This window comes from Petaurus breviceps, unplaced genomic scaffold (assembly GCF_028583685.1).
Source record: "Petaurus breviceps papuanus isolate PSGF00001 unplaced genomic scaffold, PetGlider_PUasm1.0 90842, whole genome shotgun sequence".
NCBI lineage: Eukaryota > Metazoa > Chordata > Mammalia > Diprotodontia > Petauridae > Petaurus > Petaurus breviceps.
Window position 1 is genome coordinate 5,032,934 of NW_027187358.1, and position 128,821 is coordinate 5,161,754.

At 41.2% G+C, this 128,821-nt stretch overlaps 4 long non-coding RNA genes across 11 annotated transcripts in view; 2 read left to right on the top strand and 2 right to left on the bottom strand.

Annotated features, from left to right (window-relative positions):
• Window positions 1-31,508: 31,508 nt before the first annotated feature.
• Window positions 31,509-72,052, bottom strand: LOC138148776 (uncharacterized). Of its 8 annotated transcripts, none has more exons than XR_011165163.1 (8): window positions 61,329-61,705; window positions 60,362-60,442; window positions 47,549-47,672; window positions 44,776-45,029; window positions 43,344-43,482; window positions 37,424-37,520; window positions 36,590-36,713; window positions 31,509-32,542 (listed from the first exon to the last, which is right to left on the bottom strand). It is a non-coding gene; the product is annotated as an uncharacterized lncRNA (long non-coding RNA). The 8 variants fall into 8 exon arrangements; XR_011165161.1 differs by lacking the exon at window positions 31,509-32,542 and adding an exon at window positions 32,551-36,088 and having other exon boundaries at window positions 61,329-61,704; XR_011165157.1 differs by lacking the exon at window positions 31,509-32,542 and having other exon boundaries at window positions 36,097-36,713; window positions 61,329-61,704.
• A 7,110-nt stretch (window positions 72,053-79,162) lies between these two features.
• On the top strand, window positions 79,163-80,014 carry LOC138148918 (uncharacterized). Its single transcript, XR_011165203.1, has 2 exons — window positions 79,163-79,310; window positions 79,788-80,014. It is a non-coding gene; the product is annotated as an uncharacterized lncRNA (long non-coding RNA).
• Window positions 80,015-86,812: 6,798 nt separating this feature from the next.
• Window positions 86,813-98,620, top strand: LOC138148777 (uncharacterized). Its single transcript, XR_011165165.1, has 2 exons — window positions 86,813-87,214; window positions 98,151-98,620. It is a non-coding gene; the product is annotated as an uncharacterized lncRNA (long non-coding RNA).
• Window positions 98,621-105,211: 6,591 nt separating this feature from the next.
• The window catches only part of LOC138148778 (uncharacterized), a 128,810-nt gene continuing 105,200 nt past the window's right edge, over window positions 105,212-128,821 (bottom strand). Inside the window, exon 11 of the long non-coding RNA XR_011165166.1 lies at window positions 105,212-107,411. This is a non-coding gene — a long non-coding RNA (uncharacterized lncRNA). The remainder of the gene's footprint in view (window positions 107,412-128,821) is intronic.

Here is a 128,821-nt window from a genome sequence, read left to right on the forward strand (position 1 = left end):
ACACACACACACACACACACACACACACACACACACACACACACACATGATGTGTCTGCCCAAGGTCAGACTCATCCATAATCAGCTATAAATGTAACAGTGGATGGCACTAGGATTTCATTGTGTTGACACATGGTTTGAGGAGACAATGGATGCTTGTTCCCCTTCCAGAGCCCACGTCCTTCCTTTGCTCCCCCCCCCCCCAGTATCATCTGCCAGTCTGGGGCTCTGGTTGTCTGAAATGGGGCCTCCACCCTCAGCTTCATATCTGGGGAAAGTACCACCAATCATGAAGGAACACCCTGTTTTGCCTCAGACCTTAGGAAAGAGGAGAGAGGGGGGATTTAGGGGAATGGATAGGGTATATGTTGACTTTAAGCCAAACTGACCTTCATTCTATAACTAAGATTTCCCTGGTGGTGTTGACAGATGAGCACAAGGTGAAAACCCTAAGGGCAATGGAGATATTCTTGCCAGCTGAGGAAAGCCAAGGCCTGGACCCTGGGTATATTTTAGAAAGAATAGTATCCAAGGTGGTCTCACCCTTGAGCTACCTCTTCTTAACCCCCCCCCCCCCCCTCCTACACTCACCATTGATCCCTGTTGACACACCCCTACCCCACCTCCCTTGACAAAAACCATGGAAAGTATGTAGTTAGAGGATTGGGATTCAAATCCCAAATATGCCATTTTTACTCTCTGCGTGCTCTTGGCAAGTCTATAAAATAAGAGCATTGGACTAGATTATCTCTAGGATCACTTCCAACTCTCAAACTATGATCCTGAAAGTCTAACTAGGCAGAGAGGGAGCCCAAAGCTGGTGGATGAATGCTTCAAAAGATGAAGCATCCTGGCCGGTTTGCTTTTCCCACAGAGCTGCTCCACCTTCCATCTCTGTGCCTTTTGTCCACTGTGACCGAAATGCTCTCCTTCCTCTCAGAATCACTGGTTTCCTTCAAGACTCAGCTGAAAAATCATATTTTTTAAGAAGCATTTCTTGATTTCCTGCCTTTTGCTTCCCTCTTGCCCCTCTGGTGTCTTTAATTCTCTCTCTCTCTCTCTCTCTCTCTGTGTTGTCTCTACCATTAGAATGTAAACTCTTAGTCATATCACCTCAGTTGCTTTGCCTTCTCCACTCCAAAAGAAAGACAAAAGGGGAAAAATCAGCAAAACCAACTAAAATATCAACTGAACCTAAAACTCAGGCAATATTTTGGTGTGGCTAGGTGGTGCAGTGAATAGAGCCCCAGCCCTGGAATCAGGAGGACTTGGGTTCACATTCAGCCTCAGACACAACACTCACTAACTGTATGACTTTGTGCAAGTCACTTAACCCCAATTGCCCTGCCTTCTCCCCTCCAAAAAGAAAAAAAAAAAGAATGTAAACTCTTTAATTAATTAATTTATTTCCCCCTTTTTGGAGGGGGTGAGAGGCAAAGCAATTGGGGTTAAGTGACTTGCCCAAGGTCACACAGCTAGTAAGTACATCAAGTGTCTGAGGCTGAATTTGAACCCAGGTCTTCCTGACTCCAGGGCCATTGCTCTATTCTCTGTGCCACCTAGCTGCCCCAAGAATACAAACTCTTTGAGAGTAGGCAGGGACTGCCTCACTTTTACCTCTGTATCTATAACCAGGCAGTCAAAGAAAATTTTGTTGTTGAGTTGTTTTAGACTCTTCATGACCCCATTTGGAATTTTCTTGGTCAAGATCCTGGAGTGGTTTGTCATTTCTCTCTCCAACTCATTTTACAGATGAGGAAACTGATGGACACACAGTTAGTTAAGTGTCTGAAATTGGATTTGAACTCAGATTCTCCTAATTCCAGGGCCAGTACTCTACCCACAGCACCATCTAGTTGCCCTCAAAAAGTATTTATTAAGAGATTACTTGTCCAGACATCATGCTATAAGTGCTGGAGGGACCAAGAAAGGCAATAAACACAGTCCCTGCCCTCAAGGAACTCACAGTCTAATGGAGAAAGAAAGATACAAACAACTAAGGATAGATAGGTATGGTAAATGGGGGAAGACATTATAGTAGAGAGGATGGGGGTGAAATAGGGAAGGAAGATCAGGAAATGCCTAGAGCAGGAAGCTAGGGTTTAGAAAAGTCCCTGGCACTTAGTAGGTGCTTAATAAATGTTTGTTGATTGATGAAAATGTGACCTTAGGTCTCAATAATCTCAGTTAATTTCCTTGGGCACCAGCTTCTCCTTGGAATTAGTCCCAAAGCCTTTAATTTTGGCCCCAGAGCTTTCATTTTCCAAACATTCACTATGCATTCAAGCCCTAATTTGAGTCACCAAGGTTTTTCAAATTCTGCATCAGGTATTTACTAGGTGGACAAGTCACTTAACCCCTCTCAGCCTGTTTCCTCAACTGTAAAATTTGGATAATAAGAGTACCTCCCTCCCAGGGTTGTCAGGATCACAATGAGATAATATACATACTTTGAAGTGTTATGAAAGCTATTGCTAAATACTTGTTCCATTGATGCCATAACTCTAGATTATTATATGAATCAATAACAGGATTATTCTAATCTAGCATCTATTCCCTTTGTCTCTTCTGCCGCATACTCCAGACCATAAGAATGAATTTTCTAGAGCTTATTTTTAAAATAATGTAGAAATTCAGAAGTAGCACTCTAGGATGAAAGCAGAAATAACACTCTAGGCTGGATTTGTTGGTGCCAAACATTAATCATCCATTAAACTTCTCCAGACTTAGCTAGGCCAGGATTTTCCCTAGGTCTGTAGGGCCTGGCTTGCTTATAGCTCCCAAAGAGAACTTCCAGTATAGAATCTGCCTACACTGAACAGGATTTACCCATCTAAGGGCATTGGAACAAACTCCTTGGCCCATTAGACAATGTCAACTTTACCCTCAAGCCAATCAGCTCCTTGAACACACGAAGAATGTTTCACCCACATTCCTACCTAATCTCTAACATTTAATTTCTTTGCCCTCCCTCACCCCCTTAAATCAAGGGAGAGCCAATGAAAGATAAGTAGATGTAAATGGTTCCTTTACCTCAAAAACAGAATATATCTGAGACAAGCCCTTTTGTCAGAATGGCCTGCTGGGTTCTCTGACTGGATATCCTACCACCATCCCCACATCCCAAACTAAACTCCTCGTATTCCCTCTGAAACCTGTTCCTCTTCTGAATTCTTTCTTTCTTTTCATGGTGCCACCATTTTCTCAGCCTTCCCAGCTTGAAACAACTGAAGTTTTGGATGTTTCTGGTGGACTCTCTTCCTACTTTCCCACCTCTAGTTAATCCAGGTTCTGTTGATTCTCTCTCTTCAATGTTTCTTACATCTATTGCCTAAAATCAGTGGAAAAAAACCATTTATTGTGACTACTAGGTGTAAGACTCTGTGCTAAGTGCTAAGATACACAGATGAAAAGTAGAGGTCTATCCTCAATCCAAGTCTATCCACAGACTTGGAACTAGAAGGAACCTGAGAGATCACCTCACCTAATAATCTTACTTTACAGATGAAGAAAGTCAGAGCTTCCTTTTCCTTTTCTACAGGTTGTTCCCAAGGAAATCTCATCATCCTGCAAGACTGTTTCCATCCTTGAGCCTTATCAGTCCTCCTTGCCCCTGGGGCCCTTCTTTCTGATTGGAGAAGGTGGAGCTGGAGAGCTCCTCAAAGAACCTCCATCTAAGGAGGATGCCCCAGACAACTGTTTCCCACTTGGCTGCACTTCTCTGGGTACTTTCCCCACCGCTGGCCCCCTTTTCAGCTTTTGTGTGTTGCCTTTCCCCTTTAGAATGTAAGCTCCTTGAGGGTTAAGGAGGGCCTTTTGCTTTTTTTCAGTTTTCTTTGTATTCCCAGGACTTAGCACAGTGCAGAGCACCTTGGAGGTGTTTAATAAATGGTTATTGACTGATCAGAATCCACTAGAGAAGTAATGGAGGACAACATAGGAAACCCCTATAGATAGAGATGGAAAGACAGTTCACTGAAAATGTCAGTAGTTTCAAGGATTGCAATTCTTTATGACAGAGAGAAATTCTAGATAAAAACCCTAGAAAGGTACTGATCCTCAGAGCCCAGCAGAAAGTTACAACGAAAGGGAACTTCATGCCCCCACAAAAGGAGAAAAAGATTTGTGGCCTCACAAGTTGGTTGGAAGATACCCCTTGGCCAAATATGTTCTCTAAACATGCAACTCATTACTGTTGAAATTTGAGCCCCTGGGACCTTGTGTGAGCAAGTGAAAAGTTCATCCCTGGGTTGGGGGGAATGTTTTGTCGTTTGGTTTTTAATAATTTTTAAAATAATTACTATTCACGGTATCCACTTAGTAAATGCTGTTGCTAAATGTTAATAGACTTCTACTGATTGATTAATAATAATAGAGAGCACACTGAATAGAGGCTTGTAACAGCACTAGAAACCCCAACCCCTCAAGGTTATTCCAAGAGCTCTGAGGGAGAAGTTAAGTCAGTGATCCTCTGGGTCCTCAATCTGCCTGTGTGACTGAGAGTTGGAGGGGAAGTAGCCATGGAGGAGGGTTACAATATGAAGTAGACCAATAAGATGAAAAAATTAATATGGAGCCATGTTTTGAGGAGGCTGGAATGACAGCCTATGTGGTTTATACTTTATTTGAAAAGCAATGAAGAGCTATTAAAGACTCCTTGGGCAGGGGAGTCACATAACCAGAGTTGACTTATAGAAAGATTTTTCTAGTAGTCTACACAGAAAAAAGACTGAAATAGGGAGAGCTTAGAGGTGAGAAACATAGGCTTGGGAGTTCAACCTAGGATGGTTCCTGTGGAAAGAGAAAGGAGTTTTCTGAGGATGAATCAGCAATTCAAGTAGGGGCCTTAAAGTGAATGGCGTTGACTAGATCAATTAAGTAGAATTTTCAAGAATGAAGAATATTGGATTCTTTTCTCCTTTTTGGTGCTCTCTCTAGAGAAAAAAATAACAAGTGTAAATAGATACTTCTCTCTCATTATTAATATTTGCACATGAAGAATATGATTTACGGGAAGATTAAAGAAATACAAATATAGTTAGATATCTTTCTCATTTTAACGGCCAAAAAAAAAATCACTGCTTAGTTCTAACGCATTTCCTTATTCTGCTTTAAGGAGAATTTTTTTAACTGTCTGTTAAAAGTCCACAGATGCCAGTTGTTTACAGTGTTGTCTATAGCTTTTGAGACCTGTCTGGGACAACATTCTGCCAATCTGAAAGCCACACTATGCTTTTTACTTATTTGTCTCTTTGCAAGACAACTGCATTCTGATTCATGTAGCTCAGGCCCTTATGGTATGTGTCCCTAGTATATAACTATGTCTGATGGTTTGTTCCTGGTCTAGAGAATGTTTCCCTGGAAACCAGTTCTGCCAACTTTTTCTGACTTTCTCTTTCTATGACCAATGCCTAATTTCCATTGAAAAGGTTTTTTGTTATTTTTTAAAAACACTTTTGTAGCAGGCTTCGAGCAGATCTACAAACTAACCTTTCTAGAGACTTATTTTTAACTTTTTAGAAGGCTAGAACCTTTTATGTTGATTTTTTTAAAAAATATAACCTACCTTTTAAGACACATGTGAACAGAAAAAGTTTTGAACACAGATACACAACGAGGTCTTCATAACGTGTAGGAGTCTTAATTGTCTTCCCATACGCTAAGTTCATTCTTGTCTTCGAGTCTGCTCCTGCTTGTCCCTTCTCCTTGAACGCTCTGCTTCCCCTTTTTCACCTATCCAAATTCTGTCCATCCTTCAAGGACCAATCTAACACAAGTTTCTACAATATTTGATATTATTTTCTTACTGTTTCACATGAGTGATTTTATCTCCCCAACTAGACTGTAAGCTTTTACCTTTTTCTCTTATATCCTCACAGTTTTTAAGAGGGGCATCCAAAGGGTCTAAGGAAAGACTTGTAGTTGAGGAATTCTTCTCCCACTGCAGGCTCCCATCCATCCCACACCAGCCCCAGAATTTCGTTCTAACAAAATGGCAGCTTGACAGAGCCAATGGCCTGGTTCACTCACCCCCAGAGCTATTGCTGGGAGTTTTGCTATGATTGTTAAGATTTCTTTTTTTTTTTTTCTTTCCCTGAATCAACATTAGTTTTGCCGAATTCCCTCCCTCCCACCTGATAAGAACAGGGGTAATGGAGCTTGTAGGAAGTTTGGGGTTTGCTTTTCTTCCCTCTTCAGAAAGGCAGCTCCTGTCTGGCAGTCCATGGGCCCTGAGCCAGGCTGCTGACAATAGGGGTATTGTAGGCCCTCTGGGCAATGGTGCTGTTAGCACAAAATTAAACACACACACACACACACACACACACACACACACACACACACACCCTTTTCTGGTGCCACCTTTTTAATCTTCTGCCATCAAGCTCTCTGCCAACACTAGGGCTGTAACCTAATTCCCCATAATTGCATGTTCTCTGATACCACATTCCTGGGTTGGTTCCCTGCAATCAGTGTTGACTTAGGATATTAGAAGGTGGTTCACCTTTTCCCCTAGCAGTCACCTAATAATGAACAGTCAATGCTGGCATTTTGGTGGGAAGCTGGTAGCTAGGGGAGAAGGGATCAGGGTGGTGTTAGAAGTTAAACAATGCCCCATCTTGCCATGGGCCTGGGAGGAACCCTACTTCCCATATTCCTCAACTCCCTCTGGCAGCGGGCAGGGCATCTGTACACTACCTTTGTGGGTCCAATGGGGATGAGCAGATAGAGAATAAGAAAGAGAGGGGGAAGGCTCTTGCCTTTCTCCAAACGGACATTACTGGCAACATCTGTCCCTCTCTCCCCCAACAGCATGGATTTTTTGTATCTCCTTCCCTGCCTCTCTGTTTCTCTTTATGACAGGCTCTACCATCTCTGTCTCTGTATCTCTCTTGGTTTTTCTCTCTTTATTTCTGTTTCCCTTGTTTTATGAAATGGTTAAAAGAGCATTTGGTTTGGACTCCTGGCTTTGACTTACTCTGCAAAGTACTTATGTGAATGTGAGTAATTGCTTAAACCTTCTGGACCTCAGGCTCTTCATCTAGAAAATGATAAGCCTGGATTAGAATATAGTCACTAGATGATCTCTAGTGCCCCTTCCAATTTTAAATTCTATTATCCTATGCCTCTTTCTCCCCTCCCCTCCCCTCCCCTCTCCTCCCCTCTCCTCTCCTCTCCTCTCCTCTCCTTTCCTCTCCTCTCCTGGCAGAGTAGATGACCTCTGGTCCCACATACTGTAGTAGGATTCTTTTCCAGGTGTGGGTTTGACCAGACCACCACAAAGTTCTCTTCCAACTCTGAAATACTGTGATTCTCTGTCATTTTCTAGCTCTTTATTTCTCTCCCCTCTCTCTTCTACTTCCTTTTCCATTGACATGAGCTAGGCCTGGCTAGGCAGGGGAAAGGGAAGCCCTGCTGTCCTTTTTCAACCTCCCCTGCCTATGTTGTTCACACATCCAACCTCCTTGTGAAGTCCTAGGATTAGTCGTGTGCCACTTGGGGGCCTGCCAGGGTGTAACTTCCCATCAGGTCTCTGGTATTAGCATCTCTCATGGTCTATTTCGCCAATGGGAATGAGAAGGCCCCAGTCCTTCAAGTCAGCATCTATGCCCAGGGGTGGTGGTACCTATGGCCCAGCTCTCTAAAGGGCAAAAAACAAAGAGCTGGGGAGGATGGATGACAGTGCATTAGGGGCCCTGTTGGGCCAATTCCAGTTCAGGTACTGATTGAACCTGCTGAGCTCTGAGCTCCCATCCAGCTCTGAGAGTCTAGGATCCTATGAGGCTATTTCTGCACACATGTGTGATGGCAAGTGATTGCTACCTCCCCCTGTACCCCCAGACCTATCTTATCTTGGTTGGCCAGATACTGTTCTTTCCAACCGGGCTTCAGAAGGGCACATTGAGGCTCCTGGGGGATGATGACTTGTCCAAAGTCAGAGTAAGTGAGAGTATATCCTGAGCCAGACTCACTATGTGAGCAAGTAAGGGAACCAAATTACAATGAATAGTCCCTGTTCTCAAGGAGCTTTTACCAACATGTACACATATAAGTACATAGAAAACATATGTGAAATAAGTACAAAGACATTTCAGAGAGTAACAATTAATAACAAGAATGGGGCTGGTATGGGAAGATAAAGAAAGGGAGGTAGATCTATAATTATCTCCATTTTACAGATGAAGTAGTTGAGGAGGTGGTAAGAGGATAGGTGCCTTGTCCAGGGTCGCACAATTAGCAAAGATAAAATGGCTAACATTTATATAAAGTCTTACATCTATTATCTCATTGGATTCTGAAACAACCATGCAAGGCAAGCACTACCATTATTCACATTTTATAGAAGAGGAAACTTAAGTGAGTAGCAGTTAAGTGACTCGTCCAAGGTCAATCAGTCACTTAACAAACATTAAGTGCCTACTATGTACCAGGCAGGGCAGCTAGGTGGCAAAGTGGATATAGTGCTAGCCCTGAAGTCCGGAAGTCTTATCTTCCTGAGTTCAAGTCTGGCCTCAGACACTTACTAGCTGTGAGACCCTGGGCAAGTCACTTAACCTTGTTTGCCTCCGTTTCCTCAGCTATAAAATGAGCTGGAGAAGGACATGGCAAATCACTCCAGTATTTTTGCCAAGAAAAACCCAAATGGGTCACAGTCAGACATGACTGAAAAAATGGCTAAGCAACAACAAAATGTGCCAAGAGCTAGGCTTAGCACCAAGGACACAAAAAGAAGCAAAAGATGGCCCCTGCTCTCGAGTGGCTGACGGTCTCATGAGGGAGGGGAACCAGCCTGCAGACACATGATATACAAACAACTTATCTCCAAGATAAGCAGGAAGCGATTAAGAAGGAGAAAGCACCAGAACGAAGAGAGGCTTCCCGTAGAGGAGATTTTTCGTTAGGGTTTGTCAGAAGCTAGAGGAGGAAGTAGGTAGAGATGAAGAGGGACAGGGGACAGCCAGAGAAAATGCCTGAAGCAGAGAGATGGAGGGTCCTGTTCACCGAACAGCCAGTAAGCGACTGTATGTATATGGGAGTGGAGGGTGGGGTAAGGTATAAGGAGACTGGAAAGGCAGGAAGGGACGAGGTTAGGAAGGGCTTTGAGTGCCAAACAGAAGATTTTGAATTTGATCAGGGAGGCCATAGGGAGCCACAGGAGTTTATTGCAACCTCAGTTTTTACTGACCCCAGCCTTAGTACCTTCTCTATTATGTTACCTAGCTACCCCAGGGAAGTCTGCCTATGTTTTGAAGTTTTCTCACCACGAGTCTGGTGATAAAAGGATGATTTTCTTGGTTATAGAAGTTCATGGAGGGCACTGCTAAGGCAGGAGGGGTGTGAGCTGTTTCAGTGATTGCCACAGATCATGAGTGGAATTCACAGAACAGTGAAGGACCCAAGAAGATGGTAAAGGCTAAGACCCTTTATTCTCCTCCTCTAGTTTCCTTTCAATCCCCAATAATTAGCCCAGTAACTAACATATGGTAAGTGCTTAATAAATAAATGCTTGTTGTCCTGACTTAGTATGTAAATAAGAGAACTGAGGCCTTGAGGGGAGAATTCAAACAACTGGTGGGATTTGAACCCAGGTCCACTAACCCCAGAAGTCTTCTTACCTTGTTCCTGATTCTGCCCACTATGGCCAAGGAAAACAAGTCCTATTCCCTTACCTAATTCCCTTCTCATCATAAGATATGATGACTATCTTGTCTCTCTCCCCCCTCCTCCAAATCTCCTCTAGTCTTCCCAGAAGCCCTTGTAACACAGCTGAGGGAAAAAGACTAAGGACCAGCCTGCTTCTCCAGGTTCCTTCCTCTGGCTTTTGTCATATATCTTCACTGGGAGGAAGAAGGATTCAAATGATTCTTACATAGACATTACTATCTGCTACTTATTTGCACAATCTTGGGGAATTTAATTCTCTGGAATTCAGTTTGGGGCCTGCAGACACACTTCCCTGCTTCTTTTGACCCTGGACTCAGACCCCACCTACCTTCTCTGGTATGACCTCAGGAAGATGAGTCTTCCTGACCTCAAGCCTGGCACTCTAGACGGTGTGCTACTTATTGCCACTGGCATTTAGTAGGCACTATATAAATATTAGCTACTATTTTATTTTATGCATTTAAAAACACTCTGAGAAGGGGGCCATTGACTTCACCAGACTGTACCAGGAGTCCTTGACACACAAAAAAAGATTAAGAACCCCTGAACTAGATCATTGTTTGGGCACCATCTAGTTAGACAATTCCCTAATTCAGTGTGATGTTATGTTCTCACAGGGCTAGGTACACAGGGGGGAAGTGGGAAGAACCCAGAGTGGCATGGGAAATAGCTGCAGGGTTGACCCAAAAAATGATGCCAGCAGTGGATGGTTGGGGCCTGTGTTGCCACGTGGCACTCACCCTTTGGTTGGAATTTGGTTAGTGCTGATGGACGTGCAACTGACCATTCCCTAGAGGTTCCCCAGTGTTCAAGATCCACCACTGTCAGATTTGGAACAAATTGTGTAGAATTATGTGCCATCGTGTCAGGGCTCGTAATTACCAGCAGGGAGGGCAGACAGCCTGGAGAGAGCTATCCCCATCATTATGTCCTTCAGAGGGTGGGGAGAGCTGGATCTCACCCAGGGTGTCCTGCCAGGCTCCTCGAAGACAAGTATGCCTTTGCTGGGAGCAATAGTAGCCTAGAAGAGAGGGTACAAATCAGTGCTTCAGTGAATCAACCAGCCTCTCCCCCCCCAGCCATCACTGGCCCAGCTCCCCAGAGGCCCACATCCAGGAGTGCAGATGTGAGCTCCTTATCCTGTGTGTGTGTGGAAGAAGGGCAGGGGGAGATCATTTCAACAGAGACAGGGGACTCTCGACTTACCTCCATTGTGAACGTTGTCCCTATGAATCACAGCTTTACTGCTTGTCACCACTTAGATGATCAGAGACATCAGAAAACTGGAGGGAACCTTTGCCCACCCTCAGAGGCTTGGATGGGGAATAGAATGGAGGATTCCTGAACTTGCAAGTACTGGGCTATGATTGTCCCTACGAGACAGGAATCAGAGTGCTGGCAGTCACACCATCACACCCCAGAGTCTTAGTGTCCCAATGTTAGTGTTACAATATCTCATCACGATCTCGAACCGATTAGAGAATTGTCTCTAACTAGATGGTGCCAAAACAATGATCTATCTAGTTCAGGGGTTCTTAACCTTTTTTGTGTCAAGGATGCTGAAGCAGTCAGGTGAAGTTAATGGTCCCCTTCTCAGAATGTTTTTAAATGAATAAAATAAAATAGTAGCTAATATATAAGATATATAATGCCTACTAAATGCCAGGGACAACTAAGTGGCACAGTGTATAGAGGGCCGGGCTTGAGGTCAGGAAGACTCACCTTTCTGAGTTCATATCTGGCCTCAGACACTTACTAGATGTGTGACCCTGGGCAAGTCACTTAACCCTGTTTGCCTCAGTTTCCTCATCTGTAAAATGAGCTGGAGAAGGAAATGGCAAACTACTCCATTATCTCCACCAAGAAAACCCCAAATGGGGTCATGAAGAGTCAGAAATGACTGAAATGGCTGAACAGTAACAACCATATGCTAGGCACTGTGTTTTACAAATATTATCTTACTTGACCCTTACAACAACCCTACTAGGTGGATGTTATTATTATTTCCATTTTAGAGTTGAGGAAACTGAGACAGAGTTGACCTGCCAAGGGTCACAAAGCTAGTAAATTTCTGAGGTTAGATTTGCACTCAGATCCTCGTATCTACTTCTATCCATGTAGCTGTCAAAGACACATAAGATTACAAAGGAAACCAGACATACTGAAATGAAGTTATCTATCTAATTATCATCTATCTATCTATCTGTGTGCATATACATTTATATATGTATGTATAAAATTCATGGACCCCAGATAAGGAAGCCCTGATCTAGTCTAACCTTTTTAAGAGGTATAAAGTGACTTTTTCAAAGCTTCACAGCAAATTATCATGATAGAATCATGTTTCCTGACACCAAGTTCAGTATTCTTTTATTTTTAATTATTTTCAACCTCTTCATTTCTTACTAAGTACCAAACTGTTTTGATGATTATGACTTTGGTATATGGCTTGAATTCTGTTTCTGCTAGGTTTCCTTCATATGCAATTTTTTTGTTAATTCTCCTTAAATTCTTGAACTTTTGTTCCTCCAGATAAAATTTGTCATTAATTTTTCTAGTTCTACACTCCTTAATAAGTAACTCTTTAGTAGCTTGATTGGCATGGCACTGAAAAAATAAATTAATTTAGGTAGTATTGTCATTTTTATGATATTAGCTTGATCTACCCATGAACAATTAATATTTCTCTAATTATTTAGATCTTTTTTTGGTTAAAGAGTATTTTGTAATTGTGTGCTGATCGTATTTTTGGTTATTTTAAAGGAAATTTCTCTTTCTATTTCTGCTGGGTTTTGTTTGTAGTATACAAGAAGTTTCTGTACTCTTTTTTAAAAAGTCTTTTATTCTAAATTTGTTAACCATCTACAAAAATAAACTTTTAAAAAAAAGGAATGAAAATGATCATGTAAAGAGCATTTTTTCTCTTGGTCCTGTCATTGCATCAGTGCAGGGAACTCCAAGTATGGAGACACCTTCCACAGTTATGGATCTGTCATTCTTCTCTCAGAGTCTTGGAGGACTGCCCAGGCCACTGAGAAATTTAGTGACTTAACTCAGCTAGTATGTGTCAAAGGCAACACTAAATGAGGAAGGGCTTTCTGACCCTAAGGCCAATGCTCAATCTGCTCTACCATAAATGAGTGAGCCCTTAACTTCCCTGTTCCTCAGTTTCCTCATCTGTAAAATGAATAAGGTTGGGTTTGATGGTCTTGGAGGTCCTTTCCAATATCTTGTGATGATCCTTGAAATATCTTAATCAAAACTCACAATTATATAAGGTTGTCCTCCAAATCTTGGGGCCCTTTTCAGCTAATTTTAGTGTAAAACTACACCAGACAATCAGCAAAACAACAAATCAATCCCTGTTTTGTAGTATTTTCTTTAAAATATAAACTCTAAATTATTTGCAATTTGTTTTAAAATGTATAAGTTAATTATAACAAAATAACAATCCTCCCAAGCCTATTTGCTTCTCTTTACCTTTCTGATCTCTTTTTCTTCTTTCTTTTGGAAATTCATATTTTGTTGCTATTATCATTTTATCTTGATGTTGAGATTGTCTGCCCTACTCTGATGTCACATTTTAGTAAGATGATCTTGGGTTCTTGTAATGGGAATGTAAATTTTAAAGATCTTCCCTGCCCCTAGGCTAAAGTGCACCTGGAGCCTGGGGTGGGAGGCTTGTTTTTCAGTAGATACTTCTTGATTGGCCAGTGAGTCAATAGGGTTGTTACATTCTCTGAGCCAGAAGGCTATATAAGCCCTGATTTGTTTTGAGGGCTCACTTTGAGAAGTGTTCTGTGATTTGATATGAATTCTGGGAAGCCGTTGTTCTGAGCCCCCTGGCTTTGAAAAAACCCAGATGTTGAAACCCAGATGTTGACTGGGTATGGATGTAATGGTTGGACAGTTTGAAATCTGTCTACTAGATCTGTTTCTGTCTTGATAATTCAGTCTGTGTACTTTGAAGTTCGGGGTGCTGACCTTTTCCCCTGAACAAGGTAAACGATATATGTCTGACTGATTAAAGTAAGCTTGTTAACCCATTTTGAGTTGCTTTCCTTTATCAAAGCAGATCCAAGAACCTGTGGTGGCAGCAAACCCTGAGGACACTTGGGGTGCTTGCCGCTACAGTTCTCAAAGCCTGGACTAGGGGAATATAAACTGGAGCAGAAGCCTTGGAGGTCCTAGCAAACTGGAATGGCTTTGAGAGCACAGGCCTGACAGTGGCCTGCTCTCTGTCATCTGAGGACGAGTCTACCTCGGTTTGGAAAGCCTCATCAGAAGCTTGGCTGCTTCAAAGTGATGAATCGTCCTCTCTGGAAGCCCATCTTCTAATGCACAGAAGATAGCATCTGTTCCCATAGAGATAATTCCCCTCCTCCCCAACCTCTCTCTTAGTGAAATGACAGAGTATTGATGTAATCATTGGATATAGTGCTTTGATCCTGCTTTCTTTTCTCTGCTTGACTTCATTCAACTCCTCCTTCATTTCTTGATATTCCATTTATTATAACCTTCAGACTGGTCTCTCTGCGTCATTGTATCTCCTCTCTCCAGGGAAGTCTCCACTTCAGTGTCAAAGTGATCTTCAAACTGCCTAAAGTCTGACTACATCACCTCCCTTATTCAATAAACATCAATGGCTCCCTATTACTTCCAGGACCAAATATAATAGCCTCTGTTTGGCTTTGAGAGCTCTTGATCACCCAGCCTCTTCCTTCTTTTCCATTCTTCTTATACATTACCCCTTTCCATATACACTTTGATCCAGTACCACTAGCCTCCTCCCTGTTTCTCACACAAAACACTTTTTCTTCCAACTGGAAGCATTTTCACTGGCTCTCTCCCTACCCTAGAACACTCTCTGTCCTCATCTCCCCTCCCAGCTTCCTTCAGATATAAGCTGAAGTCCTGTTTTCTGCAAGAAGACTTTCCCAGTCTTTCACTTGGAGACTCTGCCCAATTTATCCTGTATATAGCTTCTTTGTATGCAATTATTTGCATACTGTTTCCCACATTAGACTGTGAGCTCCTTGAGGACAGGCTCTGTCTTTTGCCTTTTCTGTCCCCAGCCTTTAGCATGGGACCTGGCACATAGCAGAAAAGAAATGCTTCTTGATTGGTGGATTGATTTATTTGTGACATGGCAGTTCTCCATAAGTCACTCTGAGGAAGCCCTGATCTGATGGGGGGCAGGGGGCTTACTGGTGGGAGAGGGGGCGACATTACATTTGGAGAGAAGTAAACTTGAAGAGCCAAAGAATTGGGACTAGAAAGAGCAGGCCTTCCAGAACCCCTGGGAGGCAGTGGAGGTGGAGGAGGAAAGCAGAGTAAACAGGCCGCGGGGAGGCCAATGACCAGGCCAACAAAGTCTTGAGAGCCAAGAGAGGCTTTGAGAATTTAGGAGGCCGTGGTTCACATTGTTCTAAAATACAATGAGAGGATAGCAAACCAGAAAGAAAACTGCCCAACCCCAGCAAGCATTTTTGTGGTCAGATGCAACATTCCCTCCCCCCCACCCCAATTTTTCCAACTGAGCTCAATTCAATTGTCCTGTCTTCAATTACGGAATAAATAAAAGACTGGAAAACTTGGGGGTGGGGATTGCTACAGAAAAAAAGCTATTTAATTCTTTTTGGCGTTCCTTAAGCAAGGCAGGAGCCTAGAACGTGGAATATAGTTCCCCAGCAGAGAGCTAGAGCCTAGGTCTAGAAAACTGGGCAAGAAATATAGTCCAGTTTCCAACCCTAGAAGCTTGAGTTCTCTTTCTAGATTTACTGAAACATATACTGGAATAACAGCTCACATTTATATAGTACTTTAAAGCTGACATGGTACTTTCTGGACTTTAACTCATTCGACCCTCACAACTCTGTAACATAAGTGCTGTTTTTATCATTAATTACAGACAGAAAAGTGAGGCTCAGAAAGTTTTATTGACTTGCCCAGGCTCACACCGCTAAGTGTTTGAAGCAGGATTCCTTGGTTACCTAACTTTTTTTTTAGCTAGTCCATGACTGCTACCTTGTTTCCATCCATCCACCTTGTTTCCAGTTCTCTGGTCCTGCAAAAAGTGCTACCATAAATATTTTGGTATATATGGGACCTTTTTTTTGTCATTGACCTTTTGGTTATAGATGTCTAGCAGAGAGATCTTTAGGTCAAATTGTATCAATGTTTTAGTTCTTTTTCTACACATTTCCCAATTGATTTCCAAATTCCAGTCCCAGATGAAGACACCAAGATTCAGAGGGGGTCACTTGCATAAATCACACTGGGATTTGAACCTGGGTCCTATGGGCTTAAAGTACATCATATTCACTTTGGTTGTGAGTCCCAACAACTCACACTCATGACAGTTGTTAGCTGTGAGTTAGAGGGAGTAGGGGACATGTAGAGGGTTAGCAAGCAGTTGGGTCAGAAGGGTATCTGCCAGGAAAGTTTCAGAGAAGCTATAGGAGAAGATCCTGTAAGAAGTTCCCCTGTCATCAGACCCTTCCCCAAGTGAAGGAAATTGTCTGTGGATCACCTAGGAACTCAGTGCCTAGGGCAATATAAGGGACATATCCAGTGTTTACAAGCCCATATACTGAGCCCTTGAGTAGCTAGCCATGTCTTATATGGGGCTGAAGGGCAGCATCCAGGTTAGCCAGGGGTTTCAGAATTCTGACTGAAAACTTTAGGGTTCTAACAGCCCAAGGACAACATATTTCCACAGGTTTCAAGAAAAATATCCCCAGGATTCTTTTTTTTTATTTTAATTTTTAAATTTATTTCTTTTTAGTTTTCAACATTCATTTCCACAAGATTTTGAGTTAGTTTTTCCTCCCCATCTTTCCCCTACCCCCACCCCAAAATAGAAAGCCTACTGAATACCCCTTCCCCCAATCTGTTCTCTCTTATATCCTCCCCCATCACCCCCTGACTTTCTAGTAGGGCAAGATGGATTTCTATACTCCAGTGTTTGTATATCTTATTTCCCAGTTGCATGTAAAAAAACCCAACCCAATTTTTTTAAACATTTGTTTTTAAAATTTTGGGTTCCAGATTTTTTCCCTTCTTGCCTCCTCACCTGCCCCCACTGGGAAGAGAAGCAATTCAATATAGGCTGTACATGTGTAGTACCCAAATAATTTCCATAGTAGTTATATTGTGAAAGACTAACTATATTTCCCTCCATCCTATCCCCCCCCACTTATTCTATTTTCTACTTTGACCCTATCCCTTTTCAAAAATGTTTGCTTCTAACTACCCTCTCTCCCAATCTGCTCTGCCTTCTATCATCCCCCCTCTTATCCCCTTCCCCCCTACTTTCCTGCAGGGTAAGATACCCAATTGAGTGTGTATGTTATTCCCTCCTTAAGCCAAATTAAATGAGAATAAGGTTGTCCTATTCCCTTTCATCTTCCTACTCTTCCCCTCCATTGTAACAGTTTTCTCTTACCTCTTTTATATGAGATAATTTAACCTAATCTATCTCTCCTTTTCTTCTTCTCCCAAATAATTCTCCTCTCACCTCTTGATTTTATTTTTTAGATATCATCCCTTCATATTCAATTCATCCTGTTCCCTCTGTCTACGTATACATAAATATACATATGCCCACACTCACATTTTTATTTATATATACATACAACCTCCTATATATACATATATATATTTATACATATATATATATACACACATATATTCCCTTCAACTATCCTCATACTGAGAAAAGTCTTATGAGTTACAATCATAATTTTCCATGTAGGAATATAAATAGTTCAACTTTAATAAGTTCCTTATGATTTCTTTTTCCTGTTTCCCTTCTCATACTTCTCTTGCTTCTTGTATTTGAAAGTCAAATTTTCTGTTCAGCTCTGGTTTTTTTACATCAAGAATGCTTGAAAATCCTCTATTTCATTGAATGACCATATTTTCCCCTGTAGCATTATACTCAGTTTTGCTGGGTAGGTGATTCTTGGTTTTAGTCCTAGCTCCTTTGACCTCTGGAATATCATATTCCAAGCCCTTTGATCCCTTAATGTAGAAGCTGCTAGGTCTTGTGTTATCCTTATTGGGTTTCCACAATACTCAAATTGTTTCTTCCTGAATGCTAGCAGTATTTTCTCCTTGACATGGGAACTCTGGAATTTGGCTATGACATCCCTAGGAATTTTCTTGTGGGGATCTTTTTCAAGAGGCAATCAGTGAATTCTTTCAATTTCTATTTTGCCGTCTGGCAAAATTATAGAACCTCTGTTTCTAGAATATCAGGGCAATTTTGCTGGATGATTTCTTGAAAAATGGTGTCTAGGCTCTTTTTTTGATCATGGCTTTCAGTTAGTCCAATAATTTTTAAATTATCTCTCCTGGATCTATTTTCCAGGTTAGTGATTTTTCCAGTGAGATATTTCACGTTGCCTTCTACTTTTTCATTTGTATGGATCTGTTTTATAGTATCTTAATTTCTCATAAAGTCATTAGCTTCTAGTTGTTCCAATCTAATTTTTTTTTTAAGCAATTGGGGTTAAGTAACTTGCTCAAGGTTACATGGCCAGTTATTTCTGGGTGTGGTGCTGAGTATCTGAGCCCGGATTTGATCCAGGTTATCCCAACACTGGAGCCGGTGCTCTTACTCGCTGAGCCACCCGGCTGCCCCTAAGCAATTGGGGTTAAGTAACTTGCTCAAGGTTACATGGCCAGGTGTTTCTGGGTGGGTGCTCAGTGTCTGAGCCCGGGATTCGATCTCCAGGTCTTCTCAACACTAGAGCCGGTGCTCTTACTCGCTGTGCTACCTGGCCGCCCCGTTCCAATCTAATTTTGAAGAAATTATTCTCTTCAGTAAGTTTTTGAAATTCCTTTTCCATCTGGCAAACGTAACTTTTTAAGGCATTCTTCTCCTCATTGGCTTTTTGGGCCTCTTTCCCATTTGAGTTAGTCTACTATTTAAGGTGTATTTTTGAGTCTCCTTTAGCAGGCTGTTGACTCACTTTTCCTGATTTTCTTGCATCATTCTCATTTCTCTTCCCAATTTTTCTTCCACTTCTCTTACTTGATTTTCAAAATCCTTCTTGAGCTCCTCCATGGCCTATAACCAATTCATATTTTTCTTGGAGGCTTTTGATGCAGGAGTTCTGACTTTGCTGTCTTCCTTCTGCTCCATGCCTTGATCCTTTTTGTCCCCAAAAAAGGATTTATGGTGTGCTTGTGCTTCCTTTGCTTGCTCATGTTGCCAGCCAAATTACTTGACTTTTGAGCTCTTTGCCACAGTAGAACTCTGCTTCCAGAATAGAGACAGCTTGTCCCAAATCGCTGGGGTTTTCACAGCTGTCAGAGCTATTAGGAGGGCACCCTCTCTACAGCCCCCACAAGCTCTGGCTCACTGACCACACACCCCAGGACCACCACCCAAGACCGTGATCCAGATCCAAGCAGGTTAAAGCAAAAGTGATTACCCTCTGAATGGTCACTTGGTCCCCCTGAGATCTGCAGACCAGGAGCTCCTGAGGCAGCCACATGGTGGGGCTGCACAGCTGCCAGGCGACAAGCTTCTCACCCTGGGGGCAGGGGCCAGACCGTGTTCTTCAGTCCTTCCCTGTTCCAACAGAGTTCCACACTGACTTTTTACTTTGTCTTTGGTGTCTATGGGTTGAGAAGTCAGGAAATCGCCACAGCTGCTGGTCGTTCACTCTCCTGAAGTCTGCTCAGGCCACTTCTGGTCAAGGCTGCTCTGGGGCTAGAATTGTGGCTCATGTGGGACTGCGCTCAGCTCCCAGCTCAGTGTGATAGACCCTTTCTGTCTGCCTTCCAGGCTGCCTCAGTTCACTTTATGGGTTCTGTAGCTCTAAAGTTTGTTTAGAGTAATTTTTTTTATATGTATTGGAAATGATTGGAGCAGGAACTCATGCCAAGTTTGTGCTTCTACTCTGCCATCTTGGCACCCATCCCCAGAATTCTTATAAGAAGCACTGCTTCCTTCAGAGATTCTAAGGAAATCCTCTGAGTGGGTTGAAGAAAATCCATCCCACCCCAAAATTGGATATGAAAGGAAAATAGGATTCCCTTCACAATTCTCCTGAGATATCATCACTCATACTCCCTTCAAAGACTTCCAGTGATGGGGAACCAGAGGTATTCTGGTCAATTTTCTTTATAACTGGCATGGGGAGGTGGAGAAACACACACACATGCATACATACATGTGTGTATATGTATACAGACATGTATGTAAGACTTATGTATACATATATGTAAATGTGCAGTATACACTTCCAGTTTAATGTACTTTATTAACATTTTATCCATCATTTTTATAAGTCCAGACAATCAGCAAAACAACAAATCAATCCCTGTTTTGTAGTATTTTCTGATTTTTTGAGGTATAAATGCTCATACTAAAAATTTAACAATCAACTCTGCTGTGCTGGCTGGCTTTAGTGCACCCCAGGGAAGAAGTCACTATCTGCTGGAGCCTTCCATTCTCCCTTTAGATGGATATTTCTTTTTTTTTAATTTACTTATTTAGTTTTAGTTTACAATATTCAGTTCCACAATTCCTTAAGTTTCAAATTTTCTCCCCCCTCGCTCTCCTCCCCCTCCCTCCCCACCATGGCAGCATGGAATCCAATATAGGTTCTACATATACCTTCACATTAAACATTAGTCAAGTTGTAAAGAAGAATTATAACCAATGTAGTGAACAAGAAAGAAGGAATGAAACAAAACAAAACAATAAAGAGAGAGAAAGCTAGTAGTTTGCTTCACTCTACATTCAGACTCTATAGTTCTTTCTCTGTATGTGGATGGCCCTTTCCATCACGAGTCTTTTGGAGATGTCTTATAACCTTGCATTGCTGAGAGGAACCCTGTCTATCAAAGTTAGTCGTCACACATACGTTGTGTCTGTAATTGTGTACAATGTTCTCCTGGTTCTGCTCTCCTCACTCAGCATCAGTTTATATAAGTCTCTCCATGTTATTGTGAAGTCCATCTGCTCCTCATTTCTTATAGCATAATAGTATTCCATTACATTCATATACCACAACTTGTTCAGTCATTCACCAATTGATGGGCATCCTTTTGACTTCCAATTCTTTGCCACCACAAAAAGAGTTGCTATAAATATTTTTGTACATATGGATGATCTTGTATGATCTCTTTGGGATATAGCCCTAGAAGTGGTATTGCTGGGTCAAAGGTTATGCACTTTTTTTTATAGCCCTTTGAGTATAGTTCCAAATTGCTCTCCAGAATGGTTGGATCAGTTCACAACTCCACCAGCAATGCATTGGTGTTCCAATTTGCCCACCAGCATTTATCATTTTCCTATTTTGTCATCTTAGCCAGTCTGACTGGTGAGATGTGGTATAGATGGCTACTTCTTTACATTAATCCTAAATCTATCTCTCTGTTTCATCTACCTGTTGCTTTTAGTTATGTCCTCTGGGACTAAAAAGAACAAATCTAATACCTCTTCTGTGGTCAGTCTTTGAAATACATAAACACAACTATCTTGTATCCTTTAAGTATTCAATTCCCCTGGCTAAACATCCTCAGGTCCTTTAACCAATTTTTCCAATGGCATGGTCTCCACTCCCCTCCCCATCCCAGTCATTTGTACCTGCAAATATGTATGTATGTATGTATGCATGCATGCATGCATGTATGTATATGCGTTCAATTATCATCTGTGTTCTCTCTTTCACACACACACACACGCGCGCGCACACACACACACACAGCTAGGGAGAATAGATGAGTAGGAGACATATCTGGTCTGGAGGATTGAGAATTGAAATCTACATAGATAATGGAACTATCCTGATAATCTAAGGACTCTCCCACACAAAATGTACTTAATGGAATGTATCAAGGCTCCCTCCTTCCTGTTATAAAAAACAGACTTAGCTTCATCAAGAGATCTAAAAGTGGGTAACAGCAAAGGAACCAAACTAATGCACATTTTAGATAATCATAACATAAATGATTTAATATTCCACTCCCCCCTCCTCCCCTAGAAGTTTTAATCAATTGTTGAGGGAGGATCCTGAATAGGCTTTCATCTAGGCTGACCTTCCCCCAAGCAGGCATTTAGGGGCTCAGATATGTGGTTGGTAGGGAAGGGTGGATCAATTTTATTTACTGTATCTATCTGGAGGTAGTCACTTTACCTGCTGGATTCCTACTTTCTTCATCTGTAAAATTATGGGGTTGGATAAATGCTTTGTAAGGTTTTTTTTGGTTCTAAAGTCTATAATTCAGCAATCCCTCCTATTCTCTGCCTCACTTGGAGTGGCACTCATCATTTCCCTCAGCTACTTTATTCCAGGAGTCTTTCAGTCACAGATACCTGACCTGTCAGCATCCTATACAAATGAACATTTATTTGAATGCTGCCTTCCAGTCTTCCCAATCACCCTGAGACCTTTATGTTTTTGCCCTTGTTCTCCATCCCATCTTACTCCCACCCTACAACCAAACTGTCTTGGGCCAATGGCCTTACCTGTTGGCCATCATGAGAAATTACTTCATCTGAGGTTTCAGACACTAGCTTCTTCTGGGAGGCAGGTTATCTACATGCTCTGATTTCCTCCCTTTTCTTACCACTGCATCCCAGGCCCTTACCAGTCATCTGGACTCATGTCTTTTTTTTTTTTTGGAGGGCAAGTTGCTTGCCCAAGGTCTCATGGCTAGTTTGTGTGTGTGTGTGTGTGTGTGTGTGTGTGTGTGTGTGTGTGTGTGTTGTGTCTGAGGCCAGATCCAAACTCAGGTCTTCCTGACTCCAGGGCTGGTGCTCTACTCACTGCGCCACCTAGCCGCCCTGATGGACTCATGTCTTGCTACTGCATTTGGATGACTCTGGAGGAAAGAGTGAGGCTGAGGCCTTTGGGCAGCACTGCCTCGTCTAATTTTCATTAATTAATTCAATTAATGTGTAAGACAAGGCATTCCCTGTCATTGGTCCTCTGAGAATGAAGGACCAAAAACATCAATCTTAAAGTCTGCTTCAGGTATCTTTTTTGCAAACATACACAGATACATTGTCATTAATCCTCTTCCCCTAATCCTCTTTGTCTTTGAACTCTCATATAGAATCATGGGATCACCATCCAGTTACCTCAAGAAACTGACTTTTTGGGGTGGCTAGGTAGCACAGTGAATAGAGCACCCACCCTGGAGTCAGGAGGACCTGAGTTCAAATCCAGCCTAAGACACTTAACACTTACTAGCTGTGTGACCTTGGGCAAGTCACTTAACCCCAATTGCTTTGCCTTCCCCCCTCCAAAAGAAACTGACTTTTTTCTTCTCTTGCTCCATCTGTGAGACCAAAACAAGTGACCCTAATTTGATTGATAAGTGTAAGATTAGAGTTAGTGCTAAACCTGTATCTATGTTGAACAATGAAATTAGACTATAGAACTAGTGTCTTGAAGGGCACAAAAGTCTCCTTCAGAATCTCCATGTAGATCTCCATAATCTTCCTATCTTCCTATAGTTAAATTTGCTTTTCCTACAGCACCCCTATTTGGGGTACATAAAACATTCTTATTCATTTTTATTGTTTTCCTATTTTGTTTTCTCTATTTATTTTTCCTGGGTGCTGAATTCAAAAATTCAATCAAGATAAGTGATGATAGGCTTTTGGGTCAGAGTGTAGGAGGTTGCTATGTGTTTGGGTGGACTTTTTCAAGGGCCTTTACATCATGTGACCATCATGGGGCCCCCTAAACAAGGGCTCAGGTTAATGGTTGGTGGTGGTATACTATACTAGGAAGGTTGGAGGGGGTGGTATCTACCTGAGTCCTGAAATCATTGGCAGAGAGATTACAGGTAGATAAGAGTCCAAGGCTGCCCTTTCCACAGGGGCTCTCGTGTATTCAGGATAACTTGTGGGTACCCACATATGTGTTTAACCATGAATATGCGTGTGCCTATTCTTGTGTTTGTATATAGGTGTGTGTGATTTTTCTAATGAAAACTCTACCTTTATATTTTCAGAAAGTGAAAGTTAGTTAAGTTAGATGTGAGTCCTGAGTCTCATATTACATACACACCCCCACACCCTCTACACCCCCATCTGACCAGTCCCTTCCAAAGCTACCTCCTTCCTTTTACCTTCCCCTCCAGCTCACTCTCAGAAATCCCTTGATGTTTATTAAAATATCCATTAAAAGCAGGTGCTGCTGGTTTCCCATGAACACTCTTGATTTCTTGGGAAGGGCCCAAATTCCAAAGCTGCCTCTTTTTTCTTTTTCCTGTCTCCTTCCCTCCCTCTCTACTTGCCTGTTGTAAACATTGTTCTCTCTTGGGTTGGATAGAGGAACCTGACGGAGCCATAGGGGCACAATGGGGCACCAGGAAAGAGCTGATTGTGGGAAAATAAGTTCCAGCCAGAGAACCCTGCCCTGGCCTGACCCACAGAATAAAGCTGTGTTTGTCCCATTTAAAGGGTCATAATCATGGACTGTTGGAACTGGAAGTCAGTCAATAAGCATTAAGCACAAGTCATAGTACTAAATGCTGGGGATGCAAAGAAAGGTAAAAACAATTCTCTGCCTGCCATCAAGGAGCTTATAGTCTAACGGAGGAGACAACTTGTAAATATGTAGGCACACTCATATATGTATGCATGCATGTATGTATATACATACATGTACACACACAAAATTACATTATACAATGCAATATGTATAATATTATATATGACATATATGTGTACTGGATATGTGGTCCTGTAGGTCCTCAAGTGGGGCCCTTTGAGAGCATCCAAGCTTGGATTCCATCAAAGGGCCACACTTGAGGACCTAGAGGGCCACATGTAGCCTTGAGGCCACCAGTTCCCAACCCCTGGGTTAGGTAGTTACCAGGAGAGGGGAGACATAATGGAATCCATACTTGATAAAAATAACTGTTCCAGCTGAGTGGAGGACAAACTGGATCTGGGAAACTTTTAAAGCAGTGAGCCCAGATTGAAGCCTATTCCAATATTCCAGGTGAGGGATGACAAGGGTCCCTCAGAAGCTATCTAGTTGTTTTACAGGTGGGAAACCTGAAGTCCAGAGGTAGGAAGTTATTTGCTGGAGGTCATAGAGATAACAAGTCTTAGGACTTGGGTATTGGGGAGTGAGGGTCCAGAAGCATCCTTAGAGCAGTAGCCTAAGTAAGGGTAATCAATCAGCAACAGAGAACAAACCCCTTTGTGGCTATGGAGAAATAATCACTTTTTGTGGTGCCTCCTACCCTAGACAGACGATTTGATTCTCCAGGTCCTTATAGAGTGCCTTTTCTATGCCCAGGATCTGTGCTTCACAAGGCAGAATGGAACAGGAATGACTTGACCAGAGGTTCACTACCTAGTGACAAGATCCTTGAAACGTCTTAATCAAAATTCACAATTACATAATATGTCCCCAAAGTCTTGGTGCCTTTTTCAGCTAATTTTAGTATAAAACTACACCAGAACTTTTGGGTCATGCTATACAGCTTTATGGTTCACAAAGCACTATATGTTCTAATGTTTATCTGAGCCTCAGAGAAACCATTAAAAGTAGGTAGTACAATATTATAATCTTCATTTTGCAGATGAGGAAACTGAGTCTCAGAGAGGGAGGAAATGACTTATCCAAGGTCATAGTAGACATGGGATTCAAACTCAGATTTTCTGATTTCAGATTTAGTGATGTGTTTACTACATCATATTGTCTCCTTTCCTTAAGTAAGTTCACTCCACCTTACTTTGCTTTGGTCTTGGAAATATCCTTACAGATCACCCAGATTTGTAAATTCGGATTCATCCTTGCTTTGCTCTTCCTTCTGCCTCATCTGGTCTCCCTCTCCCACCTCGTACCCGGTCATTTGCAAGTCTTGTTAATTCTACCCCCAAAATGCTTCTCACACCTTACTCTAATCTACTCTCCCTTTACATGACCAGTTCCCTAGTTTAGGACTAATCACCACTCTCTGGAATATCACAACAGCTTCCTTGCTGTCCCTGTCTTAAGTTTCTTCCCTCCTTAAACCATACAACTGCAAAAATAATCTCTGTAAAGCATAGGTCTAACCATAGCATTCCCCTGTGCAAGAATAATCAGTAACTCCCTATTACCTTTAGGGTACATGCTTGGCATTTATAACTTCTAAACTTTACAGCCAGTTTTAAACTTCTCTTATATCAAACCAGTTGCAAAGTCCTGTCAATTCTCCCTTCACAACTGTCTATACCTCTTTCTCTTCTCTGACACTGCCATCACTCTGGTGCAGGCCCTCATCGCCTGGGTCCTGGAGTATCACAAAGCTTCCTATTTGGTCTCCCTCAAGGCTCTCCCCACTACAGTCCTTCTTCTACTCAGCCATCAAAGTAAAGGAGTGCAGTGGGTTCCTACTGCCCTTAGGAACAAATGTAAATGTCTCTGGCTTCTAAAGTCTTTCATAGCCTGGTCCCTTCCTACCTTTATCCCTTTTTTGATGGCTTCCTTGCTATTCCTCAGACAGCAGCACCGGGCATTCTCACTAGCTGTTCCCCCATGCCTGGATTCTATCCTTCTTTATCTGGATCTCCTAGATGCCATGGATTACTTCAGGTCCCAGCTAACATCCTATCTTCTGCAAGAAGCTTTTCCCATTGCCCCTTTACACCAGTGCCTTCCCTCTGAGATGACTCCCAGGCATTCCTATATATGTCTTGTTCTTGTACAGTTGTCTGTTCATTGTCACCCTCATTAGATTGTGAGCTCCTTTGGAGCAGTGTCTGTTTTTGTCTTTCTTTGTATCGCCAATGCTTAGCACAGTGCCTGGCCAGTAGTAAGTGCTTAATAAATGCAGGTTGACAATGACCAACAAGATCATACTACCCACCCCCGATAGAAAGGCGATCAACTCAGAACATAAGCTATCATCTTTTTTAAAGAAAAAAACATGGCCAATGCAGGAATTAATTTTGCTTGTGTATATATACATATACATAGGTGTATGTATACATTATATATTACATGATATATTATATAACAAATATAAATAAATAACATATTATATTATGTATATATGTTTCATTTTATAGATACAAATGTTTATTATGTACAGATACATATATTTTTATGTAAAATGAGTAGGAGAAGAAAATGGCACACCATGCCAATATCTTTGCCAAGAAAACTCCAAATGGGGTCATGAAGAGTTGGGCATGGCTGAAAAATAACAACAGGAAAAAATGTGTTTTGAACATGAATTATGGTTTTCTTTCTTTCTCAATTGGAGGGGAAGAAGAGAAAGCAAATATGAAAATAAAATAAAATTTAATTTTAAAGAGTGTTTTGTGATTTGACTTGACATTTAAGCGTTCTGAAGGAGACTGCCAAGATCCTTGGTTATTGTAGTAATGAGGTTATCCTAACTCTTCCTGGGGAAATGGGCAGAAGCTGGCTCTACTTCATTCCTTTTGGGGGAAGGGAATCATGGAGTGATATTAGAGGATCCCCCAAGGACTGAACTTCACATGCATCTGTTTGCACCCTGTTTAACTCATGTCCTTATGGTCACAGGACAATGGAATAAACCAAGACCCTCCCTCCTATGTCATCTACCATTGGTGATGCCAGAGCTCTTGGTGTTCCAAGAGCTTGTTAGATGCAGGAGAGATAGCAAATATTAGGCTCCCTGTATTCACTGAAGATAGATGGTCTTATCCACCATGATGAAAAAGGGTTAATCTTTAAACTAAGGCCTTGTAAGCGGTGCTCCTGAGTATACTGCCCTCCTTCTTTGTAAAACATCAGGTTGTCACACATTAGCCAGATACTTGAAGTGCCTACAACCTTCCTTCCAACAGTGTGAGGAAGCTCAGGGCACAGTGACATGCATCTTGACGATTATAGACACACAACAAAGTTATGGGTGCCATCTTGGTCTACTTGGCACCTAAGTTTGACTTTTCTCCTTTCTCAAGTCCTTTTATTTGTGTCTAACCTTGTTTGGGGTTTTCTTGGCAAAGATACTGGAGTGTTTTGCCATTTCCTTCTCCAACACATTTTACAGATGAGGAAACTAAGGCATTGAAAGTTAAGTGATTTGCCCAGGGGCCAGCTAGTAAGTGACTGAGGCCATATTTGAACTCATGAAGATTAATCTTCCTGCCTTAAAGCCTGGCTGTCTATTCACTGTGCCACCTAGTTACATTTTACTTCACTCCTAGGTTGCTCCTGGGTTTCTGTTGCAGAAACCTAGGCCTTGGTGAGACAAATTCCTAATGCAAGAGGACCTTCTTTAATTGCAGTTCTGTGAAAATCCTAACTAGTTACTCAATCCTTTTCCCAGGTTCCCACATTTCTTGAACTAGCCCTTCTCCCCTCCCTTCTCCCTTACCCCCACTCCAGTCTGCCAGCATAGTTAAGGTTCCCTGGCCCGCTCTCATAGTTTTTATGTTCAGTAATTCAATATCCCCCACGCCACCCTGATTTCTCTTTTTTACCTTTTGACTCTTTCCCCAGACATAGAATCATTAAATTTGGAGTTAGAAGGAATCTTAATGATCGAATCCAGTACATTAATTGTACAGATAAGGATATCAAAGTCTATGTAAAGCAAATGACTTAACAGAGATCTCACAGGTAAGTAGCAGACCTAAGGGTAGATGAGAACAACCCCAGAGAAGCCCTACCTTCCATGTTCTTTCCACCATACCTCACTGTCTTCTGTGAGTTGTCTTGGTGTCCTGCTTCAGGGCCAAATGAGTTTCAAATTATATGTCCCATTATCATTCTATATCTTCACTTAATGTGTCTAAATCTCAGTTTCTTCATCTGTAAAGTGGGATGTTGTAAAACACACACATATTATGCATATGCATATGCATATATATATATCACTTTGTAAACTTTAAAGGTTTAAATAAATACCTGTCATTAATAAGACTAAAAATAATGTTGGGATCATTCCCAAATTAACTTCAAAATCCATTTTCGAATTCACACACACTAGATAGCATGTGTCTACAACCTTTTTGTGTATCATAGGTGTCCCATGGAGTATGAGAACTCCGCGTGTAACAGAGGTGGATCTCTGTAAATGAGCTATAAATGAGACAGAGAGATTTAAGGATGAAGATGGGGCTCTCAGGTGAGGCAGTTCCTAGAACTCCCAATGCCACTCCACATCAGGGCTCCAGTCAGCTTCTAGAATGCATTTGTGTTAGGCATACTCTACAGATATGTGCATTTTTGCTCAGGGGATCAGATTATAGTACATCCTTCTGGTTTGTGGAGAAAACACTGGAATCAGTGTCTGCTACTGCCCCAGAACCTCAGCTCAAAGAACTTCTGCTTAAGCAGAGACAATGTCTCCCATCTCTTTAAAGGGAGAAAAAAAATTAGCCACACACCACCAAGGTTCAGGTGGTATGCCTGATTTGTGGTGGGTTTTTTTTGCATTGCATTAATTTGCTTTTTGCACATGGAATTAAAGTCAGAAAATAACACAAGCACTGATTGGTTTTTGCTGGAAGACAAGAGGGTTAGACCTTGGTCTCTGCTCCTGTCTCTTTGTCCTCTAACAGAGAGTAAAGTATGGTGGGCCATTAGGAAACTTCTTAACAGTTCTTAGTCCACTGTTGTGTCCACACTGCTCACTAGAGTCTCGAGGGAATGAGTCCAGGGGAGCAGGCACTTAGAAATCTGGTAGCCAACTATAACCATATTTCCTTCTCCATGGCACAATCAAAATGGGAGAACTTCCTGCTTTTCCCTCCCTTTACTCTTCAAAGCCAAGTTCAATATGAAATCACCAAGATATTATATCACAGGACAGAGTCTATTTACTCTGTCTAGTTGGATGTCTCTATGGCAGCATTCTCTAAGCAACAGCCAAGGGCCAGGAGGTTTCCTTGGCTATATCTGTTCATGTTGTATCTCCTGACTAAGCTTTTTTTTTTTGCCTTTTTTTGGAGGGCAATTGGGGTTAAGTAATTCGCCCAAGGTTACACAGCTAGTATTTTTTGTGTGGGTGTTAAGTGTCTCAGGCCAGAACCAGGGTCCTCCCGACTCCAGGGCCAGCACTTTACTCACTGCGCCACCTAGCTGCCCCTCTCCTAAGTTTTAAGTTCCTCCTCAAGGGCAGTGACTATTTCATTTTTGTCCTTGTAACTGCTGGGCCTAGTTCAGTATCTGGCCCATAGTAGGTATTTCATAAATGTGTGTTGAATTCTTTGATTGATACAATATAAAAGGCCCTACTGTGAGATGCATAATTGGGGAAGGGGACTATTAGTTCCATCCCTGACCATGCCTTTACATCTAACTGTACAGCAATAAGGCTTTACAAGTCCAGGCTTTTCAGGTTAAATATAGTCCCACACCTGGAAGTAGGTTAGACATTCCTCTTTGTGCTCTGCCATATAGAAATGTGTCAGAATTCTCCCAGTGACTTCATGAAAGTGTGAAAGCACTGGGGGTGAAGGAGGGGATAGAGAGCATTCTCATTCCTCAGGGCTCTGTGCATCAGGGGCTGGGGAAAGTCAAGCAGCATGACCACGCTCTTCTTAATGAGGGTCCTGGACAAGTCTTTTCTAGCCACTCCCTACTTCCCCATTAAACTGGAGCAGCCTTGGGCAGGTAGGGTTGTTTATATGAGAACAGATTGTTCTTGGGGCCCACGATCATGTGAATTTGGGAGTGTGAAACCGTGACTTTTCTATCTGACACAGCAGCACCAATTTCAATTTTGTTTTTGTTTTCTTCCTGGAGGGAAAAGTTTTAGCATTTGTTCAAAAGGCCGTCTTGCCAAGAAAACCTCTGGTGGATGAAGAAGGCTCATTCTTTTCTCCAGCACAGCCAGGGGCAGCAGCTGAAACAGATGCGTGCGCACGTGCACACACACACACACACACACACAAACACAAACACAAATGGACACATACTCACAGGGTGGGAATGGATCCTGGAGCAGGGAATGGGACCTCAGGATCATGGAGGAGCCCCATGGTGTGTGGTGAGTGATCTTAGATAAAATTGTCATACTCAGAACCTTCAAGACCCTGACCAAAGCCAAACTAGTTGTGGGACAAATCACTTCATTTTTTAGGGCCTTTGTCCATCTTTAAGATGAGGGAGTTGGACCATCTGGTTGGAATATCTCAAAGTTCCTTCTTCACTCTAGTCATCTGTAATGCTATGAACTTACCCTTCCCATGCCTTACTTGTGCCTTCTGCAATATAGATACTGCTGTCATCCTATATTTAGGATTCCTGAGGGTCAATAATTTCATCCTCTGGACTTTTTTCTATAAGGAATAAGAGCGGGAAGCGATCAGGCAGTGGGAAGACTGGTCACAAAGAGGGTGCCCTGTCTGCCATGGATCCCCCCTTTCCCTTCCTTGCTCATGCCACAGGCAGCTCCAGACCTAGCTCCAGGGGGGCAGTGAGAAGACTCACCAGAGGGAAGGTGTGCCCTGTTCTTTCCTAGCTGCTGCCTGGCTGCTCACAGGGCTTATATGAGATGGAAATACTCAGCTCCACTCCTTCTGAGGAGCTACAGGACCATCGGGCCTTGCCATCTGCCCTCCCTTTATAGCCTACAGTCCTATTACAGTGTCAGCTGACCTATTTACATAACTTAAGGACCTCTAGGCATTGCTATCCATCCTCACATTGCACCTACAGGACTTTTGGATATTTCCATTTGCCCTGCAGCTGGTCTCTCACAAAGAGAGAGTGAACCCCTTGAAAGCAGGTGGGTTCTTTTTATGCTGAGCATGAAGTGCAGTGTTTCATACCTATTAAATGCCTAATAAATGCTTTTTTATTCATTCATCATGGGATCTTGGAATGATATATTCTATCTTTAACAACCATAAAAGCAGCTTGCTGTTAGGAAACTTGGAAAGTAAGACACTATGGACATTCTTTTTCATCTTTAATTTTTATTTATTTTACTTTATGGAATAAAACAAGCATTTCCATAGTGTAGTATAACAAAAAAAGATGATTGCACATGAAACTGCAAATCTATTATGTGCACTTGCTATTCCTTTTAGATATAAAATAGAATTATCATGTAAATTTCTTTTTTCCCTTCTTTCTTCCCTTCCCCCATCCAGATGGTTACCATTAGACACAAGTATATATGTAAAATTATTTTATACATACTTCTATTTATCAGTTCTTTCTCTAGATACAGAGAACATATTTCTTCATAGGTCCTTTGTGGCTAATTTGGGTATTTATAATAGTCAAAATGATTTTATTCACTCCAAGTTGTTCTTAAAACAGTGCTGTTTTGCATTGCATAACATTGCATTATGTAACATTGCAATAAAATTACTATTACCATATACAACATCCTCTTGGTTCATCTCATTTTGCTACTCATTATTTGATGCAAGTCTATCCATGTTTTTCTAAGATCATTGAGCTAATCATTCCTTATAGCACAGTAGCATTCCATCACTATTATACACTGCAACTTGTTCAGCCATTCCCCAAATGATGGGAATCCCCACAATTTCCAGTTCTTTGTCACACTAAGAGAGCTACTTTAAATATGTTAGAAGATACAGGTTCTTTTCCTTTTCTCTAATCATCTTTGGAAACTGACCTAGTAGTAGTATTGCTAGGTCAAATGGTATAAGCAGCTTCATAAACTCTTTGGGTACAATTCCACATTGTTCTCCAAAATGGTTGGATCAGTTCACAGTTCTCTCCACCAGCAGTGAATTAGTATCCCAATTTTTCCACATCATCTCCAATGTTTGTTGCTGTTCCTCACACATGATGTCCCATTTCCCATCTTTGCCTTCGCATGGGCTATCCCTCATGCCCAGAATGCACTGTCCTCTTATCCTGCCTCTTAGTCTCCTTCAAAGCTCAGCTCAAAAGCTCCTCCCTACAGAAAGTCTTGCCAGGCTCTAAGGATATAAATTAAAAAATTGAAAAAATATTCCTTGGCCCCAAGATCTGGGGAAAGCAAGATCACTTTGGACTGTGGGGATCAAAGGAAGTTCCATGGAAGAGATGGTATTTGAGCTAAAGCTTGAAGGATTGGTAGCATTTCAATAGCTAAAGATGGAAGCAAGGGTGATTCAAGGGAATCATAGGGAATGGTATGAGCAAAGACATAGGATGGGAATGCCCTGGACAAGGCAATCTGCAAATACTCTGGGTATAAACATAAATATTTATTACAGAACAGACAAGGATGTAAATGGATTCCAGACTTAAGTCTAGTAGCAAGGGACAAACTCTCACAACAGTAAGGAAGTCCCTGTAAGGTCTAGGCAATTAGGTAATGCAGTAGATAGAACCATGGGCCTAGAGTCAGGAAGACCTGAGTTCAAATGTGACCTCAGATACTTGCTAGCTGTGTGACTCTGGGCAAGTCACTTAACCTCTGTTTCCTTGACTATAAAAAGGATATAATAATAGCATCTACCTTGCAGGGTCATTGTGAGGGCCAAATGAAATAATACTTGTAAAAATTGCTTAGCACAGTGCCTGACACATAGTAGGTACTATATAAATGCTTATTCCCTTCCTCTCTTCCCAATCATTGTCCAACAGTTCATTGCACAGCCCACTCAGCATGGCTCTCATAGATCCTAGTTCTGGTAGACTCAGGCACTGGCCTAATGACTAATTCCCCTGCCCCCCTCAGTCCTGGAAACCTTGGCTCAAGTAGGTTTGGCTTCTTCTGCTTAGTACTTAATCTCTCTGTCTTTCTCTGTCTCTGTCTCTGTCTCTCTCTCTCTGTCTCTCTCTCTCTGTCTCTCTGTCTCTCTCTCTGTCTCTCTCTCTCTGTCTCCTTGCTCTGTCCCTTATCTCTTTTTGTCTCTCTCCATCTCTCTCTCCATTTCCATCTCTTTGCATCTCTTTCTGTTTCTGTGTGGGTGTGGATGTGACTTAGGTGTCTTTTTGCCATTTACCTTCAGGCCAAGGATTCTAAGGAACAGAGTTGTTTCCTGTCATCACTATGTCTGTTTCCTCACTCACCACTCTGGATTCCTTTCAGATCGGCTCAAATTCATTTGGCACAAATCCTCTCAGTGGGAAGAGAAACCATCTCTTTCACCAGGTAATACAATTATTACATAGTTTTCTTTAGTGATAGCTTATTTGTGTGTGTTGTATACTCTCTGGTAAATGCTGCTAATAGTAGTAATAGCTAGCATTTATGTAGCACTTTAAGGTTTACAAAGCATTGTACATATGTTATCTCATTTGATCCTCTCAATATCCTTTGGCATAGATAGTATTATTATTAGATGTTACTCACGCCAAGCCCTCCATCTCCTATCTCTGGACCTTGGTACTGGCTGTTCCACATGCCTAGAATACCTTTCCTCCTCACTTCCATGGTTTTCTTCAAGATTCAGTTAAAGCACCACCTTCTACAGGAAGTCTTTTCCAGTACCCTCAACTGAGAGTGCATGCTGCTTCAGGTTACCTTGTGTCCGCTTCACATAGGATTATAGATATGAACATTTTGTCTCCCCATTAGAATGCAAACTTCTTGAGGGTTGCTTCATTGATGAGGACAAGGGGCAGATTTTATTTATGTTTACATGTCCTCCCACCCTCATGCCTAGCACAGTGTTGTATATATAAGTGGCTGATAATAAATGAATAAAAGACAGGGACTGACAGGGAGAGGAGTGAGTCATGGGATAGCTAAGGAGGTAGAGAAGGAAAGGTACCTAATAGGAGGAATGGATTCTTCTATTCAGCCGTACACATCTCTGGTTTTAACTACAAGTTCTCTCATGTATAGCCCTGGGCTTGGACCATGAAGGATGAGATTGATGGCAGGCTCTGCCCAGCCCCTCAGGGCTCCTGCTATGTTCAGAGTCACTCAATATCATTGGAGCTTCTTTAGAGGCCCTCCCTTACTTAACTTAGACCTTCAAGCCAAACACCTGCTTGATTACAGTGGCAATGGTTACAGGGCAGGGAATGAGGGGAGGTTTGAGATCTTGGAGGTGGGTTCAAAGTTGGGCGACATAAAAAATACTCTTGAACGTTTCAGGTGAATGGGACTAAGATTCCTCTCTCCACAGCATTCCAGCCTAAGGATCTGCAGAGCCCATGGAGATATTGCAATGCTTACTCAGCCTTTCATCCCTGGAGCAGAACCTGCTGTTCTAGTGCCCAGCTTGGGTGTCTTTACCGGGTTGAGAGATCACAGATTTATATCCCTAGTGTCATGGTCATACCCTAGAGGTAAATGTTCACTTATTTTTTTTATTAGCACAAAACAAAGAGGAAGACTTCTAGTTCGATGAATTTATTCTTTATGGAGTTTGAATGGAAAGACACAGACAGGAATCAGACAAGATGAGAGGACGCCAAGAGAATGACTACAATTTGCCTTGGTAGGGGGAGTACCCATACGGGTGAAGTCATGAATCGGTTAATGTATCAAAGTAAGATGATTTCCACTTTAATGAAAACATGTGGGCACACATATATAAATATATACACATACATATGCACACGCAGGAAAACACTCACTGATCCTCATAGATTGGCACGCAAATACACACACCCTGAACCGCAAAATACAGTCACAGTGACATCTGCTTACCCTTATATACACATAAACATTCATGGAATCATATAGACTTGACATAGTCACAGACAGAGTTTGGCATACACTCGCTCACTCATATCCCAAATACAAACTGATATGTACAAGTACACACTGATACATGCATATATGACATCATGATACATAGTTATACATACAGACACACATGTGTAGCGCTTGGGAGCTCAGTCTCACACAAGTGGGCCCTTCAGAAAAGTTATTCAAAGTTCAAAGCACTATGGGTTAACATCTCAAAGCCATAGCTTCTGAGCCCCCAGTAACATCATACTAACTAGCTAAAATTTCAACAGTACTTTAAAGTTTGCAAAACTCTTCACTTTTATTATCTCATTTGATTCTTACAACAGCTCTGTGAGATAAGTGTAATTATTATCTCCTAGGGAATTGAGGTAGGTCAAATAACTTGCCCAGGGTCACATAGCTAGTAAGTGTATGAGGCAAGATTGGAATTCAGGTTTTCCTGACTCTAAATCTGGGGCTTTCTCCAATACACCACTCAGCTGTCTGAGGACACAATTGGGTCAAATCACTGGTACTTAATGCAATGGCAAGGTATGAATTAAACCTGGTGCACATTCTCAGACAAAATGTTGTTTGTCCTTCATTTTTGAAGAGAATCAATGACATCACAGGTGATGTCTAGACTGGTGTGTATATTGGATTTAAGTGAGGTAGAGTCACACAAAGTCTTCAGCCTTACTTTCTCTTCCTGAGTCATCAAAGTCTAGTAGTAGGACAAAAGTCAGGATGACTGGTGATGGCCAGGATGCAGTGGATGACCTCGGTGTCGTTAGGGTCTGACCAAGCTCCAAGTGCTTTATAGTGCCTGCTTCAGCCACCTTCGTGGCCACTGGAACAGATTGTTCTCATGTACTCATTCCACCAGGGGAAGTCTCCACATGCTTGTGGAAGACATCCCCCTAACTCACCGACAAGTTTGATGTCTATTACCCTCAACCTGGTTTAAGACCACAGATGGTTTTATGAGAGTATGGCTACTGTGCATGCTACAGCTTCTTGGAGTCACAGGCAAGAGTTGGGTGAAAGGTAGATAAGCAGCCCTGTAAAGGGCTCAACAAGCCCTCACACCTGAGGTGCCAAGTCTCCCTAAGCACTCCATTTACCCTCTCAGACAAATGCATAGACTATGATGGAAAGAAAAGGTATGCATGGAGATTATGTGTGAGGGGCCCATAAAGAGAGACTAAATGTGTCCAGGACATACATGTAGCTAGGGAATATACATAAAGAGGCACATGGGAGGAAGCAATATGGACAGAAAATATGCCTAGAGAGCACATAAGTAGTGAACATTTCTAATCAAGTCATACATGTGCAAAAGGATTAATACCTCTGATGCCACAGGGCAACATCATGCTGCTTCATCTTCTGGGCATCCTTTGTGGCTATGTTGTTGCTGAGTGTCTCTCTGCTACAAGCTTCTGGACTTTGTCTCTTTAGGGCTATCTGGGCTCCTGTTCAACAAAACGTAATGGTTACAAACCCACTCCTTGACGAAGACAGGCTGATATTTCTTTTAACAAACTGCTAAGCATCACCACAACTAGCTAAGGGCCCTCCCTAACAAAAGCTAAAATAATGACCTCAGGTATATTAAGTGTATCTTTTGAGTTCACTTCCTACTGCAAGTAAGGCTCATGTCATTTTCCCAAGCCCATATTTGATTTAGGGTTAGAAAGTATCCTTTAATTTCCATAAATTCCCAACTGCCCACCTAAATTCTGCACAATTTCAGAGGCCAACTTCTAAAAAACTGTAAAAGATTCCATGTGATTGAGATACCACCACTTCACTCTGTTCCCCCAAGATCCTCTGGGTCTTGCCATGCAAATGAAATGGGTAGGCCAAACAAGAGCAAATAGAACAAGATGAGGCCTCCTGCGAGGTATGACCATCCAATCTTTGGATGACCATCTCAAATCTTTCAAAAATAAATCCCTGACTTTCACAAGCCAACAAGATCAGCAGCAAAGGAAATTAAATACTCATGTATACTGACACATCTGATTCGATTAAACAAGCATTTATTAAATGCCTACTATAGATAAGGGGAGATGCAACTTAGTGTTAGTAAACAGAGAAGTGGTCTTGGAGTCAAGTAGAATTAAGCTCAGGTTTACCTCTCACACATTCTCAATTTATGACCATCTATGAGTCACTTTACCTTTTGTTATCCTGCTCCCCCGGCCAACTCTCTAAATCTGTAAGTTGCAGAGCAGGTACCAATCTGTGCTGGTAGGAGTTTTCTTATCAAGAGTTCCCTAAAAACAACAAAATCACATGTCTACACAGCCTCCCCCAAATCAAAGTATATAAAGGACTGGGCTAGGCACCTGGGAGAGGCAGAGGCAAAGAAAAGCACAAAAGCTCAAGGATCCATGCACAGGCTCCACACCTAGGAATGATCTTGTTCTAATAAACCATCTCCCTGGAAACTCAGAAATGCTATCAAATTTCCTGTTGCCTGTTGAGGCCCAGGTTCTGAGCCATAGTTCTGGCGTCAGTCATACTGGAGCTCAAGCTGTGAAGTCTTCCACATGGACACAGTCTTCAAGGCATGAAGCTGCATATCCTTTGACCCAGTGATACCATGACTAGGCCTATATATCTGAGAGTTCAGAAAAAGGGGAAGTGACCCATAGTACAGAAATATTTATGGAGTCTCCCCTTTTTTTTTTTTTTTTTTGCTTTTTGGAGGTGGGAAGGCAGGGCAATTGGGGTTAAGTGACTTGCCCAGGGTCATACGACCAGCAAGTGTTAAGTGTTCGAGACTGGATTTGAACTCAGGTCCTCCTGACTCCAGGGCCAGTGCTCTATTCACTGCATCACCTGGTCGCCCCAATGGAGGCTCTTTTTGTGGTAATGAATGAAAAGTAAGTGGGTATATCTATCAACTGGGGAATGACTGAACAGAATATGATATATAAATAACAGTATATTATTGTGCCATAAGAAGTGATGACGGAGATGGTTTCAGAGAATCCTGGGAAGACTTGCATGAACTGATGCAGAGTGAAATGGAGAAATCCAAGAGAACAATTTATATAACAACAGCATTATAAAGATAAACAACATTGAAACACTTCAGAACTCTGATCAATGCAATGAACAACCATGATTCCAGAGGACTGATACATAGCACGATACCTACCTCCTGACAGAGCGGTGATGGATTTGAAGTATAGAATTTTATATGTATATATGCATGTGTGCATATTATATATTGTCTATGTCATGTGTATAGTATATATATAAACTATGTCGTACAGACATATGCAAAAATAAATAGTGTGTATATGATATATAGGCCATGTCACATATATATGTCATATAAATATAGCCAAAGTAGTTATATATGTGTGGGTATATGACATATATTGGCCATGTCATGTGTACATATATGTATATATACATACATGTATAATGACAGCCAATGTAGTTACATGTTTTGCTTGACTATGCATATTTATTACAAGAGTTTTATTTTTTTCATTGGGGGAAGTGAAAAAAAGTAAAAAATGAACTTTTTTATCCAAAATATTTTTTTTAAAAGAAAATAGGGCAAGAGAATCTTCTCCATAGCAGGGAGAAAGGTCAAGTTCTGGTTCTGAGGACACCCCACACCAATATTCCCTTTGGCTTCTAATGTAACTTCTTCCTTCTTGGAATTCCACCTGGATGGAGATACTGTTTGGGTGAATAGCATCTGGTTGGTCAACATCTGGACAGAGGAGCTTTAAGTAAATTCCCTCCTGGTGGGGTCAGCAGTGTGGTTTCTCTTTGCACCTCTGCTGGCCAGAGGGTCCAGCTGACTACAAAGGATCTCTTCTCTGGGAGGAGCCCTGTATGCCCTGGCTGAACATTCCCTCTGCTGGCTCCAATGCCTATGGACAAGATCAGACACAGTAACTTTCCAGTCCTAGGTGAGAGACCTGAACCTCAGAACAGAATGGAGCAAGAGAGGGAAGAGTTTATGAGTTTGGAGCTCAAATAGTTATGGGGAAGTATGGGGATGGACTTCCCTTGCCCTACACCATTACCTTCTCTTGCCTCTTACAATCAGATGTTCTGAGTAGGACTCAAGAAATAGGACAGACATAAAATGAAGATTTGATTATAGCAAAAGCTAGCATTTATGTAGTGATTTAAAGTTTACAAAACATTTTATATATAATATTTCACTGATGCCCACAACAATCCTGGAAGGTAGGTGTTATCTCCATTTCACAGATGAGGAAACTGAGTCTGAGATAGGTTAAGTGACTTGCCTAGAATCAACAGCTAGTAAGTGTCAGGCAGGATTTAAACTCAGGTCTTCCTGACTCCAAGTTCAGGGTTCTATCCCCTTCATATCATACCCCAATTCTATCCTTATTTATTCTGTTAATTGATAATGAGGAAGCCTTTCTCTTTGCCAAGGACAATTCTACTACATGCATCAGATTGGAAAGCCTGATCTCATCCTTGGTTCTTCACTCTCCTTTACCCCATATAGCTAATCTATTGCCAGATTTTGCTATTTCTGTGTGGTGACTTGTAGAATGTCTATTCAGCATCTCTCTCATCTGTCCCTTTCTCACTACTTACCCAGAAGCCATTCTAATTCAGGCTATCTTTGACTTTTACCTGAACTGTTACAATGGCCTCCTAATTGATTTCCTGCCTCAAAGATCTCCCCACTCCAATCGGTCCTCTCCAGAGCTGCCAAAGTCATTTTCCCTTAAGTAGAGGTCTGACCCTTTTGCCTCTAGGATGAACTATAAACATTTGTTTGGCTTCAATTGCATGTCAAAACAAGACCCTGGAATATTTTTAAAAGCCATATTATTTCAGATTTCCCCTTTTCTGTGATCCAGCCCAAATGGCCTTCTTTACACAAGCCATCTCCAGTCTCTGTGCCTTGATTTTGGCCTTCCCTTATGCCTGAAAAATACTCCCTCTTCAAGTTCACCTTGTAGAACTCCAAACTTCTTTTAAGACATAGTTCAAGCACTAACTTCCCTAAGAAACCTTTCCTAATTCTCCCCATCCCTACCCCAACTACTGGTGCTTTTCCTTCCTGGTTACTTTGCATTTAACAATCTTGTGTTAATTTTGTAATTATTCTGCATATACTTACTTGTTCTATATATGATTATATACACTCTATCTCACTCTGTCCCATTCCAAGTCCTCCCCTCTTCCTATCTTTCCTATAACTTTGGAGGCTCACAACTTTGGTGTCGTTCTCAGGTCTCCACTATCTCTGACCCTTCCCCACTCATCCTATCTATGGCCAAGTCCGGTTGATTTTACTTTTGCAACATCTCTCACGTATGTCGCCCTTCTCCTCTGACATTGCCATCACCCTGGTCCAAGACCTCATTACTTCTCACTTGGACTATTAAAATAGTCTTCTGCTGGTCTTCCTGCCTCAGGTCTCTTCCCACTGTAGTTCATCCTCCATTTAGCAGTCAAACTGGTCTTTCTAAAAAAATCTGACCAAGTTACTACCCCACCCCCATACAATTCAATTAACTCTGTTGATTCCCCATTATGTCCAGTAGCAAACAAAATTCTTTGTCTGGCATCCGAAGTCATTCATAACCCGGTCCCTTACTACCTTTCCAGTCTTCTTACACCTTACTACCTCCTCAACTCTCCAGGTACAGTTTGATCTAGTTACACTGGCCTCCTTGCTGTTTCTCATATAAGCCACTCCATCTCCTGACTCCATGCATTTTCGCTGGTTCTGCTTCATGTCTGAAATACTCTCCTTCCTCATCGCAACCTTTCAGCTTCCCTGGCTTCCTTAAGTCACAACCAAAATCCCACTTTGGCAAGAAGACTTACCTATCCCCAAAGGCTAGAGACTTCCCTTTATTAACTATTTCTAATTTACCCTGTCTAAATTTTGTGTGTAGCTAGTATTTAGACTATGCACTCCTTGAGAGTGTGTTTGAACTGCTTTCAACTGGCTTTGGTTTGAACCATTTCCTACCATTTTGAACTGGATTGAATTGGTTTAGACTAGAACCCGGTTCTTGACCAGTTTGAATTGGATTTGATTAGACTGAATTGGTTTGGGCTGGTTTGAATTGGTTTAAACTGGATTGAATACACCAAAGGTGTTGGAAATGTAATTATCATAAGCATTCAGTTCTATTTAACCTAAAAAATGTAGTGAGTACTTACAATTTATTTGACACTGTGAGAAAAATAAGATTTCAAAACCTTAGCAGTTTTTATTTCCTCTACCACCTATTTGGAATTTATCATATACAATCTCTGGACACTTCTTGTCTTGTGACCTAATGTCATTATTTATCTTTTCATGTGTCTGTCTATTTAGTTAGACTTTAAGGGCCATTTAAAAAACAATTATCAAAATAGCATAAGGTTAGGAAATCACCTGCTTTTATCTCCATAGAACCCCACCAGTTCCCCATCATTCTGTATTTTTTTTTATCTTTACTGTATCTCTGGGACTGAGAAGCAATGAGAAAATAGCCCCATTGAATTATTTGCTGTTTTGTACTATCTAAGCCAGCGATCACTTCCAGGAAGGAGAATAATCAAAGTTAGGACATTTTTAAGCACTTATGGAATTTAATCCAACTTGTATGAACAGATACAGAGTAAAGTGAGCAGAACCACAAAAACAATTTATACAATAACAACAAACCGTTTCAAAGGACTTAAAAACTCTCATTAAGATGAAGAATGAAACATAGGTTTTGGACATGACCAATGTGGGGATTTATTTTATTTCACTATGCATGTTGGTTACAAGGGATTTATTTTTCTTTCTTTTTTTCAGTGAAAAGAGTTGGAGGGGGAGAAAATAAATGCTTGTTAATTAAAAAAATAGAAGAAATCTATTCAATTTAAAATACTGGTTTACATGTATATAGTACTTTATAGTTACAAACTGTTTTCCATCCACTATCTCATTTGGTCTTCATGAGAACCCTCTAAGATAGGCATAGCCATTAATATCACCCCCATTTTACAGATGAGGAAACCAAAGCTCAGGGAAATTGATTTTCCCGAAGTCTTATGTTTAGTGAGCAGCACAGCCAGCACTCAGAGGACTTCTGATGGATTCCAAGGAAAACACAGCAATCAATTATATCTTATATGAATAAGGGAACCCTTTAGTGACACCCCTCACACCCCCACCCTTCCCCAAATTTTCCAGGGTGAGAGAAATGACAAATTGCTAGCCACCAAGGTCTCTAACAGACCAGGATCTTGTCCTTTTTCCAAGCCCTAGAAAGAGGTACCTTCCATTTATAGTTCCCATTCTGGTTGCAGTCCAAGGGTCCTGCAATATACGATTCCCAAAGCTCCTCTACTTCTCACACTGTACATCCAAAATGCCAAAGCCAACCCCAGGCCAGGCTGCCAGGGGCTACATGCTTGGGAGATAATTAATTACATATCCCAGTTCAACACACTGCACTTTGTCTTGTGCTGAGGAATCCGATTAGATAAAAATCTGTGCCTATCACATTTACTAACTCCATTTATCTTCAGGGCAGGACCCTGGGGAGCAGGCATAAAGAGCTTACAGAGAGGAGGGAAGGGTCATGTGTGGGGGCTGGGAGAGGAGAATCCAGTTAGGAGGGCCAGTTACAAGGAGGAGTGAAGAGAGGGCACAGAGGGCTCTGGGAAGTCACACAAGCTGTGTAGGGCTTTATTCTTGACCAGGTCTCCCCTCCCTTCTCTACTCTAGTTACTGGAGCCCCTCATTCATCGGCCCAAGCAATCTAATGCCCCTTTACATCCGGGCAACAGTGTGGATAGAGGAAAGGGCCCCTGTCTTGGTGCTGAAGACCTGAATGTGCATCCTGACTCTGCCACTTCCAAGCTGGGTGATCCCAAATAAGTCATATCCACTGTCTAGACTTCAGGTGCTTCATCTGTGAAAGGATAGGATTAGACTAATAATAACAACAGCAATAGCAATAACCCTTACAGAGTGTTTTAAGGTTTACAAAGTGCTTTACAAATATTACCTCATTTGATCCTCATAACAACCCTCTTATTATTTCCATTTTACATATGAAGAAACTAAGGTTGAGATAGGTTGAATGACTTACCCAGGGCCACACAGTTAGAAAGTGACTAAGGTCATCTTTGAACTCAGGTCTTCCTGACTTCAGGACAAGTGCTCTATGGACTGTGCCATCTGGCTGCCTCAGGCTAATTAAACTCTCCACTTCAAAAATTTGCAATTATCTAAGTAAAAAAAATTAAAAATTCAGAAAACACAGATGTAGCATGGTATAGCAGAAAATGTCCTGTCTGGACTCAGACTCAGGGGATCTGGGTTCAAATCCTAACACTACATTACTTATAACCTTTGTGACCTTGGGAAAACCACTTTACCATTCTGGGCCTCAGTTTCTTAACTTGGAAAAATGAGAGAACTAGACTAGATGACTCTGAGTCTCCTTTTGACACTAGATCTATGATCCTGTAACAACCTTGGGGCTGGGTCCTTGAATTGAACCAATGTAAGACTTTGACATAGCTGCTCCTTCTCTGCGACACATGGGTCCATCTGAGGGTAAACTTGTCAGGGGTATCTATCTGGGTGAAGACTCTAAGAATAAACCAAGAGGATCCCTTCCCATCTGCCCCTTCTCCCATGGTGGTATATCTCTCTGAGTCTTGTTTCAGAGACTGAATGAATGATTAACCACCCAAACAACTGGGGAGCTCAGCAAGATATATTCTGACCTGTTATGACTTGTTGGTCAGGGCACACAAATGACTCCTTTATAGTGGGAACTGGGTAACCTTGTTGGAATTTGGAGAGACAAAGATAAATTCATATTGATGTGGGGGTTGCAGGATGAGGGTAATCTTGTTATGATAAAGAAGTCAGCCCATCAGGGATTTTCCTTGGAATCCTTGTTTTATCCATGGCATGATGGGATCTATGGAGTGGTGGTGTTTTTTTTTTTCAGTCTAAAAGCATTTATTAAGCACTCTTATGTGCCAGGCAATGTGAATACAAAGACAAAAATGAGACAGTCCCTGCCCACAAGGAGCTTATATTCTACTGGGGGAGATACACACACACACACACACACACACACACACACACACACACACACAGACACAAGATAAGGCAATATGTAGCCCATGTGGAGCTTGCAGGTGTCACTATCCCAATTCCCACTTTCAATGGAAGGCTATTGATCTTCCCCAGAGTTCTAAGGGTAGCCCTAAAGAGCTGAGGGCATCTTTCTCTATGATGGTTGTCATAAAGCCCCCATATAGTGTACCTTCCTGAAATATCAATCAGCTGGTTACCATCTCAATATCAATTGACCAGTTGTATCTCCTCAATATCATCTAACCAGTGATTATTTCCCTGATATGATTTTGAACAGTAAGTTCTTCAATAACATTAAAAAAGTTAACATCAATTACCTTTAATAAAAAGGATATCTACTAGAAAAGGCATAGTTAGGACAGAACTGCAACCCTCCCCCTCCAAAAAAAAGCTGTTGTACATGCTACCTTTCAGTTGAGGTATTGTTTAACAGAGTTTTGTTGTGACAATCCATTCTGGAACAGAAGTTAATGTCTAATCCCTCATGTGTTCTGGGAACCCAAGAAATCTTCCCATATCTTGCTGCAAATGATCACAGGATGTAAGCATATCTGGACCCATGACCAGGAGCTGAGGCAGGGTCAGAGGACCAAGCATTTTGAGAGGCAGGACTCATGTAAACAGCTGGTCACTTTCCCATAGAGTCCAGGAGAGTAATGATCTGAATTAGATGAGAGAAGTCAGAAGAGACAGAGTTCAAAATTCTGAGTTGGCCTGAGTTTGAAGAGATTAGAAAGAGAATATGTGAATGTCCACATCTCTCACAGCTGCATAGATCATGGGAGCCCTGTTTTCACTGTTTTAAAGACATGGTTCTATAAGAATTTCCCTCAAGCAGCACTTCTCCAGTCAAGGCTAGAAAAGACTATTCTATCCAGAAATGGAGGAGAAAGGAAAAATATACTTAGGTAGTGATTTGAGAAGCAGGAAGCACTTCACTCCCAGTTACATGAAAACTTCCCTTATCTTCTCACAATCTGAAATGCTTCCATTAGACATTTATTTCTTTGCATAGACAACATCATCCCCTGTTAAGATGTGTGTTACCCATTACCCAGAGCTTCCTCCCCAATCTAAGACTCTAGGATCACACAGACTGGATCTGATCTCATCAGGGTAACTTTGTGGCTATTCCTAAAAAATTACTTTTTTTTTCTTACTCACTGCCTTACTTTTTACTTTAGGAAAATCTCCAGCTATAGCTCATGAATAGATAGCACCTAGGTTCCCCCAAATGTAGTTAATGGGGTCCCTAGATACTATACAAACACTCAGGGTAACAAATGCATATGGATAGAGGACAGCTTTTATTTCACCACACAGAAAATGAAGAAGCAAATCATTTACAGATACAGAAAACAACAACTACACCCACAGTAGTTTCTCTCAGAAAGAACTGGTCTTAGAGTTACTTTTTGGTATTCTAGGGAAATCCCTTTCTTTTCCACATAGTCTCTCCCAGACTTGTAAAAAATGGTTGAGATTCTGACTTTCTCCTCAAATGAGATAATATCTGTAGAGTGCTTAGTACAGTGCCTGATACGTCATAGGTACTTCATAAGTGTTCATTCCCTGCTCCCAAAGACAATATTATATACGTTGGGGATGCTTGAGGGGCAACCCTCTTCCAATAGTGTGTACACTTTCTTGGGGTGAGAAGGCTCTGAGAAACACACATCTTAACAAGGGAAAATGGTCTCTGTGCAATGAAATGGATGTCTAATGGTGACAAATCAGGCACCAGGCAGATAATGGGCGAAGAGTGATGAGATCTAGATTCTTTTCTTCCCCAAGTTTTGGTTTTAACCTTTGTTGCTCTTCTAGTTGCAGGCACTGTGCTAGTAATCCTTTCCTTTTTCCAAGAAGTCTCTTTCTCTTTCTATAAAGTATGAAATTCAAACTAACTTAAGGTCACTTTTGAGGTAACCCCCAAGGCTTCTGTTGCATTAGCAATCTTCCTTTTCTGACTAGATGGCTAGATCATAAGGTCATGCTGCCTAGGGGGTCCACATTTTCCCTCCTCTACAAAAGGACACTGGTGTATGGGAACATTAGCCATCAACTTTCCTCTTGAGTCACAAAGGCAAGCACCTATCTGCTTCTGCCATATGCTTTTGCACAAGTTCCTTAATTTCCCCAGCTGCTGTCATATCTTAGGCTGGAAAGTCAACTATCAGGTCTGGTCTCTGACCTGTGTGTGACCTTAAAGCTGTGTGTGAATGTGCTTATGCCCCAACATGGCTACTAATAACTCCTACAGGATAAGACTTTGTGCAGGTACAGGTTTCCCCCATTTTCTCCTCCCACATCTTTTTACCCCTACTCTAAGCCCAGGTCAGCCCTGTCTTTTAACCTTTCTTTGTATCCTCAGTGCTTAGCACAGTGCCTGACACTGCTTATTGACTAACAAAGCTTACTGACTAACTGATGGATGGGTTCTGTTCTGTCCTTTGGACAGAGAAAGGAGAAAAAGAAAAAGGACTGAGAATGGTTTGTCACTCTTTTTTATCTACCAATGTAGAAAGGTAATTCCTCTGACTGAGTCCATCCTCTTGTGCCCCAAGCAACTAAGCAATCATGTCAGGGGCAGATCTAGTTATCAGAAACCAGTTTTATATGTGCAAAAATATTTATGGTAGTTCTTTTGGTGGGAGCAAAAAAATGCCCTGGAAACGAAAGGAATATTCATTAACTAAGGAATGACTGAATAAGGGGTGATACGTAAATGTGATGGAATATTAATTACTGTGCTATTAAGAAAGGAGGAAATAACTGACTTCAAAGACACATTGAAAGATTTATATGTACTGATTGAGAGTGAAGTGAGGACAACCAGAAGAACAATTTATCCTTTAACATCAATATGACAAAAAATGAACAATTTTGAAAACTTTTGCAAACTGATGAAGGATGAAATGAGCAGAACCAGAACAATTTAAAAAACGACTTGGAAAAGAGAAGCAGCTTTGAAAGGTCTAAGGTCTATGATCAATACAATGACCATCTGTAATTCCAGAAGACCGAAGGTGAAACCTACTATCTACCTTTTAACAGAGGTACATACTCAGAGTATGAATGAAATACATACACACATATATACATACATATACAGACACACACACACACATATATATATATTTACATAGAGAGAGAGACTCATAGCTATATACATATACATACACATTGCTGTCATTCAGTTGTCCAGTTATAGCTGACTCTTTGTGACCCCATGGATCATAGCACACCAGTATTGTCCCTGGGGTTTTCTTGGCAAAGATACTGAAGAAGTTTGTCATTTCCTTCTCTGTGGATTAAGGCAAACAGAGGTTAAGTGACTTGCCCAGGGTCACACAGCTAGTAAGTGTCTGAGGCTGGATTTAAACTCAAGTCTTCCTGACTCCAGACCAATGTTCTATCTATTGAGGGACTTAGCTACATGTGTGCACATGCGCACATGCACACACACAAGGGTCATTCTACACCCCCACACATACATATGTGATGCCATTCTGTACGCTGAATCCATATGCGCACACACACACGTATATGTATATAGACAATGAGAGAATTTGTTTTGCTAAACCATGCATATTTGTTACAAGGAATTTGTTTTTCCTTTTCTTTTTTTCCCAATGGGTTGGGGACACGAAGGGGAGAGATAGATTTATGTTCATTACATTTTTTAATAAAGAGGTTGGAGGAGGGTGTCACAGATATGGAATGTTGTATGCACATTCAGATGAGGTCACTATACTGTTAGCTTTGTTTGATTGTTATAAGGGACCTCTCACAGAGTTGGGGTGATCTGGAAATGTTTGTAATGTAAAAACAAAACACAGCAATAAAACATTTTTTTAAATTAAAATTTTCAAAGTTCTCACCACCAAAGCCTTTGGCACCATCAAATGGTTCAACATCAGAAACAGATACGGTTTTATTGATGGAAATGACAGCAAAGATGCATTTTCATCTGTCTTGCCTCAGGACTATGAGGCCTTGCCATCTGACTTAGCCCTCCTTCATGTGTGGTCTCCCACTACTAACTTGCAAGCCCAATGAGAGTAGGAAGTATCATATTTTTCCCTGTTAGCTCAGTGCTTTGTGCATGGTAAGCCCTTAATGTTTTTTTTTTCATTCATTCTTATAGCTAGGGTCAGAAGTGATATTTGAACTCAGTTATCTCCTTTGTTCTACTATATCAAGCTTCATCATCCCATATTTACATTGGATCCAAATCCAATGAAATCAAAGCACTTTGCAAACTCAGCCAATCTTTTAATGGTGAACAAAGGAAAGATTTTTATCAGAACCTTAGTACAGTTAGGAAAAGGATGTGTGACTTTGGGTCAATCACCTAAGGGAAAGTTGGGAGTAGAATCAGCAATAGAAATCATGTATCTCAGCTCCCAGTCACAGGTTCTAAGCCCAACTTTATTATTTGCTTCTAAAACTTTTTGGAAGTGATATAGTGCAGTAATTGCATTTTTCCTAATAAATTATTTTTCTTTTTAAAATTTTGAATTCCAAATTATCCTCCTCCCTCCAGGCCTTCCCCCACCCATTTTGAAAGCAAACAATATGATACTTATTATATAGGTGAAGTCATGCAAAAAACATTTCAATATTAGTCATGTTGCAAAAAGTTTTAAAATATGCTTCTTTTTGCACTCAGAGTTCATCAGTTCTCTCTCTAGAGGTAGATAGTATTTTTCATCATGAATCTTTTGGAATTATTGTGGATCATTGTACTGACCAGAGTAGCTAAGTCTTATACAAATAAATTATTTTTTAGAGAGGAAAAAAAACCCCACTGAGTAGTTATCTGTGTCCTCTAAACAAAGAACCAACAAGGATGTCCATACCCTCCAGGGGAATCTTCCTTTCAGATGCCCTAAAGTCTTATCAACCTATAAACTTACTGGCTTGGTTAGGCAGCTCAGCAAATTGATCAGGGGCCTCCTTTAATCAACCTCAGTTCATGTGAATGCTCAAAGGGTTTTAAAAATGAATCCCATTAGTCAATAACACCTTAGTATAAGCAAGCATATAAGATCCCAGGTAATCATGACAATAAGAGAGCTATTGGGGGGGGGGGGTCAGAGGAATCATTAACAATCATGGGTGAAATGGGGGTAGGGGAAAATATGCTGAGAGGATTGATAGCTACACTGAGGACATAAAAACATTTCTTTGACTTTATAGAATTATACATTTATAGCTCATTTAGTCTAATTTTTCATTTGATAGACAGTAAAATTGAATCCCAGAGAAGTTAAAAGACTTGCTCAAAGTCACACAGGTAATAAGAATAGCTATCAGTTGTATGGAAATGTTGTCTTATTTAATCCTCATGACCTGTCCAGGAGGTAGGTGCTAATGTTATCCTCATTTTACAGAAGAGGAAATTGAGGTTAAGTGACTTGCCCAGGGTCACATAGCTAGTAAGTATCTGAGACAAGATTTTAACTCAGGTCTTCTTGATTCCAGGTCTAGCCCTCTATCCACTGTACCACTTAGCTACACACACACACACACTCATGCACACATACAATATGTATGTATGTATATCATTTTAATGAAGGCATGAAACAGGAACAGATAGGTTATTAGAGACAAATACCTGTAGTAGGCTACTTTATCCCACTTAAATGATTGATTGAGAGGTTTGGAGAAAATTAGTTCCCAATGTGTCTATTGTTTGCTGATTACAAAAACTAAAAAAGTAAAACAAAACTTAGCCTTATGGACTCTCCTTAAGTATGGTGTCTCCCATTCATATGTTAAACTCACGTAAGCCTTTATGATAGATGTAGCCATAGAGATAACTTTATTCAATATATATCAACATTAAGGGAGGCATCAAACAGGGAGACATATGCTAACCAAATGTGTTCACTAGCATCATGGAGACCGTCTGGCACAAAGTCCAAGGAAAAAGGGGGATTTATTGTAGACGATGAAGTTCTCCAGATGTTCCAATTTGTGGATGACATTGTGTTGATTGCATCGAGTCCCCCCATACTAAAGGACCCCCTTAAAGAGATTCATGATTACTGAGAAGAGATCAGCCCAGTGATCAACCCTGGGAAAACAAAGAAGACCAAGAATGCATCTTTCCCAGATTAAGGCATGTTATGGTATATCCAGTTGATAGAGTTGGCTTATCGGGACATAAGCCTTGGACAGGCACTACAGAGGCTCAGTAAGATGGAACAAGAATTGAATAGGAGGAAAAGAAGGGACTGGGTTGCATTTTGCAAGACATGTGGTATTTTCAATGATTCCAGCTGTTCACTACCACAAATCATGGTTTCTCCTGGTGATGCAACATGACTTGCAAATCATGGGGCAGAAGAATTGGAGTTGTTAGTGTCCTGAGAAAGAGACTGGAGAGACTCATGGTGGGGGTAAATAGGACATAACATATCACCAACAATGAATTGTTTGTGAGAAACAGCATAAATGCCATGATCAAAGATGTATTAGGATTGGTAAAGGAGATGGGCCTCTTAGGAGGGAAGAGGGAGGCTTTAAAAATGGACGGTTCTAGGGTCTTACTGGTTGGTCTTTCAAATCATCTTTAAAAGACCTTTAATACACCCTTTAAAGAAGATGTATGGGATGACACAAAGATTGTAAAGAATGAGAAGGAACAAAGGGATTTTCTTGTTTCTATCCCTCAAATCATCCTGTACCTTAGAAGCGCTTCATAAATATTTGAATGTGTTCAAAACTGAACTCGTTATCTTTCCCCCAAAATCCTCCCCTGTTTCTGACCACCATCCTCAGTCACCCAGGCTCACAATGTCATGCTCAACCTAGGAGTCATCCTTAACACTTCATTATCACCTCTAATATCCAATCAGTTACCAGCTTCTGCCATTTCTACCTTTGTAACATCTGAAGTAGGACCACAAAAATAAATAATCCAACAAAGAAGTGAAGGAAGAGTGAGTTAAGATGGAGTCTGGTGAAGAGGAAAAAGGTGTCAAGTGCAAGTGATATTGGGAAAATAGAAATGGCAAAATCTGGCCATTGGTTTGGCAGCTCATTGTCTTTCTCCTCAACCCCCACCTCTTTTCAGCTTCTCTATTACTGTTGAGGGCACCACCATCTTCCTACTCACTCAGGCTCCCTTGACTCATCCTTGACACCTCATTTTTTCTCTCTCTTGAACCCCACATGTTCAATCTGTTGTTCAGTGCTTAGCACTATGCCTGACCCATGGTGCTTAATAAATGCTTATTGACTTGACTTGTCAAATCTCGCTCTTCCTACCCTCACAATACCTCTTTTCTCCTCTGATACTGTCACCCACCATTCTGGTGCAGACTCTTATCACCTCATGCCTGTACTATTTGTCTCCCTATCCCAAGTCTCTTCCAGTCTATCCTTCACAAAAATGTCGAATTAATCTTGAACTCATAAGAATGAAAGAGGCCTCTTTGCTCTTCCTCAAATGTGATACGCAAACGGGAATTTTCACTGGTTGTCCCTTATGCTTGGAACTCTCTCTCTCTCTCTCTCTCTCTCTCTCTCTCTCTCTCCTGTCTACTGGCGTCTTGGGATTTTTTTTTTAAGTTTTAGCTCAAGTTCCATCTTCTTCAAAAAGCTTTCCTGGTCATCTCTAACCTCAGTGTCTTCCCTTTGAAATTATCCCCAATTGGGGCGGCTAGTTGTCGCAGTGATTAAAGCACTGGCCCCAGAGTCAGGAGGACCCCAGTTCAGTTCCCGCCTCAGACACTTAACACCCACACACAAAAACTAGCCGTGTAACCTTGGGCAAGTTACTCAACCCCAATTGCCCTCCAAAAGCCAAAAAAGAAAAAAAGAAATTATCCCCAATTTATCTCATATATCTCTTGTTTGAACATAGTTTTTTGGAAGTTGTATTCCCTATTAAATTAAGACCTCCTTGAGAGCAGGGACAGATTTTGTACCCCAAATGCTTAGCACAGTGCCTCACACTTAATAAGTACTTAATAAATTGTTGTTGATTTGAACACAGGAACTTTCCCTACCTTCAAACTTCCCTAATTTGTTTAGGACACTACCACACTTTTAGTTACCCAAGTTCAGGATCTCTGGATTATCCTGGAATCTTCCTTCTCCCTCACAACTTAGTCCTTCCAAATTCAATCATCTAATAAGTCTTGTTAATTGTATCTGGCAGCTAGGTGGTATAGTAGATAGAGCACTGGGCTTGGAATCAGGAAGACTCATCATTATGAGTTCAAATTCAGCCTCAGACACTTACTAGCTGCGTGACCCTGGGCAAGTCACTTAACCCTGTTTGCCTCAGTTTCCTCATCTGTAAAACAGGCTGGGGAAGGAAATGGCAAGACACTGCAGTATCTTTGCCAAGAAAATCCTAAATGGGCTCACAGAGAATTGAACATGACCAAATTAGACTGTTAATTGTAGCCCCACAACATCTTCCTTCCTCTATCCCTTCCCTCTTAAATTCAAATATTTATTAAGTACCTACTGTGTAAAAACCACTACATTAGGCACTGGGGAAAGATACGATTTTCTGCCTTTGTAGAGCTTACAACCTACTTTGGGTATGACAACATAAATATAACTCTCTCCATATATATGTATATGTGTGCATAAATATATATATATACATATATATGCAGATAGATAGATAGCCATATTATTATGGGGTCAGGAAACTCCACACAAGTCTTCCTTATTATGTCATCTTTTTTAATAGGTACCCTTCCCACCTCCACTTATTACATTAACACCATCAGCAGTTCTTTCAATTAATAGACCATCCCTTTAATGACGGACTGCTGCTGACTATTATTAAGTAGTTCTATTATTAAGTAGAGAGGACTATTTGACTTAAGTACATGTGGGAAATAGCCACATTATTAAGATACTTTAAGTAAGGGCCACCCTTGAAGTTGATGAATTTACCACAGATTTGCTTAATGGTAATAGGGTTGAGCCAAATACATTAGTACTAGATGATAAGGTAACCCTATCTTTATTATTTTGTGTCCCTCTTCCCCACCTCCAGTTTGCCTGGGCATATAGGCAGTGAGTAACTGACTTTAACAATTGCATTAGAGGCCACCCTGCTGCCCTCCAGCAATCCCCCCTCCCCCCCCCAAAAAAAACCCAAAACAACTGGGGGTGGTTAGGTAGTGCAGTATATAGAGCACTGGCTCTGGAGTCAGGAGGACCTGAGTTCAAATCCGACCTCAGACACTTAACACAAAAACTAGCCATGTGACCTTGGGCAAGTCACTTAACCCCAATTGCCCTCCAAAAAGGAAAAAAAAAAACACAACTGGGATTTCTGAATGACCAAAAGACTTTGAGCTGAATGATCACATCTTTGTGAAACACGTTCAAACCTGATTCGGTATCTGATGAAGGCTAAATACTCAGCTGCATCTTTAAGCATCAATTAACTTTTCTAATATAGTTTGACTTGGTTTACTCAAGCCTCTTCCCTCCTCAAATGGCAAATATGAGACAAAGAATGTAAATATCACCACATCGACATTTTAATTATTTTTATTATGAAAACAAAAAAGGACGAAGCTTAGAATTGGATCTCTCGGTCCCTTCTCTTTTTGTCTCCTTCTGGCTCAGACTCCTTACTTCTCTTAATGACTAACATCCTCTTGGATTTGCCTTGCACGGGATGTGTTTCAGCCTCAGTATATAATCTTTGTGGTATTGGCTTTTTTTCCACAGAGACTTTTTTCCATAAATATGTGGGGGAGCCTTTTCCCTTCTTGTACTGTATCACTTTGAGAGGGGGGTGCCCGCCAAACTTCTTGTGGTGAATTCTGCATATTTAGAGGCTGCTCACCATGCCAGAGGCAACAATATCAGCAAGAAGAGTCACACGCTATCTCTCACATCCATCCCATTTTGTCTTTTTTGCACAGCCACCATCCTAGTTCAGGCTCTCATTGTCGCTGAAATAGTTCCCTAGTGGGTCTCCTAGTTTCCAATGTGTCCCCTCTCCAATCTCTCCTCCACACCCATGCAAATAATCTTCTTGGGATACAGAACCAATCATGCTACCCCCACCTCAAAAACCATCAGTGACTCCCTATTGCCTCTATGATGAAACACAAAAGTCTTCAGCCTGGCATTGAAGGTCCTCCACAATCTGGTATGGCCTCCTTTTCCAGTTTTGTTTATCATTATTTCCCCTCATCTTTCTTCAAGGCTCAGCTCAGCTGCCACCACCTCCATGGATGTTACTTTCTCCCTCTTCAGAGTTTTGAAAACTCTGAAGAGGGAGAAAGTAACACCTCAATAAGGAAAGGAAATAAGCATTTATACAGTACCTACTATGTGCCAGCCACTGCGTTAAATATTTTTTAGCCCACTCCTGTGGGCTGGGGTGTTTGACAACTGGAGAAAGGTGGGACAGGGAAGCTGATGACAGACTCAGACAATTAGCAATGGCAGAAGAGGAACAGGTAATTTGGGAAGGGAGATAGTGGATCTCTAAACTTAGGGGACAAAACAGTCTCAGGCACCAAGAAGATAAGGAGTCTCAAGGTCTCCAGCTGGGGTTCAGTGTTTAGGGAAAGTTTAGAACATCTTAAAAGTAAACGTCTAGGGGGTCTAGGGCTAGTTTCTTGGGATTAGTTCTGAGAAGTAGATGCAATTCCCTGGAAGCTGACCCAGAATGCAAAGACCTGAGATTCATCCTAAAACATTACAAAGCCTGACAGACTCAGACACTTTGCACCATAGACTAATGATCAACCATCCACAAGACATAAACTTTGAGTTGCATCTTGAGCAGTGGGGAAGGACTGGATAGAGCAAATTTTCACTGCATCCTTACTCTCAACTGGGTCCTCTGTGTGATCAAGGCACACATTTAGAAGAATCTGTATAACATTTTGGACCTCTTTATTACCTTTGAATGAATAAATGAAATGAATGAAACAAATGAAAAAGCATTTGTGTGCTTACTATGTGCCAAGCATTGTGCTAAGTCCAAGGAGTATAAATAGAAAAGCAATAAATTCCCTGCTCTCAAGGAGCTCACACAGTAACTGGGAGGAGAGAACACATGTAGAAGAATTCAGTTAAAAAAATTTGAAAATTAAATAAAAAAAAAGAATTCAGTTGCAGGGTAAATGGCAAGACCCAGGAAGTACCTGGGTATATCACAGGTCAGATGGAAGAACAGGGGAGTCTGGAGGGTGCAGCGATAGAGCAGAAGGTAAGGCCCAGAGGTCCTTAGAATGCCAAGAGTAGAACAGAGGCCTGGAAATTCTCCATCTTAGCCAAAGAAATGTTGCTTCTGAATCCTCACATGTGCAAGTGTTGTAAACAGTCATGTCTACTGCCCAGCTAAGAGGAAAAAGCATGCGTCCCTTACCCTTTATAGCTGAGCCCGGTGAGGCCGATCATAGATTATGTAGCCCGGTTCCTGTTTAAACAGGAATCCCCTCTACAATATTGCTGACAACGTCTATAATATTGTTGACAAGGAAGGACAGAAAGGAGGGAGGGAGGAAGGAAATGAGTTTTACAAATATTATTTTATTTGATCCTCATAAAAACCCTGGGAGGTAGGTGCTATTATTATCTTCATTTTCCATTTGAAAAAACAAAAGCAGGCAGAGGTTTAGCATGCTAAGGGGCACACAGCTGGTGTCTGAGGGCAGATTGGAACCCAGATCTTCCCAACTTCAGACCCAGCACTCTATTCACTGCACTGTCTGGCTGCTTATTGTGCCTTTGAAGATCAGTGTTTGAGAGTTCACCTTTCCTCAAGGTAATCCATTTCCCTTTTGGATATCTCCACTGGTCTGAAAGCTTTTCCTCATATTAATTGAAAATCTTCCTTTTTTGCCACTTACCTTCATTCATCCCTATTCTGTCCTCTGGTGTAAAGCAGAAAAAGTCTAAATTCTCTTAGAACATGTTGTAACTTCTCAAATACTCAAAGGTAAAGATCTCTTCCTTCTCAAGTCTTCTCTTCTTTAGGGTCCTAGTCCTTCATTGTTTTGAGGAGAAAGTGGGCTGGTTAATAATAGCAGCAGTAATGGTAGTAGCTAGCATTTATACAATAAGTATTGCAAAGAACTATACATATATTATCTCATTTGATTAGTTACAATCCTAGGAAGTAATTGCTATTATTATCCCCATTTTATTGATGAGGAAACTGAGACACGCAATGGTTAAGTGACTTGCTCAGGGTCACACAGTTAAATGTTTGAAGGAGGACTTGAATTCAGGTCTAAGGTTTTGTCCATACTGCCAAGGTACTTTTTATGGCTTTTCAATCATTAACTGCTCCTTATGAAAAGGGCTTTAAGACAGTGCATCTTATAAGGGCATTTGTGTTTAACCCCAAAGCTTATAGGAAAGGGTTAGGAAGGGCCCAGACTAAGGGAAAAACTAGAGATCATTCTATCCAATCTCATGTTCCATTCCTTCTCTACTACTATTACAGCTACTACTATTACTACTACTGCTACTACCACTGCCATAGCACTGTAGGGGTATTGTCAGAGACCACTTACCAGTCCATATTTGCTGACTTATAGTCGACCGGTTTCTCCTCAAAACTACGAAGGACTAGGATCATAAGTCATTTCACCTCAGTGTTTTTGCTCAGTTTGTTTTTCCTCCCTGCAATACCCACTCATCTCTCCTCCACTTTTCTACTTCCAATATATCCTCCAAAGACCAGTTCAGATCCCACCTTTTTTTTTCATGAAGCCTTCTCTGAATGCTCTAGTTCACAGTGAACTTTTACTCTAATGAGCTTCTCCAGCATGTCAGGTAGTGAGTGAGCCAGCATTTAACTCTTGGAATATATGTTCCAGAGCTAGGGATCAGCAGTCATGGACTGTCACCAGGAGTTCCAGGACACTGGGGTAGCATGAGGTTGGATGCAGCGTGATTCTGGGTACAGGGCATTAACAAGGTCTGAGATTCCCCTTCGAAAACTTTGTCAACCAATCCCAATTATGTTTCCTTGAGCACGCATGTCCTCCACATATACTTGGTCCACTCCTTATATTTTTGTCATCTTTGTTCCTTTGAGTGCTATTGATAGCTCCCCTATAAAAACATCTAAGACTATTATGTTAGAGTTCAAATGTGGTATTTCCACTGTTTTTTGATAGACAAAACAGTTTGCTAAAATGATTTTTGCAAATCTTTTCCATTTTTTCCTTATGTTTGAGGTCCTCCTTCTATTTTCATCTTTCCATATCCTTGGGAATGACTTTAAGAGGCAATCTCGCCAAGCTTTCTTTAAACTAGGTTTACCCTCCACTGCTTCTTCCTGCTTTATTAAGGGATGCTATCAATAATTATCCATCATCCTTCTTTGTAAGATTTACAAAGGAGTTTATAGGCTAAGCCAGTGTTGTCTTTGGAAGTCATCTCACTCTGTTTCGGTAAGTTAAATATTTACTGATTAAGAAATTTTCTAGTCTCTTTTGGTCTTTTTGTTGTGGCAATTAATTTTTATTGGTTAATTTTTGTTTGCTGATGATATGGTGGTTTGCTCAGAAAAACCTTGGAAATTAGCAAAGATACTAATAGAAACAGTTAATGGTTTCAGTAAAATTTCAGGTTACAAAATAAATCCTCCAAAATCAACAGCATTTCTATATAATAACAAAACATAAGCAGCAATAGTAGAAAGGGAAATCCCATTCCCAATAACTACAACATGAATAAAATATCTAGGGAGCAACCTATCAAAGAACACAAAGACTTGTTTAAAGTCAATTGCAAAGTGTTCCTAAAAGAAATGAAGAACAACCTACTATTTAGTGCTCATGGCTAGGTCGTGTCAATATAATAAAAATGACAATACTATCAAAACAAATTTATGCTTTCAATGCTATACCAATCAAAATACTGTAACTTGATAAAATAAAACAAAATTCATTTGTAAAAAAAATGATCTAGAATAATAAATGAAATGGCAGCAATAAGTAGGTATGGAGGGGGAATAGCACTTCCAAAACTCAAACTATATTATAAAGCAGCAATCATCAAAACCATGAGACATTAGTTAAAGAATAGAAGGATAAACCAAGGGAATAGATTAGACAAGGAAGAATAAGAAACAATAGAACTCAATAAACCAGTACTTGATAAAGTAGAAAGCATAAATTATCTAGGGAAAAAACCTCCTCATTTGATTAAAAAAAAAAACTATTGGCTCATTTTAACCTCCCAGTGTTCTAGGCAATTCTCTAAGACCATTAAGTTGGGGAGATAGTGCCCTCTGTATTTTTCCTCACCCCAAAATTTCCTGTGTCAGTGAAATCACAGGTCCTGTCCCTATTTTTTTTTATTTGATAATGGACCACATCTTTATCCTCATACAATCAACTGAAAGATGTAGAAAAAATAAGATCCCATTGTACTTATGATTTGCCAGTTATGAAAAAGCTTTTGATTTAGTAGAACAAAAAACACTGCCTTATAGACTCTTCTACAGTAAGGAGTCTCCCATCCATAAATCAGAACCATTCAAGATTCCCTGGAAGATAAAACAACAGAAATAACCCTGTTCTTATTTTTAAAAATCAGGCAAGGAATAAAATAGGTAGCTATTTATTCACTAAAAATTTTTTCTAAAAGATTCAGCACAGAGTCCAGGTCAAAGAGGGTCCCCATTGGATGGTGAAGCACTGCAGATGCTTTTTTCCTGGTGACATTGCCCTCCATAAAACTCCAGAATTTTTCAGAACTTTGAGTAGAAGACATCTGCTTCTAAGGGTTTTGACTGACCATCCACATAGGAAAAAGCAAGTGGATGAAGAATGTCTATTGCCTAGACTTCAACTTGTGTTTAGATGGACATCCTATGGAGCCTCTCCATCAGTATGAATATCTGGGACAGACAGTACAGATGAACAATAAGCTGGACTCAGATTTGAACAGAAGGAGAGGGGACTGGATTGCCTTCAGGAAACTGAAAGTCTCCTTTACTAACTATAAGCTTCCCATGAAAACAAAGGGGGGAATAAATATTTATATAGCACATAGAATGTGCCAGACTCTGTGCTAAATGCTGTTCATAAATATTATCTCATTTGATCCTCAGAAAGATTCATCTTTTTTGTTTAACACAATCATTCTCCAAGTATCATTATATGACAGTGATTCATGGAATATAATTTTAATATATAATACATAATAATTAATAATATAATAATTGCCAGGGCAATGAAGAGGTACACAGTGGGTGTGAGCAGGCTACATCAAATCATGCATCAGGAACTCCTAAAATCTGGAGGAAAAGAGTCATCAGAAATTATGAATGAAAGAGAAGATGAGATAATTACAGTGAGGCTGTGAGGTAACAGGTGGACAGGTCGTCTTCTCTCTGCCCTCTACGGGTGCCCTTAAGATGTTGGGAGAAAGCAAGAAAGGCCTCCAGAATGTTAGGTGACACTCTACCCTACCCCTTTCACCATGGTGAACTGAAGAGGGAGGACATGGTCAAAGAGTGACCCAGGTTAGGCATGGATGGCTTGCATCTGATTTGCATGATTAGAGGGAATTTCCAAATTAATCAGATGATAGATCCATTTAAATATTTAAGTAATATTATATAGTATTACCTTAGTGTCTCACACACACAGTAGGTATTTAAGAAATACTTGGTGACTTGAACCAAAAAGCCACAGGAAACTATTTCCCTCCAAACTCCCAGGAACCAACTATCCTACCCAGGTCTGGAAGTAACACCTTTCCTAGTGGCTTTCAGATCTTTTTGATCTCTCAGGTTTTGGGGATTTTTTTTTCCAGTTACTCCTGGTTTTGATATTATGGCTGGAAGGTTTTTTTTTGAAGTTTTCCCTAGGAAATCTACCTTAAAGTCACACTTGGCAATAGTACATTTTATTCATTTCCTTTTCTAGGCCATTGGACTCCTCCAGCTAAATGGCACACCTTCCCAGGTAGCTCACTCACTCTTAAAGCATCTGTAACCATTTGTATAGGGGGGACACTCACCTCTCCATTGGTCAAGTCCTCTGAAATCAGGGACCTCACCCCAACTGAGCTTGCTCTTGCCAAGGTCCCCACCAACCAGAGCTATAGAGGAAGGGAGAAGGAGAATCCTGGGATAACATCAAAAAGGCAAAGACTTTACATCTCTTCCAGTCTGATCACCCTCATTTTGCAGATGAGAAAATTGAGGACATGGAAGGACTGTGACTTGTCTAAGGTCACACAAGTGGAATGGCTAGTATTTGAAGGCAGGTTCCCTGATTCCCAAACCTGGGCTCTTTCTATCTTTACTCCACAGAAACCTATTGCCTGTAGCTAACTTTCTGCTATATCCTGCTCACAAATCCACATCCCACAGTCACCAATTCCTCTACAACCCCCAGAAGGGTTGGGGGGTAAAAGGATGAAAAGGAAGATGAGAGACACTCCCTACACAAACATGGAATATTGGGACGAAGACAAGCCACCATTCCCAGACCATCCCACCGCTTCAGAGCACCCTCAGACATCACCTCACTTCCTCCTCTCCCTCCCAACTTCATCTATTAGCTTCCTTTTTTCAAGCTGAACTCATGACGGGATGGCTGCCCCTACACAGGTTTGCCAGAAACACAGGGGACCAGATCAGGGGCAAGTATGTGGGTCTCTCTGCTGGCCTAACTGTTTTGATTCTCAGAAGGACTGAGCAAAAGCTGAAATAGTGTTTAAAAATGGGGGAGAGAAAACATTACTCCTTTATATCCCCCCCACCCCACTCTGATCTGTTCACTGCTGCCTCTCTTATATCTGGGTGGGGGAAAGGAGTTTTTCCTTAGCCTGTTCTCCTCATTCCAGATTTGGTGAGACTCCCCTCCCCCTCCTAGGTCATATGGTAACTCTCTCCAAAGAGATGGGTCCCAGCTGCCCCCCATCCCTACCCCTATCCCCCAGCAGAAAGCAAAACAAAATCCTGGTGAAATCGATAAATTACCTGTTAATGCATCCAACTCAAGCGGCTAAGAGCAGGCTGGGGGAGGGGAGGAAAAGGGGGTGGGAGAGTAGTCAAGATAAAGTATCCCCTAAGGATGACAAGCCTTCACAGCTGGCTTTCATTCCAGAGCTCCACCGACCCCTAGGAAATTCCTAGAAAATAACAGGCTTCTCCAAGCTGCAGTGCTCCTAAAAACAACAGTCTCCAACAGGCTCCAGCCCAGATCTCCCCCCTCCCATCCATCATCCCTCCCCTTGGCCTTTCCTCTCCCAGGACTTGGGTTGGAGGTGGAGGTCAATCAATCAACAAGCATTTACTCAGCCTGCCCCGTACCCAGCCCCATGCCGGGGAAGAGACAATAGGATCAGAGCCCTCGCTCTGCAAAACAACCTTCAGTATCATCGAGTTCAGCCTCTTTTTACAGATGAATAATCTGGGGTCCAAAGAGATGAATGATAGCCAGTATTTATATAGTGCTTTACAAATATTAACTTATTTGAGATTCATAACAATCCTGGGAGGTAGCTTCTATTTTCCCCCATTTTGTAGAGGCAGAAACCGAGGCAAATAGAGGGTAAGTCACTTGCCCAGGGTGACACAGCTAGTAAATTTCTAAGGCCAGATTTGAACTCAGGTCTTCCTGACTCCAGGCCCAGCTGTCTATCTACTGTGCTACCCAGCTACTCAATGACGTGATGTGCTCAATGTCACACAGGTGCTAGTGACAGATGGAGGATTTTGAAGCTAGGTCTTCATACTCTAATTCCATGGCTCTGTCTAAAATACCCCAATGATGTATTTTTCGAGTTTACAGATGGTGAGAAGAAATTGAGCAGGTTCACTAACATCTTAGATAATAAAATGGAAATCCCCAAAGATCCTGAATGAACATTAGGATTTAAGATGGCAAAGCTCTGTACAATAATATCTCTTTTGATCCTTGCAATAAGACTGGAAGGTAGGTCTTATTATCTCCATTTTACAGATGAGGAAACTGAAGCAAACAAAAGCTAAGACACTTGCCCAGGGTCACACAGCTAGTAAGTGTCTGAAGTCAGATTTTCCTGGCTCCAGGCCCAGAGCTCTATTCTCTGCACCATCAAGTTGTCAATTCTGAGTACTAAAGTCCAGGATATGGAGCAAATCCAGAGATGAGGGGCCAGGATGATTAGGGGATTTTAAAGTATGGCAAACAAGGGTCATTTGGAGATAGGAGGCTTGGGAAAGGGAAGAAATGGGTGAAGTGATAACTGTTTCAATATCTAAGGAGGTATCATATAGAAAAGGTATTTGATTTGTCTTGTTTGACTTCAGGAGGCGAAATCAGGACCAATGGACAGAAGCTACAAAGAAATGGATTTTGGCTAAACTGAAGCCCAAACTTCCTAGATGTCAGAGACAGGCCAAAGGGAAATGGCCTGCTGCAAGAGCTAGTGAGCAGGATACCCAACATTAGAGGTCTTCAAGTAGAAGATAAACAAGCCACCCATTAGGAATGTTAGAGAAGGAATTTCTAGTCAGATACAGATCGGAAGAGACAACATAAGAGCCTACTATGTGCCAGGTATTTTTTTTTGGGTTTTTTTTTTTGCTTTTTGGAGGAGCAATTGGGGTTAAGTGACTTGCCCAGGGTCACATGGCTAGTTTTTGTTAATTGTCTGAGGCCGAATTTGAACTCAGGTCCTCCTGACTCCAGGGCTGATGCTCTATTCACTGCACCACCTAGCCACCCCCAGGCATTGTTTAAAGCATGGATGATTTCCAGTTCTTATATCCTTTGACCTTGTTAAGAACACTATTCAGGCAAGATTAATTCTGTGAAGAATTAGTGGTATCTCTGGAAACCAGAGCACTGACTTCCCCTCAACAGGGTGTTGTGGATACTCCAGAATTTTCTGATGATATATTAAGAAAGATACAGTCCCCTGTGATCTCTCTCTATCTCTGTCTCTCTAGTTCTGTCTCTCTCCCTCCTTTCCACCTTCCCTCCTTCCCTCTTTCCCTCTCCCCCTCCCTCCCTTTTTTCTCTCCCACCCCAGTCCAATATTCCCTTCACCTGATGGGAAAGGCATACCTCCCCTTAGGTCTTTCACAGCCTTTTCTTCCTGGCCTGGTTCTCTTGGAGAGGAAATGCTACATTTAAACTTCAGGAGGAAGGAGCTAGAACCATTCCTAAGCTCCTACCCAGATTCCCCAGGGAAAGGGATAAACCCAGTGTGGGAGCTGTTGTTTGTAGCAATGGTTTCACCATCAGAGGAAAACAAAGCAAACAACTGACTCCTCCTATGTCTCAGGCTAGGTTTGGGGCGGTGGAGAAGAGTGACCATTCTCTAGTGTGAGATAACAAAAAGGTCTGGAGGCTAGATGCGTTTGGTAGCGGAGGAGGGAGTGTTGGGGTGGGTGTGAGCCTTGGTCTCTGTGTTTGGTCCTCTGAAAGGTGAGGGCCAGTCCTTCTGAAGTGAGAAAACATTCTTGAACTCCTTGAATAGGCCGTGCAGGATTGAGGGTGAAGGATTGTTTAGAGTAATTTGGCAGTGGCTTGGCCCCTCATTAAATAGGACATTAGGCACAATTAAGCGGAATGAATCTCATTAAACTCCCAGACCTTGGGTTCCCTTTCCACTTGGTTGCCACTCAGGCCTGACCCTTCCTTCTGCTAGGCCAAGATTCATTAACCTCTCCTGAGAACAGCTGACCCTGGAGCTGCTGTCCCCAGGGAGAGAGCATGTTGTGGGGAGCAGGGTTCCCCAGAGGCCCCTGGGAGGGAAAACCTCTGCTTTCTTTCCTTTCCTTGCCTGATGCCTCAGGGCCTGACCCCTGTCAAACCCAAGCAAGTGGTTCCCCAGAACTGTTTTCTCCTCCGGTGCTAAGATGGGACAGTCAAGATCCAGGGCTGAGCCAGGAAAAGGCCTTTCTTTAAGCCAAGCCCAGGGAAAGGTCAAAGGTCTACCCCTTGTGGGGAGTTGTTTTTGCTCTGCTTTTCACTCAGGGTCTTGGCCTCTCCCTCCAGGGAGCTCTCCCTGAGCCTGAGGTGCTGACAGAGGGGTAGCAGAGGGATGGGCCAGATTAAAGCTAAACCTTCCCAACTGCCTCTAGTTCTAACTATGATAAGTGGCTTGAGAGGCAGCCCCCAGAGTAGAAGACCCTGGGGAAAACCAACCATGAGGAGGTGAGGCTGTCCTGGTTCACTGTCCCCAGCTTCTACAAGTCCCTGAAATTTTTCTCTTTGAGGGACAGTGTTCTCATCTGAGCAGCTTACAATGCTGGTGGGGGCAGTAGCCCAGTAGGAAGCCGGCTTCCTCCCTCCCTTCCAGTGGGAGTGCTCCTTGGCAAAGAAAGAGGAGTTGGGGAAGTCTGAGCAGCCCCCACAGGGGAGACCTTTGCCAGGGATCCAGCAGCAGAATCCTAAGAAAAATGGAGACCTCGCTTTGGGAACAGTTTTTGAAAAACATTGACACCTGGTTGACCCGAGTACCTGGCTAGTCAAAGGTACATTGGAAAGATTTCCCCAGGAATGAATGAACAAACCAAAACATGACATCTTCCTGTTGGAATAATGATGTGTTTGCATAGCAAACAGAGACTGGGAAATGTACTAAACTTTGCTCTTCTGTAAAGGGCAAGGATAAAAGTCTAGATTCATTTCAGGTCAAAAAGCATATTCTGAGCTTCTTGTGGTGGGAGCCATGTTGCTGGGGCTAAGAGAAAGATAGAAGGATGAGGCTTGGTGTCTGCCCTCCGGGAGCTTACTGTGTAGTCAAGGGGAAAAAAACTAGTATGGAATAGGGCACTAGCATTAATCACTCCTGTCAATTGGGTAGGTGCAGTGGAATACCATGGTGTTGGAATCCATGGTGCTCTGGATTTGAAGTCAGGGAAATCTGAGTGTGAATCCTACCTCTGGCTGTGTGACCCAGGCCAAGTCATCTAAAGCACTCTCTGCTTCACTTTCCTCGTTTGAAAAATAGAGGGTGTTAATACCTGTTGTACCCACTTCACAGAGTGGTTGTGAGGCTCAAATAAGATAAAATACAAACAAAGTATTCTATAATTTTTAAAGCATTATGTCATTTGTCGTTAGTATTTGTCTCCAGCCCTGCTTCAATTTATCCACATGTCCCACCATCATACCAGGCAGCTAGAAAAGGAGAAAACATCAGCTAGGTGGTGAAGTCATGTGGAATATTCTTATGAGAAAGAAATTGGCAATGACAAGACGCAAGGTAGAGAGAGACACATAACGAAACAGAATTGACTTGGGGAAAGCAGGGATTCATGTACCATCTTCTCTTTTCTGTCTGTATTCTCTCATTTGGCGATTTCATCAATTTTCATCTCCATGTAGATGATTCCCAGAGCTATACACCTAGCCCTAGTTTCTCTCCTGAGCTACAGTCCCCGCATTACTAACTGCCTTTCGGATTTCTCAAACTGGTTGCCTCGTAGATATCTCAAACTCAACATGCCCAAAACTGAATCAATTATCTTTCCCCTCAAACCCTTCCTCCCTCCCAACTTTCCATTTACTAGGGAGGATACTTCTATTGGCTCGCAGCCTTGGTCACACCCTTGACTCCTCATTTGTAACTATACTACATATCAATATGTTATCATCTTGTCATTTTTACCTTCACATCTCAGTCCCTTCATACTTTTCTGTTCTTCTTATACTTCACTCTTCTACAGGTATTCCTGATCCTGATTTTTGTAAAGGGTAGGTCTGATCATGGCACTCACCTGTCCCCTACCCCCCAGGGAGATCTAGTAGTTCCTTTTTACCCACAGGATCAAATATAAATGCCTTTATTTTGCACTTGAATTTTCTCATAACCTTCTTACCATTCCAATTTTCTTACACTTTTTGTTCCTTCGTGAGCTCTGTAATCCAGCTGCTGTTGCTCAGTCGTGTTCAATTCTTTGTGACCCAATTTGAGGTTTTCTTGGCAAAGATACTGGAGTCGTTTGCCATTTCCTTCAGCTCGTTTTGCAGATGAGGAAACTGAGGCAAACAGGGTGAAATGACTTGTCCAGGGTCACACAGCTAGTAAGTATCTGAGTTTAGACTTGAACACAGGTCTTTTCTGACTCCAGGCCCAGCACTCTATCCACTGTGTCACTTGGATGCCCTTATAATCCAGCTACCTTTTTTCAGGCTCTCCAACATGATACTCCATCTCCTATCTCTGACTTAGCATTGGGTATACCCCATACCTAGAATACTCTCTCTCATCATCTCTACCTTTTAGTTTTCCTGGCTCCTTTCAAACCTCTGCTCGGATCTCACCTTCTGCAAGAGGCCTTTCTTTCTCAGTACCCCTAACTGCTAGTGCCTTCCTCTCTGAGATTGTCTTCCATCTATCCTGTATTAAAGAACAATGTAAGGCAATATATGATAAGAGCCCAAATAAGTGGTGGTAGATTATAAATTCCTTAAAGGCAAGGAAAACCCACCTTTAAAAAAACCCCAGCACTTAGTAGCCTAGTACAATGGAAAAAACACTGGTCTTTGAGTTAGCAAACTGAGTTTGAGTCACAGATTCAACTCAAAGAAAGTCATTCAGCCTCCCAGTTTTATCATTTGCAAATCCTACTACATACATCACAGGGTTGTTGTGGGAAAAGTCTTTTTAAACCTTAAAGTGCTATATAAATGAGCTTTTTATCATTCCTTTCATGCTGGATAAAAAGAAAGAATGAAAGGAAAGAAAGAGGATAGAAGGAATGAAAGAAAGAAAATTGTTAAAAGTTAATTGGATTGCTATAGAAGCTTCAAGGCAAGGACATCATTTCAGCTTGGAATGTCATTCAATATCGGACTTCAACTGGGCTTTGACATATGGGAAATGCAGTAAGTCAGGAAAATTAGAGAAATGAATAGCCAAAGAGAAAATGGACAAGTGAGGAAAGAGAGGTCACAGCGTCATAAAAATGATTCTTCTGTATGTATCTGGGGATTTGGATCCTACAGACTCCTCTGCCTACCTCATAGGGGCAGGGTAATAGACAGATAATGACCTAGGAGGAGAACTGATTGATTCCACTGTATTTTTCACTGGTCTGACCACACGTAGCATGTTGTCTCTGATTCTGGAATCCACATTTTATGAGAGATGTCAGCCAATTGTACTGGTTGTAAAAGACAAACAAATGGTGAAAGTATTGGAAAGTCATTTCAGATGAGAAACAATTGGGGCAACTAGGAATATTTAGCTTAAAGAAGAGAATAATGAAAGAAAGCAAGATAGCCACCTTCATCTATGTGAAGGACTGTCACATGGTATGAAATTCAATTCGACACAGTCACTAATTCCATGGGATGGATCCCTGACTTTATTGTGTACATGCAGCAGGCAACCAGCCTGCCTTACACCTGAGTGGTGAGCTCCTCACATGGCCCATTGTATCAAGGCAGCTTCCAGCCTGGTTTCATTTTACTCTTTGCCAGCCACTGTCAGTCCTGTACCCTCTATGCTTTGCCCCACCCCACCCCCCTCTCCAGTTCTGGAACCATAAGCAAATCAGTACTATTGTTGCTGCTGAAAAGATTTGGTTAACCCACTCCCCTATGACTCTACTGACTGACCCCATGACTTTTCAAACCAAAATACATCTTCCTGGTCATCATTCTCCTTTATGAGTTGTTTCTTCTTACTAGAATCTAAGTTCCTTAAGGAGAATGTCTTTCATTTTGTGGCTGTATCCCCAGTGCTTAACACATAGTTAAGTGCTTAATAAATGGTCTTTCTTTCTCTTTATTTCATTCCTTCTTCCCACCCTCCTTCCTTCTATCCTCTTTCTTTCCTTTCATTCTTTCTTTTTATATCTTCCTTTTTTCTTTTCTTCCTCCTCTCTTTCTTTTTTCTCTTTCTTTCTTTTGTTCTTTCATTTCATCCCAAATTTTACAATCTGCAACTTCCACCCATCACTGCTAGCTCTGCCCTCTGAGGTCATGCAGAATGAAAGCCCTTCAAATACTTAAAGACAGCCGTTATGGCCCTTCCTAAGTCTTCTCCATCTAAGCAGTTTGGCCCTTTGTAGCTTCCTGAAGTTTCAAAGAGGAGACATAGTAAAGTTCTTCTTCCCTTGTACTGGACCTTAACCCAGATATCATTCCTAGGGAGTTCCAGAGGTTTGGGAAATGTGATAAGGTTTTGGCCAGATCTCTCTATGATAATTAGAGAAAATATATATGTGAAAAAGGCAACTGAATACACTTAGAAATACTCAAATAGCATGGAACCTGGGAGTCCTTCATTGGAGTCCCTCTTTAACAAACTGGAAGAGGAATCTAGCTATTTCACATGGCTGTTTTGCAGCTAAGGTCAAACTTTTTTGAAAAAGTATGGCTTATTAAAATTATTAATATCTCTTTCTTCATGGTCTGTATTTCTAATCATCTCTATCCCTTAACCTCTCCCCAGAAAGTCATCTTTCAAAATGAAAAAAAAAAGAAAAAGTTGTTCAGCAAAATCAGTCAAAACATCAGCAAAATATGATCACACATACTATATACACCTATATTCCCCCACCTCTGCAGAGAAAGAAGTAATTTCTCTTTTCTCAGATCTCCAACTTTATCATTAGAATTACACACAATTCAATTTCTTTGTTGTGATTTTTCTTCCCTTTTCTGTAGTCATTGAGAATATTGTTTTCCTGGTTCTGTTTACTTTCCTTTGTATCAGTTCATCTAAGAGTTTTCCCATGCTTTTCTGTATTCCTATAGACTATTTCTTACAACTTAGTAATAGAACATTTCATTCACATACCACAATTTGTTTTAGCCATTTCCCAATCAATGGGCATCTACTTTATTTCCACTTCTTGGCCACCATGCAAAGTGCTGCTATAAATATTTGGAGTATATTGGATCTGTCCATCTGACTGTCTTTGACCTCCTTCAAGTACAAAGAGACAGCCCATTTTCACTGTGATCATATGTATGACCTCAGTAGGGGGTCCTTAGCAGAAGTACGGCACTTTTAATAGCATAAAAATGCTTTCAGATCCATTGTCTCACAGACTCGTTCCAGAATTTCCAGTGAGATAGGTAGGGAAGGGATTATCATACCGATGGGCCCTTTTACAGATGGAAAACTGAGCCCCATAGACATGAAGTGATTTGTTCAGGCTCACCCACCAGTTTGTTAAGCGACAGAGCTTAAATTAGGTCCCAGTCCTGCTCCTTAGTTACAGGGATTGTTCCATTCACTAAGCAAATTTAGCCTGGGTTTCATTAAAAGTTGCTAATTTTACTCAATTCCTTCACCTTCCCATTTCATTCAAAGTCATCTCCCATTTAGTGGGAGCTAAGCTTCGGGCTTGAAATAGCCCTTTATTTGAACGATTACACTGGGAGCTCCCATTGTCTGGGCAGATAATTAGCGCTTCTCTTAACCTCTTTTCAGCAGAGCAGAATACCTTTTTTTTAAAGAAAAAAAAGTCCAACTCCATCATGAAAATTGCTTGGATTTCCAGAGGAGGTTTATTGTTAAACTTTTTCTTGTCTTTTCTGTGGGGGAGGAAAGGATTAAAAAGTTTGATGAGCAATTTCTCTCTGAAACCAGCTGCAAACTTACATTTTAATACAACTCTGCAGATTGCTAGATTTTTTTCGGTTTGACTCAAACTTCCTTCTCACAGCCTTCATATTTAATTGTTACGAAGTGTGAGATACACAGGCAAGAAATGTATAATTTTACACTAGAAAAGCTCGACTTTTTTGTCAGGGGGAGGACAAAGACTGTCCTTTTCTATTTAATTTAGTTTAATTTTCTTTCCATTAACAAAAATCAATTTTACCTCCTTCCTTCTCCCCTCAGTGGGAGAAAAAAAAAAGAAAAACAAACCTTTTTAAAAAAATAAATACATATAGCTAAACAAAATAAATTCCCACATTGGTCATGTCCAAAGAAATGCATCTCAATCTGTACCCTAAGGTCATCACCTCTCTGTCAGGAGATAGGTGACATATTTAACCATGGGCCCTCTGAAAGTATGGCTGGCTATTTCAGTGATAGGAGTAAAAACTGTCCTTTTAATGCCAACATTCCCAGTCACCAATGGTCACAACTTCAATGTCACTCTTGACTCCTCTACCTCATATATTTAATGTGTGGCCAAGTCTCATTGTTTCTACCTTCACAGTATCTCTCACATTTGTCTTCTTCTTTCTACTCATACAGTGATCATCCAGGTGTAGGCTCTTATCACCTCATACCTAGACTACAGCAACAGCCTTCTAAGGGGTCTTTGCCTCAAATCTCTTCCCCCTCTAATTTATCTTCCACCTATCTGACAAGGCAATTTTTCTGTCAATGTCAACTCCCTGCTCAATGAGCTCTAGTAGGGAGTTCGATGGTTCCCTATTCTAGGAACAAATATAAATTCCTTTGCCTAGTATTTAAAATTCTTCATAAACTGACATTTTCCTACCTTTCCAATCTTCTTGTACGTTACTGTCCTCCAGCAACACTGGCCTACTTGCAATTTCTCAAATATAACCCCCTTTATCCTGTCTCTGGAATTCTCTAGCTCCTTGTCTCTGACTGTTAGCTCCCCTGACTTTCTTTAACACACCTCAAATCCCACCTACTTCCATAGACCTTCCCCAGTGTCTCTAGCTGCTAATGCCTTTCCCTCTCAGAGTGCCTTCCATCCATTAGAAGTTCCTTGATGGCCGAAAGTGCATTTTTGTCTTTCTTTGTATCTCCTGTTCTTAGTACAGAGTCTGAAATATAACAAGTTCTTAATAAGTGATCACTGACTTGACTTAACTTGAAAAATCTCCCTGTTCCTCCCTGCCCTGAGAAGGCAACTGAACTTGATGTTGCATCAGGGCAGCCTTCAGTCATTCCAATGAGTCCTTCTTATCCAGAGTCTGACAGTCTCCCAGACACTGATTGATAGTAGTACTGTGTGGTTTAAACTTTTCTCCCAAAAGGGAAACTCCATGTTTTGGAGTTTGCTCAACAAGCAAACCATTTCTCATCAGACCTGCACTGTCCAAGTAGCTCCAATAGCTGGACTTTTAATGTGTAGAAACCACGTGGACTCTCCTCTGCTTTCTCCAAGAAGTCTTCTGCTTAAGGAAATCTTTCTTTAGAAGGGCTGGTGTTACTACTGAACTTTCTTTTTGTACTACTCTTGAATAAAAGAACGCTTGGACTTGGGGTTATTCAAAAGACAATTCTCAAAGGTGGTCTGCTTAGGAAAAAAATCCTTTCTCTGAAATGAGGCTACATTCTGGAATCTTGCTTCTTAGGTAATTAAAAGTCTCACTTTCTCTACACAGGAGGTTCAGGAACAGTGCCCTCCAATTCCCTCCTGAGACACACACAAACATGTCTCCTATCATCAGTCAATCAGTCAACAAGCATTAATTAAGCACTTAATGTTGCCAGGCACTGTGCTAAATTTTGATAATACAAATACAAGTAGAAAGAAAGATAATCTCTACCCTCAAAGAGCTTACATTTTAATGGCAGAAGATAAACTATAAAAAGGAGTTGAAAAGGGGGTGGGGACAACAAAGGTTTAGGGGCACAAGAGAAAAAATCAACCTAGAGAGAAATGAAATATGACTGACCTGGGTACCCTCCTTAAATGGAGGTTCTGGGAGGAACTAGAGAGAGAGGTTGCAGGGCCAGGAGGGTACTTCCAAAATGTGAATTCCAAGACTAGAGTGAGGCTTCAAGATGAAGAGCTAGGGCATGATAGGACCAGAATGTAACATGAGACCATGTGCTTCTGCTATAAATGGCCAATATTGCTTCTGGTGATGGTGGAGAGAAGGGGAAGATAAATCCCTTCCTTGGCCCTACTACTCTTCTAAAGAAGGCACACTTCAAAGGCAAAGAATAAATCCTGAAAAGCTGAGAGCTCTGGAGATTCTGACAAGCTTACTTGTATGAGTCATTATACTATAATGAAGAGTAGATGTTCCTTAATCAGAAAATCATTAGGTTTATTCAATGTGTGCCCATATGTGTGATTAGGGAATTCCTCGATTTGATAAGGGATTCCTCTGATTCACATCCCAACACCTTACCCAAGAGAATACCACGCAGGCCTCTAGTGCACAAAGTGGACTTTGTGGAGAAGGGTGAACAGTGGCAAGCCTATGGGAGGATGTGGACTAGAGGTAGAAAGAACAGGCAGGCTTGGATGAGTAGCAAGCTTCATTGCTGGAGGAAATGCCACATTATTAAGATCACAGATCCATTTGAGTTCATATGTTGACTCTGAGTTTTAAGATTACTATGATTTATTTTTAAGGGCTACATGACATAGTGGGAAAGAGAGACAGGAACAGCTGACCCATACTGGGTATAAATCCTGGGCAGGTCATCTAACCTCTCAGGACTCTGGGCACCTCTCTAAAATAATAAGCTGCAGAGAGAGTACTTACCTGCTTTGGGTGAGGGAATTTCCTTAACTGAGAGGACCCTATACCAATGAAATCTCAAGTCCAGGTTCTAACCCTGGGTTATTTCAGACTGTGACATTACAAATCATGATAGCAGATTCTACCCACCTACCAAATGCCACACACACACACACATTATATATTATACATGACGGAGGCATACATGCTATATGTACAAACATACTATAAACAAGTACAGTTTAAAATACTAGATGCACAAAAGCATTATACATACATACACACATACACTGAATTTCTGACATGTTCTTTTAAGGAATCTATATTTAAACCAAACTTCAACACAATGAATTTCCTTGGTTTGTACTTTTCTTTCCTGCCAATCCTTAGGGATCATTGGTGTGTGTGTGGGTGTGGGTGTGTGTGTGGGTGTGTGTGTGGGTGTGGGTGTTGTGAGTGAGAAAGAGAGACACACAGACAGAGACAGAATGACAGAGAGACAGAGAAAGATAAAGAGACAGATTTTGTTTCTGGGCAAAAAAGCTTAATCTTCTCCTCGAATAAACATTGTGGGGTACTTGCTTTCTAAAAATGTTAGAAAAGTAAATTGATTACACAGAGAACTTGGATGCTGAGGCTTTTTTCTTTTCTCTTTTTATTTCCCATTCAACTTTAACTGTTGCTGTGTCTACACAATGCCAAACATCTGAATGCTTGGTAACATTATGCCTCCTGTCCATATACTGGGCATTGACTTATCCTGCTGATACCAGGTGCATTTGCATAAAGGGATGGGTAGTTGTGCACAGTTGCAGTCCCATACCTGATCCCATCAGTTCAGGTTGTTTGGTCAGAGTGAAGTGGATATTGTTTCAATGTCCAGTCTCTTCTCCCTTTCGTCTATCCAATAGGGCTTGACTCTACCTATGAGACCTAGTCCTATGGAGAGATGTAGCCCTCACCCCTGGGAAACCCAGTGGCCAATGAAATGTTTTAGAGTCACTGGCCTGGTGGGAGTTTCATGGCTCACAAGAGTACCTAACTCTACTGTGGGCCATTACTGCTAAATAAGGAGATTAATTTTGCAAGGGAGTTGCCGATTTCCCAATTCACATGCATCAACCTAGGGGCAGCCTTTCCTAAGCAAAGATGCATATTATGTCATACCATATACTCTACACATTATACAACATCATTTATACGACCCTGAGCACTCACAAACAGGACCTACCTGACCAAGGCTATACAGTGCTATGGAACTTAGTTTCCAAATTCTGTTTGAGATAATTCTTATGCCTAGCCCTACCTTGTATCCTTGAAATTGCTTTCTTCTTGTGTTTGTATAACTAAGGCATTCTTCTAGTCAACATTCACTAGAGTCCCAATTCTGTCTGCTTTGCCCATGTTTGGTCACATGGCCAGGTTTGATCAATCAATAAATAGACCCATCAGCATGTATTAAGTGCCTACTAGGTTCCAGGCACTGCGTGGGATATAAAGACAATGATGAAACAGTCCCTGCCCTCAAATAACTTATGTTCTAAAAGAGGGAACACCATGTATACTTATAGTCATACAAATTTATAATCTGATCTGTCTGGAAGTTCATTCCTTCACTGCATCTATTCCTGCTCATCCTGTGAGACTTTTGTCTGTTTTCCCTCAAAAGTTTACCACAAAGGATAGGTACATCCAAAACTTTGATGACCTTTCTCAATTTCTTCCACCATCATTAGGGTCCTAGTAGTGTACTTTTCTTCAAAGTTCTTTGTTAGTTTTATTTTGTATCCTTACTCTGAGGATACCCCTCTCCTTTGCCCTCTGATACTTATCTTTAGTTCTTTGTTATTGTTTCATGTCTCATTGCTGTGTAACAAAACTGGTAAAGATGTTTGCAATTAAAAGATGAGCTGTAGTTTTCTTGGAAAGCTTGTAGTCAATAAAAGCATATTATAATTTCTCAAAAGCAATTCAGACCACCCTCTTACTCCTTTTCAATTCTGGGCCCAGTTTATTTCTGTCTGTATCTATCTCAGATAAACCTACTGTTGGACAAGCTTTATAAAGTATCTATCCAAATATGTGTTGAAATCTGCACTGTAGTTATTTTTCATCCACTTGGTCTTTCCTGTGTGGATGGAGAGTCAAAATTCATTTTTAGTGGTTTCAGATATCTTCTAGGAAGTTCTTCAGTATCTTGAGATGTGATGCAATTGGCACAAGATTATCACAAAACCAGAGCATCTGGAGGACCCCACTTATCTATAAGAAATTCCAACCATGATCTGGACTATGTGATGGATGACTCCATCATGGTGGCAAATATACATATGATGTAATGAAAAATATAGAGAGAATAAACATAAGATAATTTGAGGGGGAATAAACTAACAGCTAGGGAAATGAGGAAAAGTCTCATGGAGGAGGTAGTACCTAAGCTGAGTTTTGAAGGAAATTAGGGTTTACAAGAGGGTAAGGTGAAAGGGAGTAAATTGCCTTTGGATCCAGGCTATAGTAGTAATAGGAGTTGATTGAGTAAATGGGTAACATGGTCAGACTTGTGCTTTAGAAATATCACAGTGGTAGCTGTGTGGAGGATGAATTGGAGAAGAGAGAGAAAGTGTCAGGGAGACCCATTTGGAGTCCATGGTAATAATCTAGGGGAAAGGTAATGAGAACCTGTATTAGGTGGCCATGTGAGGAGAGAGCGATGGATGTTAGAGATGCTGTGTCCATAGAATCAACAAGACTTGTTAGTTAATTGGATATGTTGGATATTGGAGAGAGGTTGGAATCAAGGATCACTCTAATGCCCATGACAGAAACAGGGTAGTTTGGGGAAAGAGTGAGTTTTGGGGAAAAGATAATGGGTTCATTTTCAGATATGTTACATTTAAGATTCCTATGGGACATCCAGGTTGAAATGTTCAGTAGTCAGTTGGTGATGCAAGATTGGCGTTCATGAAAGAGACAAAGGTTACATACACAGATTGGGATTCATCTTCATAGAAATTATAATTAAACTCATGGGAGCTGAGGAACTTACTGAGAGTGTAGAGAAGAGAGGGGAGAACTAACAACCTCTGAGTGAATCTATGCATAGTCATCAGAACATGGATAATGATCCAGCAGAGATAGAAGAGAGGACCTTTACTTGACTGGTCCATTGGATCATCACTTGACTGATGCAGGGTTTATGTTGACTTGTATTGCTTGCAGCTATACAAATACCTCTAGCTACAGTCACCACTTGTATCACCTCAGCCAGAGCAGCTGGTCCCTAATTGTCTGGCCATCTCCAATTGGTAAATGCCCCAAAGAAATCACTATCCCAGAGTTTGAGAATCCTGGGCCCCAGGAGATAACATAACTAGGTGACTGACACAGCATGTGTTCCTGCCTTATACTTTCTCTTAATTTTTTTAAGTAACTTGATTTGACTGACTTGTTAGTGATGAGTGTGATATCTTCCTTGGCTTTACTCCAGAACCTGAGGAATCTCAGGTGTATCCATAAAGCCACATAACACAACATGCAGTATATAATGAGCTATACAACAGGACCAGAGATTTTAGATTTAGAGATGGAAGGACCATTAAAGGCCATTCAGTCCAACCTTCTCATTTTGCAAATAAGGTAAATGTGGCCCAGAGAGGTTAAGCAACATAATTAAGGTCACAAAGTAGTAACTGGCACAGCCAGTATTCAAAATACAATGTACACCATGATGCCCACTACATAGCATACTACAAATCACATGTTACATGCCACTCCACCTACCTTGCATGCCATACTGCACATATTAGGCAAAAAGCGTATGAGGTGAGCAGGACTAGCCCCTCTGCTCTGAGGGCTTGCTGAGTCCTTTTCAGGACTGCTCATTCACCTTTGGTGCCCACCTTCACCCAACTCTCACATGTGGCTCCAAGAAGCTGTAGCAGGTACAATCTTGTGCTAGTCTTATGCTATTGGTCTGCCATTCTGCCATCTCTGGGGCCACATGATTTCTGGAGACACCATACCCTAGTAAAACTTTCTCAACAGATGGGCTAAACCCAGGTTGAGGGTAATCAAGGGGTCTCAAACCCATTGGTGATTTAGTGGGGTGTCTATCCCAAGTATGTAAAGATTTCCTCTGGCAGAATGGGCAGGTAAGAACAATTTGCTCCAACAGTCATGAAGACAACTGAAGCAGGCACTGCAGTATACCTAGAGCTTGACCAGACTTCGAAGACACCAAAGTCATCCACTGTATCCCAGGTCACTGACAGTTGTCTTCACTTTTGTCCTGCCAGTGGACATGAATGACTCTGGAAGAGAGAGTGAGGCTGATGACTCTGCACAGTCCTGCCTCAATTAAATCAAATTCACATACAAGTCAAGACATTACCCCCATGACATCATTGGTCCCCTTTGAAAACAAAAGACAAACAACAACATTACCTAGTACACCATAAAATAGGCAGTAGTTAACAGCACACACATTATGACTTCCAAAAGTAATTCTCCAGCCGTGATCTCTATCTAAGCTCCAGACCCACATCTGCCTATAGGACCAACTGCCTAGAGGACACATTTACCTAGGTGTGTCAACAACATTTAAACCTCATCATGTCTGAAACTCAGCTTATTATCTTCCAAAAAAATCTGTTTCCTGTGATTTAACTATTTCTGTCTGTGATGCCACCCTTCATCCAGTCCCTCACGTTCAAAACTTTGAACCTTTACCCTCTCTTGCCTTCCATATCTGAGCAGTCCAGTCGTTCTTAGCAAAATCTTTCATATCCAAATACTCTTTTCAGTTCCTACTGTGACTAACCTAGTGTGGCCCTCATTATCACCTCCTAATGAGCTTCTCTTAGAATATTTATTATAGGCTTATTATATTATATTTATTATAGACTTCTTATATTATAATCCTACTCCAGAATTCTTCTTTTGGTCATCTTCTCTTCATCTAAGACCTTATACAAGATATATCAGTACTACTTCGAGGCTAGGGACTTCTCAGTGGAGGGAAACATTTGGGGGCTGGTGGTCAACTTCTCTCTCTTTGGACCTATGCAGTTTATGTAACTCATACCAAAGAAAGGAAAGGTCTGAATTTCTTCCTCCATGTTGTGACTTTGTTCCTTAATGCTTCTGAACCCCATTTCCTGGCTGGTCCATGAACCCCTCCTCTGACATTCTGCCATTTCTGAGGCCACATAATTCCCTGGAGACACTATGCATAGTCTATGATTATAGGGAAAGGAATATGAAGCTCTCAAAGCTTAGGATCTAGTTTTCCTTCTCTCTTTCCTCCTTGTTAAAGGCTAAATCAAAAAGTGTCCTCCAAGTATGTGAACTAATTATCTAGAAGTATTTAATGTGGTACCAGAAGATAAAAGGAGAACTCAAAGTGCACCTTTACATCTTAGCAAAGAGCTAACTTTTCTCAAGGATTAATAGCTCTTTAAGATCTGCTCATATCCTTCTGTCTTTAATGTTTCTAACTCTCTATGCATTCTTCATATGACTGCCAAGCCAATCTTCCTTTTGCCTAGCTCCTCAGCTCAGAAGTCTTTAGTTGCTCCCTATTACCTACTGAGAAAGTTCAAATTTCTCAACCGATCATTCAAGGTCCTTTACAGTTTGAGACCCCACTAGCTTTGTAGGGTTATCCTAAGCTTCCTACTTCTTCCTCTTCCACTACACTCTATGATTCAACCAAGTTGGGCTACTCTGTCCTTGAATACCCTGTGCTTTCTTGTCTTGATGCCACTGTTCATGCTTTCCCTGTATTTTCAATGTTCTCTTTTCCTTTAAGATCATAATTTAGAGTTGTAAAGGACCTATAATCTAGAGGAGAGTTGCAGACTCTGGGCTATGGGCTCAATCTCGTATGGCAGGTAAGGTAAGAATGATTTTCATATATTTATATATTTAAATAAAATTTTATTGGATTCAATTTGCACAGTCAATATCCCACCATCCTCACTGCCCATTGCCAACTGTCCACACACTGAACAATTGAAAAAAACTCCATTGGTATTGTTCCATGTCTCCCCTAACCACATGGCTTTCCATAGCAGAATAAAGTGCTCACAATGGGATAGGATGACCAAGTCACCAAGCAGGGGCAAAGAGCTTGATATTGAAAATTATTTGGAAATAGCAAACTCCCTCTAACCACACAGCCATAGGCATTGTGTGGTTTGTTGGGCTGTTGCCTTCTCCAATCACTCTTTCCAACAGTCTGCTGAGGATGGGGAAGAGAGCCAGGAGCCGTCCAGCTCCACAGGGGGACTAATAAAGGGAGAAGAAAGGAAAAGAATCAAGCCAACCGTCTGCAGAGTGTGGGGCTTCATGTTGGGAAAGTTCCCTGCATCTGCAGCTGGGCGGTGGGGGGCAGGGGGGGGCTGGATTTGTCATTTGGGGGGAACAAACAACCTGACACATCTCTGGAAGGTTCTGATCAGCATTCAAGTGAGCTTTTCTGTGGGAGTGGAGGAAAGGGAGATAGGAGGGGGGTCTGCTGGCCAGGGCCAGAGTCTTGGGGGAAAGATGGAGTTCTGCCACAGAGCCTCCCTCCTGGCCTCTGCCAACCAAAGGAGGTAAGGATTTCTGGCTCAATCAGCGTGAGTAGGAAGGGTTTGGATTTTGGCAAGAGATTCTGGGTCGGGGGAGGGAGAGTAGGGAATGAAAAGGACCCAGTTAAATCATTCCCATCATGCTATGGGAAGGGGGGAGGGGTGCTAATACAGACCAGGTGTCCCCAGCTTGCCTGTCCCAAGTTCCTTCTTTCTGTCTCTGCTATTTTGGAAACAAGGTAAGCCCTGAGAGTAGGTGCTGTTTCCTTCTTTGTATTTGTATCTCCGGTGCCTCATATAGTGCCCAGCATGTAAGGATATGATGGGGCCTGGGATAACATAGGAAACTCCCAGATGAGAAGACTCCCTTTCCAAATGTAGGTTGGTGCCTTCTCTACCACTATATTCTCAGAGAGTGGCCCAAAGCACTCAGAGCTTAAGTGATTATCCAGGGTCACACAGCCTGTAGGTGTCAGGACTTGAACCCTGTTTTCTTCACAGGTTTGTTGATCAGAGCTGGAAATTCCTGGATCTGAGGATGACTGTTCAAGACAAGTGATTAGCTACATTTCTTTTACTTTCATCATCTCATTTGATCCTCACAACCATCCTGAGATGTCTTCAGGTTAGGTATTATCCCCATCTTACAGGTGGGCAAACTGAGGGAGATGAAGCAATAACTCATGAGGAGGGTTGGAATTTGCTATATAAAAGAACCTTTTTAATGGCATTTCTACTTCATCTTCCCTGCCTTTTCTTGTCTCCAAATACTACCAGGACCAACTTCAGTCCTATCTTTTCCAGGAAGGAGACTTCCAGACTCTTCCATACCACATTGATCTCTCCCTTCTCCCAATTAACTTACTGTGTATTATTCTGTATCATTATCCATGGATGTCATATCCCCCTACTAGACTATAACCTTTGTGAGGGCAGGGATGAGGATTTTCAGGAGTGGGCATACATTAAATGTCCAATAAGTGCTTGGGGTACCATCGGTTACTCCTTGAAGAGGCAGTATGGCATGGTGGGTGCCATACTAGATTAGGAAAACCTGAGTTCAAATCTTGCCCTGGTGGGATGGTGAGCAGTTTCCTCATTTGTAAAATGAGGAAGTTAGATTTACATGCCATCTACAAGCTTCTCCAGCTCTAAATCTATGATCCATTTTCTCCCAATAATCAAAGACTTAAGACTATCCAGGAACACTCTCAGTCAATTAAGAAATGGAGCCCAGTAGAAGGAGGCAACATTAGTTGTTGAAACAGGGCTCACACGCGAGACACAATTAGAGAATAACAAAGCACTAATTGTGCAGAACAGACCATAATGATCAGTTCTGGCATCTGATGACTCAATCAGGAAATTTGTTGCAAAGAAAAATAGATTTGGCATCAGAGGATGTAGGTTCAAATCTCAATTTGGCTATTTACTACCCATGTGCCCTAGGACAGGTTGCTTAAGCTCTTCTGAGTCCCTACCATCAGATCATGAAAGGTTAGATTTCATGGCCTCCAAAGTCATTTATGATCCAGTGAACTTCAGGGTACATTTATATCTCTGTCTCTTGTTAAAACTTAAACCTGTCTCCTCTGATGCTGTTCTTCTCATTGGAGATAGACTGGTGTATGACTTCAAAAGTTGTAGCCATCTTATCTATTAACCTAGGGTGTTCAGTAGGTCCATACCTGTTCTACACATCTAGGTGTCTATCTCACTTGGCATTCTATCTCCTTGCCTCTGAAAAGTTAGTCCCTTGTGAGTTTCTGTAACAGCCAAGAACAGGAGAATAGCCCAAACCTTCAGGAGGACCTGACTATCATCTGGACAAGGCTGGACACTCTGGCTGTCTGATGAGTGGAGAAAGGCAATGAAACAGTTAAAGAAATGAGATTGTAGGAGGGCTTGCATGCTGCTGGCATCCTTAGAGAAACAGAGATGAAATGGGTCACAGCTGCTTTCCCTACAGTTGTTCTTGTGTTATAGGAGAGGACTGGAAGACAAGCAGCTTCCCCTCCCTCCCCAGCTCACAATCCTCCTCTTTGTAGGAACTTGTATTCCTAACCATAATCATAATCACATCTCCCATTTGTACATCGCCTTATGGCTTCAAATCACTTTCAATTCTATGTTCTTTCCACCACCAGTATGCCTACATTCAATTTAATTTAACAAGTATTTTTTGAGCCCCTACTGTGTGCCAAGAACCATGATCATCACTGGAGATAAAAAGGCAAAAGGGAAATCTATTCTGCCCTCAAGGGGCTTATATTCTGCTAGGGAAAAGCAATGTGTATAAAGACAAATGTATACAAGACATACATGAAATGACTGCATCTTAATTACCAAATATGGTGACCTTTTCTCAGTCCAAATATGTGCTGTTCAGCTAGGTGGCACGGTGGATAGAACAGTGGGCTTGGAGTCAGGAAGATTATCTTCACAAATTCAAATACACACTCAGACACTAACTAGCGATGTGACCCTGGGCAAGCCACTTAATCATATTTGCCTCAGTTTCCTCATCTGTAGAATGAGCTGGAGAAGGAAGTGGTGAATCACCCCAAATGGGGTCACAGAGAGTTGGGTATGACTAAAATGACTGAACAACAGAAAAATACGTGCTGTATTTGCCACTTCTCCTCACCCCCTCACACTCTTACTCCAGGCATCTCCCCAGCTCCTGATTCTCTCCTCCCCAATTCGTCCCCATGCACCTTCCACTGTGATATTCCTTAAATACAAATCTGATTGTGACTCCCCTACTCACCCAACTCCTATTACCTCTAGGATCAAACAAAAACTCCTGTTTAGCTTTAAAAGTTCCCTAAACAACCTGGTCCCAGACTATCTTTACAGCCCTATTGGATATTATTCTCTGCTTGAACTCTTCAATCCAGCCAAACTGGCCTTCTCTGTTCCCCAATTTACAGACTCTGCACCTTTCTGGTCATAGTCATGGTCATTCCCCATGCCTGGAATGCATTTCCTCCTCACCTTCCCTTAGAGAATCCTTCCCTTCCTCTAAGACTCAGCTAAGGAACCATCTACTCCATGAAGCATTTTGGGATCCTTGCCATAGCCAGTTTTTTCTCTGCTTTATATTTAACTACGTTGTGTATACTTGTATTGCTTTACTTTAAGCTTATATTTTATAAATATTATACATATATGGATATATTTTTGTATGTGCTTTGTTATATTCCCCTATTAGAATGTATGCTCGTTGAGAATAGGAATTGTTTTGGTTTTCCCTTTGTCCCAGTGCCTATAATAATTCCTGGCACATAATAGCTACTTAATAAATTATTGTTGATGCATTGATTGTTGAGGGATGAGTTCTAACATTTGGAGAGATCCCCTGGCCTTCTGGAGATGGAATCCCACTGAACACAGTGCAATGAGCCATTCTAAGGACAGGAATCTTGGCCTTCAAATAACATTCTTTCATATGTGATACAGTCTCATAGTGAAGCCAGCACAGGAGAAAGGGGGAAAGATTACATTGGTCTTTTACAGTCAAATCACACATACACACAGAGTCCCACACTCATTTGCATGCACAGAAACACATGCACAGTAAATCACAAAGAGTCACATGCTCGCATATGGCGATCACACATTCACATGCATACACCAAACAGAAGTACATGAAAGAGGAAAAATTTGTTCCAGTTTCCAGCAAAAAAAAAGCCTGTCAAACTCTAGTTGGAGACAGAGTGCCCCAAATAATAAAGGAAGGAGGCAAAATAACTAGAGGTGGAGTAGGGAAACATATTTTTTAGAAGATATATATGATTCCTTGGGACTTATTTACTCTATGGCTCAGAACCATGACTCTGGGTCCACAGAAACCAAATTCAATCTTGGAGGCTTCTCGCTCATAGCTCTGGCTCATGTCCCCACTCAGAGTGATTCTAGGAATATCTGAATTTGACTTATTCCTAACTTTTGTCTAGGTTTTTCAGTTCTCTTGAGAGCACTAAGCTTATAAGGTCTAGAATGTAGAACATGTTTATTGCACACAACAAAGACTATGGAAAGACCTCCTACACAAAAATCTAAGAAAACTTCTTCCCAGAAATCTGCCCAGGTTGGGGGATGTCTACTTCAAGCATGTGAAGACTTCCCTCCCCCGGTGTAATGGGCAAATGAGAACAATTTGTTCCAACAGCCATGAAGGCAGCTGAATCAGGTACTATGGAGTGCTTAGAGCTTGGTTTGGCATGGAAGATGCCAAGGTCATCCACTGCATCCCAGGCCATCCCCTGTCATCTTGACTTTTGTCTTGCCACTGGACTTTGGTGACTTTGGGAGAGAGTGAGGCTGATGACTTTGTGCAACTCTGTGTCACTTAAATCCAATTCATGCTCAAGTCAAGACATCACCTTTGATGTCATTGGTCCTCTTGGAAATGAAGGGTGAACAGTGAACTTATAGTGTAACCCCAGGGTTAAACACTCATTCCAGAAAAGAAGTCAAGGTCATTTGGGAATCAAAACCTCTAATAAAGCTCACCTTTTCCAGGGACCTGTAAGTTCATGGATCACGAATTTAGGTCTATAAAGGAGAAGAATCCAACACCCCTTACTTTAATTAATGAGGAAAATAAGGCCCAGAGGAAAGTGAGCTGTTCCAAGTCACCCAAGTGGTATTTGAACCTTAGCCCTGGTGGCTTCAAATCTGGTGATCTGAACACTGTGCCATTATGTCCCTCAACACTTTCAGTGCCACCCTGAGATTGAGGCCCCCTATGCCAAGCAGGGAAAGAACCTTTGGTTGGTAGTTGGAGAACCAATTCCTCTCTCCCCTACCCACCATGAACCTGCCTGGTCTACAAGACCACAGGTAGTGGTATCAATGAAGTGCAAGGCCCTGGTTTAGTCTTCATCCTCACCACTCCATGGTTCTCTGCCTCTCAGATCCAGAATAGGATAAAAGCTCAGCATCAAGACTTCCAGGCTTCTGGAGGCTTTGTTCCTCTGTGGTGCCACCACCATTTCTGCTGCTGCTCCTTTTGTTATGGACACCACCCCTTCTTTAGGAAAATGCTATAGCTTTCACCATGATAATAATGGTTAGTATTCCTACAGCACTCCAAGGCTTACAAAATACTACACATGTGCTATGTCATGTGATCCTCATAATCACCCTATGAGGTGCTCTCATTATCCCCATTTTGTAGAGAAGGAAACTAAGACTGAGAGACATTAAGCTTCATAGAGATATGGGGTGGCTAGGTGGCACAGTAAATCGAGCACCAGCCCTCGAGTCAGGAGGACCTGAGTTCAAATCCTGCTTCAGACACTTAACACAAAAACTAGCCTTGTGACCTTGGGCAAGTCACTTAACCCCAATTGCCCTCCAAAAAGCAAAAAAAAAGTTTCATGCAGATAGGAAGTGTTTCTGGCAGGATTTGAACTTAGGTCTTCCCAACTCCAAGACTAACACTCTAGACACCAGATCTCCTATCTGCCTCAGGTCACAGTCACATAGCCAGAACCAATATATGCCTCTGGTCTAGTTAACAAGTCTCTTGGTAGTCAGGCCCTATCGCCCCATTGAGCCAGCATACAAAAAGCTTCTTATTATCCAAGAGAAAAGGGGCAGCATAATGGAAAGACCACCAGACTAGGATCCAGGAGCCCTGGGTCAGCCACTGACTAATAATGTGGCTCTGGGGAAAGTCTCCTAGTGTCCTTTCCAGCTCTAAACCTATGAATCTGTGAAGATGGAAACTGTTACTACCTCAGGTTCAGGTGTTTAGGACAATCATAAATCTGCAAATAATAGTAATTTATATAGCATCTCCCACGTGCTAGGCACAGTGCTAAGTGCTTTTTACAAATAGCTTAACCCCCATTCCAATATATACCCTCTCTATACAGAAAATACACTCAACAAGAAATTATTCAGCACATATGGGTTTAATTGGAACCTCTATGATTATGACTTCTAGAACTATTTATCCAAACTTAGCCTCTCTCTTGAGTTTTGATCCATCATCATATCAATAAGTACCTGTTGGACATTTCAAAGTGGATAAACCACAGGCATTCTCAAACTCAATACAGCCCTTCTCCCTAAATACAGCCCTTTCCTATTTCTAGTGAGGGCTCCACCATTCTTCCAGCTAGCCAGTCCGCAGTCTAAGTGTTGTTACTAACTTACCCTTCCCACCCGTCCTTCCAATCAGTCAGTCTACAAGCTTTTATTAAGCTCTCCCTATGTACCACACATTGCACTAAGCTCCAGGGACAGAAAGAAAGGTAAAATCATGATCCCTACCCTCAAAAGGCTCATGTTCTAACAGGGAAGACAACATGCAAAAATCTATGTGCATTCAAGATACCCACCATGTGAATGGCAGATAATGGAGGAAGGAAGGCATTATCAGCGAAGTGGGGGTGGGGACATGACCATAAAAGACTTCTTGCAGAAGGTGGGATTTGAGCTGAATTTTGAAGGAAGCCAGAGAAGGAAGATGGCAGAGGTGAGGAAGAAGAGAGTATACCAGGCTTGGAGGACAAGTATAAAAGATCATAGAGTCGAGGGATGGAGTGGTTGTTAGAGGAACAGGAAGGAAGTCAGTGTGAAATACATAGGGGAGCAATGTGTGAGAAAACTGGAGAGGTGGGAAGTAACCAGGTTATTAAAGGCTTTAGAAGGCAAATATGATTTTATACTTGATCTTGGAGGTAATAAGGAGCCACTGGAGTTATTTGAGGGAAGACATGGCCAGACCTATACTTTAAGAAGGTCACTTTGATGGTTGAGTGGAGGATGGAATGAGGTCAAGGAGGGAGAGTTAAAGAGACCGATTAGAAGGCTACAGCAATGGTCAAAGTATCAGGTGATAAGGCCCTGCACTAGGGTGGTGGCTGTGTCAGAGAAGAAGGGAGAATATATATGAGAGGGATTGTGAACACAGAAAGAATATTTGACAACAAGTCAAGTCAACAAGCATTTATCATGTGCCAAGTGCTGTTGCTAAGCATGGAACGACAGATCAGATATGTGGAGCAAGGGGGAAAAATGAGGTTTTGAAGATGAAACAGAGATTGGGAGGCTGAGTGAGCAGGAGGATGGCGGTGCCCTTGACTATAATAGGGAAGTGGGAAAGAAGGGAGGCTTTGCAGGGAAAACCAATGAGCTGTCAAAGCTGGTGCCAGATCTTGTCATTTCTGTCCTCACAGCACCACTTGCATCTGACACCTCTCTACTCACACAGACACCATCTTGGTTCGCTCCCTTATCACCTCTTTCCTGGACTATTTATTTTTATGTTCTTATTTCAATTTGTTTTAAAATTCTGAGATGAAATGCCAAATAAAACACACATTTCAATGGACACAGCAGAAGAGAAAAAGAGACTTGATTGTACATGAAAACTACACAACTCGTTACATCCAGTTTACTTTCCTTTTAAAGTGGATAATAAATTCAACATTGGATTGATTACAAAGGAAATCAATTATATTGGGAAAATGTCAGATTATTAAGAAAAATGTTTACTGATGCCAGGTTAAGAACTCCTAGGAGAGAATGAGAGAGCTCAGGGCAGAGCTTTGGGATACCCCAATAGTTGGAGGGGGCATAATAAGACAAAGCAAAAGAGATAGAGGAGGGGGCTGAGAGATCAGAGAACAGTATCTTGTAAACCCATAGAGGAAAGAGTAACCAGGAAGAGAGGGTGATCAAGAGTGAAATGCTAGAGAAGTAAAGAAGGATGAAGCTAGAGAGAGGAAAATTCCAGTTTGGTGATTAAGAGATCACTGGTAACTTTGAAGAGAGTGATTTCAGTCATAATAAGGTGGAAAGCCAAATCATGAAGAGCTGACAAGTGAGTGAGAGAAGGGGAAATGGAGTTTTTCTAGGAGTTTGACTGAAAAAGGAGAAGAAATATGGGATGACAGTTTCTAGGAATGGTAAGATCTACTAAGATTTTTTTTAAGGGTGAAGGAGAATGATTGTGTTTGTAGGCAGCAGGAAAAGAGCCAGTAGATAGGGAAAGACTGAAGATTAGAGAGAAAGTTGACCTGATTTGGGGGGGGGGGAATCCTTTGGAATAGACAAGAGGGAGTGGGATACACACACACACACACACACACACACACACAGAACCACATTCACACTCACACAGTGCTGGCTGGGTCTCTCTGCTGAAGCCGGCCACAGTTGAATGTTCCAGGTTCTAAGGCTCTGTTGTTTAGTTTAGCCCCCATAGTTAAAGGGCCTGTAGTGGAGCCCTGCCCCTTCTCCCCAGGTTCTCCTGGCATTCAAGGTCAAGTCCTCAAAAAATGAGTCTGTGCTAAAAAGAGGGGATATAATGCCTTCATTGTATTTGAAGCACAGTAAAATGAATATTAGCAGCAAATCTTGATATATTTGCAATTAGTTGGAGCAAGCCAAAGTCCCCAGCTCCTCTGAAAACCCCAGTTTTCTGGTCTCCTTATTCTCAAATACACTACTGGAATCTCCCTCTTACTATTTTGATATGTGGCTGTGTTTTCGTTGCAGTTTGTGACAGAATGTACTAGAGTGACAGGAAGGGGAAGGGAAGATGCACCCTGAGCCCAAATCACCCCTTGATTCAATCTGGACCTCAGTGGGGGGCCACTGTACCGGCTGTCTCCAGGACCTTGAGTATTACTACCCATACAGGCCCCTTGGGATTGGACTTTTTACCAGCCTGTCTCCTTCTCTGAATGTGCGAAATCCTTAAACCTCCCCAAGGGCTCTCTACAAATGACCCCTCCCTTGCTATCCAGATGTTGGCTCAGAACTCAGCAGCATCTGGAATAGGGCTTGTATGACTCAGCTTAGAGTTATTGTTAGAAAGTGATGAAGCAGAGACAGAACTGAGTCCCTGCCATGGGGTATAAGGGGCTGTGAGGGGCTGAGGTCCTACATAATGAGTTCAGGTTGTAGAAATAAGAGGCAGTAGCCAGTCCAATCTTGAGTCTTGGGTTTCTGCAATGCAGTCAGGAAAACCTGACTGCAAAAATGTAGCCCTCATGAACCCAAAGTATCTTCCTGGATATTCCAGAGACTGAATTCCAAGGAAAGAAGGAAGAAATTTGGCATGATAAGGGAAACAAGGTCCTTGTCACTGGGCAGAATTCACCCTGATAGAAGAGACAGACTCATAAATCAGAAAACAACCTGAAACAATATCCCAATGACTTTCAACAAATATATATATGCATATACATATAGGTATGTATGTGTGTATACATGTATATGTATATATACATATATATGCCTACTATATGCAATTCATTGAACTAGTTCTGTGGCAAATAAAAAGATAAATATTCCCTATCCTTAAACTTGCATTCTAGTAGATTGTAGACATGTAAGCATACAACGAGCTATTAGGGACATCAGACCACCACATTGGCTGACTCTTACCCAACTTTGTTACCAATATGTCTGCAATAAGGTAGCAAGCTTCAGAATGTCAGAAGCCATGAGACTTGTGCCTAGATAGTTATCTCTTCCACATCACAAGGGTTAGGGGCAAAGCACCCCTGCAATCTGGAAAATCTGTGTCAAATTTTTTGGCCCTCCCCTCATATCAGAGAAGTCTGTTTTTTCCTTTTTGTTTTATGAGGTGTTTACCATATCTTTTTATACAATTTGGGTTGATATTACACAATATTAGATACATATGTATTTATGCATTTCTGAGTTTCTGAACTTTTTCTGTGTCATCTACAGCTTCTGCAAGCTCCCCCAAAATTCCCTTTTGATTTCTTATGCCATCCTGCAAAATATCCAAAATGCAACGGGGAAAGTGGTGATGTGGAAGGGATAACTGTATATGGTTATTATATCAGGAGGTAAAGGCTGGGCAGATGAGTGAGTGGAGGAAGAAAGTTAGAGCCAGAGCTGACAGTATTATGGCCCTGCTCTTGATCAGGGCAAATCCTGAAGCATGTCTTTTTTAGTGACTGGAGAGTAAGCTAAATAAAGACAGCAGAGAAACTAATGATGCAGCTGGTCATAGCAGACGCTGACCTTGTTGCCTACTTGCACTGACCACATTTAGGCTTCAGAGACTCTAGAGGAATGGACCAGAAGATCTATTCCACATGGAGGGAGCTGGTAACCCTGTGCCAGAGTTGGAGTGAATACAACTTTATTAGCCTATAAGAGATGTTCATGTTCCTGCAGGCAAAGAGACTCAAATTTTGAACTTTGGTCATGTGAGTTCTCCCTGGAGAGGCAGTCACTTGTTCACCACCAATTGTAGAAAGATACACCCTCTTTTGCATATGGTTGGGGTAAGAGTGGGCTGGAGATAAGTACTCAGCAAGATTCTGTTTCTGATTTCTTTTCCTGGGACTTAATTAAATAGTTTGCTATTTGATTTGTGGCTCTTGTATTTGAAAGTGTACCCTGGGATGTGCATAATTATGGTTACCCAAAAGACTCCACCTGAACCTGAGGTAGTGAGGTATTCTATTTTCATGTTTATATAAATTCAAAGTTGGAAAATACATTAGAAGTAATTCAATCTAATTCTCTCATTTTTAAGATAAGGAACCTAAATTTCGCTTGGACAAGTTAAACGACTTGCCCAAGGTCACACAAGTAGTAAAGTAAGAGAAAAAAAACAGGATTTGAATCCCAGTCTTTGGGATCCAAATCTAGGGTTCTTCCCCCAGCACCATGCTGCCTCTGAGTTTCCAAAAGGCCCTGCATTACAATCACAATACAATATGATACATGATCAGAGCTCAGGAAACTTACAAACAAAATGCTATATAGTGTCTCCTTGGAAAGAAAGAAAACTTCTGAATAGGGATATCAGGGAGGGCTTCATGGAAGAACTGGCATTTCAACTGTGTAGCATTTCAACGTTATAGAGGTGGAAGACCAGTAGTAGGGAACTATGGCCAGTGGCACAGATTGGGAAAGTGTGGACTCTTTATGTGGAATGGTTGAAGGCTCAATTCAATTACAAAGTAGACTAGTCCATGAAACAGTGTAATATGAGATAATGCGGGAAAGACAGCTTTGATGTCATATTATAAGTGTTTTGAGTGTTGGGCTGGCTAGTTTGAATTTCATTCAATAGGAAATGGGGAGCCATTAAAGGTTTTCAATAGAAGAGGCAGCTTTACTGTTGAGCATGTATTGTACTTAAAATAAGAAAAAGTTAGTTATAATACTGACTCTTCTACCTGTGGTCTGTACAACCCATTTCAGGGCGGTCTAGGTCTTAGCTTTCACATCTGTAAAATGAAGGGATAAGACCAGGTTACCTCTAAGATTCCTTCCAGGGCTAAATCGATGATCCTGTAACACGATCAGAGCTGTGCACTAGGAAGATTCTTCTGGTGGCGGTTTGTTAGATAGACTGGAGTCTGGGGAGAGTGGAATCAGGGAGAACAGTAAGAAGGTGATCACAACAGTCCAGGTGACAAGTAGTGAGGCGAATCAACTGGGATTGTAACAAAGGGAGTCATCAAGGAAATGATCGAAGCCAAAGACATTATGGAGTGGTAGAAACCACAAAATATGGGCCTGGAGGAAACTGAGAAAGATAGTCCCCAGTTTTTCTAAGCTCTATGACTCAAGCATAGATAGTTTGAACTTGAAGGACTGGGGGAATAGCGGAATCATCTCAAAAACAGGGAAATCATGAGGATGAGCAGGTTTAGAAGAAGAAAGAATAAATTCCATTTTGAACATGTTGATGTGGCAGCGGGACATCCTAGTAGAATTGTACCTCTGGGGCTCAGGAGAGAGGTCACACACACACACACACACACACACACACATACACATACCGTGTTTCCCCGATAATAAGACCTTTCCCGAAAATAAGCCCTCCCCTTACTGTGTAAGATTCCTCTAAAATAAGCCCTCCCCCGAAAATAAGCCCTATCGAGATTGCTACTGTAGTGAAGGTGATCCCCTGCACTACACGCTACATTACGGTACCCTCTGTATGCACCATCCCCCCCCCCATAAAACACACGCCGCGCTCCGAGCTGTATCCAATCAGAGCTGCAGCAGTGAGCGCGTCATCCTGTTCTTCCCCAGTGATTTGCTTATTGAATAAAGGTACATTTTTTTGTTCACATTTACCTGTTTATTAAAATTGCTGTCAATGTTCATTAAAATAAGCCCTCCCCTGAAAATAAGCCCTCTGGTGTTTTTCTGTCCAAAAAAATTAATAAGACAGTGTCTTATTATTGGGGAAACACGGTACATACACATATTTGAAACATCCATAATGAAGTCATCACTGAAGACATGATAGTAGATGAATTTATCAAAAAAAAATATGGAAAGGGATGACAAGAAGGCCAAGGGCCCAGTCTTGGGCAACATGTCAATAGAGTAGGAAGAAAAAAAGGAACCCATGAAATAATAGATAGGGAAGAGACTGATCATTATATATAATAAGTAGTCAGTGGGGTAGAAATTCAGATCAATGTATGTAGAATTGGAAGGAGACTTGGAAGCCACCAATTCCTTTATTTTATAGATGAGGACATTAAGACTGAGTTTCAATGACCTGCCCAGAGTCATACAGCTAATAAGCATAGAAGACAAGCAGTGAGTTCAAGTCTTCCTGATTCCAAGCCTAGCACAGTATCCACTGGACTCCCTCCCTTTCAATGAAGGAAAAGATCTGTGGAAACTTCAGCAGCCAGGGAAGAATTCATGGAGGAGGCAGAGCTCAAAGGATGGATAGCATTTGGATAGAGAGTGGGGAGTGAAAAGGGTATTCAAGGCTAAAGAATGGTCACTGAAATTTGAAGGACATCTGTAGGCTTAAATGACTCACTCTGCCTCCCCACAGATTCATCCATCTTTCTTCTTCTCTTTTGCTGGTAGAGGAATCCTCTCTACTTCTCATAAAAAGGAGGTTATCAGGCTCCAGGGTCTCTGGAATAAAATCTATCTGAGCCTAGTTTACCTTTTAGACTTGGAAGCATGACAATTGCCCCCACCACCCACCCCTGGCCTCTTTTCCCAGGAGGGGTGACGGGTTTCCTGGCAAGGGAAGCCGCAGGGGGAAGGAAGGTTTTGGGTAAACAGCTCTGGCCATCACAATAGCAGGAGTTCTCAGTAGGCTTGGGCACTGGGGGCTGGGTGAGGCCACCCGCCCTGCCTTCCTGCTTGCAGAGCCCAGCGATTATCATGGGCCAGCCAGGCCAGGCCAGCTGGGTCCTGGGATGTCCGACTGCCTCCCAGGCAGCTCTCCCCCACCCCTCCCTGCTGCGGATAGAGCCATTTTCCTGTTGCCCTGGAAGCTAGCCCTGGCCTTGTGGTGCATAAATAACCATCTGTGTGTTTTCTGAAAAGTGCTGACGCAGGAGAACCCTACGTGGGAATTTTAGCAAGTTTGCAAAACTCCTGGCTAATAATACCCTGACACTTCCTCCTCCTTTTCGGCCTTCTCCCAACCAGGCTGGACCAGCCCACCAGAGCTCTCCTTGGATCCTCTTTTCAAAGTTTCTTTTCCTCAAATACCCTGGAAGGATGGCCTGATGGTCAGAGCTAGACAGCTGGTAGGCTTGGGGAGAATGACAAAGCAATCCCATTGTCTGCTATGGGGAGGTGGGAAAAGCATAGGATTTGGGGTCAATGGCTGGAATTCAATCTTGACTCTCTTCCTTATCGCCGGTGTCATTTTGGGCAAGTTACTTTCTAGCTTCCTCACCTGTAAAATGAAGGTGCTACATTAGGTGATCTCTAAAGTTTCTCCTAGCTCTAAATTCTTTGATTACCTCTTTGAAATTTTTGGGGGGAGGGTGGGGTAAGTGGTAAGCAGAGGGTTGGCAGGAACAAGGCTAAAGTGGAGGGAAGGAAGATACTGTTCTGCTTGGAGATACTTTATGCAATGATGAACATGGACCCATGGATTCGGACCAATAGAACAGGAGCAAAGACTGCCACCCCCAAAATCATTGCCTCATTGACTTGTCACGAGCATGAAATTCCATCATTAGATTCATTCCTTAAGAGCTTTCTTTAGGCTCCTCAAAACGTGTTGTCCATCCCTTTCCCTCCAGAGAGCTGATCCATTCAATTCCTAAGACTTCATGTGAAGGAGGTTATTGGACCCTTTCTTTCTTGACCTCCCCCATAAGGGCACTGAGTGCCAGAGGGCCAAGGGGCACAGAGACAAGAAAAGGCTATAGAAAGGATGATGGTGCCAGGGAGATCCTGACCCCTGTTAGTGCTACTGTGTAGGGGAAAGACCCTGAGCACAATCTTTCCTGCATTATTTAACACCTGTTTCTGTCTTTTACCCAAATTTTGCAGGTGCACAATTCAGTTGAATTCAATCTAACATCTTTACTGAGTATCTACTGAGTGCTTATCCTTGGGCTAAGTTTAGTGGGGGAAAAAGAGAGCAAATGTGTCCCTGTCCTCAAGAAGCTTTCACTCTAGTCAAGGAGAAAACACATATACATATGAACAAAAAATTATATCAAGCAAATGTCAGATGTTCAGGGTTAATCAGTAAGCATTTATTAAGCACCTACTGTGCACTAAAAAGAAAACCAAGTTGCGCACATTCAGTGAGAGAGAGTAGTATAGAGTTTCAGAGCAGAGAGAGAGAGAGAGGTCTGTGAGCTCCCACTTAACTCTGAAAGTCTCTGATTCTATATTACCTAGGGAGGTTAGAGAAGTCTTTGTGTAAAAGGGTTGGATTTAAGTAGGACCTTGAAGTATAAAAATGAATGCAGTTCATGTGTACAGGACCAACCTAGCTAAGTGTAGAGAAGCTTATAACCAATGGGTTCGCTATCAGGTGACGAATTGTTTTTTCAGTCATAGTATAGCAGGATTTCTATCTCTGTCCATAAAGGCAGTATCCACATTGATGATCCCATAGATCCCTGAAGTATAAAAATAAATTATTATTATTAAAAGATTCTACCCAATCTAGTGTTCATTCCTCTGCTATATGATGATAGGGAAATGCTAATACTTCTTTTAAATATCAGCCACCTTCCTTCAAAATTAGGTTAACCCTAGGGTCAAGGTAAGGCAAGGCAAGGCAAGAAGTAACTTATTAAGCATTTACTATATGCCACGTGCTATGCTAAGCATGTACAAATATAAAAAGTTTATAATTATGTCATCTGGTCTAATAAAGCTGTGCTTAGAGAGCTTTGAGGAAGACTTGAATTGGTTTCTTTGACTCATAGGCAAGGGATAAATCTCCTACCCACCCTGTTTCTGGGGAAGAGATCATAAGAGACATTGTCTCTGCCCTCAGAAAGCTTCCAACTGAGAAATAATGATCATAGTTAGCATTTTATGCAGCATTTTGCAAACATCATCTTACTTTATCCTGATAACAACTCCCTACCTGTGAGATAGGCACTATTTTTAGTCCATTACAAATAAAGAAACTGAGACACAGAGATTAAGTGACTTGCCCAAGCTTAAACAGTTAGTAAATATCTAAGGTTAGATCTGAACTCAGGTCTTCCTGACTCCAGGCCCACTTCTCCGTCCATTGCACTACCTAGCTTCTCAATGAAGTGATGTGTTCAATATCACACAGGTACTAAGTGAAAGATTCAAGAGGCTAGATATGAACTCTGGTCTTCCTTAATTCTGGGTCACATAGCTAAGCAAATGTCTGAGGTCACATTTGAACTCAGGTCTTCCTGACTCCAGGTAAACAGTTCTATCTACTATGCCACTCAGCTGCTTCTAGAAAGCCTGGATGATTTGGGGTATTAGAGAAGAAAAGATTTGGCCCAAGAGGGTAAAATTGGAACGTGGCATTAGAATGAGACTAATTTTAATCTGATATAAGGAAAAACTTCTTGACAGAGCTGTCCAAAAGTGATAAAGGCCACAGTGATCTTTTATGCTTGGATGTGCCCAAGTAGCAGGTTGAATGATGATTTTCCAAGGATGTTGTAGATAGGATTTCTGGTCAGATATGACTTGGATTACATGACTTCTTGAGGCCCCATCCAGCTCTGGGACTCTGATTTTATGATTGTGATAAATCAATTCAATTCAATATTTACTAAGTTCCTATTGCATGCTAAGCGCTATTCTAGCCCTGTGTGTTAACAGTGAATGCCCAGTTTTCAGAGTATCTCAATCTTCAAACCGTTTGGGGATGCCTCCAGGAATACTACTACTACTACTACTAATAATAATAATAATATACATTTTTATAATGCTTTCAGGTTTGCAAAATGTGTTACATTTATTATATCACTTGATCCTTTTAATAGCCCTTTAAGGTGGGTGCTAATGTTATCCTCATTTTACAAATGATGAAACTGAGTCGCTGAGAATTTAAGTGATTTGCCTGTGGACACTATAACTTGTAATTGTCTAAGGAGGGATTTGAACTCGGGTTTTCTGGGTACCAACTCTAACCAAGGTTCTATCTGATACTTTACACTATTTCTGTAACCAACAGCATGTCTTGGGGAAAGGAAAAAGATGGAAAGGAGGGTAGAAGGAAATACAAAGGGGTTATTAGAGATGAGGTCCAGAAAACTCACAAAACCAGGGCAGAACAAGGATAGCTTCATAATAAAGCCACTGACAAAGTCTTGGCTCTAGTCCAACTACAGTTCCAGACTTTTATAAGGGGAGTTGGTGGTGGGATGTGGAGGGGAGAGCAACAAAGTGAAGAATGCTGAACAGGCAGGCTGGTGTCATCAGAAAGCAAGCAGATGCTCTAAATGTTAGGACCAACTCAGAAGCCTTTCTGGTTCCCAAAGATCTGGACTCTTATTTTTAAAGTGCATATTAAAAAGAAAATCACCTTGCAAAATGTTTAAGCAAATCTATGCCAACAAAGGCAGAAAAAGCAGGGATAGCATTAGAGTTAAGCTATCTATGGACGCTTAAATCCAATCTACTGCAAGTCAAGACGTCACCCTCGTGATGGCACTGGTCCTCTTTGAGAATGAAGGCACAAACGACCACAACAATCGATAGACACTAATAGGACCCTATGGGCATATGCTCTGATAAGACCTCAAAGGCAAATCCTGGTTCTATGTCCTGATGACAACCATGGAAAGGGATGACAAATAGTGGGCACTCAGCAAAGATTGACTGAAGAAATGAATGAATCAGGGAGTCAAGGACTCTGTCCCTGGGGGCTTCTTTTGCCTTTCACCTTTGGCAGATCCCTGCACAAGAGAAGGTTCACCAGGAGAAGAATCACAGCCTCTGAGGAGGCATGGGATTCTGGACACTTTCAATAACTTTACCATAATCTCCCAATCTCCAGTGACTATGAGTCTTTTGAATCTCTCAGTTTTCTAATCACATGGGGATAGAATGGACAGGGGATGATCACAAAGATTATGTGTAGACTTCCCAGAGATTGAGAATTACAGCAGCAGCAGGACAAGTTTGCCATAGGGAAAGGAGCCTTGGGTTTGAACCCAAAGGACCTGAGTCTGAATCCATCTCTGATATGTACCATATCTGTGGCCTTGGACAAGTTAGAGACATAGATCTATTGAAGATCTAAGGAGAGAGAGGTTAGTACAGGCTGGAATAGTCAGGGGAGACATCTTATAGGAGATGAGGTTTAAGGAGAGGTTTGATTATCTTTAGAAGGCTAAGCTTTACCCTCTGGTGTGGAGAGTGAAAACCAGGACAGAGCTAAAGAAGTAAGCTATCCTTGGACACTAATAGGACACCAATGACTTCAGCCTCCAAGGCAGCCTGGTCTTCTTTTGTCTCTCCTTGTGAGGGATTTTCACCAGAAGTTATGCATAATAAGGGAGAGGCCTCTGTAATATTAATGGAATTTAAAGATCCCCCTGTATTGGTTTGGTTTTTGGTTTGATTGTGTTAAAACCCAGAGCTTGTGAATCCCACCTGTGGGATGGACTTGTTGACATGAAAAGAGAGGGCTGAACTGGGAGGAGCTGGTGACGTAAATTTAGAGAGACACAGAAAAGAGAGAGGCAGAAGAACTTTTTGGAAGCAGCACCTTTGGAGCTAGAGAGAGAGACTGAGAGGATTGCTGAGGCCACTTTGAATTGCCCAGGACTTTTGAGAGCTGCTACCCAGAACTGCCAAGGACTGAGGAGACATGGCTGTTATGCTGGTACTTTGTCTGTCTGTTTTGATGTTGTTTTGCCAGATTTGTTCACTGGTGAAAGACAGTCCTGTTGTTGCAGAGGTCCTGGAACCTGACTGTTGGTTCAGAACTACTGAGACTGTTCTGCAGACAGAGAGTGAATTCTGTCCACTGGTGAAAGACAGTCCTGTTGTTGCAGAGGTCTTAGAACCTTGCTATTGGTTCAGAAGCCCTGAAGAAGGATTTTCTTGTTGTATGTTTACAGAAATCCTGGAAGAGGGTTTTGCTAATGTTTTTAGGGGTCCTAGGACTGTTCTGCAGACAGAGAATGAATTAATGAAGACACTGGCAATATATCTTGTGGCCTTGCTAAGCTTTGTCTCCCCAGGAACAAAGATTGCTGAGAACTTGCCTCCTGTCAAGATGAAGAAAAGACCTCCATTTGGGTATTAAATGCTGTGCTTAAGCTTGTTGTAACTCTGGGGTAGATTCAATTGTGATCCAAGGGTGGGGAACTTTTAACATTTTTGTGTTCTGTGATTGAACAAATGAATGTACTTTACTTATGATTGGAAACTAATCTCCATTTGAGAAGAGGGGCTTTGTGATGGACTAAATGAATGTACAGCCTAGGGGTGGAGTAGTATTTAGAAGAGGGACTTTGTAATTGATTAAATGAATGTAATGTCCAGGGGTGGGGTAGTACTTGATTAAATCAGGTAGTACTTAGAAATTATTGAATCACGCTTAGTAAATGCTGTATTTTGAATGATGTCATATTTTGATCTCTGTTCTTAATTTTTCAGTGAATAAAATGGAGAGCACCTATGCTGGTATTTTGAACCTTGGGAAGTTGCCTTGGCATGGCATTACAGCCTCAACCCATGCCCCCATCTGAGAGAGGATGGCCACCATGCTCCCAAACACTGACTATTTTGATAGCCTCCTAGCCAATCATCTTGCCTGTCATCCTGACCTGTGTCTTGCCCCTGGACTCTGATGACTCTGGAAGAGTGTGAGGCTGGTGACTTTGCACACCCTGCCTCACTTACATCCAATTCACTTGCAAGTCAAGTCATCACCCTGCTAATGTTTCTGGTCCTCTTTGAGAAGGAAGAATGAATAACAACAACAGAGTCTCAACTCTGACCCATCTTCACACAACTACCCATGCAATCTTCCTAATGTACAGGTTGATAATGTCACTGCCCTGCTCCAAAGTCTCCTGTGGCTGACTCTCTGTTGCTTCTAACATAAAGTGCAAACTCTTCTGACTGACTCATGATCTCCTCCACAATCTTGTCCCAATCACTCATTCCAGACAAAGAGACTGTTCCCAGTCTTATCTGGTATCTCCCTCCTCTATGTAATCCTTGAGGCCATCCCCTCCTGCCTAGCATTGCTTCATCCACCTGTCTACATCCTTTTCTTCCTTCAGGGCCCAGGTCCTCCAGACAAATTTCTCTATTCCCCTGGAATATTCATCTGGAAACAGATTATCCCTTCTCAGATGTTCCTAGCACATTGTCTGGATTTCTTCTTTATTCTTCTCACATTCTACCCCAATTTCTGTTTATGTGTATATATGTCACATGTATGCCCCCCAAGCATGTGCAAGTATGTGCACACACAATCGTAAGCTACTTGAGGGCTGCTGGTTGTTTATCTTGGCATTCTACATCTTGGTATGGCACACAGCAGTTAATATACATTTTCAGAATTAGTTTTAACTGGAGAACTAGGGTTGGGGTGGAGCCAAGATAGCGAACAGATGCAGTAACTTTTCTAAGCTCCTCCGTGAATCCCATCACTAAACTTTAAAAAGTGAATCTGAATGGATTTTGGAGTGTCAGAATCCACTGGGAGACAGAGCCTGGCAGAATCTAGCCCAGGAAAGTGCCCATGGGGTCTGGGCAGGGGGAGCACAGAGCACGTGGGGGCTGCTCAGAGGAGAGAGCAGACTACAGCAGAGAAAGAAGGAGCCCCAGCAGGCAAACTCACCCACCCCAAGGGCGATTCCCAGCCATCTCACCAGCATCTTACCAAGGGTTGGATTTGGAGCCGGGTAAGAGAGGGCTCAGGGCCCCCAGCAGAGACAGCAGCTTCTTCTGGGGCTATCAGCCCCCAGCCTGGAAGTTTAGAAACTGCATGCCTGACTTTCCAGAGCCTAGGATGACAAAGTGAACTCTGGCTGCTCCAATTCCCCCTCCCTGACCTAGAAAACCCAAAGATAAGTGTCCCACCCAGAGTGAAATCCTGAGACAGTGGAAATAGCTTTGGGCTTGGGAGTCATTGAGAAGGAGTATAACTGAGGCAGCAAGGAGTCTGAAGAGAAGAGGGGGAGTGGTCCCAACAAGCCCTACCTCACCTGACCAGCAAAAGCCTGCCAGAGTGGTAGCCCAGGGGCATAGAGGCAGAAATCTGGAGTGGCCAGACCACCCCTCCTCCACAGAGTACTCTGTGAGCATCAGCATAACTTAGTGGAAACACTGAAAGCCTTTGCCTTGGCCTCAACCTACACACACAGAGGCTACAGCACACAAAGCCAAAAACCAGGAACCTAGCTCCCAACCTGAGAAATAGGAAGTTACAATGGGAAGGAAGGAAGCTGAGGAGAAGGGGAAGACAAATAAATCGATTAGAGCTTATTATAGCGAGAAAGGACAACCAAATACAGAGGACAACATGGACTCTATACTCACACCTGAGACCACAGAAGGAAGTATGAACTGGTCTCAAGACCAAAAAGCACTCTTGGAGAAGCTCAAGAAAGATTTTAAAGGCCTTATTAGGGAGGCAGAAGACAAATTTAAATCTACAGTGACCAAATTGGAAAAAAGTTTCACTGAAGAAAACAAATCCTTAAAAAGTAAAAAAAGTAAAATACCTCCCTAAAAAAAAAAAAGGACCTTCAAAAACTAACCAAAGAGAATAATTCACTAAAACATAGAATCAGTCAAACTGAAGCTCAGGTCTCTATGATGCTCCAAGAGTCAATCAAACAAAACATGAAGACTGAAAAATTGGAAGAAAGTGTAAAATATCTCACTGGAGAAACAACTGACCTAGAGAACAGATCCAGGAGAGATAACTTAAAAATTATTGGTCTACTGGAAAGCCATGATGAAAAAAGCAGCCCGGACAACATCCTCCAAGAGATTGTCAAAGAAAACTGTCCTGTAGTCCTGGAATCAGATGATAAAATAGTTATCGAAAGAATTCATAGGACTCCCCCTGAAAGAGATCTCAAATTGAAAACTCCAAGAAATATAGTAGCCAAATGACAGAATTACAAGATTAAGAAGAAAATACTGCAAGCAGCCAAAAAGAAACAATTCAAATATCGTGGAACTACAGTAAGGATCACACAGGACCTAACAGCTTCTACATTAAAAGATCGGAGGGATTGCTATTTGATATTTCCTGGGCAAAAGAGCTAGGACTGCAACCCAGGATTAACTACCCAGCAAAACAGAGCATAATCTTTCAGGCAAGGAGATGGTCATTTAATGAAATAAGGGACTTCCAGATTTTCCTGATGAAAAAGCCAAAGCTCAATGGAAAATTTGATCTCCAATTACAAGACTCAAGAAAGACAAAAAAGGTAAACAGGGAAAACACACACTCACACATACACACATGCACACACGCACATAACTTGGGATGCAAAAGAGCAAAATATTCACATCCCTATATGAGAAGCTGATAACTGTCAATATCGAAATTTATATGATTATCATGACCCTTAAAAGGGTTATACATAGATAGAGGGTGTGGGTATAAATGAACTAACCTGATGATAAAAAAAAAAACTTATAAAGGGGGTCAAAGGGACTGCAATGGGATAAAAGGAAAGAATGAGATAGAAAAAGGTAAATTATGCCATATGAAGAGGCATAAAAACACACTATAGTAGAGGGGAAGGAAAAAGGGAGAGGAACATCATTTGAACGTTATTCTTACTGGTTCTGGTTCAAAGAGGGATCAACATAATAAGTTAAATTTAAGATTCTAACGTGAAAAGACATGAAAACATTAAATAGAGGGAAAGGAGAGAGGGAGAAGAGCACTATATGAAATTTACTCTCATTGGTTTGCGGTGAAAGGGGGAATAACATACTCTGATAAGTATGAAAATCTATTGTGTCCTATAGGCAATAGGAGGGTAAGGAAGGCATAAAAAGGGAGGGTATTAGAGGGGAGGGAAATAATAGTAAGGGGAGAGGGTAGGTAAAGAAGGGGGGGTTACCAGGAGGGAACACTGAGGGAGGTGGTGGTCAAAAGGAAAACCCTCAAGGAGGAGAAGGGAGAAGAAAGAAACAAAACCATAAGCAGGGGAGGGAATAGGATGGAGGGGAAGGGACAGATAGTCATCTTTACTGTGAATGTGAATGGGATGAACTCTCCCATAAAACAGAGGCAGATAGCAGAATGGATTAAAAACCATAATCCTACAATATGCCGTCTACAAGAAACACGGTTGAAACAAAGGGATACCCAGAGGGTAAAGGTAAAAGGCTGGAGTAGAATATATTATGACTCAGCTAAAGTAAAAAAAAGCAGGGGTAGCAATCCTTATATCAGATAAAGCAAAAGCAAAAATAGATCTAATTAAAAGAGATAAGGAAGGAAACTATATCCTGCTAAAAGGCACCATCGAGAATGAAGCAATGTCATTACTTAACACCAAGTGGTGTAGCGTCCAAATTCCTAGAGAAGTTAAGGGAATTAGAGGAAGAAATAGCAAAACTATACTAGTGGGGGACCTTAATCTCCCTCTCTCTGAACTTGATCAATCTAACCTCAAAATAAACAAGAAAGAAGTTAAGGAGGTGAAGAGAATTTTAGAGAGGCTAGATATGATAGATCTCTGGAGAAAACTGAATGGGGATAAAAAGGAACATACTTTCTTCTCAGCAGTTCATGGCACATACTCAAAAATCAACCATGTTCTAGGGCATAAAAACCTCACAATTCTGCGCAGAAAGACAGAAATATTAAATGCATCCTTCTCAGATCATGATGCAATAAAAACTATATGCAGTAAAGGGCCATGGAAAGACAGACTAAAAACTAATTGGAAATTAAACAATTTAATCCTAAAGAATGAGTGGGTCAAACAAGAAATTATAGAAACCATCAATAATTTCATTCAAGCGAATGATAATAATGAGACAGCATACCAAAATTTGTGGGATGCATTAAAGGCAGGTCTTAGGGGAAGTTTTATATCCCTGAGTGCATACATGATTAAATTAGAGAAAAGGAAGGTCAATGAATTGGGCATGCAATTGAAAAACCTAGAAAAAGAACAAATTCAAAATCAACAATTAAATACTAAATTAGAAATATTGAAAACCAAAGGAGAGATAAATAAAATTGAAATTAAGAAAACTATTGAATTAATAAATAAAACTGAGCTGGTTTTATTAAAAAACCAATAAAATTGATAGACCCTTAGTCAATATGATAAAAAGAAAGAAAGAAGAAAAGCAAATTATGAGAATCAAAAATGAAAAGAGTAAATCTACCTCCAATGAAGAGAAAACCAAAACAATAATTAGGAATTATTCTTCTCAATTGTATGCACATAAATTTGACAATCTTAGGGAAATGGATGAATAATTACAAAAATACAAGTTGCCCAGATTAATTGAAGAGGAAGTAAATTACTTAAATAACCCCATCTCAGAAAAAGAAATTGAACAAGCCATCAGTCAACTCCCTAGGAAAAAATCTCCAGGGCCAAATGGATTTACTAGGGAATTCTATCAAACATTTAAAGAACAATTGATTCCAATACTCTACAAACTATTTGGGAACATTAGTGAAGAAGGAGTCTTACCAAATTCTTTTTATGACACAAATATGGTACTGATACCTAAATCAGAAAGAGATAAAACAGAGAAAGAAAATTATAGACCAATCTCCCTCATGAATATAGATGCAAAAATTTTAAATAAAATATTAGCAAAAAGACTACAGCAACTTATCTCAAGAATAATACTTTGTTTTACTTTGTAATACTTTGAGTTTGAATCCAGATTGAAGCAAACTACCTGATCTTTTTCTCTTTCTTGTTTGGTTTTATTTCCTCTTTACCATTTTTCATTCCATCTCATACAATCCGTCTTTATAACCTGACTAATGTCTAATGTGAAAGTATTTACAGATCCTATACTTGACTGTATGCCACCATGGGGGGGAGGGGAGGAAGGGGGACAGAATTTGAAACTCAAGGAATTGTGGAATTGAATCTTGTAAACTAAAATAAACAAACAAATTAATAATAAAAAAAAGAATTAGTTTTAACTGGAAAGATTGACAACACCATACTTCCTTCTGGCCTGGCCTCACTCCTCCAGGTGGCCTCAGACTGCTTTGTCACTCTCTGGATTCATCTAGCCTCTGGAGCTGAGAGCACATCAGTCCTGTGGAAAGGGCCTGGAGCTGTGAATCAGGACAAGTGGGTTCTAATCTCTGCTCTGCCACTCATTCTCCGTGCAGGTCAGTTTGCTTCCTTGTGTATAAAATGGGGGTGATAAGGTCTTAGGTTTAGAGTTGTAAAGGACCTCACAGGCCATTTTGTCTGGTCCCCTCATTTTGAGAGTCCAGAGAGGTTGTGACAAACCCAAGGTCACTCAGCTAATAGCTGAGTTGTAATTTGAACTTGGACCCTCTGATTCCAAATTCCTCTGTTCTACTGTCTTAGCCTTTGTCCTTGGTATTCCTTGAATGCCTAATGCTTTTATAGTACTGTACACAGTACTATTGGGAAATATAAAGGTAATACAACAACTCTTCCACCAAACCATCCTTGACTGATTCATCTGTCATCAATCTCCTCTCTTATTAATTCTTTTTTTTTACTTTGCCAATTTATGTATTTTTAGTTTTTAGCATTCATTTCCACAAGATTTTGAGTTACCAATTTTTCTCTTCATCTCTCCCCTATCCCCCACCCAAAAATAGCGTGCCTACTGAATACCCCTTCCCCTAATCTCTCTTATATCCTCCCCCATCTCCCTCCCAACTTTCTAGTAGGGCAAGATGGATTTCTATACCCCAGTGCCCATATATCTTATTTCTCAGTTGCATATAACATGCATTAACATTTGTTTTTTGAAACTTTGACCCCCATTGGGAAGACAAGCAATTCAACATAGGTTGTACATGTGTAGTTATACAAAACATTTTCATAGTAGTTATATTGTGAAAGACTAACTATATTTCCCTCCATCCTATCCTGGCCCCCACTTATTCTATTTTCTCCTTTGACCCTGTCCCTTTTCAAAAGTGTTTGCTTCTAACTACCTTCTCTCCCAATCTTCCCTTCCTTCCATCACCCCCCTTCTTTTCCCCTCCCCCCTGCTTTCCTGTAGGGTAAGATACCCAGTTGAATGTGTGTTATTCCCTCCTTAAGCTAAATTCAATGAGGGTAAGGTTGACCCATTCCCTTTCACCTTCTTGCTCTTCCCCTCCATTGTAAGTGTTCTCTTGCCTCTTTTATATGAGATAAGTTACCCTAATCTATCTGTCCCTTTGTCCTTCTCCCAATATATTCCTCTCTCACCTCTTAATTTTATTTTTAAAATATCATCCCTGGGGAGGCTAGGTAGTGCAGTGAGTAAGAGTGCCAGCCCCATAGTTGGGAGGACCTGGGATCGGTTCCGACCTCAGATACTTAACACACACACGCACACACGCATGCACATACGTGCGCGCATGCGCAAAACTGGCCATGTAACCTTGGGCAAGTTACTTAATCCCAATTGCTTAAAAAAAAAGATATCATCCATTCAAATTCAAACCATCCTGTGCCCTTTGTCTATGTATACACGTACACACATATGCACACCCTCACATATATATTTATACACACATATACCCTCCTATATATACATATATATAGTCCCTTCAACTATCCTCATATTGAGAAAAGTCTCTTGAGTTACAATTATCGTTTTTCCATGTAGGAATATAAATAGTTCAACTTTAATAAGTTCCTTATGATTTCTTTTTCCTGTTTCCCTTCTCATGCTTCTCTTGCTTCTTGTAATTGAAAGTCAAATTTTCTGTTCAGCTCTGATTCTTCATCAAGAATGCCTGAAAGTCCTCTATGTCATTGAATGACCATATTTCCCCCTGAAGCATTATACTCAGTTTTGCAGGGTAGGTGATTCTTGGTTTTAGTCCTAGCTCCTTTGACCTCTGGAATATCATATTCCAAGCCTTTTGATACTTTAATGTAGAAGCTGTTAGATCTTGTGTTATCTTGATTGTGTTTCCACAATAGTAAAATTGTTCCTTCCTAGCTGTTTGTCATATTTTCTCCTTGACCTGGGAACTCTGGAATTTGGCTATGATATTCCTAGGAGTTTTCTTTTGGGGATCTTTTTCAAGAGGCAATTGGTAAATTCTATTTCTATTTTGCCCTCTGGTTCTAGAATATCAGGGTAATTTTGCTTGATAATTTTTTGAAAGATGGTGTCTAGGCTCTTTTTTTGATCGTGACTTTCAGGTAGTACAATAATTTTTAAATTATCTCTCCTAGATCTATTTTCCAGGTTAGTAGTTTTTCCAATGAGATATTTCACATTGCTCTCTATGTTTTCATTGGTTTGAATCTGTTTTATAGTATCTTGATTTCTCATAAAGTCATTAGCTTCCAATTGCTCCAATCTAATTTTGAAGGAATTATTCTCTTCAGTGAATTTTTAAAATTCCTTTCCCATCTGGCAAATTTGGCTTTTTGAGGCATTCTTCTCCTCATTGGCTTTTTGGACCTCTTTTGTCATTTGAGTTAGTCTACTTTTTAAGGTGTTATTTTCTTCAGAATTTTTTTGGGTCTCCTTTAGCAGGCTGTTGACTTGCTTTTCATGATTTTCTTGCATCATTCTCATTTCTCTTCCCAATTTTTCTTCCACTTCTCTTGTTTGATTTTCAAAATCCTTCTTGAGCTCCTCCATGGCCTATGAACAATTCATATTTTTCTTGGAAGCTTTTGATGCAGGAGTTCTGACTTCATTGTCCTCCTCCGGTTCCATGATTTGATCCTTTTTCGTCCCCAAAAAAGGATTGTATGGTCTGATTGCACTTCCTCGTCTTACCAGTCACTTGACTTTAGAGCTCTTTGCTACAGTAGAAATCTGCTTACAGAATGGAGAGATCTTTGTCCCAAATTGCTGAAGGCTTTGCAGCTGCCAGAACTATTAGTTGGGTGCCCTCTCTATAGCCCCCACAAGCTCTGGCTCACTGGCCACACACCCCAGGACCACCACCCAAGAGCACAATCCAGATCCAGGCAGGTCAAAGCAAGAGCCATTACCCTCTGACTGTTTGCTTGGTCCCCCTATGATGTGCAGGCCAGGAGCTCTGAAAGCAGCTGCATGGCAGTAGCTGGGGCTGCTGCACCTCTGCCACTTCTTGCTGTGGGGACAGGGGCTGGACCAGCTCCTTTACCCTTTCAAAAGAGTTCTTGACTGACTTTTTAATTTTTTCTTTGGTGTTTATGGCTCGAGGAGTCTGGAAACCACCACAGCTGCTGGTGATTCACTCTCCTGAAGTCTGCTCTGGCAGGGCTGGGCGCTGGTAGGGGCTGCCCTGGGGCCAGAACCGTGGCTCACTGGGGACTGCACTTGGCTGCACTCGGCTCCCAGAGAGCTGCTCCTTTCCTGTCAGCCTGCCAGGCTGCCTTCAGTGGGAGATTTGTTTTTCTCTGTCTCTTTGTGGGTTCTGTAGCTTTAAAATTTGTTTAGAGTTATTTTTTTACAGGTATTAGAGGTGGTTGAAGCTGGAGCCCTCGCCAAGTTTGTGCTTTTACTCTGCCATCTTAGCTTTGCCCCCTTCTCTTATGAATTCTTAAAGTTCATATCATATCATCTAGCATCTGATTACATATAATTTTATGAATGTGGTAGGTTACCCTTAATGAGAGATCTCCATTGTGGCTCCAATTGCCCACAATAATAGTGAAGCCCTTGAAGGGAGCTGCTGTTCACTGCAGGAAGAAGCTCTTTCCATGGGGCCTTGTGTTTGGATGCAGGGACTGCATCAGAAGTACAGATCTAGAAAAGGAAGAAAAGAGAAGGAGAGCTCTTATACGGAAATTTCTGAGCACCTCTAAGCAGAGAGTAGAACTAGCACTGTTGGATGTCATGGGATGTGATTAAGCAGAGCAATAAGCACTGTAATGCACATTCAACATGTTTTGGGTCTGAGGATGGTGAAGGATAGTAAGCCAAGATATTGATTCCATACGGAGGGAGCTAGAAGCCAAGAGTGAAAGTGAATCTAGCCCAAAGGACTATTGTAGATCTCCATGCTGGTCAAGAACATGCTGAAAGGGACAGTTTTCTCCCTTTGACAAGGGATTGGGTCCTCATTTCATTTAAGTTTTCCCTAATAATTTTCTATCTCAACCAGCATCTCTGAAGGTGTAGTAGATTTTGTTCATTTGCATGTGGAGACAGAGAATTGTATTACCTGATTTCCTATTATTATTTATGTTGATTTTAAGACCAAAGGTTTGTAGCCTCTATGCAATCTTCCTGTCTACATATCATGAATAGTTTCTATAAGAAAAAAAAAATAATTGGAAGACTGTGAATACAGGGAAGACTATGAAACTGATGATATTTTAACCAATTGGAAATGACTTATGTGAGTGTCATTGCTTAATCAGTTATCTACGTACAGTTAAACCATTTGACTTGTGAGGGCAAAGAACAAAATCCATACCAAAGTGAAAGAAAAAATAAAAAGGAGAATAATGTGGGACTACAGTTGAAATAGCTCCAACCTAACCTGTATAAATGTAGGGAAGACAGAGATTTGGTTGCTAGAAGGAAATAGGACTAAGGTCACCAACGCTTTTCAGTTTTCTCTGACTAGTCCCTGTGATTTATATAGACAACAACTGTCATCACGGAAATGAAATGGTGTTGAAAGGAATTTCCTCACTTCCAGTCAAATTCAAGTTTAGACTGAAGGACTAAAAGCAACAAGCAAAATAAAAATCCCAAAACCTTAAATGTCTAAAGACATTTCTGATTAGCCAGATGTGGTGGATTAGGGTCTGAATATCAAAAGAACTGAAATATTGTGAGACTGTCAAAGCTATTTTTTTCAGGGAAAGGATATCAGAGCTATAGCAGCAGCTCAGTGAAAGTAAATCACAGATGAAAACCAGTAGATGGTTGCAATGAACAGTAATAGTTTAGTGGAGGTACCTAGAATAGTAAAAAGTGCATAAGTAGTACAATGTATCAGTAGAGTATCAGCAGCTCTGTGATATAAAAAGTATGAATTGTCTTTCCATTGATGTTCCCTAACCACCCATGTTCCGTGTGTGTGACTCCCTTTATTAATGGCAATACAGAATATGAGGTGGCATACCCATGTGTGTAAGAGGGGTTTGTGTGTATGGGGGCGGGGTATGTGATCTCTCTTTTCCCTTATTTTTCTATGCTATTTAATGTATCTTTTGCTTTAAATTGATGTCTCCTCTTGTTGGCCTAGTAAAAGAAAATACATCTGTGGGAAGCTAAGGAATAAGCTCATAAATTCAAGCACCTCAAACCCAGATTCATTTCCTGGGTCCCCACATTTAGATGGGAGAAGGAGGCAGATACTACTTAAACAAGCTGATGGTACAAAATATGGAAAATGGATAAAAGAACAGACATTGATACAGACTATTTCCTAATGAAGCTTTACTGATATCAATTCATCACTATAATGAAAGAACTAAAAGACTCTAGAAACCACCTCAGTTAAAAAAAATTACCTTCTTGTCATGCAAGGGCATAGTAGCCAAGGGCAACATTAGTCTGAATCTAAATTAATTTATAGAATATCCTACAGATGGATGGTAGAAGATTATGAATGGCATTGCCTAATTTTTTAAAAAGAGCAATCATTTATAGAAAGCTTGAGACACACAACTAAGCAAAGTCTTCCTAAAGGCACCTAAAGATGAAACTGGAAGGAGAACACCAAGCTGGTAAAAAATGGAAAAGATTCTATAGAGATTTTTATGACAAATTTTTCATTTGTGGTGTACATGTTCCATGTACAGAGTATCTCCAGTCAGGTCCCAAGTTTCCTTACTCAATATGATCCTTATAGGCCTCATTCTTGAAGTGCCAAGGGGGGGGAAGAGGGTTATCTCCAAATCCATCTCATATTCCAAACCTTAGGGAACAAAAGGTACTAAGGAGAAACTTTGCTCTTGGACATTCAGAGAACTTTGCTCCATCTACCGAACATCTTGGTGTGCCTTATCCTCCATCAACTTTAAATGAGGTTCTGGGGTAAAACATGAGCTCATCCCCATGTGAAGGGTCTAATCACTACATTAATTTTACTTTCCAACCAGAATCTTAGAACCTGGATAATAACCAGGATGGCCTTTAGGAACAAGAGTAAATGGAAAACTCCATACTGAATGTTTGTGGGAACCTTGAGGTAGGACCTAAATCATCTGGTCATTCTTCATGCTAATGGCAGGCAAATTCCCACTTTGTATTCCCCTTAGCCCAGAAATCCAGTCAACATCTTTTGTAGCAAAAATCCTCTAACTTTCCTAATACTTTCCTTCCTTATCACTTCACCCTTACCCCTCCATAATCCATTTCCTCCTCTGTCTCTCCATTCCACTATAATCCGCATTTTCTATAATTCCCCACTCACCCTTTATCTTGAATTTCTTCATTTCTCAGTTTTTTTTCCAAATTCTTGCCTGACAGAAACCTGGATCTCATCATCATCATCATCATCATCATCATCAATATCATCATCACTATCATCATCATCTTCATCTTCATCATCGTCATCATCACAATAGCTAACATATTTTTAGCACTTTATGGTTTGCAAATTGTTTTATATTGTCTCATTTGATCCTCCCAACAGCCCTATGAAGGATGTGCTATTACTGTCCCCACTTTTATAGGTGAGAAAAGTTAAGGGACTTACTCAAGGTCACACCGCTAGTAAGTGTCTGAGGTAGGAAGCACTACATCCACAGCCACCTGCTACAGAAGTAGAGTTCTCATTCTGCACTGACCTATGTCCACCTCTATCATCTAGTCCAAACTCTTGGTACTGTCATCTACCAGCCCCCATCAGTATTTCTCCTTTCTTAAAGGAGTTCAGTACCTGACTCAGTATCAAGCTTTCCTATCCTATTGTGCTCAGCTCTGCCCTGATGCTTGGGGACTTTAAATACCTGTTGATGTCCCCTTGAACAGCCTGACTTGTTTATCAGCTTCCTCAAATTCCCACGACCTCCATCTTCACCCAACTCATCCACCCACTGCAATGACAATTCTTTGATCTCACTGTCACCCGCAACTGTATTACCTCCACAGTCCTGAACTCCAAAATTCCAATCTCCAATCATGACCACCTGTCTTTCCATTTCTCTCACTGCTTCATTCTTTCTCAACCTATTCTTTGTCCTCAATATAACCTTTGACCTCAACATGCCCCTCCACCTTTCCCTGTCTATCATCTTTGCTCTGGCTCTCTTTTCCTTCACAGCTGTGATCCCATAGTTGACCAATTCAACTAAATATTATCCTGTATCTTTGAATTCCTTTCCATCTTGTCCTATCAGTCATATTAGTCATGGTTTGGAAAAACATCAACTCTGGGTTACCCCAACCATATATCTATTCTAGTACTACTTAAATGTTTTTAAATATTGCTGTATACACTGAACACCAAAATCCTTTGCTGGATTTTCATCCACCTCCAACTTATTAAGTTTAGGTATCTTTCAAGGCTCTGTCTTGTGTTTTCTACTTTTCTATCTTTATATTCTTTCTCTTAGCAATATCATCAACTCATGTTGATTCAATTATCACCTCTTTGCAGATGATTTCCAAATCTATCTTACCCTAATCTTCCTTCTGAACTCCTGTCCTACATTACCAACTGCCTGCTTGGCATTTCTACCCATATGTTTTGTAAGTGTCTCCTTTTAAATTATGAATTTCACAAACACATAAATCAAATCAAGAAACATTTGTTAAGCACTTACTATGTGCCAGGCACTGAACTAAGTTTCAGGAATACAAATCCAAGTAGAAAGACCTGCCCTCAAGGAGCTTACATTTCAATGGGGAAAGACAACACACAAAAGGAAGTTGGAAGTGTGTGTGTGTGTGTGTGTGTGTGTGAAGGCACACACCTTGGGGGCATTTTAGAGAAAGTCCAGGAGGACAGATGGGAATACCACCTGAAGAGAAATGATGTGGATGGCCTAGGTGTCCTCCTTAAAATAGAAGTTCTGGAAGGAACTACCAATGAGAGGGAGGAGCCATAGTGTTGGATGGTACTTCCAGTGTATGAAGTACAGGGTTAGAGCGAACTTCAAAAATGGAGAAGGGAGTTGTAGAGAAAGTCAGGAGGAGAGTCAGGAGTGTAGGCTGGAGAAGAATGAGCTATACACAAAAAAGAACAACAAAAGAGGCTTGTGTTATAAGAAGCTATGGATTTCTTTTATATATAGTTTGTTTAAAAGGAGTAAGGGTACTTTCCCTTTAAGATGCTGTCCATTGATAGGGAACAGTTAAGTGAGCACAGGGAAAGAAAAAGTATTTTAACAGAAATAAAAAGATTTAAATAAATTGGTAAAAGATCTAAGCTTCTGCCTCTGTCATAGATGAACATTTTTATGCCTGAAAGGAGCAGAAAAAGAACTTTATTTTAATTAAAAAAAGAAAAAAACTGCTGAAATATATATGAAGAAATACAATTTCCAAATCAGATTTGAGATGTTTAGACAGAAGAACTTAAATCACCTTATGAAAGATGTAGGATGGCACCTCATTTGCATATGAACAGTTTGATGGTTTAAAAGGGTAAAGAAAAAACTTTCATTTATTAAAAATTAGAAAAATTTAAGTATAGAAAAGTATAGTCTTAGGTATGTAAAATGAGATGTAAGCCTATATTGAGAACTTATAGTTGCAGAGCATTATGGTCCTTCAGATCAACTGTATATAGCTATTTAAGACAACAGAGACAGAAAGAGACAGAGAGAGACAGAGAAGGAAAGGGAAAGGGAGGGAGAGAGATCGTATAATTATTTGGAAGTCAATGAATGATTTTTAAATGGTTGTAATTTTTGGTTTGGTTTGGTTTGGCTTTAGGAGAGTAAGTCAGAGTTCTAGGCAGTTCAAATTTAAGTCACTGAAAGGCTTACAGGACTTAAATAGGAGGCAGAGGCTGCGGCTGGAGGAGTAAGGAGATTGAAGAACCTGACAGAAAATTCAGCAAGGGGTGAAAAGCAGTTTTGTGAGAAGTGTTTGAGGAGACTGGAAACAGGAGCAATCAGCAGGTAGGAGGTTCCAGTTATGTGATCCCTAATTAGCTGGAGAGAGGCTTAACCTCATTGGTCCAGAGCTTGCCATATTCCTATAGCTAACATTCTTAGAAGTGCATTAAATAATACTGATGGCTATGGACATCATAGTTTCACCCCTAATCTTATTGAAAAGGCCTTTAGAGAAATGGATGTGAAGGGTATGTCCATCAATTGGGGAATGACCAAACAAGTTGTGGTATATGAATGTAATGGAATACTATTGTGCTATGAGAAATGACAAGCAGGCAGCTTTCAGGAAAACCTGGAAAGACTTAGATAACTGATGCTGAGTGAAGTGAGCAGAACCAGGAGAACATTGTACATAGTAACAGAATTGTGCAATGATCAACTATGATAGACTTAACTCTTCTCAGCAATACAAGGATCCAAGACAAAAGACCCATGATGAGGAATGCTGTCTACATTCAGAGAAAGAACTATGGAGACTGAATGCGGATAGAAGCATACTATTTGACTTTGAGAGTTTTTTGTGCTTTTCCCCCTTTTTGTTCTGTTTCTTCTTTCACAACATGACTAACATAGAAATATGTTTAACATGATTGCACAGGTATAATTTATATCAGGTTGCTTGCTGCTTTGGGGAGAAGTGAGGGAAGGGAGAAAATTTTGGAACTCAAAATCTTATAAGAAAATGAATATTGAAAATTATCTTTACATGTATTTGGAAAAAGATGCAATTAAAATTTTTTAAATTATTAAAAATAACACTGATTTACCAAAAAAAAAAACAAAACTATGAAGCGGAAAATTTTTTTAAAAGGCCTTTAAAATTTATCAGTTGCAGATGTTAGGTATTGGTTTTAAATAATTTACCAGATTGATATATTTGCATTAATGTTTATCAGAAATATAATCTTCTTTTGCTGCTTTATTTACCCCTGGTTTAGGTATTTGGATTGAGCAAATTGGATGAATTCCCTGTGGAGTATTTATGGGAGGTGATTGATAAGAGTTAGAAGGTTAGGCAGTCATGGATATGTTTCATTCCACATCACTGAGGAAGCAATAACATTGCAGATTCATCAAAGTTGTATTGATGACTCTTTTATGGTCTCTATATAGAGAATATTGTACTGGTTGGCATTCAGGCTGTAACTCGCAAAACTATAATTGCCATGATGAATCTGGAAAAGTAGTAAATGTATCCAGAGGCAGAATTTTAAGATACTCAACTATTATATTCCTACTGTTTTCTATTTCCTGTGTGAGCCCTTTCTTAAAAGTAGTTAACTCACTCCCTTCTCTTGTGTCTCACACTCACTGTTTCAAAACACTGAGTATAAAACATATCACTAGGTGGTGCAGTGAGTAGAACACCGGCCCTGGAGTCAGGAGGACCTGAGTTCAAATCTAGCCTCAGACACTTAACACAAAAACTAGCCATGTGACCTTGGGCAAGTCACTTAACCCCAATTGCCCTCCAAAAAGCAATATATATATATCATTATTGCAAATAACCATTACTAAAATGTATATAGGATTTTAGGTTTATAAAGTATAATTCCCATCTTACAATTGAGGAAACTGAGGCTAAGAAAAGCTCAGGGACTTTCTTAAGGCTCTACAAATAGCAAGTGATAGAGTTAATGCTCACATTTGAGACCTTTGACTTGGGTTCTTTTCACTACTCTATGACAGTATAAATAAGGGGATGAATTAGAAGATCACCCCTTTTAGCTCTAAATTGATGATATGATGAATTTATTTTTTTAAGATTTAAAACACATTTTCCTCACACCAATTCTGTGAGGTATGTAATGAAAATACCAAGTCTCATTTTATAGATGAGTAAACTGCTGCTCAGAAAAATTGTTTTTGCCCAGCCAAGATCAACAACTAGTAAGTGTTTTAGTTGGGTTCAGTAAGACATTCATGTATCAGGAAGAGTTTTTGTGAGGCTCTTGTAAGCTGCTTATAAAGTAGAACTATCTCTACCCATGCAGTCTAAGCACCAAATTATATTGGGTCCTATTTTTCCCTGCCACCAGACCCTGGAAGTTCTTATACAGACCTAAGTCTCCGTACTTCTACTGTACCAAGAAAGTCAAGAATATGAAACGGGTATAATGGCTACATTTATAGTGCAGAAAGGCATCCACAGTGTAACCTTGTTCCACTCTGAGACCACGGCCCGGAAAGTGTTTTCCAAGAACGAAGCACCAGTGTCTGAGAAAATATGTGTGAGAGCAAAAAGAAGGTCAGTGCAGAAATCCTAGAGCTGGGAGAGGATACAAGAGGGCCTGGTGTGCATGGAGAGACACGAGGAAGGAGGATAGACAGCCAGTGTCTCTAAGCCCCAGCTCCAACCAATCCCTCAGGGTCCTTGCCCCCTCCTCCCACTGGGGCACCAGTTCAGGCTTGCCTAAGCTCCTGGTGTATGAAAGTACCTTTATCACAGACACTCCTTGCCTTGCTATTGACTCCTGTTGGAGGGGAGAAAGACTAACCTTCCGCCTCATCCCTACCATCTTGAGATGGGACTCTGGATGAGTGTGGGTGTGAGGTCAGCCCAGCCTGAGGGTCCCAGGCACCACATTATTCTTCTTCCCCCTGCAGATTCTCAGAGCTATGACACCCTAGCAAGCAGTGTAAATGGAGGGCCTGCACTGATTCTCTAATGAATTGAGGCAGGGCTCCCTTCCTCCCCATCTCCCATCTCTCCTTTGGGCATCTTGTTACCCCTCTCTAGCTCAGTCCCCATCTCCTTCTTTCCCCCATTCTGGTTCTTATTCTTCAGTGTCTTATTCTCTGACAAATAAAATGATGCTAATAATAAAGCTGTCATTGATATAGGTTTAATAGTTTACAAAGCATTTTACATATATTATCTCATCTGAGCTACTGGGAGAACTTTGGCTGTTCCTCCCCAGCGCTGTTTATGGTTTCATAAGGGTAACAGGGTATAGCTGGAGAAAAGCTGCTGGACTAGCAGTCAAAAGGCCTGGGTTCTGGCCCCAGCTTTGCCATGTGACTGGCAATGACACCTGTGAAAGTCCAGGCCTCAGTTTTGTCATCTGTAAAATGGAGGAATTTGAGGAGATGATCTCTCAGGTTTTAAATATTTTATAATCTGTGGCTTCTAAAGATATAAAAACCCCTTGAGACTTAGGAAATGAATGCTAATTGTAGACTCATGTGTGGAAGTGTGATTAATGGTGTGGTGGAAGGAGATCTTGGAATCAGAGGGCCTGGGTTCAAATTCTAGCTGTACCTCTTACTACCTATGTGGCTTTGGGGAAGTGATCTCTCTGGGGCTCAGTTTCCTTATCTATCAGAAGCAGGGGCTGAACTAGATGACAACCTCTAAGGTTCCTTTGTTGGAGGTACCTAGATGGCTCAGTAGAAAGAGCACTGGGTCTGGAGTCAGGAAGACCTGAATTCAAATATGACCATAGACACTAGCTGTATGACCCCACACAAGTCACTTAACCCCTGTTTGCTTTAATGCACTGGAGAAGGAAATGGCAAGCCACTCCTGTATCTTTGCAAGAAAACCCCAAGGACATTGTTGGCATGCTATGGTCCATGGGGTCATAAAAAGCTGGACATAACTGAACAGCAAGGTCCTTTTTAGCTCAGAATTGATGATCTGATAAATTTAAGGCCCTATGATAACTAACTAGGAGATATTTTCAGGCAGGACATTCTTCTTGGACCTTAAATGAAATCAAAGAGGCGTCCACCTACTCTGCTTGTGAGTAAGGTTGGCCCTGCCTATTATAAACCAGGGTCAGTCCTTGAAATTTTAATCCCCTTTCATAAATTCCAACCTGCCAGCATCATAGGACAATAGAAACAATAAAAAGCTTGTGATGCTAATGAACTATGTTAATTGAGTATGCTAATGAGCGGTGCTAATGAGTGCATTTCGCTGCTCCCCTAAGTAAGGAGACAGAATTGTTAGAAGGGTACAGGGAAAGATTACAGTCACAGCCAATGCTTCTTTTAATCTTGGCATTTGGAGTCTCATTTCTCCCTACTTGTCTTTTCAAGAGTTTACAGCAGTCCTTTCAAATGTCCCTAAACACTAGGTTTATTTAAATCCAGGCTTGCTCCAGGCACTCCCTAATACAGAATGGTGGTGTGCTGGTGTGTTCAGGGCTGGGTCTTGGAAAAATAAAGTTGTAGAGCTGAAGTAACCTGCGTTCCTATCAAGTGTTTGTAAGGGCTTGAGGAAAAGGATCTCTAATTCCTCAAGGACTGGAGGAGTAAATGTGTAAAACATCATATGATGAGTAGAACTTATTAGGAAGCAGCACCAACCTATTTTGGAACCATCAATCCATTATTTCAAAACACAGAATGGAACCATGTGTACAGTAAATTCATGGAAACTCTCTCTTCCTCTCTCTACATCAAGACTGATTTGTCCTGAATCCTATCATCTTAATTCTATGACCTAATAAGATCATCTGCCCTGAAGTATGATGGCTAGTTAGGTTTTAGGTAGGAAATTTCCCAAGACTCTTAATTTTAATAGCAGGAACATGTCTGAACTCAGAAAAATAATCATATCATCATGGCAAGCTGATGGGAAGATGTTTGGGGGTTTTGTTGTTCAGTCATTTTTCAAGCATGTCTAACTCTTTGTGACCCCATTTGGGATTTTCTTGGCAAAGACAGAGTAGTGGGTGAGTGAGGAATATGAGGTCATCCCAGCTTGAGGGACCCAGGTACCATATTAGTCTAGTGTGGTTTGACATTTTTTTTCTCCAGCTCATTTTTCAGGTGAGGAAACAAGGTTAAGTTCCTTGCTAGTAAGTGTCTGAGGCCAGATTTGAACTAAGGAAGATGAATCTTCCTGACTCTATGTCTGGCAGTTTATGCATTTTGCTACCTAGTTGCTCATGTCTGGGGGTAGGATTCTTCTATTAAACTTTGTGGGTGACTTACTCTGACTACATTAGAACTCATACAAAACACTCACAGGAATGTCACCATGAGAAACATTACCTCCAAATTTTATCTCTTTTGTGATCATTTATTTACATGCTGGGTTGTAATACTTGAAAAGTAGAGACATAGGAGCCTGTTGATAGGGTCTAGTTCTCATCAATGACGATTCCTCATTAACCGAATGGCTTAGGCTTACTTCCTAGTTCCTTTCTTTTTGCCTAGAGTAGATATAGGTATTGCCCAGGCACACAAAGAAAAGATCCTGCTCCTTAGACACAAATCTGAATGGACAGATTCTAAGGTACATATACCAATTCACACAACACAACATTATGGAAAAGAATCTAAACCTAGGAGGTAAGCAATTTCCTGGTTCACTTGGTCCAATGGGTATTCTAACTGCAAGACCCAAAAGTTTAATGAAACAATAACATGCCTTTCCTTTGTTTCTCAAAACAATAATCCTTTCCTAAGTGGAAACAGGCAGCAAGAGTCAGATCACCAATACTGGAGCATGCTTGCTGCTTGTTGTTATAGTGTAGTAGAGGAAAGATGAAATGACTGAGGAAACAAAGGTTTGAGCTTCCAAGCATGTTGATTTATTAAGCAGTGAATGCCAATTGCATAACAAATCAGGACCAGTAACCTTCCTTAGCTTTGGCACTGAACCCTGAACACAGGGGGAGATAGATATTTATACATCAAAAACAACAATCAAATAAGATCAATAAATTAAAAGAACACAATTAGCCAGCATACAAAATTAGGTAATCTGATTTCTAATTGGCGGAAAGATTAAGTATTTTCCAAATTGGGAGGGGGAGAGCAAACAGGTACAATTCTCAGAAATCAGAAAAAGAGATTTCCCACTCCCTTCAAATGTCTATATTCAATCAAAAGAATATGGAAACCATAAATGATGGACCAGTACAGGGCCAGATTTCAGGTAAGATATATGGTTGCTTGGGATATGTAATTGTGAGAAAGCTCCTTGCATGGATCTTCCAGTAAGACTAGGTTTCAGGTCAGCATAACCTAGGTCCTTAGTTAAGGGTCTCTAAGCAGCAGGTAGATGTGGTCCTGCTTTCCAGCCATGCAGGACTGGGTTCAAACAATGCAAAAAAGTCCTCACATACTTCCTACAATTGAATAAAGTTTTCTCACAAGACAGAAATTGGACTAGACTTATAATTGAATAGAAAGGGAACTGAGTTAGCTCTAGAATTGAGTCACAAGATGGAGTCAACGTGGTTCACTCAATTCCCATTACTACTTGCTGTCTAATTCCCTCAATAGGCTAACTGTCTTTCATGGGGAACAGGTGGAGCATTGGTTAATGAGAGTCTATTCTAGCTACATGACTACAGACAATTCTCTTTTTATGTTCTTTCTATGCTTGCCATCTTGTCTCTGTATGATTAACTGCCACCTACATAGACCATCTTTTCTATGTGGAGAATAAGATAATTTTCTTAGAATACATTTCGGTTTCTTTTCCACCTGTCAAATGCCTTTGTGTCTGTATTGTTAGAAGAGGGTAAAAGGAAGCATGTTCTCCTTGTCTTATTCTTCATTGCCCAGTTCAATGCCTACTTCTTTCAGTAAACTTTCCTGTACTAGGGAAGGGCTTCAAGGGAGATACCTATTTATAAGCCATATTTTCCCCCCTCTTACTGGAGAATAATGGTGTAACTCAAATAGAATTCCAAGGAAATACTGATCTGAGAGCCAATTCTCATGGTCCACCTGTCCACTAGTGGCTCAACTGGCCCAGTACCTGACCTCAATTCTATCTAGCTTCTCTACCTCCCTCCTCCCAAATCCTATGGAAACATACATGTAGGCCAGCAAAGCTCCATAACCTTGGTTCCCTCAAGATCTACCCTGGATAGGTGTCAACAGCCCTGGCTAGGAAGCACATAACTCTAAATGTCAGGGAAACAGGGGCCAACCACTAGAAACTGTAGGATCAGAGTTTTTAGGCAGGTCAGGACTGACAAAAGGATAGTACACTCAGGTCTCCTAGAGCTACCCATCTAAAGAAATCCTCACTATGCCGAGGGGGCTGTAAGGTTGGGTCTCACAGGTGATGGGAACATATGTTACTGCTAGTCTAGGCCAAACCACTGCCACACCTAAGTAGCAACAGCTGAGGTCTGGGGGTGATTTGTTTACTGTGGAGTTTCAAAAATACCTGGGGGTTCAGAAGAGTCAGTACCATGGCCAGCAGCCAGACAGTGGTAACTGTTGTTAACACATGCCTTCTTCTAGGCTGGGCCATAGCCTAGAATGCCCTTTTGGGTCCAGTCTTCCAAACTTTATCTCTCTCACCATTGAGCAACTCCTAAAGTCCCACCCCCACTTCTGTGAAGCCTACACAGGTGACTTTTTCCAACTCCACCTGTATAAACAGTCCCTTAAGACACTAGTCCTAAATCACTAATAGTAGCAGTTAGAAACACCCCACATGTGTGTAGTGCTTTGCAGATTTTCAAGGAACTATCACATTAATGAACTAATTTGATCCGTGTAATAATATTTATGAAGGAGCTATTATTATCCTCATTTTACAGATGAGGAAATGGAATCTCAGAGGGGTTTCTAATATCAACTCCTTGATTTTTAAGTGGAGGAATATGAGGCCCCAAAGAGAAAAAGCGATTTGCCAAAGGCCAAAGGGAAAGGTTCGTTCAACTCTTCCTGAAACAGACTGACTTGAAGCGGCAAAAAATGGAGCCCAAATTTCATATATGCACGAGAGCTGGGAGTGATTTTAGAGATGACCTTGAACATCTTCCTTATTTTATAGAGAAAAAAATAGAGGACCAAACTTAGTCTTGAAGTAAAGACTAGTTTCTTATTGTCTTGACACTTCTGGGGCCACAACGAGGCCTTTTTCCAAAAGGGCCAGGACACACTGCCTCCAGTCTTTTTGCTAGGCTTGGAGATACCACGATGGCTACAACACCATCAGATTTGCCCTAAATCAGACCCCAGACACAGTGACCTCATGCCTGGGATTACATAACATTTTACTCTTGCCTACCACAAAACAGTTTTCTACACACTTCCTAGGACACAGCAACATAGTAGGTCAGACAGCTGAAGTATCCCCAGCACTTAGCACAGCACTTTGTATATGGCAAGCACTACTTCATTTGTTCATTCCCAAACCAACTCTTTGTGACCTCCAATTCCACTATCACTCCTGGTCTAGCTACACTCTTTAAGATTCCTGATCTTGACCCTTTTGATGAGCCAGTTCAACTCAACACTGTACTCTACATTGGAATCCCTTTTTCTACTGCCACTCACACTTTACCAGTCCCCAATCTTGGATTATTCCTATGATCCTTCTCCTTCAATCTTACTCACATGGCACTATTTAATGCTGAATACTGGAGAAGGATGAGTGAGTTCACTACAGAATTACTCTAGCTAATCTCAATTGGGCCCTCACTGCCACAAGTCAATTCTTTGATTTCTCCTTAATCCTGCTCATCACAGTGGCTGTTCCAAACCTCTTCTCCTATCAAGGGTCTGATGCCGAACCTTCCTCCCACCTTCTCAGTTGAGGACCTCATCTCATGTGCCATTGAAAAAAATTGAGGTTCGTCATCAAGAGTTCCCTCTTCTCTCCTCTTTTTTATCCCATACCCATGTAAAATCATCCATCACTACCATATCCTTAATTCCAGTCTCTGATAATGAGACCTCTTCTACTTCCTAAGGTCAATGCCTCTACATGCATCCTTGATCCCATCCCCTCTTGCCTTCTCCAGCAGATTGCTCGACTGTCATTGCCACTCTAATCTTTAATCTCTCCCCACATACTTATTCCTTCCCTGTGGCTTACAAACACTCCCAAATCTCCCCATCACTAGATCCTGCCATCTTATCTAGTTGTTATCTGAAATTTCTCATTTCCCAGCCAAATGACCTGAAAAAACAGTACAATTGGTGCCCCATCAATCACAAGCCTTTTGTCATCATTCTGATATTTAAAAGCCTTATATGATTTATAGGAGATCACACACATGCAATGATGGGTAAGCTAAAGTAAATCAAGCTCCTAGAAACAGTCCAACAAATTTTGCAAGTCAGCTCAGGACCAGGATGGAGGTTTCACTTTCGAGTGTGCTCCATGGTCCCCTTTTGGATTCTTTGCTCGTAATTTCTGGAGGCATTTTCTTCTCCTCCTTACCTACTTCCCAGCCTACTTACAAATGGAATCACCCTGGGGTACATTGGTAAATGTTTAATATACATGGCATGCTTTAAAGTTTAATCTATCTTAAAAACATTTTCTCTTATTACTTTCTTGAGTCTCAATAAAATAATAAATCAAGCCTTGATTTGTTCGTGGTATAAATTATCACATTGAAGATTTAACATTAGGCTCTAATAGCCTATTTTGAGTTGATGTACCACTACTGACATCACCCTCACTCACTGTTTATGCCTACCTTTGTCTGTCTGTCTGTCTCTCTCTGAATAAACAAACACACATACACACATTCTATGATGTGAAAGACAAGTAGATGCCACCACAGGGTTATTGTTGTTTGTTCTTTATTCTCTAAAAGGACCATGACATCAGGGAGGTGATGCTATGACATGCAAGTGAATTGGATTTAGGTGAGGAAGGACTATGCAAGGTCACCAGCCTCACTTTCTCCTCTGGGGCTGTAATGACAAGCACAGAAGTAGCACACACCTTGTTTCAGCTATTGAATTAACACCTTGTTTCAGTTCAAGTTTCTTTTGAGCCTTGTATCAAGTCTGTTAAGAAACAGAACGTGTGAACCCCACAACTTGTGAACCCTAGAACTCATGAACTCCTGCAACAGGAAGGGTAGGAGCTAATGACCATATATAAGGAGAATTTTCAGGCTAGAAAAAGAAAAACAAAGAGGACTCTTGTGGTGGCAGTCAAGAAGGAGAAAACTTGTGGTATACCAGCACTCTGTCTGCTCTGTCTGTATTAATGTTTGTTTGTGATACTTTGTACAGAAGCCCCAGGACCTTACTGGAAACCCTGAAAGAGAACTTTCTGGTTGTATGTTTACAGAAGTCCTGGAGGAGGGTTTTGGAGGTGCTGGGACTTTACTGATGATTTGTGCTGACCTCTTAGACATTGTTTGTAGGTCTCTGTTGATTTTTATGTTGATTTGTGCTGATCTCTTGGACCTTGTTTGTGGGTTTGTGTTGATTTCTATGTTGATGATTTGTGTTGAGTTCTCAGACCTTGTTGGTGGGTCTAAGTTGAATTCACAGGCAGATAGTGAATTGATGATGGTGCCGGCAATGTATATGAATATTATTGTGGCTTTGTCTTCCCAGAAATGGGAACTGTGAAGTACTTGAGGTGGACTGGACCCTGTGAACTTCAATATGGAATGGGAACTGGATGGAGAACTGGACAAGGAGCTGGACAAGCACCTGGGAGCTGCCTGCCTTTGAACCCAGGTGACAGTTGGAGCTGGGACCATGGAAGAAGAACCATGGAAGCTGAGAGCCAGCCTCAAGTCAAGCTGAAAGAAGACTATACTTGGATACTGTGTGCTGACTGAGAAGATTATGATTTACTGTGACCTAGGGGTGGAGAACTTTGACTTTTGTACTTTGTGATTGAATTAAGGATTTTGTGATTGACTAAATGAATGCAATTTGTTGAAAGTTATGTTACCACTTTGGTGAAAACTATGTGGCCATTTTAGTGTTAAGTTGTTGTGAATGCTATATTTTGGTTTTCTGTGATAAGTTGTAACATTCTGAATGCTGTACTTTGATTTTCTGTGAATGTTTTGCTCTGATTTGTTATTGAATAAATAGAATGCTCACTATACTATGTAATCAGAACCTTGGAAGCTGTTCATAGCAGCACTCCTCTGGAAAGCTGCTGGTGTGTGGCTTTACAGAAGCCATCTGGATCCAGTGGGCAGATACATATTAGGATGACTGGAGATAACCCCCATATATTTACATATGAATATACATATAAATACGGCATTGCATGCAAAGGCATGCATTTTACATAGCATAAGGGTGTGCTTAGAGCCAGCTAGACCCATCTTGTGAGAAAAGAACTCATTAAATTTTCAGTGTGAGGGACAGCTAGGTGGTACAGTGAATAGAGGAAGTGGCCCTGGAGTCAGGAGGACCTGAATTCAAATTTGGCCTCAGACACTTCACACACACACACACACACACACACACACACACACACACACACACACACACAAACACACTAGCCGGTGACCTTGGGTAAGTCACTTAACCACAATTGCCCTACCTTCCCCTCTCCAAAAAAAAAATTTTCAGTGGGAACATTTACAGATCAGATGTTGGTAAATGATAAATTGGTAAAATCAGGGCTTAATTTATTATTTTGATGATTGTCTAGACTTAAGAAAGTGATGGAGAAAATGTTAATACTAATTAAAATGCATTGTGCATCTATATACATATATGTATGTATATGTGTGTGTATGTGTATATATGCATACATATACACATATATACACATATATTTGGAGTGCTGCTTGGTAAATACTCTCCTGCATATGTGTATAAACATATATATATATATGGAGACACACACCTGTCTCATTCCATAGCATACTACACATAAATTAAGAAACTGAAGCCCAAAAGAATAAAATAATTTACCCAAGTTTACATAATAGTGATGAGTAGGGTTAGGATTTGAATGCAGATCTTCTAAATTCAAATCCAGCACTCTTACCACTATACTAGATGCCATTCACTAATCTCAGTATAGCCTCTGGAAGTACCAATTATTAATTGCTTGTGCCTTAAAACCTTTTTGACATTTTCCCCCTATCCTAATTTAGGGAGCAGTATATCCTTCTTTTACTGGAAGCTCCTCTCTTAATTTTTCTATTTTCAGCCTGGCACTCCTACACAACTCCAGAGAGCTCTATACAGAGACAAAGTCTGGTGAGGGGGGACAGGGCAAAACTTTAAGTGAAAGAAAAGGTTGCAAGGATTCAGGAAGCAAAGGGATCCCCAGGAAGACCAGACCCTGGTGCTGCACTCTACACTCCTTATACTTTCTCTGGGAGGGATCCATTCAAGTAGGGAAAGAGGAGTCCTTCTAAACTTACCTCTGGACCCCATGCTACCCTCTCTCCCTGGAAGGTGAATGACACCTTGAAGCACTACTACAGTTTTGTTTTTAATAGCATTTTATTTTTTCCAATTACATGTAAAGACAATTTTTAACATTCATCATTTTAAATGTTGAGGTTCTAATTATCTCCTTCCCTCCCTCACCACCCCTTCCCTAAGATGGTAAGCAATTTGATATATGTTATGATGTGTAATCATGTAAAACATATTTCCATATTAGTAATTTTGTAAAAGAAGAAACAGGCAAAAAGGAAAGAACCATGAAAAAAATGAAGAAAGTAAAAATAGTATACTTTGATTTGCATTCAGATTCCAAAGTTCTTTCTCTGGATGTGAATAGCATTTGCCATCATCCATCTTTTGGAATTGTCTTGGATCACTGTATTGATGAGAATAGTTAAGTCCTTCATAGCTAATTATCACTCAGTGTTGCTGATACAGTGTACAATGTTCTCCTGTTTGCTACAATTCATGTAAGCCTTTCCAGGTTTTCCTGAAATCTGACACAGTTGCCTTCTGTCTACACTCAGGGGACCTGTTCGTTGTGCCATGCTTGGGCTTCCCTTTCCATCTCTAGGCTGACCCCAAGGGAGACCAAACAGCAAGAATTCTATACTATCTCACCTTGGATCATATCAGCTCCCATAGATTAAATTAACCTCCCTATGCAGATGCAGATCCCTAGCTCAGGTCTATATACCCAGCCCTATTCTCTCTTCTGAGCTCCCCTCCTGTATCACCAATTGCCTCTTGGACATCTAGAGATGTTTGACCCATGGGCATCTCAGATGGCTGAAATAGAACTCATTATCTTTCCTTCTAAGAGTTCTTGACCAAGAGTCCATGAACCTGTTTTTTTTTTAATTCTGGTAATAATATTTCAATATAATTGGTTTCCTTCACAACTCTATGTATTTTATTTTATGCATTGAGAAGCATTATTCTGAAAAGGGGTCCAGAGGCTTCATCAAAATGTCAAAAGGATCCATGACCCACACAAAGTTGAGACCCTTGCTAAACTCTTCACAACTTCTCTTTATGAAAGGCACTATCATCATCCTAAGTCACTCAGGCTTGCAACCTTGGCGTCATTCCCAACTCTCGCCCTACACCTACTATAAAATCTTGTCATTTTTACCATACCAATATTTCTGGTCTACACATCTCCTTCTCTCCACTCACACAGCCACAATCCTAATTCAGGGCCTCAGAACCTCTCTCTTAGACCTAACCCTAAAATAGCCTTCTAACTAGCAAGCCTCTCCCCTCTCCAATTCATCCTCTCTTTAGCTGCCAAGGTGACTTTTCTAAAGCATAGGTCTGACTGTGTCAACTCCCTGCTCAGTGAGCTCTAGTGGTTGCTTATATCTTCTAGAATCATGTGTAAAGTCCTCTTTTTGGCATCTTCTCACCACCTGGCCCCTTCCTTCCTTTCCAGTGTCCTTCCTCTCTAGCTCTCTGCATGCCCTCTACAATCCAACTACATTGGTCTACCTGTTGTCCCTTGCATGTGATCCTCCATCTCCCATCCCTGCCTTTGCATTGACTGTCCCCCATGCCTGAAGTGCTCCAACTTCTCTGCTTCACCTCTCGATTCCTTAGGCTTTCTTCAAGCTCAGTCCATTTTCTTCAGGAGATCCTTCCAAGTCCTCCCAGCTTCTAGTATCTTCTGAGATTATCTTCCATCTGCTCTGTATTTAGCTTGAACATATCTGGTTATTACATATTGTTTCCCCTGTTAGAACGTGAACTTCTTGAGGGTAGGGACCATTTTTGCCTTTTTTTGTATCCTTAGCATGGGTGCCTGATACTTTGTAAGTGCTTAATAAATTTTACTGACTGATTGCCCAAATGGATGACTGTTCCTGCTTCCTACTACCTAGCCATGGTTTCTTCCTCTATCTCTTTCCCAGCAGTACCAGGCTACACCTAGAAGCCACCACCAGACCCCACCTCATCACTAAACTCTGCCCCTGCCTTTTTCCTATGAGCAACACAATGGTTTATTAACTGGACTTTTAAATTTCTTGCCTTAATGTAAATTTCCTACCAATGGGCAAAGCCTTGATGACCCCACCCTAGTTATAGCTCTGGTTAGAGTATAAAGTTCATGAAAGTAAGGGAAGCATGATGCTGTGGAAAGACATGATCTTGGAGTCCAAAGCCCTGGATTTGAATCCATCCCTGTTACTTACTACCTTTATGCCTTGGGCCAGATCACTTCAACACTAGAATTCTCAGTTTCTCAGACTTAAACACAGTGTTCTTTTTGATTCACTATGCTGAGCAAAGGTTTGATTTATTTTTTTAAATCAGCTTCAATCTGACAGTCCAAAGTAGGGAGGGGCCCAAAGCTTGGCATTCCTTCCTGGGTAGTGAGGGTTAAGAAGGCTTCCAGCCATAAATTGGAATTTCCTGCCTTTTGTTGCAACCTGAACTTTTGCTATTCACCTGTGGCTTTTGTGCTTAGCTTATTAAAAAAAATGTTCTGCCCAACCCAGTGTATTCGGGTTCAAGTTTCAGGTTGTCTGGGCCCAACCTTTCTGTCCCTGGCTGAGACCTGCCCTGTGCAGGGAATAAGTGAAATTGGTGGAGGGGGGAGAATGTCAAAAGTTCATTGAGGATGAGAGATTGTATGAGGAGTGCAAAAAGCAACAGAGAAGGGTGAAAGAGGTCAAAATCCAAGGTAAGAGGCTACATACCAGGGATGAGAGAGGAGAGGAGCTGACAGGGATGAAAGTGGCCACCCACCATGGAAGGGGCCACACACGAGGCCAAGGGAGGATACTGATGGAGGCCCTAGGTCTATCTTACCCCCTATGCAGAACCCAGACCAACACTCCCCACAGAAGACATTAGACTGCCCACTGCTATTGGGATTTCTACTTCCATTTAAGGTCCGTAAGTGGAAGGACCTACTTATGGGTATAAAGTTCAATTCTGTCAGTCAGTAAATAAATATTTATTAAGTGTCTACTAAGTACTAGGTCCTGTGCTAAAAAAGAAAGGCAAAATACAGCCCTTGCTCTTGAAGAGCTCACAATCTAATAGGGGCAAGTAACCAGGCACTGTCATGATTTCAAGCAGGATCTAGAAATATATCTTCTCTGGGAAGTCTTCCTTGATTCACAGGTCACAGAACTGGCTATGGATGAGACCTCTGAGGCCATCTACTCCAATTCCCTCTTTGGACAGATGAGGAAACTGAGACCCAGGAAAGTGAAATGACTTATCCAAGGCCACTGGGGTCTTAGGCTTCTGAGGTGATATTTAAAGCCAGGTCCTCTAACTCCCAGGTGAATGCTCTTTCCATTAATCTACCTCACCTTCCATTAGAAGCCAGAAAGTCATCTCTCCTTCTCTACTTTTGGGGTAGATCATGCATCTTGGGGAGGCTTATGGAGTATATATTCTTCCTCTCTTGACCTCAGTTATCCCATTCACCATCTTTCTGACCAACTCCCATCCACTCTATGCAACAAGCCACAGTTGAGGCCTGCATGTGTTCTTGGCTCCCTAGAAGGCACATGTTATCCTTTTATATAACAGGAGCATTTTATTCTCTTTTTTCCTCTTGACCTGGACACCTGAACACCCACAGCAATACCCTGTCAGTTTGTTTTTTATTTATGAGTTCATGAAACTCATTAATCTGTTTTTCTTGATTGACTGAATACAAGTAAAACTTTCAGTCTCTCCCTGAAGCCTGTACGTAGCATTGCATCTCCCATTCCTTCAAAATATCCAAATTGGCTAAATAATATTTCAGAAAGGAGTGGTGATTGTTTTTCCTTTTACTTTTAATTAAAAGATTACCTTATTAAAAGAGGGAGGGAGGGAGGAGGAAAAAGAAGAAGAAAGAGAGTGAGAAAAAAAGGGAGATAGAGGGAGAGAACAAGGAGGGGAAGAGAATGTGTGTGTGTGAGAGAGAGACAGAGACAGAAAGAGAGACAAAGAGAAAGAGAGAGAGAGAGAGAGAGAGAGAGAGAGAGAGAGAGAGAGAGAGAGAGAGAGAGAGAGAGAGAGAGA